Here is a 117,352-nt window from a genome sequence, read left to right on the forward strand (position 1 = left end):
ATTTTTTTTAATTTCATAAAATTATTTTTATTTTTTCCATTATAGATGGTTTACAGTGTTCTGTCAATTTTCAGTGTTCTGTCAATTTTCTACTGTACAGCAAGGTGACTCAATTACACATACATGTATACATTCTTTTTTCTCGCATTATCATGCTCCATCATAAGTGGCTAGACATAATTCCCAGTGCAACACAGCAGGATCTCATTGCTTCAGATGGCATTGTTTCTTTCTTTTTTTTTTTTTTTTTTACCATTTCTTGGGCCGCTTCTGTGGCATATGGAGGTTCCCAGGCTAGGGGTCGAATCGGAGCTGTAGCCACCAGCCTATGCCAGAGCCACAGCAACGCGGGATCCGAGCCGCGTCGGTACAGCTCACAGCAACGCCCGATCGTTAACCCACTGAGCAAGGGCCGGGATCGAACCATCAACCTCATGGTTCCTAGTCGGATTCGTTAACCACTGCGCCACGACGGGAACTCCCCGAGATGGCATTGTTTCTTAATTGAGGACAAGATAATTTTCAGTTCAGTCCTGTGCATAGGAAGGCCACAAGCCAATTTCTAGTTCCCCTACACTTTTTAAGTGTTTAATCTTGACTCTAATGCAGATTCTGCAGGGAGGCTGGCAGCAGAAGATTTTTATCCTCAGTTTACTTAATTTAATTTAATTTTTTGTCTTTTTTTCTAGGGCCACACCAGTAGCATATGGAGGTTCCCAGGCTAGGGGTCTAATCAGACCATATCCGCCGGCCTACGCCACAGCCACAGCAATGCAAGATCCGAGCCGAGTCTGCGACCTACACCACAGCTCACGGCAAAGCTGGATCCTTAACCCACTGAGCGAGGCCAGCGATTGAACCCTCACCCTCATGGTTCCTGGTCAGATTCGTTAACCACTGAGCCATAGCGGGAACTCCATATCCTCAGTTATTAAGATGTGGCTAAAACTTTCAAGGCAAATTGCTCTCATAAACTCATATCTGGTAAGACAGTGATTCTACCAGGTAGGCAGGGCTTAATGTCTTGGGTCTCTTCACCTCACCCTTCTTAACCTAGGGTTGGATGGAGGTGAGATTATTCTTTTTGTTAGGCATGGGGTCAGGTCTTGAGGGAGGACTCATTCTGATGCAAATTCTTCTTGTCTGGGATTTAAAAAGCAAATAGAAGTAGAGCCAAGGGTGGAGAAACTGAGGCTATTTGACAGTTGCCAAGCTGCTGAGACTAATCCTCTTGGCTATTTCACTGGTCTGGTTCAACGTGAGCTGTCACTTAATTTTTTGTATTTTCAGTCAAGGCAACATCGCTGCTAAGTCAATTCCAGCATGCCAGCTCCAGAACACTGTAAGCTTTAAAGATTTGGGATTCCACGGGAAATATTGCAGCAGCATTCCAGAGACCCTTGCGTCAGACTCAGACACATGCATTTTCCCTGCAGCAGAGGGTGTTGGCCTTACTCCCTATATCACATTCTGCTGGTAGTCAGGTGGCTGCCCTTTCATAAGAGGACATGGCCAAACAAGGTCATCTCAACTTGAAGATCACCAGCAAAAGGCCTGGGGTTAGTCATGTAGTTGTCCAGTCACTTGGGATTGGCAAATAATCCTGGAGTAGTAGTAGTGAAAAAGGAAGCAGAAGTACAGAAAAAAAAAGGGGGGGGAGGGAAGCTAAAAAGGAAGTAAGACAGGTGGAAATGTATGTCTTTTTCAACTTCCTGATGGAAAGATACCAAGGGAAATAAAAATCTTTCAGACTCTGAGGAGGTTTTGTTGGCTATATTTGGATGTCTATAAAGTCATATTGTTACTCTCAAATAAGCACTTTCAGATATATAGCTACACACATATATCACATATATCTAACATATCCCTGTTAGATATAGTTGTTATCCATCAGTGAGGTACACCTTTTAAATGAAGCATATGGAATTCATCTATTTCCCTTGCATGATCAACCACAGGATGAGTAGGCAACATTCTGTCCACTCCCCACCTTTCCAACGGTCATTCCAGCAGCCATTTTAAGGGATAGAAAATAGCAAAGGCTGGGACCTCATGGCATCAGCTACCTATGGATTGCTCTCCGACGTTTTGTTTTCCGGGTTTTGGGAACCCCTTCACCATCTTCCGCAGGTAAGATTCATATTCGTGGGATTAGAGTTACATGCCTGAAACTGACATTGAAGGCTATAATTTCCAAGTATCGAGAAAGCTTAAGGGTAACAGTGATGCTTTGTTCTCATCCAACGTGGTGGGTTTTGTCATGGCCTCTCAGACTCTTTCCTATCTTTCCTTTCCCCTTTCAACCTTCCATGGCCAGTGTGTCTTGCCCTCCTGCTTGAATATTTTGGCTCTCTAACCCAATGCCTTTACATTCTCTTTGCTTTGAAACATCTCTTTCAATGACTTAACTTTGCTCTATATGGCTGACCCTTGAACACCAAGGAGTTTAGGGGAAACTGAGCACCCACCCCAGTTGAAAAAATCCATGTATAATGTCACAGGCAGTCCTTTGCGTCTGAGGATTCATCCCATCATGGATCACATAGTCTTGTAGTTTGTATTTATTGAAAAAAAAACTCATGTATCAGTAGACTCGAGAAGTTCAAACCTATGTTGTTCAAGGGCCAAGAGTATACTCTTTTTTTTTTTTTTTTTAAATGGCTGTACCCACAGAATATGGAAATTCCCAGGCTAGGGATTGAATCTGAGCCATAGCTGCAACCCATGCCACAACTGTGACAATGCCAGCTCCTTTATTAAACCCGTGGCGCTGGGCTGAGGATCACACATGTGCCTCCGCAGGGACCCCAGCTGCTTCAGTCAGATTCTTAACCCTAACTGAGCTGCAGTGGGAATTCCTAACTGTATATTCTTTACTTCAACTCTATGTATAACTTGTGCTATGAAGACCATTCTGATATTAAGAACATGACAGACATGGCAGACATTTTTTTTTAGAAATTCCCAAACCACAAGTAAAATAATACTTTTGGGAAAAGTATGCATAGACACTTACCTGCTTTACAGATGGAAAAACTGAAGCAGGGAAATTATAATACTTGCTCTAGGTCATCAATGAGATGGGGAATATGTCTTCAGATTCTCAGATAAGTGCTTTAAAACTAAAGACAAAAGGGACTAAGATTAGAATGAATTTTTTTTTTTTTTTTTTTTTTTTTTTTAGGGCTGTAGCTGCAGCATATGGAAGTTCCCAGGCTAGGGGGCAAATCGGAGCTTCAGCTGCCAGCCTATGCCACAGCCACAGCAACACAGGAGATTAGAATGATTTAAAAAAAATTTTTTTTTTTTTTTTGTCTTTTTGCTATTTCTTGGGCCGCTCCTGCGGCATATGGAGATTCCCAGGCTAGGGGTCCAATCGGAGCTGTAGCCACTGGCCTACACCAGAGCCACAGCAACGCGGGATCCGAGCCGCGTCTGCGACCTACACCACAGCTCACGGCAACGCCGGATCGTTAACCCACTGAGCAAGGGCAGGGACCGAACCCGCAACCTCATGGTTCCTAGTCGGATTCGTTAACCACTGCGCCACGACGGGAACTCCTAAAAAAATTTTTTTAATGGCCCAACTTGTGGCATATGGAAGTTCCTGGGCCAGGGTTTCAATTGGAGCTGCAGTGGAGGCCTAAGCCACAGCCACAGCATCGCCAGCTCTGAGCTGTGTCTGCGACCTACACCACAGCTCACAGCAACGCCAGAGCCTTTAACTCACTCAGTGAGGCCGGGGATGGAACCCGAGTCCTCAAGGATACTAGTCAGGTTTGTTACCGATAAGCCACATCGGGAACTCCCTGTGTTTGTATTTAAATCATTCCTGTGATTTTATAAAAGAAGGTTACCTTTAGCCTTAGGTTCTCATAATTTCTCCATGGAGCACACATCTTATACCAAAGGAAAGGCTACAGAGTGGGTAAAATATTCTCTCTTGGTCAGTCAGTTAGTTGGGTCAACAAAAAATTGAGATATACTTTGTGCAGGGCTCAGTACCGACAGTTACAAAGGGATAAGACATTAAGCTCTTGCTAGTAGTGTATCTTGAAAAGATATTCACATAAGACAAATTAAAAATACAATTACAGAACAACAGGGAGTTCTTGCTGTGGCACAGCGGGTTAAGGATCGGGTGTTGTCTCTGAGGTCGTGGTGCAAGTTCCATCTCCAGTCCAGTGCAGTAGGTTAAAGATGTGGCATTGCTGCAGCTGTGGCAGAGGTTGCAGCTATGGCTCGGATTTGATTCCTGGCCTGGGAACTTCCGTATGCTGTGAGTGCAGCTGAAAAAGAAAAAAACTACAATTACAGAACAGCAGAACAAGTGCAAAGAAGTCAACAAGTCAGTACTTGGGAGCTGATGGGAAATGGGTTAGAGTTGGGTGGAGCTGGTCAGTTAGGACTTTCTGGAAGAGGTGAGTTTTGAAAGAAGGGAGGGGCATGGGTTTGCCAAAAAGGATGAGGAGGCCTTTCTAAGCAGTAATGCGTGAGCAATGGTAGAGAATAGACAGTGAGCAAGCTCTAAGGGCCAAAAGGTAAATAGGTTCGCTTGCTAAGACTGGAGAATCTATGTTAAAGGATAAGGAAGAACAAGTCTAAGAAAATGGTGAGGACAGTTTCCAGAGAGCCTTAAATGGTTATATATCAAATTTGCTTTAACAGAGAAGAGGGAGCCTTATGGGTTCTTGCATAAGGAAAATAACTTTTTTTAAGAAGCTAAGATACAGATGGATTAGAATAAAACAAACCTGGAGAATTAAAAAAAAAAAAAATAGGGAAACTGCAGCAAAATCTTCCAGATGAGAGAAAAAAATGTCTGGGTCCAAATGCCAGCTCTGCCATTTGTTTGCTATATGACCTTGGGCAAGTCACTGTTTTCTCATCTGTAAAATGGAGATAAAAATGTCCATTTAACAGAACTGTTGAATGGATTAAATGAGTTAATACATGAAACATGTTTAGTAAGTGCTCAATACATTATTATTCAAGTATTAGTTACTTTGATTATTGGTGTTATTATTGTTATTATTTCTATGGCAAGAAGAGGTCCTAGAATGCATCCGTGTAACAAAAAGACCCATTTCACATCTTAGTTTGGAAGAATTGCAGCTTTTCATTCTGTCCTAGAAGGTATGTAGGGATGTGGAGGCTAGGAGGGCAGGCTGATTTCCAAGACTGTGCTGATCCATACAATGACCATTAGTCACATGGGGCTATTGAGCACCAAAATAATGTGGGTAGTCAGATTTGAAATGTGCGGTAAGGAGTTCCCGTTGTGGCTCAGTGGTTAACGAATCCGACTAGGAACCATGAGGTTGCACGTTCGATCCCTGGCCTCACTCAGTGGGTTAAGGATCCAGTGAGCTGTGGTGTAGGTTGCAGACATGCCTTCGATCCCAAGTTGCTGTGGCTGTGGTGTAGGCCGGCAGCTGTAGCTCCGATTGGACCCCCTACCCTGGGAACCTCCATATGCCCCGGGTGTGGCTCTAGAAAGAGGCAAAAAGACAAAAAAAAAAAAAAATTGAAATGTGCGGTAAGTGTAAAATATACAGTGGATTTCAAAGCCTTCTAACAGAAAAAAAAATCTCATTAATATTTTACATTGGTTACATATTGAAATGATAATACTTTGGCTATATTGGGTTATATAATATGTATCAGTTTTACCTTTTTCCTTTCTTTTGATGTGGCTACTAGAAAATTTACAGTTACTTAGCTGCTGCCTCACATTTTTTTTTTTTTTTTTTTTGTCTTTTTGCCATTTCTTGGGCCGCTCCCACGGCATATGGAGGTTCCCAGGCTAGGGGTCTAATCGGAGCTGTAGCTGCCAGCCTACGCCAGAGCCACAGCAACAAAGCAGGATCCGAGCCGCGTCTGCAACCTACACCACAGCTCACGGCAACACCGGATCGTCAACCCACTGAGCAAGGGGCAGGGATCGAACCCGCAACCTCATGGTTCCTAGTCGGATTCTTTAACCACTGCGCCATGACAGGAACTCCATCACATTATATTTCTTTCTTTTTTTTTTTTCTGGCCGAGTCTGGCAAGTAGAAGTACCCAGGCCAGGGATGGAACCCGTGTCGCGTCACAGCAGTGACCCCAAACCATGGCAATGACAAAGTCGGATCCTAAACTCGCTGTGCCACAAGGAAACTCTGCCACATAATATTTCTATCGGACAATGCTGGTCCAGTACAACTTTCAGCACTGAGTTTTGAAAATTAAGGGGTTCTACATAAGAAGGTTCTATAAAGGAATATGGGGATCCTTTATGAGGGTATCCTGACACCTTAAAATATGTATTTGAATACGTACACATTTAAATATATACATACACACACACACACACACACACACACACACACATTTTTTTTCATGGGCACCTGAGGCATATGGAAGTTCCTGGGCCAGGGACTGAGCAGCTCTGCAAGGTCCTTTAATCCACTGCGCTGCTGTAGTTGGGTTCTTTTTTTTTTTCCTTTTTTCTTTTCCCCATGCAGGCACATGGAGTTACCAGCCAGAGATCAGATTGGAGCTGCAGGTGTGAGCTATGTTGCACCTGAGGCAATGCTGAATAATTTAACCCTCAGTTTGGGGCTGGTAATCGAACCTGTGTCCTGGGGGTGCAGAGACCCTGCCCTTCTCTTTCTGCCACAGCAGGAACTCCTGCAGAGGGATCCTTAACCCACTACACCATAGTGGGAACTCCCTAATTAATATACATTTATACTAAAAAACATATACCTTAATTTGTGAGATAGCTACAAAACTGAGGGAACCACAATACACCTTTAAGGAGTCCACAATTGGTAAAGGGTATTTTATTTAAAAAAAAGCGGAAACAAAGATGAAAGCAGGGGGGAAAAAGGTGAAACATACCTTATTTTTGAACATTAAATCATGGAAACAAAAATCTAACTTTTGAAATCTCTCAAAGGTCCAAATCGCATTGGTTCCAGTAATATGGATTATTAGAAGTTTTCCAACAAAACTTTTCCTATCATTCCGTGAAATTGTGACTTAACAGAAATAGTTATGGCCAAAGAGGCTCCAATCAAGGCTCTCTGCTGATCTGGAGGTTAAAAATCTAGTTTGGGGTTTTGCTCTGAATTGATTTTTAACATTGTGGCCTGACTGCACTGATCAACCCGCATAGGCTTCAATTTCCAAAGCCAGCTCGGCGTGGTGAGGGGGCAACTCAGGGCTTTCCCTCGGCTTCTCAAACCCGTCCGGGCGCCTCCTGCCTCTCAAACGGTCTGTATGCCGCAGCATGCAGACAGGTGCAGCGCCAGGAGCCGCCTCCCGCCCCCAGAGCGCGCCCGCGACCCCGCACTCTCCCGCTCCGCCGGCCGAGCCCTCGCCGCCCCACCCCCTGCTCCAGCGCGCGCGCGCACACCGGGCGGAGGCGCGCCCGCCCGGCGGGGCCGCGCACGCAGCTGCTGCCGCCGCAGCCGCCTCCCTCCCTCCTTGCTGGCCCTCCTCCCCTTCCCTCCCCTCCGCCCCCTTCCCCGTAGGCAGCCGGCCCGCCAGCCCGCCCGCCCGCCCGCACTGCCTCCCTCCCGGCCCCTGGCGCTCGGGCTGGGTCTCTCCCCCGCCCCCAGGCTCTCCCAGTCGCTCTCCTCAGGCGGTCGCCCGCGCTCGGTGGATGTGGCTGGCAGCCGCCGCCCCCTCCCTCGCTCGCCGCCTGCTCTTCCTCGGCCCTCCGCCTCCTCCCCTCCTCCTTCTCCTCCTCAGCCGCTCCTCTCGCCGCCGCCGCCGCCTCCACAGCCTGGGCCTCGCCGCGATGCCGGAGAAGAGGCCCTTCGAGCGGCTGCCTGCCGATGTCTCCCCCATTAACTACAGCCTTTGCCTCAAGCCCGACTTGCTGGACTTCACCTTCGAGGGCAAGCTGGAGGCCGCCGCCCAGGTACGGCGACCCTCGGACGCCGGAGGCGAGCTGCCGGGCAAGCGGTTAGGCCGCGCCCGCGGGCTGGGCTGGGGGCCTGGCCCGGCGGGCGGGCGGGCCTGGCCTCTGCGGGCCTGGGTTTGGGGGAGGCCGGCTTGGGGACCGGCGCGCCCCTCTGGGGCGGCCGGGGGGCGCCCGGGCGGGTGTGCTCTGCCCTGTTGGGCTAGGACTAGGGCCTCGTTGCGGGGAGCGCCGCGGGAACCCACAGCACACCTGTGTGGGGTTCCCCCCGACCCCGGCCCTTCCAGGCTGGCTAGTGTTGTGGGAGAGGCTGGAGGGTGTTGGGGAGGCCAGAGGAGCCATCAGAGTCTCCGCTCGGCCTCCTGACTCAGTTCTTTTCTCTCGTTCTCCTCACGCCCCACGGAGGACACATTGGAAGGGGTGGTCGTCTGGGACTCCCGGCTGCCGCGCGTTAGCTCGGCAGAGAGATTCTAGAAGGGGGAAGAGAGTGAGAAGGAGAATGTTAATCCCGGGCAGCCTTGCCGAGTTCTCCCCGCCTGCTCCGGCCCAGGGGCTGGGTTTCTAAGATGATCCGCCCCCTCCCCCTTCCCCTTCCCCTCCAGTGACAGTGCAGCAGTGACTTTGTTCTCCTAACCTCTAGAGAAGCCGAAGGAGGACCCCTTCTCCGCTTTTCCTCCCATCTTCCTAGCTTTGCAGCCTTTGAAGCAGGTGGATGTATTGCTACAAGCGAAGGTTGCTTAGCAGTACCGTCCTCTGAAAGAGGCTATTAGTTTTAGCATACCACCGGTGAAAATATTCCATTACTCTTCATTGCAGTTTTTGGTGAATCATGCTTCCCCCCGCCCCTTCCCCCGCAGATTATCTAAAGTATTGTTTGATTTTGGAGACCTCTAGTATTGATGCTCTACAAAGGTCCGGGACAATAGACATTTGTGACACCACGTTATATGATGTGCTGAGTGAAGTTTGTAATGAAAAAATGGGAACTGTTTAGCAGTTATCTTTAAAAAGAATGATGGTAAATATATTTTGTTTTCATTTCTTTTCCTACTGCAGTCAGGAGGAGAAATCAGTAGGCCTCATCCTTAAAGAACGGGGTGTATCTATCAGTGAAGTGAAAGCAATGAAGGCTGATGTAGTTGTTCCAGTGAATTGAAAGTTGGCAGTTGTTTTTGAAAGCTGAGTACTCAGACTGAAATAGGTCCAAAAGTGCAGAATTAAAAAGTGTACTATGAGGTTGGGGTGCTTATATGAGAGCATGAGGGCCTGTGGTCTGGCTGCATGAAAAGGCAAAACTTACTCCTGTGTAAGTCAGGTGATTTTAAAATTTTCCATTAAGAATATGAATCAGAATGAGTACATCTTGGGTCTAAATTAGGATTTGAGAAGGTTATTTGGGAGACTGTTTATTTAAGCCAAGTGACTAGAGTGTTTGATATATATTGGCTGGGGGCAGATGGGAGGGATTGTAAACAGTAGTGTCTTGTGACTTGGCAAACCTTCTAGAAGAAGGATCCTCCCAGCAATAAGGAGTTCACATTATGTGAAAAGACTAACATTAAAAAAAAAAAAAAAAAAAAGAAACTAATTTGTTTCTTTAACCCAATAGTTGATTTACCTACCCCATAATGGGTTCATAATTTTGAGAGGTATACATATTTAGGGAAAATTTTCAGAAAAAAGTCAATAAAATATTTTCAAATGATTTTTTTTTAATTAGGAAGTGACATTTTTAAGTGTCAGGGAAGAACAGCAAGCAGTGACATGCTCCTCCTTACCCTTTTTCTTTTGCTTTTTGAAAGAAATGAGAAAAAAAAAATGAGAAATATGTGGAAGACTGGTTTGGGCCATTGAGGGAGCACATGGTAGTGTACTAGGTAAGAGCAGGGACTAGTTAATTTAATTTGATACAAGGAAATAATTAAATCTTTTTAGTAACATGAAGTTTTCAAAGTTTCTTTTCAGAAATTTTTTTCAGACTAAGTGGCAGCAGAGATGAAAGATGGCATGATAGTGAATTCTAACAGATTTTTAGGAGTTCCTGTTGTGGCTCAGTGATAATGAACCCAACTAGTATCCATGAGGATGCAGGTTCAATCCCTGGCCTTGCTCAGTGGGTTAAGGATCCGGCATTGCCATGAGCTGTAGTGTAGGTGACGTGGCTCAGATCTGGCATTGCTGTGGCTGTGACATAGGCTGGCAGCTGCAGCTCCAGTTGGACCCCTAGCCTGGGAACTGCCATATGCTGCAGGTGCGGCGCTAAAACAAACAAACAAAAAACAGGTTTTTATTATTAAAGGATAATTGCACTTTTTATTCGTACACATTGCCGTTTTTGGTAGTGCAAAGAGTTAACAATGGTAAAAAGCATGTGTTGATGTTTTTTTGAAATCCATAGTTTAGAGCAGTAAGTTTAACTTGTGGCTTAGGTGGTATCTGATTGTGGATATCTAAATATGGACATGGAGTTCCTGTCGTGGTGCAGTGGTTAACAAATCTGATTGGGAACCATGAGGTTGCGGATTCGATCCCTGGCCTTGCTTAGTGGGTTGAGGATCCAGCGTTGCTGTGACCTGTGGTGTAGGTTGCAGATGCGGCTCGGATCTGGTGTTGCTCTGGCTCTGGCATAGGCTGGTGGCTACAGCTCTGATTAGACACCTAGCCTGGGAACCTCCATATGCTGGGGGACCGGCCCTAGAAAAGGCAAGAAAAAAAAAAAAAGAAATATGGACAAAATAACTTGTATTGGGCCAGTTCTCTAACAGTTTGGAATAACATTGCACAAAGTATGCAAATTGCTTGGTTGCTTTAGTTGCAAAATTTTATGATAAGTGCAGAGTATTTGTACAGGTTACATATTAGAAACTTAGTCGATTTTTAACCTGATTTGGGGTGTGGATTCCTGAAGAAGACGAAAATTAGCCAATGTGTACTGATTTAAAAAGTGACTGTCTTTTGCATAAGTGAGTGTGGTCTAATTCATTCAGCAGGTTTTGAAAATATGTTATCATAGGCTTAGAGAAATGGGACATTCCTTTTCCTTTACATTAGGATATTTGAGAGGAACAGATTTTTGTAGCTATTTCAAATTGTGTCTCTTTGTGGATAATTAATTAAAAATAGACTAAAAGTTTACATCAGTGGCTGCAGTTCGTAGTTATGAGTGTATAGTGATTTTTTTTTTTTTTTTTTGCTATTTCTTTGGGCCGCTCCCGCGGCATATGGAGGTTCCCAGGCTAGGGGTCAAATCGGAGCTGTAGCCCCCGGCCTACGCCAGAGCCACAGCAATGCAGGATCCGAGCCGCGTCTGCAACCTACACCACAGGTCACGGCAATGCCGGATCCTTAATCCACTGAACAAGGCCAGGGACCGAACCCGCAACCTCATGGTTCCTAGTTGGATTCGTTAACCACTGCGCCACGACGGGAACTCCTGTATAGTGATTTTTATAGTAATTCTTTATGGAAATATTTTACCTGTGCCAGAGAAATTAACTTCATCCTTCAAGGCCAGGAGTCAGGATATACTAAATGATCCCTGGCCTTCGCTAGTCATGTTGGTGATGATTAAATTGGCACTTAGAGGAGAGTTACAGATACAGTAGATTGTTTGGCAGGCTAAAACTTGGCACTTAAATGGATGTTATTGTTAATTCTGTGTTACAGAATTTTCTGACCAAATTTTGCATATTTTCTACACAGTCATTTTGGCAGGTTCTTTTAAATTACTTAAAAAGATAAAATTAATTTGCCCAGCCTTGTACTCGATCACTCAATGGTCCTAAGAACTTAAGTTTGAAAGACTGAGCGTAAGGAATTTAATCTATTCAGACTTTCATGTTTCTTGAAATTTATCTATGAGGAGACACCTAAATATAAGAAACTTTTGTATGGTAAGCTTTATCCAGAATCATCTGGCAATGAATTCTTCAGTGAATTTTCCAGATATCTGAAGCTTACCCTTTGAGGCAGTTGGACTTTATGTACTGATTTGATGGAAATATTTATTTTTTAAAACTCTATATTAGAGTTTCCGTCGTGGCGCAGCGGAAATGAATCCCGACTAGGAACCATAAGGTTTCCGGTTCCATCCCTGGCCTTGCTAAGTGGGTTCAGGATTGGCATTGCCATGAGCTGTGGTGTAGGTCGCAGATGTGGCTCAGATCTGGTGTTGCTGTGGCTCTGGCATAGGCCAGCAGCAACAACTCCAATTAGACCCCTAGCCTGGGAACCTCCATATGCCGCGGGTGCGGCCCTAAAAAGACAAAAAAAAAAAAAAATCCTCATAATCTAAGTTTGTTTGTTTGTTTAGGTTTCTTTTTCTTTTTCTAAATACTGAACAGCAATCTGAACATATCATTGATACTGATAATCATAGATTACCCAAAACTGTGTCCTAAAATTTACTAGTTTTTTTTTTTGTTTTCCTTACTCTCAGATTATGCTGCTTATTTTGCCTTGTTGCTCCCTATTGTGCAATTTCTTCTTTCTTCTATTTTGCCAAACTTGATCTGAAGAGGTCTAAGTAACCAAGTAAACAAGGTTGTTTAAGCTTAAAATTTTTTTTTGTAATTGTGTGTTTGATGGTTTCTCTTCTGAGTGAAGGATATGAGCTTTATTATATGGACTTTGTATCATCTATTCTGGCTTCCATAAAGGCTTTTTTTTTTTTTTTTAACTTCCTGGTTCTTGATAATTGATACTGTCCAATACAACCTGGATAAATGTAGTCTTGAGTAGTAAAGTATCTATGAAACTTCTCTGAACTTTGCTAAATAAATGAGCCTATTCTTACTGCAAAATAAATCTTATACTAATCTCTATGCGAGTCAGTGGCAAAGGCCTGAGTCTTCAGATAGTTGTTTTGTTGTTAATTGAGATTAATTCTCTAGATCTTGGAGATTCCATTTTGGGCATCATGTGAGTATGTAGTTCTCAATTTATTTGGCCACTTGCAGTCACTTTTTTTTTGGCCAGGATGTACAGCAGCTTGATGTGGGATTTCAGTTCTCAGACCAGGGATTGAACCTGGGCTGCAGTGGTGAAAGTGCCAAGTCCTAACCACTAGACCACCATGGATCTCCCCAATTGTTATCACTTTAAATTTTTAATTAATTAATTAATTTTTGTCTTTCTGTCCTTTTTAGGGCCCCACCTGCAGCATATGGAGGTTCCCAGGCTAGAGGTCTAATTGGAGCTGTAGCTACCAACCTATGCCAGAGCCACAGCAACGGCAGATCCGAGCTGCATCTGCAGCCTATACCACAGCTTACGGCAATGCCGGATCCCCAAGCCACAGATAGAGGCCAGGGATCGAACTGGCAACCTAGTGGTTCCTAGTTGGATTGTTTCTGCTGTGCCACCATGGGAACTCCTAAAATTTTTTTTTTTTTTTTTTTTTTTTTTTGGCTTTTTGCTATTTCTTGGGCCGCTTCTGCGGCATATGGAGGTTCCCAGGCTAGGGGTCGAATCGGAGCTGTAGCCACTGGCCTACGCCAGAGCCACAGCAGCAAAGCAGGATCCGAGCCACGTCTGCAACCTACACCACAGCTCATGGCAACGCCGGATTGTTAACCCACTGAGCAAGGGCAGGGACCGAACCCGCAACCTCATGGTTCCTAGTCGGATTCGTTAACCACTGTGCCACGACGGGAACTCCTTTTTTTTTTTTTTTTTTTTTGTCTTTTGTTGTTGTTGTTGCTATTTCTTGTTAAAATTTTAAATTAGGAAATAGGAGTTCCTGTTGTTGCTCAGAGGTAATGAACCTGACCAGTATCTTTGAGCATGCGGGTTCAATCCCTGGCCTCACTCGGTGGGTTAAAGGACCATGTGTTGCTGTGAACTGTGGTATAGCTTGCAGACATGGCTTGGATCCCGTGTTGCTGTGGCTGTGACTATGGCATAGGTTGGTGGCTACAGCTCTGACTTGGCCCCTAGCCTGGGAATTTCCATATGCTGCAGGCGCAGCCCTAAAAAGACTAAATAAGTAAATAAATAAATAAATAAAAGGAAATATTTTAGAAATATAGAGAGGTAATCCACCACCCAGATTTAGCAGATATTAATTCTTTGCCCCATTTGCTTTAGACTGTGCATGATGTTTTTTGGAAAATAAAATGTCACAGATACACTAAAGTCTGTTTCCATCTCTTCGCATCCTTACCCCTAGAGGTAAATTCTCTTTTGGTAGGTATTATCCCTATGTATAGTTTTAAAGTTTTATGGTATGTGAAAGTGGCTACAAACAATAAATAATAACATTCTGCAATTTGCTCTTTTTAATGTCTCTTTTGTTAGAAAACTTGGTTCAATTTGTGTTTACTAATTATTTTCTCCTTATTGTTGTTTAGAAATTATAGCCCTATTTCACAAAGGCAACGATTATTACAGAATTTTAATGATGAAATCACTCGTTAGGCAAAGTGACTCAGGCTTCAGACTGACTGGTATTTGAAATTGTTATACTGGAGATTTCCTTTTACTAAAATCTTAGGATTTTAACAATCAGAAGAAAACCTTTTGAGTCTTACTAGTACATGAAAGGTATGTTTCTGAGTGATTGTTGTAAAGACTCATTCAGAAAAAAATTGTCTCAGATTGCTGCTTTCCAAGCTCTTAGGAGACTTCCATTGTAAAATTGCTACCAGCGGTCAGGCTGTCTCTTCGGTAGAGCGATTAGCATTTAGTTCAGTTGAAGTGTAGTTTTTTTGTCCATGAAGACTTAACTAACTCTGGGTTTGAATCAAAGAATGGATACACTAACGTTAATAGCATCAAATAGAAAAGTTGAAAATAGGCTAGTTATTAACATAATTTACATGCCAATTTTTAACATTCTGCTTATATTTTAAGCTTGGAAAGTGAAGATCCTTTTTTTTTTTTTTTTGGCTGCTTGCTATGGGATCTCGGTTCTCAGACCAGGGATTGAACCTGACCTGCAGCAGTGAAAGTGCCAAGTCCTTACTACTAGACCACCAGGGAACTCCCAGTTGGAAAGTGAAAATCTTAATTCTGAAATTCCTTTGATTTATTACCTGTATTTTTAAAAAATTGAAGCATAGTTGACTTAGATTATTATCTTTTTTTTTTGTTTTTGGCTGTGTGTGTGGCATATGGAAGTTCCCAGGCTAGGGAGCTGCAGGCCTGCGCCACAGCCACAGCAATGCCAGATCTGAGCTGCTTCTGCGACTCACACTGCACTTGAAGCAATGCCAGATCCCTAACCCACTGAGAGAGGCAAGGGATAAAACCCGCATCCTCAGATATTATATCAGCTTCCCAACCTCTGAACCAGAATATAACCATTGTCCTGTATTTTTGATAGTGGAACGTACAGGTAGTCACTAACATGATGATGTTAATGCATAAAAAATCATATTGAGTCATCAGGCCAGTGCTGTTGTGAGGAAAGCATCAACAGTGTGGTAGTTGAGCACTTAAGCATACACTTGAGTCCACGTGGATATATTTATGTTATTATACTTTATTTTATTTCATTTCATTTATTTTTTGGTCCATGCCTGTGGTGTATGGAGGTTTCTGGGCCAGGGATTGAAACCATGCCACAGCAGCAACCCAAGTTGCTGCAGTGACAACACTGCTGCAACACAAGCGAACTCCTTAAGATGCATTTTATTTTATTTTTTTGTCTTTTTGGACCTGCACCCGTGGCATATAGAGGTCCCCAGGTAGGGGTGCAGTTGGAGCTGTAGCCGCCAGCCTACACCACAGCTCACAGCAATGCCAGATCCTTAACCCACTGAGCAAGGCCAGGGATCAAACCCACGTCCTCATAGATACTAGTCAGGTTCATTAATCACTGAGCCACAACGGGAACTCCCTTAAGATGCGTTTTATTTATTTTTTTTATGTTATTGTTATTATTTTTTGTCTTTTCTAGGGCTGCACCCTTGGCATATGGAGGTCCCCAGGCTAGGGGTCTAATTGGAGCTGTAGCTGCTGGCCTATACCACAGCCACAGCAACTCAGGATCCGAGCTGAGTCTTCTACCTACACCGCCACTCACGGCAACCGGATCCTTAACCCACTGAGCGAGGTCAGGAATCGAACCTGCCACCTCATGGTTCCTAGTCGGATTCTTTAACCACTGAGCCACAACGGGCACTCCCTTAAGATGCATTTTGTTTTATTTTATTTTATTTTTTATTTAGTCTTTTCTAGGGCCGCATCCGCAGCATATGGAGGTTCCCAGGCTAGGGTCTAATCAGAGCTGTAGCCGCAGGCCTATGCCAGAGCCAGAGCAATGCGGGATCCAAGCTGAGAGCCGTGTCTGCGACCTACACCACAGCTTACAGCAACATCAGATCCTTAACCCACTGAGCGAGGCCAGGGATTGAACCCTCAACCTCATGGTTCCTAGTTGGATTTGTTAACCACTGTGGCACCAAGGGAACTCCTAAGATGCATTTTATAACAACAAGATAATTCATAAAAAGTGTTTCTTTTACCCTTTAGTGCCTGACACATAATAATCACTTAATAGATGTAATTATTATTATTATGTTTAATGGCTGCACCTGTAGCATGTGGAAGTTCTTGGGCCAGGATTAAATCTGAGCGGCAGCTGCAGCCTATGCCTATGGAGCCTTTAACCCACTGTGCTGGGCCAGGGGATTGAACCGGTACCACTGCAGCAACTCAACTCAGATTCTTAACCCACTGTGACACAGCCAGAACTCCTAGATGTTATCATTAAGACCCATGCACAGAGGAGTTCCCGTCATAGCTAAGTGGTTATAACGAATCCAACTAGGAACCATGAGGTTTTGGGTTTGATCCCTGGCCTTGCTCAGTGGGTTAAGGATCTGGCATTGCCATGAGCTGTGGTGTAGGTTGCAGACGAGGCTCAGATCCCGTGTTGCTGTGTTCTGGCGTAGGCCCATGGCTACAGCTCCGATTGGACCCCTAGCCTGGGAACCTCCATATGCTGCGGGAGTGGCCCTAGAAAAGGCAAAGAGACAAAAAAACAAAAAACAAAAAAAACAAAACCCATGTACAGAGACCAAGATTTAACTGCCGTAGGTGTAGTCAAAAGAAATTTTTTAAAATAAAATGTATCTCAAATATGAGATAGAATATATTGTCTGATTTTTAAAATTTGGTGCTATTATGAGGATAAGTATCTTTGTCCTTTGATTCTTCCCTTCCAAGCTTCAAAAAATGGAAAAAAATTAATTTCTGTTCAACAAGCAGCTTAATTCATTCGTATAAACAGGTGGGTTTTCCCTAAACACAGGAGGAATTGGAATGTACTTGTAACTGATGTTGTGCCTTGTGCCTTTCCAAAGTATACACTTTCACTCAAAATGGTGTAATAGTAGTGAGATAAATATCATTTGGCACATGTAGTGTTGTGTAGGTATCTTGATGTTGGTAGATTAACTGCTTGGGTACCATTAAATTCATTGTAAATGTTTATGGATGAAAATAGTGTTGCCTAGGGAGTTCCCATTGTGGCTCAGCATAAGTGAATCTGACTAGTATCCATGAGGATGCAGGTTTGATCCCTGATCTTGTTCAGTGGGTTGGGGCTCTAGCGTTGCCGTGAGCTGTGGTGTAGGTCACGGAAGTGGCTTGGATTCTGCATTGCTTTGGCTGTGGTATATGCTGGCAGCTGTAGCTCCAATTGGACCCCTAGCCTGGGAACCTTCCATATGCCATCGATTCGGCCCGAAAAAGCAAAGAAAGAAAGAAAAAAAAGTAAATAATGTTGCCTAGGTAAAGGTTAAGATGTGTAACTAAACCATTATTATTCTGTTGGCATAAACTTCAAACTTTGGGAAGTTTTTATTTTTTTGTCTTTTTTTTTTTGTTGTTGTTGTTGTTTGTTGTTGTTGTTTTTTTGTTGTGTTGTTGTTGCTATTTCTTGGGCCGCTCCTGCGGCATATGGAGGTTCCCAGGCTAGGGGTCGAATCGGAGCTGTAGCCACCAACCTACGCCAGAGCCACAGCAACGCGGGATCAGAGCCGCGTCTGCAACCTACACCACAGCTCATGGCAACGCCGGATCGTTAACCCACTGAGCAAGGGCAGGGACCGAACCCGCAACCTCATAGTTCCTAGTCGGATTCGTTAACCACTGCGCCACGACGGGAACTCCGGGAAGTTTTTATTAATTTTACCCTTTGAAGCACATTCATCTAAGTGCTTCATTTCTGTGTTTCTGAAAAATTTTTTTAAAGTCAGTTTGTCAATAGGCAGAGTTGTTTCTGCTTTTTGTTCAAATATAGTGCTATAAACAGTTGGGACATAAAAGTTTTAGTGCTATTTAGGTATGTTTTAGTGAAATAAACAGTGTGAAGGAATATTACCACTTAAAATTTAAAAAAAAAAAGCTGTTCATAAAATGAAAAAATTTTGTTTTGAAATGGGAAGATTTATGAGAAGAATGTTTTTTAAATGAGCCAAAATAGTTTCACTTTATATGTTAGAGACTTTGACAGTCTGTTACAGGATTAATAACATACTATCTGAAATTTAGATCAGGTAGTTTTGGTTTAAGTTAATCATGTTTATGGATTATTTATTAGTAAAATGGTTAATAGCTTTGTCATATAGATTTTATATTACTCTGTACTTACCTCGTCACGTGGTCTGTTCAGTGATCTCAACGCACTGTTGGGTTTTGTTTGGTCTATACAGTATTTTAGCAAAATTTGAATTAGTTGCCATCAGTTAAAAATTGGGAGATTGCATATGAAATTGAATATGTGGCTGTTTTTAATTGGAAGCTCTGTCAACAGAGCTCTAAGAGATGTCTTCTTCCCCCTGCTTTACCAATAGTCTTCCTTTATGCATAGCCTTCACTTGGCCTACTGTATTCCTCTGTTTTGTTGGCATCTATGGGCATTTGTGATTTAGAACTTTTTTTTTTTTTTTTTTTTTTTTTGGTCTTTTTGTCTTTTTGTCTTTTCCAGGGCTGTACTATGGAGGTTCCCAGGCTAGGGGTCTAATCTGAGCTGTAGCTGCCAGCCTACACCACAGCCACAGCAACGCAGGATCTGAGCCATGTCTGCAGCCTACACCACAGTTCACGGCAACACCGGATACTTAACCCACTGAGTAAGGCCAGGGATCGAACCCAAAACCTCATGGTTCTTAGTTGGATTCGTTGACCATTGAGCCACGACGGGAACTCCTATATTTTTGTTATTTTAGATTTAGACCATTCAAACGTTTGCATTTGAGATTTGTTTAATGCAACAAGTATATACAAACAAGGTTACAACCAAGTTGGAATATGGGCAAGGGTTATGAATGAACAGTTTGCAGAAGAAAAACTTAAAAGCCATAAAAGAAAGGAAGGAAGAGAGGGAGGGAGGGAGAGAAGAAGGAAGGAAAGGATAGACAGAAGGGAAAGAGAAAGGGAAGGAGGAAAGAAAGGAGGAGGGGAGGAAGGGAGAAAGGAGGGAAGGAAGCTGGCTTAGTAACTGGTGTTACTAGTAAGTAACCAAGGAAATTCTAATTAAAACAACAATGGAATACAATAATATCCCAGATTGTTGAAAAATTTTAAGTTTTTTGGAAGTTGCTGAAAGTGGAATTTATTCTTTGTTCATGAGAGTGTTAATTGAAACTACTCTGGAAGGTAATTTGTCAATTCTTGGTGAAGAAAATGGGTGTACAAGAAAATATGGACCAAGTTTTTTTTTTTTTTTTTTTTTCCCGCTTTTTAGGGCCGTACCTACGGAATATGGAAGTTCCCAGGCTGGGAGTCGAATCAGAGCTACAGCCGCTGGCCTACACCACAGCCACAGCAACTAGGGATCCCAGCTACAACCTGCACTGCAGTTCATGGCAATGCAGGATCCTTAACCCATTGAGCATGGCCAGGAATCGAACCCGCAACCTCATGGTTCCTAGTTGGATTTGTTAACCACTGAGCCACGACGGGAACTCCAAGTAAGACAGAATCTTAAATGTTGATTTAATCTTGGTAGTGAGTCATTAGTGTCTGTTATATTCAAAATGTTTCTTTGGGAAAAGAAAAAATTTTAAAGAATGTTTTATGAAATTTTGACATAGTTTATGATACTAGATTTTTTTTTTTTAAAGATTCCATTTGATTTTTTTCAATTCAATGAATTTTATTATAGGAGTTTCCATTGTGGCACAGCAGAAACGAATCTGACTAGTAACCAAGAGGTTGTGGGTTCGATCCCTGGCCTCGCTCAGTGGGTTAAGGATCTGGCATTACCATGAGCTGTGGTGTAGGTCTCAGACACGGCTCAGATCCTCTGTTGCTGTGACTCTGGCATAGGCAGCAACAGCTCTGATTTGACCCGTAGCCTGGGAACCTCCATATGCCATGGTGCAGCCCTAAAAAGACAAAAGGCAAAAAAAAAAAAAAAGAAAGAAAGAAAATTTTATTACATTTATAATTGTATACTGGTCATCATAACCCAGTTTTATAGCATTTCCATCCCAAACCCGTAGACCACCCCCCACTCCCAACCTGTTTCCTTTGGAAAACCTAAGTTTTTCAAAGTCTGTGAGTCAGTGTCTGTTATGCAAAGAAGTTCATTGTGTCCTTTTTTTAGGTTCCGCATGTAAGTGATAGCATATGATGTTGGTGTCTCACTGTCTGACTGATTTCACTTAGCATGATAATTTCTAGGTCCATCCATGTTTCTGCAAATGCCATTATTTCTTTTCTTTTAATGGCTGAGTAGTATTCCACCATGTACATGTACCACATCTTCTTTATCCATTCCTCTGGATACTAGATTTCTTCCTCTATCCTTACAGAAAGGCCTTATGATGGGTATGATGCACAGGTTGAAGTGCATAATTAATTGCAACATATAAGTGTTGTTTCCTAATTAAAATTTTTTGAAATTAGGTTTTTCTTTTTTTGGTCTTTTTGTCTTCTTAGGGCTGCACCTGAGGCATATGGAGGTTCCCAGGCTAGGGGTCGAATTGGAGCTTAGCCACTGGCCTTTGCCGCAGCCACAGCAACACAGGATTCAGAGCTTCGTCTTGTTTTATATCAAGATTTAAGTAGGAAAGTGTGGTTATTTATCATTAGTCAGATGTTGAAATTCTGTGAAGTATTTAAATATTTATTATTGCTTTTAGTATAATTTGGAAAATATGAATTGCTTTGGATATTTAGAACTAGTCATTTATTTCTACCATTGATGCATGAATACTTAGTCTAAGTTTTAGTCATGTCTAGGTTTTAAAATATTGCCTGTGGCATACATTAAGCCAAGATAAAGATGTACCTGTTATTAAATTAGGCTATTTCTAACACTGTTGGTTTTCTTTCTTTCTTTCTTTTTTTTTTTTTTTTACCTTAGGTGAGGCAGGCAACCAATCAGATTGTGATGAATTGTGCTGATATTGACATTATTACAGCTTCATATGTACCAGAAGGAGATGAAGGTAAAGAGTTATTTTCCATTTTAATTTGCTGTCTTTGTCTGCATGTAATGTGTACTTGTGTGTGCATGTGTGTATAACATGTACATTTTCAGATTAAGATATCATGTTTGTTACTTCTGAAATAGGAGAATTCTTTAGATGTTCATAGGAGATATTTGAATAATGCAAGATAAAGGAAATGTAACAATTTTAATTCTACTTCAAACATTAATTTATTTTGTGACACTAGGCAGATCACATTTTCATAAGTGTAAAATTAGTATAATACTGTTCATGTAAAGCTGAAGAATTATTTTAAAAATTAAGTACTTTGAACATTAAAGATTTCTCAGGTGAGCTTAATTAGTTCATATGTGGTTTTCTTAAAGTTTTTTTTTCCTCTTGAACAATAATTAAAATTGAGATAATAAGTGTTACTCATAATTGGGAGAAAAATATTTGCTTTATGGGATCAAATGTGAAAGTTAGAAACTAGGTGGAGGAGTTCCCTAGTGGTTGAGTGGGTTAAGGATCTGGCATTGTCACTGCTGTGGCTTGGGTTTGATCCCTGGCTGGGGAACTTCCTCATGTTCTGGGTGTGGCCAAAAAAAGGAAAAGCAAGAATGAAATAAAGAAACTAGTTGATGGAGTTAGTTACGGGGAAGAATATGTTAAAAAGAAACGTGGTGGAGTTCCCGTCGTGGCGCAGTGGTTAACGAATCCGACTAGGAACCATGAGGTTGCGGGTTCGGTCCCTGCCCTTGCTCAGTGGGTTAAAGATCCGGCGTTGCCGTGAGCTGTGGTGTAGGTTGCAGACGCGGCTCGGATCCTGCGTTGCTGTGGCTCTGGCATAGGCTGGTGGCTACAGCTCCAATTCGACCCCTAGCCTGGGAACCTCCATATGCTTCGGGAGCAGGCCAAGAAATAGCAAAAAGACAAAAAAAAAAAAAAAAAAAAAAGAAAGAAAGAAACATGGTATGGGGTGCAGTGGGTTAGGCGTTGTCACTGCTGTGGCTAGGGTCACTGCTATGGTACGGGTTTGATCCCTGACCTGAGAACTTCCACATGCTACAGGTGTGGCCAAAAATGAAACGAAACAAACAAAAAAATGAAAGAAAATATTGTATAGAATGTGTGGGAACTCAGTTCACATCTTTAAAATAAATATTTTAGACCTTATAATTACAGTAAGGATTAAAGTGAATGATCAGTTTTAGCTTGAGTTCTTATTCCCACATGAGCTACATTTTATTTATTGTAATTTATTTATTTATATATTTATTTATTTAATTATTTATTGCTTTTTAGGACTGCACCCACAGCATATGGAGGTTCCCAGGCTAGGGGTCCAATAAGAGCTGCAGCTGCTGGCCTACACCACAGCCACAGCCACGCAGGATCCGAGCCATGTCTGCAGCCTACGTCACAGCTCATGGCAACGCCAGATCCTTAACCCACTGAGCAAGACCAGGGATCGAACCCGAATCCTCATGGATCCTAGTCGGGTTCCTTCACTGTTGAGCTACAGTGCGAACTCCCCCCACATAAACTACATTTTAAAAGTTACCAAGTTTGGTTTAAATTCACAAGTATATTAATAATTGAATCTAAATTGCTTTTTACTCTTGACTTCTTGACATTCCTTGTCAAAATGGCTTATTGGTTAATCTCTACTACTCAGACTTTTCCTCTTGGAAAATCTTCTCATCTGATACAAAATAAGTTAGAAATTTGACCTTTTAATTTACATTTTGTATTGCTGTTTCCCTCCTTCTTTACATTATACCGAAAATAAGCATACAAATAACATTTTAAGGCCTGACTATGCTTATTTCATGGACTTTTTTTAAATTGTCTTGTCCATGAAAGGTTAAAAACCATAGGTAGCAGTTGAGCTTATTATTGCCAAGAAGTACTTGTGATCAGTTTTGTAAATGAGATTAACTGCTGTGATTATAAGTGAGAGGAACAGATCCTTTAAGTGGACTTTGATAAGTGCCAACTTAAAAAAAAAATTGTTTTGGAGTTCTTGTTGTGGCTCAGCAGGTAAAGGACCTGATATTTTTCTGTGAGGATGCAGGTTTGCTCCCTGGCCTGGTTCAGTGGGTTAAGGATCTGGGATTGCTACAGGCTGTGGCAGAGGTTGAAGATGTGGCTCGGATCAGATGTTGCTGTGGCTGCAGCTGCAGCTCCAATTTCACCCTGGACTGGGAACTTCCATATGCCACAGGTGCGGCCGTTAAAAAAAAAAAAGTTATTTAGTGAATAGAAGAGATTAATTTCTTTAACTGAAGAAAAATGGAAGCACCTAACCCAAGCATATCAAAGCAAGCTTTCTTTGTCGCAAGTAGAGAACATTTAAATTCAATATAGTGTTTAAAAATGTTGTCCACTTTAGGAGTTCTCTGGTGGCCTAGTGGTTAAAGGATCTGGTGTTGTCACTGCTATGGTGTGGGTTCAATCCCTGGCCTGGGTAGTTTGACATGCCAAGGGCGTGACTGGGAAAAAAAGTCCAGTTTAATCCTGTGATAAACCATAATGAAAAAGAATATGAAAAAAAAATGTATAACTGAGTCACTTTCCTGTACAGCAGACGTTAATACAACATTGTAAATCAACTATACTTCAATGAAAGTTTTTAAAAAATCCAGTTAGATAGGCAGAACTAGTAAAATAAATATGTATCCTCCAGCTGACATGGTTTCAGCTCAGGTTTGTGTTTTATTCTCTTCTGCTGAAATGCCAGGAAAGAATTCAGAGAACCTGAATGTTTGAGTATGCGTAGCTGAATTGTGCCAGGCTCATAATGATCTGATTTTAAGAAGTAGTGTTAATAATCTCAGTGAAAATGTATAGGAAGTAGAATTTGGAGAGAGATTCTTATAAAACATTAATTTTTATTAGATACATAAAATATTTTCTTGACTAGCTAAGGTATATTTCTCAACTTATTCTCCTAGAGCAACAGGAAGAACCTGGAGTCATCTTTAAGCCCATTTAATTTTAGAGTAAAAGACACTGGGAAGTTGTATTATTTTGGTATTTTAAGGAGTTAGAACCAGATAGATTTAGCCTTTCACATAGATACATAGCTTAATTTTGCCCTTATACAGAGGTATGTCTTGGTTTTTATCTTATGGGAGAGTGTAACGTTTCTTTAGAAACTAGTTCCCATTGTGGCTCAGTGGAAACAAATATGACTAGCATCCATGAGAACGCAGGTTTGATCCCTGGCCTCACGCAGTGGGTTAAGGATCTGATGTTGCTGTGAGCTGTGGTGTAGTTTACAGATGCAGCTCAGATCTGGCATTGTTGTGGCTGTGGTGTAGGCTCTGATTTGACCTTTAGCCTGGGAACCTTCTTATGCCTTGGTGTGGCCCTAAAAAGACAAAAAAAAAAAAAATAGAGAAACTAGTGGTTGTGAACTTGACTCTCAGCTCTTTCCAGGGCTGTGTGCTGAGTCAATAGGAGAGATATTTTTTAACCTAGCTAAACTCATCTAGTGTCTATTAATATTTATGATTGCCTTCTAGAAGACAATATCTGTAGCCAAAATCTTGGTGCTTTAAGGTAAAATCATAAAATTACTGAAAGCATGAAGTTGTTGGTTCTTTATGTAAGTTTTTGATTGATGAAAAAGGCTATCTTGTGACATGTGCAGTAACCTAGAAAGACCTATGGGCATGTGTCTCTTTAAACAAAGGCGCTGCCTTTTATACAAAAATAATTTATTTAAAAACCTCTTTGAAATCTTTGTAATATTTTGAAAAATGAGAAATCAGTAAGAAAACTGGCTGAAAACTTTTTTTACTGTTCTGCACTTCAAGGGTTGGTGAAATCATTAGCACTTAAGCCAGTGCAAGGAATGCACCTCCCTACACAGTGCAGGGATTAGTATTGTCATCAGCTTCTGCAAGAGAAATACGAAACTTTTGAGTGCCTGAATCAGGTCCTGACAGGTAAAGAGTCTTTTAATTTATCATTAATACTTGATGGTTTGGGCATAACCACGTAAAGAATGATCATTTCAAAGTTTTATACAGCTTTTCCTTTAGTGTATTCTGTCAGGTATGTGTTTATAGAATTAGCTATGTAAGAAAAAGTTTTTCTATCAGTTATATAATATTTCATGCAAAGTTCTAATATGTAGTTTGAGATCCATGACCATCACTTTGGTTTATTCGTATAAGGCATATCAATTTTAACAAATGTATTTTTGAAGTAGGATTGTATTTTTCAGTGTGTGCATATGTGCATGTGTGTGTTTAATGAAAGGATAAACTAAACAGCTTAAAAATACTGTCAAATATTAATTTTAGAGTTCCCATTGTGGCGCAGTGGTTAACAGATCTGACTAGGAACCATGAGGTTGGAGGTTTGATCCCTGGCCTTGCTCAGTGGGTTAAGGATCTGGCGTTGCTGTGAGCTGTGGTGTAGGTCGCAGACGTGGCTTGGATCCCGCGTTGCTGTGTCTCTGGCGTAGGCCGGTAGCTACAGGTCCGATTCGACCCCTAGCCTGGGAACCTCCATATGCCGAGGGAGCGGCCCAAGAAATAGCAAAAAGACAAAAAAAAAAAAAAAAAAAAAAAAAAAATTCAGAATCTAGCATACTTCTTTTTAGATAGCTTTTAGAGTTTTTCGAGCACTAAGATGCCATTATTTTTGAGGACTTGTTTTTATTTTGTTTCTAGTTTACTATTGCCAAATGTATTGAGTTTTGGGAATTTTGAACATAAAGTCTGTTATGTGCTATTTCCTGAAGAATGGGTAAATTAATTCATAAACTAACTATAGTGTCCAGGCTACATTGAGAAATCAAATATTCCCAGTCCTTTGGGGACTACCAGGGCATCCTTTTTTCTAAATTAAATGTTGATTTTATTTTTTTAATTAAAAAACTTAACTTTTGGTGGTGGGGGGGTAAGTTCACTGCAAAACTGAGTAGAAAGTACAGAGATTTCTGGAGTTCAAATTGTGGCTCAGTGGTTAACGAACCCCACTAGTATCCATGAGGATGTGGGTTTGATCCCTGGCCTTGCTCAGTGGGTTAAGGATCTGGCGTCGTGAGCTGTGGTGTAGGTGGTAGACATGGCTTGGATCCTGTGTTGCTGTGGCAGCTGGAGCTCCAGCTCAACCCCTAGCTTGGAAACTTCCATATGCTATAGGTGCAGCCCTAAAAAGCAGAGAAAAAGTACAGAGATTTCTCATACAGCTCCTGTCCCGGCATGTACAGCCTCTCCCAGTATCAACATCCCAAATCAAAGTGATGCATTTGTTACAGTCAGTGAGCCTACATTGACACCTCATTACTATTTAAAGTCCATCATTTACATTAGAGTTCATTCTTGCTTTTATACATTCTATGGCTTTTGACAAATGTATAATGACATGTATCTACCATTACAGTATTGTACAGAATCATTTCACTCCCATTAGCTCTATTATGCTCTGCCTGTTTCTCCATCCCTTCTCCTGACAACCACTAATCTTTTTACTATAGTTTTGTCTTTTCTAGAATGTCGTTAGTTGGAGATAGTATGTTGCCTTTTCACATTGGCTTCTTGCACTTTGTAGTATGCATTTCTTTTATGTCTTTTCATTGCTTGGTAGTTCATGTCTTTTTAGCTCTGAATAATATTCCCTTGTATGTATACATCAATTTATTTATTTATTAAATTTTTTATTATAGTTGGTTTACAATGTTCTGTCGATTTCTGCTGTACAGCAAAGTGACCCAGTTATATATAAATACACATTCTTTTTCTGATAATATCTTCCGTCATAAGTGACTGGATGTAGTTCTCTGTGCTATACAGCAGTGTATTGGTTTATTTATCCATTCACCTACTGAAGGACGTCTTGGTTGCTTCCAGGTTGTAGCAGTTATGAATAAAGGTTCTGTAAATATCCATGTTTTTGTGAGGTTTTTGTGAGGACGTAAGTTTTGATCTCCATTGGCTAAATATCAAGGAGCATGATTGCTGGGTCCTGTGATAAGAGTGTGTTTAGATTTATAAGAAACTGCCAAATTGTCCTCCAAAGCGATTATATCATCTTGCATTCCAACCAGCAATGAATGAGAGTTCCTGTTGCTCCACATGCTCCCCAGCATCTGTTGTGTTTTGGATTTTTGGCTATTCTATAGGTATGTAGTGGTATGCCATTGCTTTAATTTGCAGGGCCTTAATGACTCGATGTTGAACATTTTTTCATATGCTTACTCGCCATCTGTATATCTCCTTCAGTGAGGTGTCCACTCAGGTATTTTGCACAATATTAGGTTATTTTTATTATTGTTGAGTTTTAAGAATTCTTTGTGCATTTTGGATAACAGTCTGTTGTCATATGTGTCTTTACAAATATTTTTTCCCACTCTGTGGCTTGTCTTCTTAGTCTCTTAACATTGTTCTTCTCAGGGCTCTAATTTTTCTTTTTTTCTTTTTTGGCTCCCCTGCAACACATGGAGTTTCTTGGGCTAGGGATCAAATCCAAGCCACAGTTGTGATCTAAGCCACCAGATCCTTAACCCACTGTGCGGGGTCAGGAATTGAACCTGTGTCCCAATGCTCCCAAGACATCACCAATCCCATTGTGCCACAGCAGGAACTCCTCAGAGCTCTGTTTTTTGGGTTTTTTTTTTGGTCTTTTTGCCATTTTCTTGGGCCACTCCCACGGCATATGGAGGTTCCCAGTCTAGGGGTTGAATCTGAGCTGTAGCCGCCGGCCTACGCCTGAGCCACAGCATCTTGGGATCCGAGCTGCGTCTGTGACCTACACCACAGCTCATGGCAACGCTGGATCCTTAACCCACTGAGCAAGGCCAGGGATTGAATCTGCAACCTCATGGTTCCTTGTCGGATTTGTTAACCACTGCGCCACAACGGGAATCCTAATTTTTTGTTTTAATACAGTATGGGTTATTATTTCTTTCACGCATTGGGCTTTGGTGGTGGTATATGCAAAAAGTCATCACAATACCCAAGGTCAGTTAGATTTTCTCTTGTGTTATCTTCCAATAGTCTTAGTTTTGCATTTTACATTTAGGTCTATAATCCATTTTGACTTAAATTTTATAAAAGGGGAAGGTCTGTCTAGATTCATTTTTTTGGCATGTGGTGTCCAGTTGCTAGCAACGTGTTGAAAAGATAGTTCCATTGTATTGCCTTTGCTCCTTTGTCAAGATCAGGTAACTATATGTGGTCTGTTTCTAGGCTGTCTGTTCTGTTCCACTGATCTATTTTTCTTCTGTTTCTCCAATACCATACCATCTTGATTACTGTAGCTTTATAGTAATTCTTGAAGTTGGATAGTGTGAGTCTTCTGACTTTGTTGTACTTCAACATTGAGTTAGGCATTCTAGATTGTTTGCCTTGGAATTCCCGACGTGGCTTAGTGGAAACAAATCTGACTAGCATCCAAAAGGATGTAGGTTCAATCCCTGGACTTGCTTAGTCAGTTAAGGATCTGGCGTTGCAGTGAGCTGTGATGCTCAGATCCCGCATTGCTGTGGCTGTATTGCAGGCCAGTGGCTACAGCTCCCATTCGACCTCTAGCCTGGGACCCTCCATATGCTGCCGGTGGTGCTGCCCCAAAAGAAAATAAATAAATAAATAAATAAATAAATAGTTGCCTCTTCATATAAACTTTAGAGTCAATTAAAAAATATTCACGAAATAACTTTATGAGATTTCGATTGGGGTTGGTATTGAATCTGTAAATCAGATGGGAAAAACAGATTATCTTGACAGTATTAAATCTTTTTATCTATGAAGATGGAATATATCTTCATTTACTTAGTTCTTCCTTGGTACCTTTCATCAGAATTTTGTAATTTTTCTCACATGAACCTTGTATATATTTTGTTAGGTTTATACCTAAGTATTTCATTCTTGGGGGTGATAATGTAAATGATAACTTTTTTAGTATTTCAAATACCACTTATTCATTGCTGGTATATTGGAAAATAATTGACTTTAACAATAGTGTGTTAACCCTGTATCCTGCACCCTTGCCTTAATTACTAGTTAAATCAATTAGTTGCAGGAGTTTTTTGCTGATTCTTTTGAAGTTTCTACACGACCATATCATCTGTGAACAAAGACAGTTTTATTTCTACCTTTCCGGTAGGTATACTTTTACTTCCTTTTCCTTTTCTTTTCTTTTTCTTTTTGTCTTTTTGCCATTTCTTGGGCCGCTCCCACGGCATGTGGAGGTTCTCAGGCTAGGGGTCGAATTGGAGCTGTAGCTGCTGGCCTACGCCACAGCCACAGCAACGAGGGACCCCAGCCGAATCTGCAACCAGCACCCACAGCTCATGGCAATGCCGGACCCTTAACCCATTGAGCAAGGCTAGGGATCAAACCTGTAACCTCATGGTTCCTCGTCGGATTCATTAACCACTGAGCCACGATGAGAACTCCTCCACTAGACATGTTCTATCATTCTTCTTATACATTGTTGGAGTTGATTCGCTTGATATTTTGTTGAGAATTTTTGCATTTATGTTTCTAAGAAGTATAGGTCTGTAGTATTCTTGTAATGTCTTTGTCTGATTTTGATGCTAGGATAATGGTTGTCCTCATAGAATGAGTTAGGAAGTATTTTCTTCTGTTACTATCCTCTGGAAGAGATTGTAGAAAATGGGTGTAATTTCTTCCTTAAATAATTCGGTAAAATTCACAAATGAACCCATCTGGGCCTGATGCTTTCTGTTTTGGAAGGTTATTTCTTCTTTAACCTATGTCTTATCTATAATGTGTTGTTTAATCTCCTAAGTATTTGGGGATTTTTCAAGTTAATTTTCTATTACTGATTTCTAGTTTAATTCCTTTGTGGTCTGAGAGCAGTTTATGATTTTTTATTCTTTTAAATTAGTTAAGGCTTTTTTTTTTTTTTTTTTTTTTTGTCTTTTCTAGGCCCGCTCCCACGGCATATGGAGGTTCCCAGGCTAGGGGTCTGATCGGAGCCGTAGCCACTGGCCTACGCCAGAGCCACAGCAATGCGGGATCCGAGCCATGTCTGCAACCTACACCACAGCTCACGGCAGCGCCGGATCCTTAACCCACTGAGCAAGGCCAGGGATCGAACCCGCAACCTCATGGTTCCTAGTCGGATCCGTGAACCACTGCGCCACAATGGGAACTCCAAGGCATGTTTTATGACCCAGAATGTGGTCTGTCTTTATGAGTGTTCCATGCGAGCTTGAGTAAAATGTATAATCAGCTGTTGTTTGAGGAAATAGATATCAATTATATCCAGTGGATTTTTTTCAAAATTTAATTTTATTGGGGCATAGTTTTTACAGTATTGTATTATTGCAGGTGTATGGCAAAGTGAATCAGTCATACATACCAATATATCGTTCTTTTTTTCCTCTATAGGTTATTACAAACTGTTGAGTAGATTTTCCTATACTATATAGTAGGTTCTTGTTAATCATGTTTTATACTGAAGTGTGCGTATTAGTCCCACCCTCCCGATTCTTGCCTCCCTGCAAATGGTTTCACCTATGGTAACCAAGATTGGTTGAAATATCTGAGTTTATTTAAGTTCTTTTGTGGTTTTTTTTAAATTAGATTCCACATATAAGGTGATATCGTATGGTATTTGTCTTTCTCTTTCTTTCTGTTTGGCTGAACTCATGGCATGTGGAAGTTCCCAGGTCAGGGATCAAACCTATGCTGTAGTTGTAGCTTGCATCACAGCTGCAGCAATGCCAGGTCTTTAACCTACTGTGCCACAAGGAACTTCTTGTCTTTGTCTTTCTGACTTACTTACCTAGTGTGATAATCTCTAGGTCCATCCATATTGCTGCAAATGGCATTGTTTCAGTGTTTTTCTTTGTTTTTTTTGTTTTTCTGCCATGCCTGCAGCATGTGGAAGTTCCCAGGCCAGGAGTCAGACTTGCATCACAGCAACAACTCAAGCTGGATCCTTAACCCACGGCACCACAAGAGAACTATTTCAGTCTTTTTCGATGACTGAGTAATATCGTGTGTGTATACATATGTCTTTTTTTTTTTTTTTTTTTTTTAAGAAAAAAGTAGCTTTATTGCTTTGCCAGACAAAGGAGGCCACAGCAGGCTGATGCCGTAAATACTGCGCCTCACTTTGGTAGAGAAGAGGAAGGGGTTTTACAGTATGAAGTGTAAAATAGGGTCACAGGTAAGGATCAGGGTGAGACAAGCTTACATTCTTCTCCAGCGCTGGTGTTTAGTGGCCCCATGACTGGTTCTCTTGGTTCTTGAGGATTTTACACCATGACCTTCTTTCTTGTGTCTGGGCTCACTGAGGTTCAGGTTCTTCTTGTCTCCACGCAAGAGACAAAGTGATAGGCAAGAAATAGATTTATTAGGATAGGACGCTTGTAAGAGATGCAAGCAGGCAGGCAAGGAAGCTCTACTACATATACATTTTCTTTATCCATTCATCTGTCTGTGAACATTTAGGTTGTTTCCATGTCTTGGCTATTGTTTAGGTATCTGTTTGAATAATAGTTTTGCCCAGGCATTCCACTCTTTACTTGACAGCATGGTTTTGGAGGAGTGAAGTATAATTCTTATCGTTGTTCCTCTCTAGGTAAGGTGTTTTTTTCCTCTGGCTTCTTACAAGATTTTCTTTCTCTAGCTTTTAAATTTTGACTATGGTATGCCTAGGTGTAGTTGGTTTTTTTGTTTGTTTTCCCTTTCTTTCCCTTTATCCTGCTTGGTCTCCTGTCATTCCTGACCTGTGGTTTGGTTTCTGAATTAATTTGGGAAAATTCTCAGTCATTCTTGCTTTAAATGTTGCTTCTCTTTCTATTTTTTTCTCCTTGTGGTATTGCTGTTACATGTATGTTACACCTTTTGTAGTTTTCCCACAATTCTTAGATATTTTGTTCTGCTGCTTTGTTTTTTCTCCCAGTCTTTTTTCTCTTTGCTTTGGTTTTGGAAGTTTCTAGTGTCAAATCCTCAAACTCAGGGAGAGTGTGATTTCTTAGCTGTGTCCAGTCTAATGATGAGCCCATCAAAGATATTCTTCATTTCTGTTACTGTGTTTTTGATCTCAAGTATTTCTTTTTATTCTTTCTTAGAATTTCCATCTTTTTGCTTGTATTATCCATCCTTAGATATTTTAATCATAGTTTTAAGAGCGAATTTCTGACCTGATAATTCCAGCATTCCTGCCATATCTGATTCTGGTTTCGATGCTTGTTCAGTCTCTTATAATGGTGTTTTCTGCCTTTTAGTATGCCTTGCAATTTTTTTTTAGAGGCAAACATGAGGTACTGGGTGAAAGGAGCTGAAATAAATAGGCCTTTAATAATTAAATGGTAAGGTAAGGGGGGAAGTCTTAGTCTTTCATGAGATTGTATTCCTGGTCTGAGTTTCATTGGTGTTTCTTAGGTTTTCTTACCCCCTTAGGTGGGACCAGATGGTTGGAGGGGCTGGAGTTGCGCATTTCCTTTACCCCAGGTAGGTTAGGCTCTGATAAAACCCCAGCGGGTTAAGCTCTGGTAAAATAGTTGTTCCTTGGGGCATGTTTTGTTAAGAACAGAATGTTTTAGCATATTTCAAAATGGTTTATTTTCTCTCCCTTTGCCAGAAAAGCATGAGAGGATTTTTCTCTAATATTGACTGTTAGGACCCAGTAGAGCTCCTGGAGGTAAAACCTAGAAAAGCACGAGGGTCTCCTTATAACTGGGTTCCTCCTGGAATTTTAAACTCTCAAGCTTATCCACACTGAGCCTCCAGCGCTTCATCAATTACAGTTCAGGTTTTTCTGCCCTGGCACTGGTTGCCAAGGATGGTTTCTTGTCTATTTCTACAGTGGTAAGTTGTGATTTTCTGTATCTGCCTGTCTCCAATTTTTTCAGCAGTGGTTTGCCCTTTATTCTCACTTCTCTGGTGGATCTGAGTTGTTGATTTTTCAGTTTCTCCAGCTTTATACTTGTGTTGTTAGGATGGAGTGGCAAATTCTAAGCTCCTATGTGTAAGACCAGATACCATATATCCTCCTGGTGGTTTTTTGTTTGTTTTGGCCATTACATACAGTAGCTTGATGTGAGACCTCAGTTCGTAGACCAGGGACTGAATCCTGGGCTGCAGCGGTGAAAAGTGCCAAGTCCTAACCACTAGGCTACCGGGGATCTCCCTTCCTGGTGGTTTTCTTTTATTTCTTAATCTTTTTGTCTTTTTTTTTTTTTTTTTTTTTAGGGCCACTTTTGTGGCATATGGAAGTTCCAGGCTAGGGGTCAAATTGGAACTGCAGCTGCTGGCCTGCACCACAGCCACAGCAATGCTGGATCCCAGCTGCATTGAGATGTACACTGACCTTTGGCAACACTGGATCCTTGACCCAGTGATCAAGGCCAGGGATTGAATCCACATCCTTATGAATACTATGTTGGGTTCTTAACCTGCTGAGCTACAATGGGAACTCCCTGGTGCTTTTACTTTTATTTCCAATATAAAAGGTTGCATTTTAAAAATATAAAAGCAGTCTGTACCCTTTTTTGGACATTTACTTTCATTTCTCTTGGGTAAATACGTGGGAGTACAATGGCTGCATCCTATAGTAAATGGAGAATTTTTTTTTTTGGCCATGCCTATGGCATGTGGAAATTCCTGGGGCAGGGATCAGACTGTGCTATAGCAGTGACCCAAGCCACTGCAGTGACAATGCTGGATCCTTAACCTGCTGCACCACAAAAGAACTCTAGTAAATGGAGAATTTTTAAAGAAACGACCAGTTTTCCTAAATGGTTGTACCGTTTTGTATTCATAGTAACTGAGAATTCCAGTTGCTTGATATCCTTGCTGATAACACTTATTATATTCCATCTTTTAAGTTTTATTTTTTATGTTTTATTTTTATTTATTTATTTATTTGCTTATTAGGGCCCACACCCATGGCATATGGAGGTTCCCAGGCTAGGGATCGAATCAGAGCCACAACTGCCGGCCTGCGCCCCAGCCACAGCAGCAAAGGATCCAAGCCACGTCTTCGACTTATACCACAGCTCACGGCAACACCAGATCCTTAACCCACTGAGCAAGGCCAGGGATCAAACCTGAAACCTCATGGTTCCTAGTCGGATTCCTTTCCATAGCACCATGACAGGAACTCCCATCTTTTAAGTTTTAGCTATTCAAGTGGTTGTGTAATGGTATCTTGTGTTTTTTTTTTTTTTTTTTTTTTTTTTTTTTGGTCTGTTGTTGTTGTTGTTGTTGTTGTTGCTATTTCTTGGGCCGCTCCTGCGGCATATGGAGGTTCCCAGGCTAGGGGTTGAATCGGAGCTGTAGCCACCGGCCTGCGCCAGAGCCACAGCAACGCAGGATCCGAGCCGCGTCTGCAACCTACACCACAGCTCACGGCAACGCCGGATCGTTAACCCACTGAACAAGGGCAGGGACCGAACCCGCAACCTCATGGTTCCTAGTCGGATTCGTTAACCACTGCGCCACGACGGGAACTCCTATCTTGTGTTTTTTTTAAATATTTTTTATTATTAAAGATAGTTGATTTACAGTGTTGTGCCAATTTCATGTCCTTATTTGCCATTCATAAGTTTTCTCTTCTTCTTTTTTTGCTTTTTTTTTTTAGATTTTTAGGGCCAACCCATAGTATATGGAAGTTCCCAGGCTAGGGGTCTAATTGGAGCTGTAGCTGCCGGCCTATGCCACAGCCACAGCAGTGTGGGATCTGAGGTACATCTGTGACCTATACCGCAGCTCATGGCAACGCTGGATCCCCAACCCACTGAGTGAGGCTAGGGGTTGAACCCACATCCTCATGGATACTAGTTGGGTTCCTTTCCGCTGTGCCACAATGGAACTCCCACATGTCTTCTTTAGTAAAGTATCTATTCAGACATTTTGCCATTGAAGGGAGTTTATCTTCTTAGTGAATTTTAAGAGTTTTTAATATATTCCATGTATAAGCTTTTGGTGGACATGTTTTGCAAATACTTTTTACTGTCTGTGGTTTGCCTTTTCATTTTTGTTGCAGTGGTTTTTGAAGAGCATAAATTTTAAATTTCCATGAATTTCAATTTATTGAATTTTTCTTTATGGGTTTTTACGACCTATTTAAAATGTTGCAAAATTCAAGGACATTAAAATTGTCTTCTAGGAGTTCCCATCGTGGCTCAGTGGTTAACGAATCCAGCTAGGACCCATGAGGATGTGGGTTTGATCCCTAGCCTTGCTCACTGGGTTAAGGATCCAGTGTTGCCGTGAGCCGTGGTGTAGGTTGCATACACGGCTCGGATCCTTTGTTGCTGTGGCTGTGGCGCAGGCCAGTGGCTACAGCTCTTATTCGATCCCTAGCCTGGGAGCCTCCATATGCCGCGGGAGCAGCCCTAGAAGTGGCAAAAAGACAAAAAAAAAAAAATGTCTTCTAGAAGTTTTGTAATTTTAACTTTTACATTTACATTTTTGGTTCATTTTGAGTTAGATTTTGTATATGGTATGAGATAAGGGTAGAAGTTTTGTTATTAATTAATTAGCTACTGGTATATGGCTATCTATGTTTTCTAGTGCCATTTTGTTTTAAAGATTATTCTTTCCCCTTTGACTTTCTGGACTCTTCCTGTTCTATTTTAAGTTTTGAAATCAGGTAGTGTAAGTGCTCTGTCTTCGTCCTTTTTAAAAATGATGTTGGCTATTCTAGGTCCATTTAATTTTCATATAAATTTTAGAATCAGCTTGTCAATTTCTACAAAAAAAAACCTGTGGATGTTATAGAGATTGCATTGACTGCATTGGAGAGGCATATTGAGCCTAACCATTCATGAAGAATATATATTTATTTATTTAGATCTTTAATTTCTTTCAGCAGATTTTAGCTTATTCTAGAGAGGAATTAATTTTTTTCTTATTTTTTATTTTTATTTTTTTTGCAGCTAGAATATAACCAGAACATCCTTTTTTTATTGTAGTAAAATGCTCATAACATAAAATTTATTATCTTAATCATTTATAAATACACAGTTCATTGGTATACCTTTACATTGCTGAGCAGTCATCACTGCCATCCATCTCCACAACTCTTATCTTGCAAAACCAAAACTCTATACCCCTTGAACAATAACTCCCCATTTCCCCCATCCCTCAGCCGCTGGCAACTACCATTCTTTTTTGTTGTTGTTGTTGTTGTCTTTTGTCTTTTTGTTGTTGTTGTTGTTGTTATTTCTTGGGCCGCTCCCGCGGCATATGGAGGTTCCCAGGCTAGGGGTTGAATCGGAGCTGTAGCCACCGGCCTACGCCAGAGCCACAGCAACGCGGGATCCGAGCCGAGTCTGCAACCTACACCACAGCTCACGGCAACGCCGGATCGTTAACCCACTGAGCAAGGGCAGGGACCGAACCCTCAACCTCATGGTTCCTAGTCGGATTCGTTAACCACTGCGCCACGACGGGAACTCCTTTTTTTTTTTTTTGGCAACTACCATTCTATTTTCTGTTTCTATGATTTTTTTTTTTGTCTTTTTGCCTTTTCTAGGGCTGCTCCCATGGCATATGGAGGCTCCCAGGCTAGGGGTCGAATCGGAGCTGTAGCCGCCAGCCTACACCACAGCCACAGCAACCCGGGATCTGAGCCGCATCTGCGACCTACACCATAGCTAACGACAATGCTGGATCCTTAACCCACTGAGCGAGGCCAGGGATCGAACCCGCAACCTCATAGTTCCTAGTTGGATTCGTTAACCACTGAGCCATGACGGGAACTCCTGTTTCTGTGAACTTAACTATTGTAGATACTTCATATCAAGTGGAATCATACATCATTTGTCTTTTTTTTTTCAGGGCTGCGCTTGTGGTGTATGGAAGTTTCCAGGTCCAGTCGAGTTGCAGCTGCCAGCCCATGCCACAGCCACAGCCATGCTAGATCTGAGTCATGTCTGCTACCTGTGCCGTAGCTCATGGCAATGCCAGATCCTTAACCCACTGAGCAAGGCGAAGGATCACATCCTAATGTTATACTAGTAGGGTTTGTAACCCACTGAGCCATAACGAGAACTCTACATTTGTTTTTAATGATTAGCTTATTTCACTTACTGTAATGTCTTTAAGGTTCATCCATGTTGTAGCATGTTTCAGAATTTCCTTCCTTTTTTTTTTTTTTTGGTCTTTTTAGGGCTACACCTGCAACATATGGAGGTTCCCAGGCTAGGGATCGAATCGGAGCTGTAGCCGCCGGCCTGCGCCAGAGCACAGCAAGTCGGGATCCAAGCCACGTCTGCGACCTACACTACAGCTCACGGCAACACTGGATCCTTAACCCACTGAGCAAGGCCAGGAACGAACCCACCACCTCCTGGTTCCTAGTTGGATTTGTTTCTGCTGTGCCACCTCAGAAACTCCTCTATATACATTCTTTGATGTATAGATAAATAATTACTTATGTAAGTGTTATAATTATGCTAAAAGCAAGTACATTCGATTATTTTAGAACTGCACTGAATATTGTGCAGAGATTACCCCTCTAGCTCCCAGATTCTGCCTGTCTGCTCACTTTCCAGATAAATTAGCTGAAGGGAGTTTGTTTTTTATTTAATGCTTCTCCTCTCCCCCACATCCAAGTGTTTTTTTTGTTTGTTTGTTTATTTGTTTTTGGGTAAGTGGTCATTTGTATAGTCATTCAAGGAATTTTTATTTAATATCCATTTTAAAGTGGTAGTTTGGTAAGTGTGAAAGCATGTCTGAAGTATTTTTTATTTACAATAAACTTAAAACTAATTGCAAAGACAATAGAGATAAATAGAAGACATGTTTTTTGAAAGGAAAGAATTTATGTAGTATTAACACTAAGATAAAACCTTATATTTTTGGAGTTCCCACTATGGCTCAGTGGAAACTAATCTGACTGATATCCATGAGGTCACAGGTTTGATACCTGGCCTCACTTAGTGGATTAATGATCTGGCATTGCCGTTAGCTGTGCTGTAGCTTGCAGACATGGCTCAGATCTGGCGTTGTGTGGCTGTGGCATAGTTTGGCAGCTGCAGCACCAATTTGACCCCTAGCCTCGGAACCTCCATGTGTCGTGGTGTGGCCCTAAAAAGAACAAAAGAAAAAAAAACCTTATATTTTTAATTCCTGATCTTGTTAGGATTTCTAAGTTTACCTGTGAACTGTGTTCTACTGTCTATGCAGAATGGATCTATTTTAAGTGATCTTCAAGTGCTGTTGGATCAAACTGGAGTCAGATTAAATAAATTTGTGCATTAGAAGGAACAAATGATACCATTAGCCAACCCTTTTATTCTCTTTAGTACAAGTCAGAGATAAATAACATGAAGTTTACAATTGTACATATTTGCATTCTTTAACTTTCACTTTAGTTGGTTTTGATTGGTAGTAATAGACTCTGATGAGGAATTGTCGTTTCCAAGTGGCTGTGTACAAATGTAAAGTATATGATTATAATAGTTTTAAAATTGTATTTGTATTTAGCAAGTTTTAAAACATTGTCCCATTATGGCTCAGCACTTTAAGAACCCCACTGATATCCATGAGGATGTGGGTTCAGTCCCTGGCCTCGCTCAGTAGGTTAAGGATGCGGCGTTTTGTCACAAGCTACAGCATATGTTGTAAATGCAGCTGGGAGCATACATTGCTGTGGCTGTGGTGCAGGCTGGCAGCTACAGCTCTGATTCAAATCCTCACCTAGGAACTTCCATATGCTGCAGGTACAGCCCTAAAAAGAGGAAAAAAAAAAAAGCTTCCCAAATCTTATTTAAACAGCTATAAAGTGATATGGAATGTGGATTGACTTAGTGACTATTGTTTTAAGAATTTATTTTTTTGTTATTCCTGTTTTAAGAATTTTAAAACTCCTGTTTTAAGATTTACTGCCTTTTTTTTTTTTTTAGGGCTGCACAGGTGGCATATGGAGGTTCCCAGGCTATGGGTCGAATCAGCTGTAGCTGCCAGCCTATACCACAACCACAGCATCATGAGATCTGAGCCGTGTCTGCAACCTACACAACAGCTCACGGCCACACCGGATCCCAAACCCACTGAGCAAGGCCAGTGATGGAACCCACTTCCTCCTGGTCCTAGTTGGGTTCATTAACCACTGAGCCATGAAGGGAACTCCAAGATTTCATTTTTTATGGCTGAGTAATATTCCACTGTGTTTATATACCACATCTTTATCCATTCATCTGTTGATAGGTACTTAGGCTGTTTCCCTATCTTGGGTATGTATTATAAGTAATGCTGTGATGAACATAGGGGTGCATATATCTTTTTGAACTAATGTTTTCATATTCTTTGGATAAATATCCAGAAGTGAGATAGCTAGATCGTGTAGTAATTATATTTTTAATTTTTTGAGGAATCTCCATACTGTCTTCCATAGTGGCTAAACCAGTTTACATTCCCATGATACTTGCCAACATTTGTTATTTCTTGTCTTTCCGATAAAAGCCAGTCTAACAGGAGTGAGGGGATAACTCCTTGTGGTTTTGATTTGCATTTCCCTAATAATTAGTGGTATTGAAAATTTCTTCATGTGCCTGTTGTCTATTTGCATGTCTCCTTTGGAATAATATCTATTTAACTCCTTCCTCTGCATTTTTTTTTTTTTTTTTTTTTTTTTTTAGGGTTGTACCTACTGCATATTGAAGTTCCTAGGCTAGGGGTCATATTGGAGTTGCAGCTGCTGGTCTACGCTATAACCATAGATCTGCAACCTATACCATAGCTTTTTGCAACTCCAGATCCTTAACCCACTGAGCAAGGCCAGGGAGCGAACGTGAGTCCTCATGCATACTAATCAGTTTCATTACCACTGAGCCATAATGGGAACTCCCTTTCTAAGTCTTTTTTTTTTTTTTTTTCCTTTTCTATGGCCACTCTCGCAGCATATGGAGGTTCCCAGGCTAGGGATTGAATCAGAGCCGTAGCCGCCGGCCTATACCCCAGCCATGGCAAGGCAGGATCCGAGCCGCATCTGCAACCTACACTACAGTTCACAGCAACGCTGGATCTCTTAACCCACTGAGCAAGGCCAGGGACCAAACTCGAAACCTCATGTTCCTAGTTGGATTTGTTAACCACTGCGCCACGATGGGAACTCCCTGTGCATTTTCAAATAGTAAAAAGAATTTTGGTAATAGCAGTAGAAAGGGAACTGAGTTCTAGTCCAGCTGTGTGACCTTAGGTAAATCATGAACTTTATGTGCCTCATTTTCTTCATCTGTCAAATAAGGAATAATTTATTAAAGTTCTTTTGAAATCTGAAATTGTAGTTTCTTATTTCTTACTGATTTTTTTTTTTCTTTTTTTTATTTTTTGGCTGCCCCATGGCATATGGACTTTCCAGGCCAGGGGATCGATCCCAGCCATGGTTGCGACCTAAACTGCAACTGCTGCAACATCAGATCCTTAACCGACCATGCTGGGCTGGGGATCAAACTTGCATCCCAGCATTCCCAAGACACCGCTGATCCCATTCGCCACAGTGGGAACTCCTCTCATTGGTTTTGTAAAGATTTTTGCTTTAGGAGTTACCATCATGGCACAGTGGAAGCAAATCCGACTAGGAACAGTGAGGTTGCGGGTTCATTCCCTGGCCTCACTCAGTGAGTTAAGGATCTGGCATTGCCCTGAGCTGTGGTGTAGGTCACAGACGTGGCTCAGATCTGGCATTGCTGTGGCCATGGCAAAGGCCAGTGACTACAGCTCCGATTAGACCCCCTAGCCTGCGGACTTCTGTATGCCTTGGGTGTGGCCCTTAAAAAAAAAAAAAATGGAAAAAGTAAGATTTTTGCTTTATAATGACATATTTGAACAGTAATCATATTAGAAACATTGAAAATTTAATCTTTGGGTGACTCATTTTATTTTATTTATTTATTCATTGTCTTTTTAGGACGGCACTTGAGGCATATGGAAGTTCCCAGACTAGGTTGTCCAATCAGAGCTACAGCTGCCTCTGTGACCTATGCTGCAGGTTGCAGCAACACCAGATTATTAACCCACTGAGCTAGGCCAGGGATGGACCTCACATCCTCATGGATACTAGTTGGGTTCTTAACCTAATAAGCCACAATGGGAACTGGTGACTCATTTTAAAAAAGTGAATTGGGAGTTCCCACTGTGGCACAGTGGGTTAAGGTTCTAGCATTGTCTCTGTGGCAGCGAAGGTTCAATCCCCAGCCTGACACAGTGGGTTAAGGATTCAGCATTGCCACAGCTATGGCATAGGTCACAGGTGCAACTTGGATTCAATCCCTGGCCTGGGAACTTCATATGCTGTGGGTGTGGCCAAAAAAGAAAGAAAAAAGGGTGAATTGTGGGTATCTTGCCTGGCTCATAGAATGTTATTAAATTGAGTCACTGATATCAAGATTAAGCCTATGATTGATAAGGCTACCTCTCTTTTTAATAACAGCTTTATTGAGATGGATGTAATTCACATACCATACAATTCTTTCACTTTAAATGTACAATTTAGTGGTTTTTAGGATATTTGCAGAGGTGTACAGCTATCATGAGAATCAGTTTCAGAACATTTTCATCACCCCACAAAGAAAGTACCCATGTGCAGTCACTTCCCATTTCCATAGGACCTTCCAGCCCTAGGAAACCACTAATTTACTTTCTGTCTCTGGATTTACCTCTTCTGGACATTTCATATAACTGTGTGGCCTTTTGTGTCTAGTTTCTTTCACTTAGTATAATGTTTTCAATGCTTAGCCATATCATAGCATATTATCAGCACTTTTATTTTTAATTTTATGGGCACACCTGTGGCACATGGAAGTTCCCAGGCTAGGGGTTGATTTGGAACTGCAGCTGCTAGACTATGCCACAGCCACAGCAACACTGGATCCAAGCCACATCTGAGACCTATGTGGCAGCCGTGGCAATGCTGGATCCTTAACCCACTGAGCGAGGCCAGGGATTGAACCCGCATCCTCTCAGACACTATGTTGGGTTCTTAACCTGATGAGCCGTAACAGGAACTCCATTTCCTTTTGATGTCATATAACAGTCCGTTGTATTCTACATTTTATCTGTTCATCAATTGATGGACATTTGAGTTGTTTCTGTGTTTTGGCTATGAATAATGCCAGTATGAACATTTATGTATTAGTTTTTGTGTGGGCATATGTTTTCATTTCTCTAGGATATACACTAGGAGTGGATTTCTGGGTTATGTGGTAACTCTATATTTAATCTTTTGAGGAACTTCCAGGCTGTTTTCCAGAGCATTTAAAAACATGTTTACATTCCTACCAGCAATAAGACTTCCAAATTCTCTATATCCTCCCTTAAACTTTTTATTGGCCTTTTATTTATCTTTGGTTGTAGTCATCCTAGTGGGTGGGAAGTGGTATCGCATTGTGATTTTGATTTGCATTTCCTTGATCGTTAAAGATGTTGGACATATTTTCATCCGCTTTTATTAAATGCTACCTTTTCAACTGGGTGATTTTTTTTTTTTTTTTTTGAATGGAGGTGTGATATAGTTGGGAGTTGATCTACTTAGCTCTTTTTCTAAAGTGTTAACTAAGCATAGTGAAATATACTTAGATAAGCAGTCTTTTCTCACTCCTGGTAGGGAGTAAATCAAAGCCTTAAGATAATCCACATACCTGTTTTCACCTTTATTCTGTAAAATATAACAACAAAGAATTTCACTGAAGTAAATATGATTTATATCTTGTTGGAATTGTTTCCTGTGTTTGGATGGGGGTAGAACTTTGACTGATGTATCTTTAACACCGAAACCTTGGCATTCTGCTCAGTCTTTCAAATGTTTATAAGTAAGACTTGCAACATTTAAAGCAGTATCATAGTCCCATAAAGATGAGAATGAAGCATGTCTGGGAATTTGTTAGAAAATGTTTTCACATTTGTAATAGCCCTATTTCCTTTATATCATGAAAGTTTTATGAATATGGGATGTGTAATTGTTTTTAAGGAGCATTTTTTTTTTTTTAAGGAGCATATTTAACTTAGGTTACATAGCCTAAAATAGATTAGTTTGAAATGATATTCTTGTTAATAGGAACTTAATTTATTAGATTAAGAATATTTAGGGACTTCTCTGGTGGCCTAGCAGTTAAGGAATGAGCATTGTCAACTGCTGTGGGTCATTGTCACTGCTGCGGCTTGGGTTTGATGATTGGCCCAGAAACGTCTGCATGCCATAGTGTGCCCCCCCCCAAAAGAATAGTTTCAGTAGAGATTTTGCTCTTGAGAATGTTAATTGCTGCAGTCTGGATTTGGTTTCAATAGTCTAGTCATAATTATTTATTTATTTACTTACTTACTTACTTTTATAGTCAGTTTTATGAAGTAATTTTTTTTTACATTCCAGAAATACATGCTACAGGATTTAACTATCAGAATGAAGATGAAAAAGTCACCTTGTCCTTTCCTAGTACTCTCCAACCAGGTAAGAGGCATAGATTTTGTAAAATCTTGTGATAGTTCACTGGGTCTCCTGGTTAGGACTTGGCGCTTTCACCACTGTGACTTGGGTTCAATACCTGCTCTGGGAACTGAGATTTCATATCAAACCACTGCACACCACAGCTGAAAAATAAAAAAGCAAAAAAATCCTGCAATGAATAGTGACGTCTTTAAAAGAAAAATTTTTATTGTATGCCCTCCCCCCCTTTTTGAAACTCATTTGTTTAAGGAGATTAAAAATTAAGACAGAGCTTGAGAAGGAGTCAGGTTCATTTCAACTTTGGGGACCACTAGAAAAAAAAAAAAAACAAAACCCAAATAGTCATTCTACCCTAGAACATAATGCATTCTTTTCACCCTTTCAGTTTCAGTTTTTAAAAACTATGTCTACCAAGCACCATCTTCTAATTGAATCCAGATCTTTGAGATGAATGTCCCACAGATGATGCTGAGGTACAACCAGAGATTAACTAGATGTTATGCTAGTGAGGGCATGGAAGGAAAGGTTTGTTGCTACGTTACTATATTCACAATATAAAAGCACAAAGAAGAGTTCCCATTGTGGCTCAGCAGAAAGGAATCTGACTACTATCCATGAGCATGCAGGTTCGATCCCTGGCCTCACTCAGTGGGTGGGGGATCTAGTGTTGCCATGAGCTGTGGTGTATCATAGACGTGACTTGGATCCCGCATTGCTGTGGCTGTGGTGTAGGCAGGCAGCTATAGCTCTGATTCAACCCCCTAGCCAGGGGAACTCCATATGCCTTGGGTGTGGCGCTAAAAAGACACACACAAAAAAAGGTGAGGTTTTTGAATTATAAACACTGTAAAGTACTTATAATGTAACATTGAAAAGCAGAATACAAAATTATATATATGGGGTAATGAATCTTATCTTTAAAATGTTAAAAATACAGTTATATGACTGGTTGTAGACATAATTTATGATTTTTATTCATATTCATGTTTTTCTCTGGTTTCCATAATTTTATTTTTTTTTTGCTTTTTAGGCTGCACCTGCAGCATATGGAAGTTCCTAGGCTAGGGGTCCAATCAGATCTACAGCTGATGACCTCTGCCACAGCCACAGCAACACGGGATCTGAGCTACATCTGCAACGTACACCACAGCTCACAGCAATGCCGGATCCCTGACCCACTGTATGAGGCTAGGGATCAAACCACAGTCCTCATGAACACTAGTCAGATTTGTTCCCCCTGCACCACAGGGGACTCCAGTTTCCATAATTTTTTTTTTGCTTTTTAGGGCCACACCCACGGCATATGGAGGTTCCAGGCTAGGGGTTAAATCAGAGCTACAGCTGCCGGCCTATGCCACAGCCACAGACCTAGCAACACCAGATCCGAGCCGTGTCTGCAACCCACACCACAACTCAAGGCAACACTGGATCCTTAACCCACTGAGCAAGGCCAGGGATCGAATCCAAAACCTCATGTCTCCTAGTCGGATTCATTTCCGCTGCACCACAACAGGAACTCCAAAATTTTTTTTGAAATAATTATAAAAATAAATGATTTCCATGAACATGTACTAAAAGATATTAAAGAAAGGAGTTCCTATTGTGGCTCAACTGGTTAAGAGCCCGACCTGTATCCATGAGGATGTGGGTTTGATCCCTGGCCTTGCTTAGTGGGTTAAAGACCTGGTGTTGCAAAGACAAATGAAAAGACAGAAAAGAAAAAAAGACAAAAAGAAAAAGATGAAAAGAAAAGACAAAAGTAATGAAAAGAAAACAAAATACAAATGAAAAGAAAGGCTCAGAAAAACCCCAGATTAATATGTTTAGAAGTATTTTTTTTTTTTTTTTGGCCACACTTGCAGCACATCGAAGTTCCTGAGCCAGGGACCAAGCCAGAGCCTCTGTAGAAGCTATGCAGAGTAGTTATGTTGTGAGCCCAAAGAAAGTCCTAGAAGTATTATTTATGTTACATTCATTAAACAAGGATAGGACAGAATAGAGTAAGAAAACTTTTGGAGGAGTTCCTGTAGTGGCTCAGTAGTAAACGAACCCAGCTAGTATCCCTGAGGATGAGGGTTCGATTCCTGGCCTTGCTCAGTAGGTTAAGGATCCGGCATTGCCGTGTACTGAGGTGTAGGTTGCACATGCAGTTCGGATCCCATGTTGCTGTGGCTGTGGTGTAGGCCAGCAGCTACAGCTCCAATTCACCACCTAGCCTGGGAACTTCCATATGCTGTGGGTGCAGCCTTAAAAAGACAAAAGGAAAAAAAAAAAAGAAAAGAAAACTTTTGGAAATTAGAATACATCAGAGATTAAAAAACCAGAAGAAGGAGTTCCCGTCGTGGCGCAGTGGTTAATGAATCCGACTAGGAACCATGAGGATGCGGGTTCGATCCCTGCCCTTGCTCAGTGGGTTAATGATCCGGCTTTGCCGTGAGCTGTGGTGTAGGTTGCAGACATGGCTCGGATCCTGCGTTGCTGTGGCTCTGGCGTAGGCCGGTGGCTACAGCTCCGATTAGACCCCTAGCCTGGGAACCTCCATATGCCTGCCGCGAGAGCGGCCCGAAAAATGGCAAAAAGACAAAAAAATAAAAAATAAAAAACCAGAAGAAGTTTTAGAAGATGGAGTAGAGACGTCTTCCAAATAGGACCAGTCTAGCAGACCTAATGCCCATCTCAAAAGAGGGGACAGAGAAAATGGGAAGGGGAAATTATTAAAGACACAAAATACGAAAATTCCTTTGAGCTGATAGGGCAGGAGCTTTAAGTGTGGGGGAAAAATGCACTATTGAGAGGGACTAACTTAATAAATGTAAAATGGGAGTTCCCGTCGTGGCGCAGTGGTTAACGAATCCGACTGTCGTGGCGCAGTGGTTAACGAATCCGACTAGGAACCATGAGGTTGCGGGTTCGGTCCCTGCCCTTGCTCAGTGGGTTAACGATCTGGCGTTGCCGTGAGCTGTGGTGTAGGTTGCAGACGTGGCTCGGATCCCGAGTTGCTGTGGCTCTGGCGTAGGCCGGTGGCTACAGCTCCGATTCAACCCCTGGCCTGGGAACCTCCATATGCCGCGGGAGTGGCCCAAGAAATAGCAACAACAACAACAACAACAACAACAAAAAGACAAAAAGACAAAAAAAAAAAAAAATAAATAAATAAATAAATAAATAAATGTAAAATGTACATGCATATGAGTTTGTGTGTGTAATACACACATGTATCTATTAATCTGTGCCAGGTCCTGGTTTATGTGCATCACAAATATTAAATTTATTAATCATTTTTGAGGTAGACTCTATTATCTCCACTTTAAAGATAAACTAATGTACCAAGATGTTTTATATAATTTAAACAGTTTGCTCAGGGTCAATAACTGCTAAGTGGCAGAGTCTGAACTTAAACCCAAGCAGTTTAACTCAAAAGTTTGCACTTCTGACCACCACATTATGCTCTTTTAATTTTTTGAAGTTAAGTATTTAAAAAATATAATATGTGGACACAGTTTGAATTCAGATGATATATTGTGAAAATTTGTCATTCTATCCCAGTCTTCTCTCAGCTCTACTCCTCAGAAGCAGTTTCCTATGTATCCTTTCAGAACTGTTCCATACCTTTGTAAGCATTTATGTAAATGCATTTTAAGAACACAGAAGTTAGCATGTCTTACATTCTGTACCCTTCTTCTTTTCCCCTTATCTATATGAGGTCATTTATTATCAGTATATAAGAGCCACATCATTCTTTTTTTTTTTGTCTTTTTGCCATGTCTTGGGCCGCTCTTGCGGCATATGGAGGTTCCCAGGCTAGGGGTCTAATCGGAGCTGTAGCCGCCGGCCTACGCCAGAGCCACAGCAACGCGGGATCCGAGCCGCGTCTGCGACCTACACCACAGCTCACGGCAACGCCGGATCATTAACCCACTGAGCAAGGGCAGGGATCGAACCCGCATCCTCATGGTTCCTAGTCGGATTCGTTAACCACTGCGCCACGACGGGAACTCCTTTTTTTTTTTTTTCACATCATTCTTGATAATAACTATTTATAGCATACTTGGTAACAATCATTTTTTTTTTTTTTTTTGTCTTTTTTTAGGGCCATACCCACGGCATATGGAGTTTCCCAGGCTAGGGGTTGAATTGCAGCTGCCAGCCTATACCACAGCTCACGACAATTCTGGATCCTCAACCCACTGAGCGAGGCCAGGGATCGAACCCGTAACCTCAGGGTTCCTAGTCAGATTCGTTTCCACTGTGCCACGATGGGAACTCCAACAATCATTCTTGATAAGGACTATAGGAGGAACAAGTCAGTGAATATTATAACCATCAGTAATGCTATCATTTGACAGTTTTGGAGATTTTTAGCTAATACAACGATATATGTAAGTAACTGATATGAATATTAGAATTAAAAATTATCTTATTGCAGATGTGATTATATTAAGTTATTTAGACAAATAAGGTTTTTGGAGGAAGTCCCAATTTTTCAGTTGTTTAATTTATAAATGGGCTTATCATGTTTTAAAAGGTTTACCTCCTCAAATAGATAAATACTGTATACATTGAATACTGAAATAAGGTATCTTATTTGAGGAAACAGTGTCAGTTATGTGTGAAAATAGGTATAAAATCAGACATTCTGGCTATCAATTCTTCAATATGGTATAAATTTGAAATATGAAAATTTATCATGAAGTCCTTTTTCCTCCTGTTCTTGCCCTGAAAGTCTGCTATATCAATAGCAGATATTTATAATAGCATCATATAATGTAACAGACCTATTAATAAAGAAAGAAAAACTTTATCCTGAATTTCAGGTAGCAGTCCTTCCCAATACTTTGTATTTTGTCTAGTATGCCACTTTTGGAAATGATCACTGTCAGTATCTTATTATAGTATGAAGACCTTGGAGATTTAAAACCAAGTAAAAGTGTGAACAGCCTTTCTTATTTAGTTAGGAATTTTAAATCCACTTTTGTTCCAAATAGGAAATGTCAAAAGTAGATTTACTATGGAATTGAATTATATAAAAAACATTTTAACAGTTTACTTAATGAAAACAGACTGGCCAGTTCTACTTAGGGAATTGTGCCATGAAATACCATCAAATGGTTATCTTTAAGGGGATTTTTATAATCTAATAGTTATGCCTCGTGTACTTCATTAATGTGAACACATCTGTTTTTAAAAAAATCAGTGAATTCCTAATAAAAATAGAAATACCTTGGTTACATTTAAGAATGGGGCCCTTTGTTTAGTGATGACTTTGCTGCCGATATCTGAAATTTTTACTTGAAATTACTTTCAGAACCAGTTTGAGGCACGTTAGAAAATCAGTGTAATTACTTCATAAATACAGTGTTTTGTTTAGAAACAGATTGCAATTTGTTGTTCATGTATTCTATAGGCTTGAACTCTTCATGATTTGTACCTTTCTAAAAAGCATATTCAGTTTTGGAAGGTGAAGATTTGACTTTGAGAACCTCCAAAAGATGTGTCAGAGAGAGTCAAGAATATTTTGAACAGTGGCAGTGTCATTGCTCTATGGCATTCCAAAATGACAGTTTCAAGCATTAGGATATAAAAGTTTTAATGTGCTTGGCTAAGTACTTTACAGTCACACTGTATCTCTGATTTGTTGGATCCCCAGCTCTAGATTCTTTTATAAATGGGTGCTTTAAAAGGATCAGTTACAAAGTCAGCATTTTCCTGGGTATTTTTGTGACTGGGTCTGTAAAATGTAGAATGAGATTATTGATAATCTTTTTTGTTATGAAAGAAAGAATGTTGATGCTCAAAGAACACAAGTTTGAGCTGCATGGGTCCACTTATACTCAGATATTTTTCAGTAGTAAATACAAGTACCACACACTTCAAGATTGGTAGCATCTGTAGGTGTGGAGGGGCCATGGCTAGGGAGGGCCCAGTGTAGGTTATAGGTAGGTTAACCCCCGCATTGTTCAAAGGTCAACTGTATATATACTCATAAAAATTCATAAATTGTTTTTGCTCTTAAATAGCAATGGAATAGCATTCATGTTGCATTTTTACTTGCATTTAATATTGATTAAATGTATTTCTTAAATATTATCAGATTTCAAATGATTGAGATGTCTATAAACATTGTTTTATGCCCTTTTGCTAATCAAACCATTGGTCTTCTATATAGTTCTTTACATAAGTATGGAATCAGTATTTTTGTTTGTTTGTTTGTTTTGTCTTCTTGCCATTTCTTGGGCTGCTCCCACAGCATATGGAGGTTCCCAGTCTACGGGTCCAATTGGAGCTGTAGCCGCCAGCCTACACCACAGCCACAGCCACAGCCACGCGGGATCCGAGCCGTGTCTGCGACCTACACCACAGCTCAGGGTGACACTGGACCCTTAACCCACTGAGCGAGGCCAGGGATCGAACCTGCAACCTCATGGTTCCCAGTCGGATTGTTAACCCCTGAGCCGTGATGGGAACTCCTGGAATCAGTGTTCTGTTTGGATTGGACGTCTGTTTCTTAATGATAGAGTAGTTGGCATGAAAGAATGAAGTCATCCAAAAGAATCAATTTACGTGGCATAATTGGCAGAAAGCATGAATTTTGGATTAAGCAGACCTAAGATTTTAATCTCATTCTTGCTGCTTAACTAATTGTGTGACCTTGGGCAAGTTATTTAACTTCTTAGGCTCAATTTATGAAAAAGTGGACATACTACCTACCCAACTAAGTAGTTTTAAAGCACCAGTGCACAATAGCTTTTCATACATTTAATAATGTTCATTTCTTTTCTTGCTTTTATCTTCATGTTTTGATAATTTGAGACCTAGTAAAATTAAAGAACTTTCTAAGCAGTCACCATAAACATGACTTTAAGGCTAGCTTTAGGATTAGTCTGCCATTTACTTAAGTAAATACTATATTTTCTCCATTGCCAAGAGGAGTATTTGAGAAAGGAAGGGATGATTTGAACGTTGTCAGTAGCCAGCTAAATTAGTGTCTGAAGGGCATACTTTGGGTAACTTACACTTAACATTTCCATAAAAGTGTTTTCATTTATCTTCAATTACAGGTACAGGAACCTTAAAGATAGATTTTGTTGGAGAGCTGAATGATAAAATGAAAGGATTCTATAGAAGTAAATATACTACCCCTTCAGGAGAGGTGCGCTATGCTGCTGTCACACAGTTTGAGGTACGATACTCTTTAAAATATTATCTTAGGAGTTCTCTTGTGGCGTAGCAGGTTAAGGATTTGGTGTTGTCACTGCAACAGCTTGGGTTGCTTTTGTGGTGTGGGTTTGACCCCTGACCTGGGAACTTCCGCATGCCGTATGTGCAGCCAAAAAGGAAAAAAAAAATATCTTAAGTGACATTCTGACAAAGGTCTGTTATTTGTATGATTATCTGGGGCTAGGTTCCTTTGACCGTAATTATTTAAATGATTTTGGAATTTTCTCTGTTTTACAGGGGAAAGAATTAAGGGTTGTGGGCTGGGGAATGATTTTATTTGTAACCTCATCGCTATTAATTTAGTAGGAAAAGCCAAGGGAGGATAATTTAAACTAAGAAAAGTACAAAATATAAAAGCAATCCAGGTATTGAAATTTTATTACCTGTATGTATGTGTGTGTGTGAGTATGATTTCACTGCTTATCTCTAGCCCTTTTGAGTACTTCTTCATCCTGGAATTATTGGCTGGAGTGTGTCTTCAAATGATTTTTTTTTTTTTAAGGAAAGTGTGTATGGGTGATATACTTCTTGAGTCTTTGAATATCTGAAAATCTTTCATTTGCCTCTATACATGACCAGTTTTACTGAGCATATAAGAGATCTATTGGGGGAAAAAAGAAAAAAGAGCAGCCTCTGACATCCAAAAGTTGTCTTAACACTCAGAGGTAGTCCATGTTATTTCCTATTGAACATAGACATTATTATAGAATACCAGCCTCAGACTAGGTTACTCTGAGACCGTGATAAAGTGAGATTAAAACAAGGGCTCTTCATAATTTCATCCAAGCACAGACAAAAACAAGGTCATTTTGTTAATCACAGAAAACAAACAACTCCCTCTCTTGGTTAAAATGAGTGACTGCTCCTTCTTTACCAATTGCAGTTTTAGTCTCACTGTAGTCTGCCTTCTCTATAGATAAGATTTACTGAGATACCCACTTGTTAAATTGCCTCCACTTTCTGACAGCACCCCAACTTGGAGTGAATCCTTTCTTTCTTAAATTCTCCCCCAAATCATTCAGCCAAATTGCAATCACATAGTAGGTTCTCTCTTAAACTCTTAGTGAAATTACCCCACGGTTTCTTTTGGTGTGAGTTTTCACTTGCTAGAAAGAGTAATAAATCCAGCCTGTTTAATGATAAGAGTGGTACAGTTGACTTAGACAATTTTTCTCTTTCAAAGGTGCATAAATATTTTTCCAAAATGTTAAACATTTAATTTTTTTAAGGAGGAGGCATCAGACTAGAACTTTTAATTTATTAGTAATTGACTTATAGTTGCTTTACTGACTCACTTATACACATGTATACATTCTTTGTTATATTTCCATTATAGTTTATCCCAGGATAGTTCTCTGTGCTCTGTTAGACTAGAATATTTCTTCTCCCTTTGTAAGATAACACATTTTTAAAATTTTTGCTTTATTTTCTTGTTAGTTGCTTGTTACATTATTTCTTTGTACCTAAGAATTAAAATTTTTTACCAGGTGGTCACTTTTCATTTAGTAATTGGTGAACACTATTGATGTTGAGATTTAGTTTTTTCTTTAGTGTAGCAACATTTTCTTCTATTTATTTATTTATTTATTTATTTGTCTTTTTTTTGTCTCTTTTGCCATTTCCTGGGCCACTCTCGCAGCATATGGAGGTTCCCAGGCTAGGGGTCTAATCGGAGCAGTAGCTGCCGGCCTTTGCCAGAGCCACAGCAACGCAGGATCCGAGCCGCCTCTGCAACCTACACCACAGCTCACGGCAATGCCGGATCCTCAACCCACTGAGCAAGGCCAGGGATTGAACCCACAACCTCATGGTTCCTAGTCAGATTCATTAACCACTGAGCCACGACGGGAACTCCAACATTTTCTTCTGTTACATCTTCATCATAGTTTCTTTTCTGATCTCTTTTTTTCAGGAACATCATTTAGCAACAGATTTACTTCTAATGTCTATCCTTTAAATGTACCTTTAATTGCTTTTATCACTTTGTCCTTCAGATATTTTGGAAACCTAAATTTTTTTTCCTCTCTAGCTTTATTGAGATATAATCGACAAATAAAATTGTAAGATGTTTAAAGTGTACAGCATGACTTAATAACTCCCAGGGGTTAATGAACACATTGATCACCTCACATATTTACCTTTTTGTGTGTGTATGAAAACATTTAAGTTCTCATATTAGAATATTTCAGTTATACAAGATAGAATCTTAAGATTATTGTGTCTTTCATTTAATTTCCTCTAGTATAAATTCATTCATTTATTACTGCTGCTGTTCGTAATTTAAATTTTTCTATGCTCCCATTTTTTTCCTTATACTCTGTTTACTTTTCCAAATGTCTTTGTCCTTTAATAGAATTCATAATTTGTTTATTTGAGAGTGCAGTCAGCTATCTAACATTTTTCCCTTGGAGAAATTTTTTTTCAGAAGGAAAAAAATTTTTTTTTCTACCTCTGCATGTTTTGTTACTTCTTTTTAAGATACAGAATCTTATCAATGGTTCTATTTCTGTTTTATTAAAGATTCTTTCGGAGTTCCCGTCGTGGCGCAGTGGTTAATGAATCCGACTAGGAACCATGAGGTTGCGGGTTCGGTCCCTGCCCTTGCTCAGTGGGTTAACGATCCGGCATTGCCGTGAGCTGTGGTGTAGGTTGCAGACGCGGCTCGGATCCCGCGTTGCTATGGCTCTGGCGTAGGCCGGTGGCTACAGCTCCGATTCAACCCCTAGCCTGGGAACCTCCATATGCCGCGGGAGCGGCCCAAGAAATAGCAACAATAACAACAACAACAAACAACAAAAAAAAGAAAAAAAAAAGACAAAAAGACAAAAAAAAAAAAGGATTCTTTTATAATTGATATTCTACTGCACCATTAAATTTTATTTTGCTTTGGCAAGTTTGCTCTTTTTTTGTTTTTAAAGAAAGATTGAAGTCTCTTTAAATAAAGTAGGTCAGGTGATGACAGTTTTATGTGTTGTATATAGAAATGCCATTAGATAAATAGCCTGTTTGGAACTGATAAGAGCATCTTTCTTTATTCCTAGTGCTACCATTTCAGGTAAAGAACAAAGCACATTGAAGATTCTGAAAATATTTTCTTTTTTTTTTGAGATAAAAGCCAGTGAGGCAATAAGTCATATTTTCCCAGTTGTGAATCTTTACAGTAGTATACTATTGACCTTCCTGTGCTGTGTGTTGTGTTAATATTATAGATGAAGCCATTTGCGTTAAGTTTGAAATCTTGAAGTGTTTTATTAAAAAATATAATTGTCAGTTACTCTAATACTATAAATTGGTATGCTGTATAGCAGACGTAGTTCCTGGATAATGCTGATGTGGCAGTGATGGTAAGCCTTGTGTTTTCTTTGTAGTCAGTGCTTAGCTTGTTGCCTGGCCCTGAGTAGAAAATAAATATTTGAAGAAGTGAATGAATGATAGAAGGAAATGGCTGTTACTTCTTGAAATAGTCTGGTAGGTTGATTCAATGATATTTTATATTTCCTATTCTTTTCTTAAGGCTACTGATGCCCGGAGAGCTTTTCCTTGCTGGGATGAGCCTGCCATCAAAGCAACTTTTGATATCTCATTGGTTGTTCCTAAAGACAGAGTAGCTTTATCAAACATGGTATGTATGTGTTTATGAGTAATTTATATTTTGGGTAAGCATTTCGTATACTTAGTTTGCTGATTAGTTGGTACAACATGAAACCACCCAGCATAATGCTTAACACATAATTAGAATACAAATGTTAGTTTTCTTTATTTCTGGTAAGCCCTCTTTTTTTTATTATTATTATTATTTTTTAAAGCCCTCTTTTTCTTTATTGCTTTATTTGAGGGAGTTTCCCTCCTCCTGGAAGAAATTCCTTACAAGATCACCTACCTGCTTTAATTTGGAAAACTAAATAAGCAATGAGTTTAATAAATATTATCTGTAAGAAAAAATCTAATATTCTTATTAAATGCCAAAAGACATAGCCACATAATGAAGTATATTTAGCTTTTTTGCTGATTGTATTCTTGGAATATGCTCCCTTCATGATGTCATTAATCCTCATTCATAATAGAGTAAGCATTCACTACTTGAAGTGTAGTATCTAAGCCTGCCTTCCAGACACAGAGTAGCCTATAGCCTATAATATGAGTCTAGGGAACTTAGAAATGCCTGCTGTACCTGGAAATAACTGACTTTTGTCTCCTTTATTAGTGGCGAGAATGCCATAGATTCTATTCTCAAAATATTCTTAGGAAGCTAATATATAGTAAACTGAAATGTTCATTTACAATTTAGTGTGAATGAAATTATCAGATCAGTTCTTGAATAAGTCTTACTTGCAAGAAAGAATAGTGAGAACTTGAGGAAATTGAGAGCCTGAACAGGAAAGAGAGGGAGAATACTGAAGGGAAATTAGGGACTTCAAAGGTAAAGTGGAGATTTTGTCACAAATTTGCTTAGAGCCAGTCTTAGTACTGAGAATGCTCTAAAAGTCTAGAAATCTGTACCCTTTGAGATGTCTCCTTCCACAATTACATTTTATTTTCATTAATATTTGTTGTCTTCTATCCTTAGTTCACTTGAAAAGTATTGCAGTCTTAAAACATCCCAGAACCTGGCATGTTTATAGGTGTTCAGGAAAAGTTGCTGTGTTTTTCTTACAAATCCTTGGTGGTTTTAATAATTTAGGCTTCGACTTCCCAGTATGAATGCTTTATCAGATCTCTTTCCTTCTAAATAGGAAAGATCTTGACAGCATAAAAGCACTGGATGGATTAGGATAGAGAAGTAAGCAGTGCTGGAAAGAGGGAACAAAAGGCAACAATGCCTACAGTTTTTGGCTAGTGTTTTCTCTAAGGTATATAATGTGAATCTGTTTAAATTTTCTTTCTTTCTTTTTGTTTAAAGAATGTAATTGATCGGAAACCATACCCTGATGATGAAAATGTAGTGGAAGTGAAGTTTGCCCGCACACCTGTCATGTCTACGTATCTGGTGGCATTTGTTGTGGGTGAATATGACTTTGTAGAAACAAGGTCAAAAGATGGTGTGTGTGTCCGTGTTTACACCCCTGTTGGCAAAGCAGAGCAAGGAAAATTTGCGTTAGAGGTAAATGTACTTGAAGAGGATTGTTCCAACAGTCCATAACTCCAGGTTGGGGAATTTACATTTCTGATCAATTATTAGTGCAATTACTTATAATTTAATCTGAAATTTGTTGTGCTACTTTTGTTTTTAATAGAATCTTGGATATAGCAACTTTGGTGTTGTATTAGCATTTTACAAGATAATGATTAAGAGAATATTAGAATGGAATTTATCCAGAGAGTAGGTGGGAAAATATGTAATTATAGTTTTCATACTGAGTTATAAATGGATTAAAGTAGGGCTGAGGCCGTCTTTGGAGGTGGGGGTCCCCAGGGTTGGTTTCTAGTAACTTAAGATATTTGGCTTGCAACAGGACTCCTTTGTGGATTTCTATATGAATGACAGTAAGATATTTATCACATGGTTCTTTTGTTTATACTTTATAGGTTGCTGCTAAAACTCTGCCTTTTTATAAGGATTACTTCAATGTTCCTTATCCCCTACCTAAAATTGATCTCATTGCTATTGCAGACTTTGCAGCTGGTAAAGTAAATTTCGTTTTATTGATGAATTGTAATAACTTTGAATTTTATAATTTTGAAGACGTGTATAAATATCAATACATGTTTATATTTATTTTATGAAGGTGCCATGGAGAACTGGGGCCTTGTTACTTATAGGTACGTTAAAGATGCGTTACCCTGCCTTATCTTTTAAATCACTGATTTTGTGAGAGCTTCACTCCTAAATACAGTTGAGTGGCTTCTGCCTTATGATCTGCCGTAAATTTTCCTACCTCCCCCTACTTCCGTGAACATTTCAAGAATGCAGATGAACACCGTCTGGTGCTACTCTCTGAGAGTGTAAGATTTTAAAGTGAGCATCTGGCATTAGTAACATTTGTAGATGTATTTTTGGCTGAGTTTCTCATTTCAATGCCTTCTCTTCCTCCTAGTAATTACATAGTTATATATCCAGCTTGAGGAACTTTCCCTGACTTAATAGCCAAGTTTTTACATGTCTGTCACCACAGTGCAAACATGTGGGTTGTATAATTTTGAGAGCAGTGACTGTAAACAAGATTTTGCCTTCTACTTTCAGTCGCCTTCTTCGGTGAGCTAAGTTTTAGACAGCCTGCTCAGCCTTCTTTTGGGGACTGTGGAATGCATCTTCCCCCCACTTGCCACTCCTCTGCTTTTAATGGAAGGACTGTCTTCTCTGTCTGTCTAGCACAACAGTCCTTAATCTTTAGACAAAGTTTTTCTAAAATTTCAGGCAGCTGTCCAATAAACAAACTGATAATTAAACTCGTGTCAATCTTTGATTTTCTGTTGTATAAATTCTATTAAATTGGTCTTTAATCTTCCCAGAACTTTTTCTATCCTGTGTACTCTGAAGAAATGTTTTCTTGGTATCTCTAAAGCCTGACATGACCATCTTAACCTACTGTTTAAATCTCCCTCCCCCACTTATGCATGCCAGCTTTTCTTACAATGCTTTTATTTAAAAAAAATTTTTTTTTAAACACAGGGAGACTGCATTGCTTATTGATCCAAAAAACTCCTGTTCTTCATCACGCCAGTGGGTTGCTCTGGTTGTAGGACATGAACTCGCCCATCAATGGTTTGGAAATCTTGTTACTATGGTATTTAATATTTTTAAGTGCTCAAATATATTTATTTTTCCTGCTGCGCCTTATCTGCTACAGAGTACTTCAGGTTTGGCTGGAACATTGAGTCAAAAAAGTAGTGTTTTGATAGAAAAACTTTATTTTAAGAAGTCCTCTTTGAAAAGTGTTTGTCAGAATATCTGGGTTGATCAAGAGCATATAGAAAATCTTTATTCAACAGAAAATACTTCCTAAACTGTTCTTAATACTTAAGCCAGCAAATGGCGGAAGTCATGATACTAATTTGGGTGAATGGAAGAGATTGCACTTAAGTAGAGATTCCATGCAGTGAGATTCCAGGCTAATTTTAGTTTCTTGTGTTATATATATTACGTAGTTCACTAGCTGTGAAGTGACCTGGTAAATAACAAACTATCTTTGATTAGGTTTAAATGTTTTGGGGGGGTCATTTTCTTCATTGTCTAAAATGTTAAGTTGGCATTTGATTGAAATAAAGGAAGGAAAAACTACAGAATAGCTGTGAAGTATATTAAACTTCCAGCTGTCCTATTGTAGGCCTTGTTTATTATGTTTGCAGTGAATGATCTCTGTTCTGTAGTCGTGACCTTTCCCTTTTACTCTAAATAAGTACTATCTATAGCAGCCAACTATGTCAGAGCTTGGGAGCAGAGCATTTAATAAGTGGACTAGAAGTGCCTCTGCAAAGAAAGAAGTAGAGATTATGGAGCCAGCCAAATTCCCTGATGGCATTTTAGGCTGCCAAAGAGCAGAGCCCAGGTTGGACGTTGGTTGAGTCCATATGTCACAGGAATAAGTAAGAAAGTAAAACATTAGCAAAACTATTACATGTCAGAGTTTCTAAGGCAAGTCAGCCCTTGAAAGGAAATTCTTTCCTTTTTGCTTTATAGGTTTAAAATTTTAGTGTTAAAATTTTTTTTGAAATATAATGTTACATGAGATTAGGTATACTAGTACCTGTATTCAGATATGTCAGAAATGTTCTTTTCTCCACCAAATGATTTTGTTACCACCAAATGATTTTTTTTCTCAGTATCTTTTGTTTTTGTTTTTTTAAATTAATCTGTGGTGTTTCCTTTCTTTCTTTTTTTTTCTTTTTTTTTTTTTTTTTTACAGCCACACCTGCAGCATATGGAAGTTCCAGGGCAAGGGATCAGATTGGAGCTGCACAACATCGGATCCAAGTATCATCTGAGACCTAGTCAGTACCTCGTGGCAAAAATGGATCCTTAACCCACTGAGCCACAGTGGGAACGCCTATGGTGTTTTGTTTGTCTTTAAAGAGAAGATTCTTTTTATTTTTTTATTTATTTACTTTTTTTTTTGGCTGCACCCATGGCATGTGGAAGTTCCTGGCCATGGATTGAACTTGCACCCCAGCAGTGACCTGAGCTGCTGCAGTGACAGGGCCAAATCCTTAATCCACTGTGCCACAAGGGAACTCCTTTTATGCTCAGTGTTGAGCAGACTTTATCTTTTATGATTTTATTTTTAAATTACCAGCAATAAATTTTAGTAGGGGAAGTGTGTACATTCTCTAACTTCTAGTTATTAAATGTCAGTTGTTTCATTAACTGAAATTTAGGGTCTTATAGATAGGTAGAAAATAACTACCACCAGCTTATCCTAGTTATCCTAGTAGAGGCTGTTAGTTAAATAAATGCACAAAGCATGTAGACAGATAGCCATTTTTCACTTAGTATTAAAACTATTTGATCTTTTCAGAATTTTAAAATGCCCTTTTTTCCCTAACCAGTGCATTAATCCTTTTTTTTTTTTTTTTAAAGGATTGCAGCTACAGCATATGGAAGTTACCTGGCTAGGGGTCGAATTGGAGCTATAGCTGCAGGCCTACAACCACAGCCACAGCAACACTGGATTGTTCACCCATGGCATAGGACCAGGGCTCAAACCCGCATCCTCAAGGATACTAGTTGGATTCATTTCTGCTTAGCCACAACAGGAACTCCTTTGCTTTTTTACCATTCATTAGTTCTTTAGTTTCTATCTTGGATTCATGGAGTATTGCTTTCTTTTCATAAGTAATTTAATCAATTTTAACGAAAATTAGATTGAAAACTTTCTAAAAAATTGATTGATTTTAAATGTTTAAACACCATCTATTACTGAACAACTTACCGTCATGACATTTTTGCTAAATTCACATAATCCTTATATAAGCAATACTGCTTTTCTGTATATCTAGAAAATTTAACTTGTCAGTCAGCAATGATTTTTCCCAGTCATTATAGAAATAGTTTCCAGGAGTTCCCGTCATGGCGCAGTGGTTAACGAATCCGACTAGGAACCATGAGGTTGCGGGTTCGGTCCCTGCCCTTGCTCAGTGGGTTAACGATCCGGCATTGCCGTGAGCTGTGGTGTAGGTTGCAGACGCGGCTCGGATCCTGCGTTGCTGTGGCTCTGGCGTAGGCCGGCGGCTACAGCTCCGATTCAACCCCTAGCCTGGGAACCTCCATATGCTGCGGGAGAGGCCCAAGAAATGGCAAAAAGACAAAAAAAAAAAAAAAGAAAGAAAAATAGTTTCCAGTTTTCCTTGTTTGGTTCTGGTAGTTTTCTGGGCTTTTGTTTGTTTTTAAGACAGATCTTTACTGAACTGAATTTTATATGACAGTATAGGCTCTTGCCTACATTTATCCACTCTTTTCCCTTTTTCCATATTTAGGGGGTTTTTCATCCCCTGTCCTTTTCTATTCCCCATCCTTTTCTATCTTTAGTACTAAAAATTACTTAGCAGTGGTGATAATGCTGGTGTCACCAGTTGGCCTTTCTTGGCATTTCTTTTGTTCAGATATGTTATTTACTAAATATTTTGAATTGAATTTTAGTTCATTAAGAGTTGTGAGTTTTTAAGATTAGTGACAGGGCAAGCACTTTGTTTTGTTTACATATTTCCATCTTTTGTTTTTAGGAATGGTGGACTCATCTTTGGTTAAACGAAGGCTTCGCATCGTGGATTGAGTATCTTTGTGTAGATCACTGCTTCCCAGAGTATGATATCTGGACTCAGTTTGTTTCTGCTGATTATACCCGTGCCCAGGAGCTTGATGCCTTAGATAACAGCCATCCTATTGAAGTGAGACATACTTTTCAGTCATTGGCCTTTGCTCTCATTGTCAGTGAAATAAGTCATTCTTTATAGAGATATTTAAAACTTTGAAAAGAAAATTGCATGAGTGATATCATTTGCTCTATATAGTTTATATTTCCATTCTTGAAAATCTAGCAAGACTAAGTTTCAATTGTTTCTTTTTAAACGTATATGATATTTATAGAATCAAGTGCTCTGTACCTGTAAGCATTCACCAAATAGATTTTTATTGGCTAGTATGGGAGAACCATACCTGTTGGGCAATATTATGATTCTGTTGTTTCAAAGAAAATCCTGAACATACTCTTTTATTGTTTTCGTTGTTTGGTGTTATATATTTTTTTTTAATTTTTTGACTTAGCTTATCCTTAATTTAGCTAGCTTATATGTGTAGATTTTGCCTGCAAAGAACTAGACTCATAGTCTATTTTGACATATTTAACCAAGGTCCTATATAATTGTAAACCATTACAGTTAGTGCAAGAAGTCAAATGTTTTTCATCTCTCTCTTCCTTATCCTCACCTCCCTACCCCTAAACTATCCATAGTGATTTGCCTCCCAGCAAAGCAGGGCTGAGACTGGAACCCAGGCCCTACAAGATGATAGGGATCATGTTATATATTCTGTTTTATTAATATTAGTTATTACACCCTTTTAAATAGTCATCACTATACAATTATGAGTCACCTAAAGGCAAAAAGTATCTTATGAGTTAGAAGGGTTTTCCTAGAAAGCTTTTTATGTAATTCAGTGTTCCAGGCTGTCTGCTTCCTGTCATAACCCTGAATCACACTGTCTGCCAGGTTAGTGTGGGCCATCCTTCTGAAGTTGATGAGATATTTGACGCTATATCGTATAGCAAAGGTGCGTCTGTCATCCGAATGCTACATGACTACATTGGGGATAAGGTAAAAAGCAATTTAAAAAATCTTCTGTTCTTTTATGGTGAAACCATAGAATTTTGCATGAAAAAAATTGATTTTGTTTAGATTAGGTTCTTAATTTTTTCTAGAATCTAGAAGGATATTACTCTGGCTTGCCTTTATTTTATGTTGACTGTTGTGATCTCTTAGGTGAGTGATGTTGCAGATACATTTTGGGGGTTGGTGGAAGTCTGGTAGAAAAATTAAAAGCAAAAGTAGAAGGCAAAGTATGCATTCTCAAAAGGCAGTGGAGGAGTTCCCATCGTGGCTCAGTGGTTAATGAATCTGACTAGGAACCATGAAGTTGTGGGTTTGATCCCTGGCCTTGCTCAGTGGGTTAAGGATCCAGCGTTGCAGCTGTGGTGTAGGTTGCAGACACGGCTTGGATCTGGCATTGCTGTGGCTGTGACTGTGGCATAGGCCGGCAGCTACAGCCCCTATTAGACCCCTAGCCTGGGAATCTCCCTATACCGCAGGTTCGGCCATAGAAAAGACCAAAAAGAAAAAGAAAAAGAAAAGTCAAAAGTCAGTAGATATTAGAGGGCTATATGTTTTAGAAAATCTGACAAATTGAGTAGTTTTTGAGTACTAATAATGTAAATATATTCTAATTCTGGGTTCTGACTCTCCTGGATTTTAAAAATTGTGTTTTCTCAGGACTTTAAGAAAGGAATGAACATGTATTTAACCAAGTTCCAACAGAAGAATGCTGCCACAGGTAATCTTTAATAGCTTGAGATAGAAATGGAGAGAAAATGTTGGCACTCCATTGAGAGTGTGGCACTTTACTCTTTTCTAAATACCTAATTTTCCATGTGATGGATAGGAAATAAAGTTGACTTTTTTAAAGACGTGTTACATTATGGATCAACATGAATCAGGACTCATTATCCTTTTGGTTATCCTCTAGTAGTTTGCTTTCCATAGCTCAGTGTTTTGCCACTGTAAAGCGTCTAAAGAGTTCTGTTTACTTTATCAGAGCTTGTTCTTTTTTGGTGATTTGTTGGTTTTATAGACCACTGGCTATTAAGATAGCAGCAGATTAACCATTCATAGGAGTGAACTTGTGGAACTACAGATTTTCAATTAAGTAAATTCTTAAGGTCTTATGATGGTCCATAAATTTTTTTTTTTTGTCTTTTTGCCTTTTCTAGGGCCACTTCCGCGGCATATGGAGGTTCCCAGGCTAGGGGTCCAATGGGAGCTGTAGCCACCGGCCTACACCAGAGCCACAGCAACGTGGGATCTGAGCCATATCTGCAACCTACACCACAGCTCACGGCAACACCGGATCCTCAACCCACTGAGCAAGGGCAGGGACCGAACCCACAACCTCATGGTTCCTAGTCAGATTTGTTAGCCACTGAGCCACGACAGGAACTCCAGTGGTCCATAATTTATTGGCTGTCAGAGACAAAAGGAAGAATAAAGGTGTAAAGTTAATTGAATATGAAAATGAGTTATTTATTTATTTATGTATGTCTTTTTAGGGCCACACCCACAGCATATGGAAGTTCCCAGGCTAGGCGTCGTATCAGAGCAATAGCTGCTGGGGAGTTCCCATCATGGTGCAGCGGAAATGAATCCAAGTAGGAACCGAGCAATAGCTGCTGGCCTACACCATGGCCACAGCAATGCCAGATCCAAGCTGTGTCTGTGACTTACACCACAGCTCATAGCAATGCTGGATCCTTAACCCACTAAGTGAGGCCAGGGATTGAACCTGCAACCTCAAGGATACTAGTCAGGTTCATTACTGCTGAGCCACAAAGGGAACTGAAACTGAGTTCTTTAGTAAACAAAAGTAGTTTAAAAAACAAGATTTGTGTCCTCATGTCACTAGTGTCTAATAGAATAACAAAAGTTCTGAGAGGCCTAGCTATAGGGCTGTTCTGAGGTTTGTGACCTGTGACATTTTCTAGGGAGTTCCCATTGTGGCTCAGCTGGTTAAGACCTGACTAGTATCCAGGAGGATATGGGTTTGATCCCTGGCCTTGATCAGTGGGTTAAGGATCCAGCATTGCCGCATGCTGCGGTGTGGGTTCCAGGTGCGGCTTGGATCTAGTATTGCTGTGGCCATGGTGTAGGCCGGCAGCTGCAGCTCTGATTCGACCCCTTCCCTGGGGACTTCCATATGCCACAGACGCAGCCCTAAAAAGGAAAAAAAAAATTAAAAAAAAAATGCAATATCTAGGAGTTCCTGCTGTGGTGCAGTGGGTTAATGATCGGGCTTCTCTGTTGAGGCACTGGTTTGATTCCCTGCCTGGCACAGTGGGTTAAGAATCTGGTGTTGCTGCAGCTGTGGCTCGGATTCCATTCCTGGCCTGGGAACTTCCATATGCTGAGGGTGTGGCCCTCCCCATTCCTCAAAAATTTCTAATTCAGTAGGTTTAGTGTGAGACCCAAGAGTGCACAAGCTCCCCATGAAACTAAGTGCCGTGGTTCAGATGCCATACCTTTGCCTACCAAAGCATAGCTGGTACATGGTATTCCATCTAACTTTTTTGGGTTTGTTTTTGTTACTTATGAAAGACAATGGGCAGTTCAAATACATTTCATTTACCATCCATGGTTTTTATCCTCTTAAAATAGTTCTAGCGCTCTCTGTCTACTCTCTGCCGCTCCTTAATTCATGACTTCATGATCTTTCTGCTGGAATTCTGCAGTTGCCTACCAACTGACTGCTTGCCTTGTCCCACTCTCTTCTTTTTCATCTCTCACTCTGAGGCTAGCTCGCTAGGGTTATCATTCTAAAGTGAATATCTAATTGCATCACCCTACTAATTAAAAACATTTGAGATGTCATCGTCCCTTCATGATAAAATCTATACAACCCTGCCTGCTTTTTTAGCTTCAACACCTGTTACTCCCACACATGTGCCTCTATTTTCAGCTTTTTGAACATACTGCTGTTACTGATATTTTCTGTCTTTTTTAGACTTTCCTTTTTGTACATAGACCGTATATTCTTTTTACCTGGAATGCCCTTTTCCCCCCAAATGAACAGCTCTTCAAAATGCAGACGAAAAGTCACCTCTTGTGAAGCCTTTATTCTTTGGACTTTTCTTTAAGTGCTTTTCCTCTGTTCATGCCCACAGTACAGCATGTACCACATTGTATTGTTGTTTTTCTTATTCTGCAACCAAGTTGTTTGGCCATATGGGTTTTACTTCAACCTCCTTAGCATTTGAGTATTTTTTAAACTCTGTTGAATGAGTATAATGGTTTTAAGTTTGTGAATGATTGTGTTTAGTAGTGATCTTGAATGTTTCCATTAGTTTGTTTCTGTTGCTTCTTGTTTGAACTCATTTGTCTTTTGTTTATTATAATTTGTAATTTTTTAAGTAAATTGGAACAATTAAGAACATCATAGAATATAAGAGCAATTTTTGTAATAGGGTTCATTCAATGGGGAGGCAGAGGGATGTTAATTTGGTCCACTGATTGTTTCCCAAACCTGAAAGAACCACGGAATTGGTCAGTAATGCAGTGTCAAGAGTTGTATAGAATTTCTGGTTTGTTTAGGAAAATAAAAATGTAAACATGTTAGATCTTCGTTGTTTGTATTTATCTTCTAGAGGATCTCTGGGAATGTTTAGAAAATGCTAGTGGTAAACCTATAGCAGCTGTGATGAATACCTGGACCAAACAAATGGGATTTCCTCTCATTTATGTGGAAGCGGAACAGGTAAACTTACAAAAAGTCTTTCAATTTGTCTGATACTGTATTTAAATGAAATTTAGTCAGTGCTAACAAATTTGCTTTTTAGTACTTTTAAGTATTGTAGGTAAGATTTAAACCAGCCCTTTATACTCTTTTCTCAGTGACTTATTATCTCTATACCAAATAGTTTTTCCCCCACACCATTATACGTGTTTATGGTAGGAAACAAAATATTGTCTGCCCTTACAGTCCCCAAGGAAAACACTGTAAACTTCTTAATATAATCCTAAAATCCCCAAATGAGGTTTATTCTGAGAGTGTAAGGTTAGTTTAATTAAAAAAAATAATCAATATAATGACTCGTAATCACTGCATGAACAGGATAAAGTTAGAAGAACCACGTAATCACTTCAATAGACACAAAAAACAAGTATTTGGTAAAATTTACCACGAATTTTTAATATTCGTTTTTTTTTTCTTTCTTTCTTTTTTGGCCACCCCTCGGCATATGGAGTTCCCAGGCCAGGGATCAGATGCGAGGTGCAGTTGCAATGCAAGGGATTTTTAACCCACTTTGCCAGGCATGGGATCAAACCTGTATCCCAGCACTACAGAGTCACCACCATTCCCATTGCATCACAGCGGGAGCTCCTATATTCTTGTGTTTTTTTGGTCTTTTTGCCTTTTCTAGGGCCGCTCCTGCGGCATATGGAGGTTCCCAGGCTAGGGGTCTAATCGGAGCTGAAGCCGCCAGCCTATGCCACACCCACAGCAACTTGGGATCTGAGCCACGTCTGCAACCTACACCACAGCTCACAGCAACACCGGATCCTGAACCCACTGAGCAAGGCCAGGGATCGAACCCACAACCTCATGGTTCCTAGTCAGATTTGTTAACCACTGAGCCACAACGGGAACTCCTCCTATATTATTCTTTAAAATTAGCTTTTATTGTTGGTTGGACAGTAGTGTGATTTTGATTAGAATTTTAGTTGAACTGTTACCTGAATTTAGAGAGGTGTATTTCAAACTGAGTTATCCTTCAACAGAACTGAGAATTACACTTCAACCTATAATGCATACCAGAAAGTTTATCTTAACTTAGTTTTATCATATGAATTATGAAATTATCCTCCTAAATTTCTTTGCCATGGTTTTGTAAGCTGCATAGAGAATTAATTACTGTTCATTTTTAGGGAGGAGGATTCATAGCTCTTTTTTTGGGTATGTGTTTGTTTTTGTGTTTCTTTATTGTCCATAAAGCTAATATTTTACAGATCTTTCTCAATGTGGCAGTCTAAGTTAGTAAATTTGCTTTTCTGTACTTTAAAGTTCTAGGTGGTATTTAAACTAGCCCTTGTACTCTCAAAGTGCACCCACATTTACGCAGTATGTTATAGTGCTTTCAGAGCCACATCTTAACATTAAATATAATTGTATTTTATAATAAAGTATACACATTGGAGGACCTGTCAGAATGGCTGCAAGCATTTGAAAAGGCAGTCTATTTAGTTCCTGTTGTGGTTCAGTGGGTTAAAAACCCGACGTTGTCTCTGTGAGAATGTTGGTTCTGATTCCTGGCCTCACTCAGTGGGCTAAGGATCTGGCATTGCCCCAAGCTGCAGAGTAGGTCGCAGATGTGGCTCAGATCTGGTGTTGCTGTGGCTGTGGTGTAGGCCTGCAGCTGCAGCTCCAATCTGACACCTAGCCCTGGAACTTCCATATGTTGCAGGTGTGGCTGTAAGAAGAAGAGGCAATTTAGGGAGCACAGTTAATCATATTTGGTGGAAAAGGATATCTAAAATTTTACTGACCTACCATTTTGACCATTCTGTTTCTTTCTAGTCTTCTTTCTCCACTTTGGACTAATCTGCTATAGGAGATGACTGATCAAACTTGACATTGACACTCTTTATAGACTGGCAAGTGGTTTTCATCTTACATGACTATTCCAAGAATAACATACAAAGATGATTGCTGCTTTCACTTCTGGGGATTTCTATCCCTCAAAAACTATCAGTACCTCAAAACTGTTAAACTATTTACACATAAAGCAACTATTAGGTCATAATTTTTTCAAATAAAGCATACTTTTAAGAGCATAGTAGTTTATCAGAAGAGAGGACACTACTACGCCACTTCCTGCCAGTGTTATTGAGACTCAAACTTTCCATCAAGTGGCTTTTAGGGTCTTTTTTGGTCTTTTGTCTATTTAGGGACACACTCACCACATATGGAGATTCCCAGGCTAGGGGTCGAATCAGAGCTGTAGCCGCAGGCCTACACCACACCCACAGCAACTTGGGATCTGAGCCACGTCTGTGACCTACACCACAGCTCACAGCAACGCCGGATCCATAACTCACTGAGTGAGGCCAGGGATTGAACCCGAGTCCTCATGGATGCTAGTCGGGTTCGTTAACCACTGAGCAACATCAGGAACTCCTTAGGTCTTTTTTTGCTTTGTTTTCTGTCTACAAGCATAGCCAAACTTGTCTTCCAATTTACATTACAATAAAAGTCCTGTCTGACTCAATTCTTTACAAATAAGAGACTTGCAGCATTGTATCTTGATTATGATCTCTTTCTCTCTTTATATTCCCTGAATTTAGATATTTTTGCTTTATTTCTGAATCAATTTAAGAGTTACCTTGGAGTTCCTATTGTGGTGCAGTAGAAACAAATCCAACTAGTATCCATGAGGATGTAGGTTTCATCCCTGGCCTTACTCAGTGGGTAGGGGATCTGGCATTGCTGTGAGCTGTGGTATAGGTTGCAGCTATGGCTCAGATCCTGTGTTGCTGTGGCTGTGTCATAGGCCAATTCAACGCCTAGCCTGGGAACTTTCATATGTCACAAGTGCTGCCCTAAAAAGCAAAAAAATAAAAAAATAAAAGTTATCTAATAACTTTTTCAAGGAAATCTATGTGATGCGTAACTAATCAGTGATGTAGTACTTAAGTTCATTAGTAGTTTCTTTATGGCATCAACGTGGCCATTGTGTCCTCACTCACATTTTTTAGTTTTTCAACTCCGTCTCTCGTAGTTAGTTCATCCGTAAAGGTTGTTGGCCCAATTTTACATTTGTTTTAGGTGGTCTTAATTATATTATTTAAAATGTTCTAGGGTGTAGTAACAAATAACACCTAAAACAAATGATTGCATATTGTTGAAGTTGTTTGTTTGTTTGTTTGTTTTTTTAGGGCTGTACCCATTGCAAGTGGAGGTTCCCAGGCTAGGGGTCTAATGGGAGCTAAGCCACAGCCACAGCAATACCAGATCTGAGCCACATCTGCAACCTACACCACAGCTTATGGCTATGCAGGATCCTTAATCCACTTGGCGAGGCCAGGGATCGAACCCACAACCTCATGGTTCCCAGTCGGATTCATTTCCGCTGCACCATGACAGGAACTCCTGTTGAAGTATTTTTTTTTTTAAGTATTCACTTACCTTTGTGTCTTCTGACTTTATAGTTTTTGCAGTCCCTGCCAACCTCCAGCTCTTTTTGTATCTCATTGCAAAGCTCATCCTTTGAAACAAATGCGTGCTGCATTCATGTTTGTCAGTCATTCTAAAAAATGACTTCGAATTCTGAATATTAAGTCCACATGCTAATTTAATGTCGCCACTTTTTGGAAGTACAAAAGACTGAAAACATAACCTTCCTCCATAAAGGTTAAAATAACTATGTTGCCCTTTTTTTTTTTTTTTTTCATTTTTGGCTGCCCTGAGGCGTATGGAACTCCGGAACCAGGGATCATATCCAAGCCACAGTCATGACTTAAGCTGCTGCTGCAGCAATGGCAGTTCTTTAACCCACTGTGCTGGGCCAGGGCTCAAACCCTAGATACCGCCCATCCTATTGGGCCACAGTGGTAGCTCCATATTTCCTTTTGAAAACTTTAATACTTTAAATTTATTACCTGGGCATCTATCTCTTCTCACGGTATTACAGAACCTGGCCTTTTATTTAGAGTTTTGTCATTTTGCGGCCTTAATGAGAAATAGTGATTTTTCTCCCATTCTGTACTATCATCATCTTTATCACCATTGCATTTTGTGTATTCACGAGCCATTTTGCTGTGCTGGTTTCACCTCTTCTTTGTTAAAGAAATGTTGTCCCCTCCAGAAAAAAAAAGCCTTGATGGTACTATCACCTTTGTTTTGTTTTGCTTCACTTCTTTAGGTAGAAGATGACAGATTACTAAGGTTGTCTCAGAGGAAGTTCTGTGCCAGTGGACCATATGTTGGTAAGCAAGTGACTCTTGTAAGTGGGAGCCGATCAGTGAATTTGGATACCATACCAGTAGTGTTCCAGCTATAAAGGATAATTATCCATTTTAAACTATTTTTAATAGAATTAAATAAAACAAGGAAATGGTAATAAAATAAAAATGAAATCTGGGCTATCATAAAGGAGAGTCATAGAATATTTTTAGTATTGTCATAGTCTTAGATTTTTGAGATTCCAGATTTCTGTGTGTTATTGGAGGCTATAGTGAATGATTATTTAGATTTATTATGTACCAGTCATTGTGCTAAGCACTATAACTGACCCTTATGTTACACTCTCAGCAACCCTAAGAGGTAGGTAGTATTATTTCCATTTTACAAATGGGGGAGCTGAAGCATAGCTAGGTTAAATTACCCAAGATCATCTTTGTAATAAGTTTTGTTTTGTTTTTTGCTTTTTAGGGCTGCACTTGCGCCATATGGAAGTTCCCAGGCTAGGGGTCGAATTGGAGCTACAGCTTCGGGCCTATACCACAGCCACAGCAACTCAGGATCTGAGGCACATCTGCGACCTACACTGTAGCTCACAGCAAGGCGAGATTCCCAACCCACTGAGCGAGGCCAGGGATCGAACCCTCATCCTCATAGATACTAGTTGAACTGATTTCCACTGCACCACGACAGAAGCTCCCTATTATAAGTTATAGAGGAGTTCCCATCATGGCTCAGCAGTTAACAAACCCAACTAGTAGCATCCATGAGGATTTGGGTTTGGTCCCTGGGTTGCCGTGAGCTGTCGTGTAGGTTGCGGGCACGGCTCATAGCCAGCAGCTGTGCTCCAATTGGACCCCTAGCCTGGGAACTTCCATATGCCGTGGGTGAGACCCAAAAAAAAAAAAAAATAAAGTAAGTTATAGAGCAGGAATTCCAACAAAATAGTTGGATTATATAAGTTTATACACTTAACTACCACTCAACTCTGCTTTTTCAAATATTTCTACATGACATTATGCTCTTTTATCTGGGGAATTAAAGATTGATTTGGAAAGTCAAAAGTAAAGTGTTTTTCTGCTCCTGTCTCACTTCCTTTAAAATAGTAGTTCTCCAGACTTGTTGCTGAGGAGGAGGAGGAGGGAGTGGGATGGGTGGGGATTTGGGACTAGTAAATGCAAACTAATTACATTTAGCATGGGTAAGCAGTGAGGTCCCACTGTACAGCACAGGGAACTATATCCAGTCACTTGTGATAGAACACGATAGAAGATAATATGAGAAAAAGGATGTATATATATGTGTATGTAACTGGGTCACTTTGCTGTACAACAGAAATTGAACGTTGTAAATCAACTACAGTATTAAAAAAGTCGTTCTCAGCAAGGGTAGAGGTTTATCAGAGTCACCATGCCTTTTCATGTTCTAGCCAGCAAATTATGATGCACTCCACTAGGGTTAAGAGGGGTGGCCTTCCACCCTTAGCCTTAGTATTGCGAATTACTCTTTTAATAAGTATGTCTGATAAGTCAGATGACAGGCTTATTATCTAAATAAATAGTGTCACTTTTGCTGTTTTCTGTATATACCTGCATCTGCATTGTAGAACGGACAGGATTTGCAGGTTTTCTAATACTCAGTGACCAATAATCAGTATTAAAACCTGAAATATCCCAGTGTCAAAAGGAAATTTTCATTTGTGGTTTAGCTTGATAGCGTAAAGCTGTATAACTTAATAAGATAGTTCCGTTAATATGCTGGGCAGTGACTCTTTGGTTTGACATCGTAATGCAAAATCTGTTTTGCTGTCTGATACCAAAGAGAGTATATTTGCCTTACAAAAGCTTTGGCTTTTAGATAGGACTCCTCATTGATGGGTCCCAGCAGTTCCTGAGGTATATCCTATCGCAGAAATCAAATCAACCTTTCAGAGCCTTGGCAGTGTATTTACCTGTTAAGTACTGTACCATAGAATTTGTTTTTAAGTGCTATGTGAGAGCTTTAACCAACTTGAAATTTCATTTAACAGTAAAATCATTGTCTCTCTTGCTCTGAAAAGTGAAAAACAACAATTAAATTGAAATCATTGTAATTGTGATCCTACAAGTAAATACAGTGTTTTCTTTTTTATGGGTTTATTGTGATTTTTGTTAGTAAATTCTCTCTTCCTGATTTCAAGTTTTCTGGAGGAGTTCATGTGCATTGAAAATGAGCCATTTGGCTTAACAGTTAGTCTCAATCCTATGCATGGGACACCAGTCCTCTCTCTCTACCTTACCTTCCATTTCCTCCAGTGAGAAATTATTTTTCAAGTTTTCTGTTTATTCTTCTCTTGCTTAAGGAGAAGACTGTCCCCAGTGGATGGTTCCTATTACAATTTCTACTAGTGAAGATCCCAACCAGGCCAAACTTAAAATTCTGATGGACAAGCCAGAGATGAATGTGGTTTTAAAAGATGTCAAACCAGACCAGTGGGTGAAGGTGAGTCCAGAAATAGCATGGCCATTTTGTCTTAACTAAACGGATTTCTTTTATGCATTTTATGTCTGGCTTCAGTTTGGACTAGGGCTTGCAAAGAAAAAGAAAATTTCTAAACTTTCTTGTATAAAACTTTGGGCCAATTTTCAAATAGTATTTTCTAGATAATTTCTTTTTTTTCTTTTTTCTTTTTTTCTTTTTAGGGCGATACTCATGGCATCTGGAGGTTCCCAGACTAGGGGTCGAACAGGAGCTACAGCTGCCAGCCTATGCCACAGCCACAGCAACACAGGATCCGAGCCACATCTGTGACCTACACTATAGCTCATGGCAACACGGGATCCTTAACCCACTGAGCGAGGCTGGGGAAACCTCACGGTTGCTAGTTGGGTTGTTTGCACTGAGACACAACAGGAACTCCTAGATAATTGCTTTTATGTTAGGTAAGGGAGTGGTTGATAAGCAGTTACAAAAGGATAGGATTAAACAGGAAAAAAAATAGTAGTGCATGTGTGAAGTCACATTAACCAAAACATTTGTAGTCTTGAAACTTCAAACTGCCCTGTCATTGTAATGACATGTTAACTTCAGTGTGTTATCATTGTGTGTGTACAACTATAATCAAGTGAGATGAGACATAATAATCAGTTTGTGTCGCTGAAATGTGAAATTCCTTTTAGCTGGTGTTTTAAAGCCATTTCACAAAATTAACAGTCGGTAAATATTATTTTTCGTTATTCTGTACTCGACCTTTCATAATGAAAAGTATCTACTACAAACTTTTCTCCCAAATTTTAGGTTCCTAGTAGGAATTACACATTGCCTTAGACTTATATGTTTGCAGAGTTACTTCTCCCTGTTTTAATTTTTTAAACATGTTTTTAAAATATACTCATGGAATACTATATTACCATTTGTAATTACAACCTGGAGCATATTTAGCAGTGTGAAATTTTTCTTATAATTAGGTAAATAAAGATGTTATTCCTACAGTAAAAGAAAAAGGGAATCAACACAATTTGTATTAGATATGTGAAGTGATTTTAATGGTAAAATATTTATATCTTATACTGTCATCTTATCATTAAAGTATTTTATATATAAACATTATCAAAAAATATTTTTGGGGAGTTCCCCTTGTGGTGCAGCAGAAACGAATCCAAATAGCATCCATGAGGATGCGGGTTTGATCCCTGGCCCTGCTCAGTGGGTTAAAGATCCAGTGTTGCTGTGAGCTGTGGTGTAGGTTGCAGATGTGGCTCCAATCTGGCATTGCTGTGGCTGTGGTGTAGGCTGGCAGCTATAGCTCTCATTCAACCCCTAGCCTGGGTACCTCTATATGCCACAGGTGCAGCCTCCCAAAAAAAAAACGAAGAAAGAAAAAAATTTTTTCTTGGCCATTTCTAGGGCCGCTCCCACGGCATGTGGAGGTTTCCAGGCTAGGGGTCTAATCGGAGCTGTAGCCTCCAGCCTGTACCACAGCCACAGCAACTCGGGATCGAACGCCAGATCCTTAACCCACTGAGCAAGCCCAGGGATCGAACCCACAACCTCATGGTTCCCAGTCGAATTTGTTAACCACTGAGCCACGATGGGAACTCCAGGAAAAAAAAAAAAAAAAAAAATTATTTTTTTTTTTGACTGTTAGTAAATAGCCTGTAGGAAATAATGATAGTCAGTGATTAGCTCACCCCAGAAATCATATGAAATTGCCTTATAAGTCCATGTAATTCTTTAAAATCTGGGACCTGACAGTCGTTATTCTATTGAGGCTCTTGGCTCAACAGATCAATGTTTGTAAAGGTTTAGTCTCCTTCAGAGGTTTTATTGTCCAAGTGTTTTTATTGTTTTTGTTTTTATTTTTTTCACCACACCCATGGCATGTGGAAGTTCCTGGGCCAGGAGTTGAATCTGTGCCACAGTAGCAACCTGAGCTGCTGTAGTGATAACACCGAATTCTTAACCTGCTGTGCCACAAAGGAACTCCCCAAGTGTTTTTTTGTTTGTTTGTTTTTTGTCTTTTTAGGGCTGCACTCATGGCATATGGAAGTTCCCAGGCTAGGGGTCAGATTGGAGCTACAGTTCCTGGACTACACCACAGCCACAGCAATGACAGATCCTTAACTGAACAAGGCCAGGGATTGAACCCTTACCCTCATGGATACTAATCAGATTCTTAACCCTCTGATCCACAAAGGCAACTTGCCAAGCGTTTTTTGTTTTTGCTTCTTTTTTACTTTTTAGGGCCCATCTGCGGCATATGGAGGTTCCCAGGCTAGGGGTCGAATATGAGCTACAGCTGCCCTGTGCCACAGCTGCAGCAACAGGGGTTTTGAGCCGCGTCTGTGACTTGCGCCACAGCTCATGGCAACGCCAGATCCTTAACTCACTGAGCGAGGCCAGGGATCGAACCTGCAACCTCACGGTTCCTAGTCGGATTCATTTCTGTTGAGCCACAGCAGGAACTCCACCAAGTGTTTGTATATATAGTAAATATTTTCTGTAAGCTGAAAACTATCCACTAAGATTAGAAATAGAAACTTTCCACATTATTTTCTACCACCCTGCCATGATTTTTTCACTGTTGCTCACTCTGGCTCCCACTCTATCCAGTTTCTATTTTCTTTTGCCTCTGTATTCTTTGACAACCGATTTCTATCTTCATGTATTTTGTTTTAATCGCTGTCTCTTAGCATAAATAATCATTGTTGTTTTTAATCCAGATATACTAAAACTAGAACTCCTTTCATACCTATAAAAGATTGATTTAAAACATAAGTGCAACTGTTAAATAATACCTGTTTGATATTTTTTCAGTTAAACCTGGGAACGGTTGGGTTTTATCGGACCCAGTACAGCTCGGCCATGCTGGAAAGTTTATTACCAGGCATTCGTGACCTTTCTCTGCCCCCTGTGGATCGACTTGGACTACAGAATGACCTCTTCTCCTTGGTGAGCCTCAAGTAGTATGATGGATTTTGTTGCTTAAAGGATATTATTTTTCCTGGAGTATCTGACTGAAACATAATTAGAAGAATATAGTTCTTCCTGAAGGCTGAGTGCCTTTGGGACTAGAGCAAGTGACTAATTATTAATTAACATGAAAAAATTGAACCTATATAATTTACCAAAAACAAATCTCATTTCACTACTCCTAAGCCAGCTTTTTGCAACTATATTTCAACTATCTTTTATAGAGCAAAAATTCTTTTCAATAGGAATGGATATAGACCTGGAAGAAATTTCTCTAGCCATGTTGTTTTTTTTTTAAAGTAATTACTTCAGAATGATTTATATTTTTCTAAAATAGTGGTTGTACTTTTCTGGAAAAGCCTAGAATTTTTTAACATTCTATTATGGCATATATAAAAGCCCCATTAGCTTTAGAATTATATTTGGCTTTGTTCCAGAGAAAATTTCAAGGAGCAATTAGCAGTATAATGTTTATGATTCCAAAACATAGATTAGATAATTTCTAGATGTCTTTGTGATAAAATTGTCAGATTCCTCCTAGTGTTCCTTTAATTGGACTTGGAATTTTCATTCCCCTTTGCAGTAACTGGTTTTGGATTCCTCCTTTGTATAAACACAGATTAGCACTGATGCACAAAACCTCACATCCGCTGATCTCATTGCTGAGAGAGACCTGTCCCAGGAGAGTGGTGTGTTTGTGCAGTTGGCTGCTGTAACAGAAGTTCTTTTTCCTAACTCTATTAGTAATTCTGAAAAGACTGAATTTGTAGTGCCTTCCAGTTTGCCTTCTTTTAGAAATGAGTAAAGGACAGGCTGAAGTTGATACAGTTTGCAGGTCCTTTTTTTCTTTTTCTTTTTCTTTTTTTTTTTTTTTTTTTTTTTTTTTTTGTCTTTTTAGTTCCATACCTGTGGCATATGGAAGTTCCCAGGCTAGGGGTCGAATTTGAGCTGCAGCTGCCTGCCTACACCACAGCTACAGTAACGCCAGATCCTATCTTTGTCTGTGACCTATACCACAGCTCGAGACAATGCCGGCCCACTGAGTAAGGCCAAGGATTGAACCCACATCCTCGTGGATACTAGTTGGGTTTGTAGCTGTTGAGCCACAATGGGAACTCCTATAGGTCCAGTTTTGAAAGCAACTCTGTCAAAAACCAAAGCCCCAACTATTTTTGCAACTTTTCTGAAAGTATGAAAATTAAAAAAAAAAAAAAAAAAGCCAAGACCCCAGAAATTGAATAAAAATAGGAAGTTAATTGTTTTCTTTCTTTTTTGTTCTTTCTAAATTAGTGGAATTTTAGATTTTTTTTTTGAGTGGTTCTTTTATAAATAGTAAATTTACTTATAAAAAGTAAATGAAGAATGTTGTCATGATATGATTTTTATTTTATAAAACCATATAGTCTACCTTATATAGTCTTATATAGGTTATATAGGCTAGTCTCTTGCCTTAAACCGGAAGGATGGCTAGCTAGCAAAGGATAATGCCAAAAATGCATGCTTGTGTTTTGTTTTTGTTTGAAGACTCGATTAATTTATGTTTTTTCCTATCCCAGGCTCGAGCTGGAATCATTAGCACTGTAGAGGTTCTAAAAGTCATGGAGGCTTTTGTGAATGAGCCCAATTATACTGTATGGAGCGACCTGAGCTGTAACCTGGGGATTCTCTCAACTCTCTTGTCCCACACAGACTTCTATGAGGAAATCCAGGAGTTTGTGAAAGATGTCTTTTCACCTATAGGGGAGAGACTGGGCTGGGACCCCAAACCTGGAGAAGGTAATAGATGTACTAACTGGGGAAAGAATTGATCAGAAATTAGTCCTTTTTTACAGCTGTGGTTGACAGTAACAATAGAATCATCTTTGTATCTGCTGGGTTTTACTATATGTTCAGCTAATTAGAAATTAAGACTTGGGTCTTTTAAGCCTCCTGATGAAGTTACATGGGTCACCAATATAGAAATGATGGTGGAGTTCCCATTGTGGCTCAGCTGGTTAAAGACCCAACATTGTTTCTGTGAGGATTCGGGTTCCAATCCCTGGCCTTAGTCAGTGGGTTAAGGATCCAGCTTTGCTGCAAGCTGTGGCTTAGGCCCCAGCTGCAGCTCCAATTTGACCCCTAGCTCAGGAACTTCCATATGCCACAGGTGTGGCCACAAAAACAAAACAAAACAAAACAAAAAAACCAAAACGGTGGTTATGTGTATTTTTTGCTAATTATGATTTCTGCACAGAGAAAATCCTGGAAATAAAAGTCTTTTACAGACTCCCAAAATCCCATTTAAAGTAAAGAAAAGTTGGAGTTCCTGCTGTGGCACAGTGGGTTAAGACTCCAACTGCAGTGGCTCAGGTCACTGCTGAGGCACAGGTTCATTACCTAGCCTGGTGTGGTGGGATAAGGATCCAGCATTGCCCACAGCTGTGGCATAGGTCGCAGCTGTGGCTTAGATTCAGTGCCTGGCAAAGGAACTTACATATGCTTCAGGTACACAAAAGCAAAAGAAGAAAAAGTAAAGAAAAGCCGAAGGGAATTTTGGATTATTTATTATTACCATAAATACCAGGCACCGTTATGTACAATTTGAAAAGGTGTGGAGAAACACATGGGCCAGCTTTCTGAATTAATGGAATTATTTTCTTTCTCCATGTGTTCTGTCCTCTTTATTTCGGTAATCATGTAATTATTCTTTTACTGTCATTTAAATCTTAGGAATAGTGATTTCATGCTTTAAATAATTATTTTCTACCATATGCTAATAACTTAAGGTGGTTTTTCCTCCTGCCCAGTCTTACTCTGGGAGTCTTTTGCAATAAAAACAATAGTAACAGTTATCTAGAGGTGTATGTCTTTGTTTCATCGATTCAACAAGTATTTATGGGGAGTTCCCGTCGTGGCTCAGTGGAAACGAATCAGACTAGGAACCGTGAGGTTTCGGGTTTGATCTCTGGCCTTGCTCAGTGGGTTGAGGATCCAGCATTACTGTGAGCTGTGGTGTAGATTGCAGACGCAGCTCGGATCTGGCGTTGTTGTAGCTGTGGCATAGGCTGGCAGCTACAGCTCTGATTCCACCCCTAGCCTGGGAACCTCCATATGCTCTGGGTGCAGCCCTAAAAGGACAAAAGAAAAAAAAAAAAAAGAATGTGTGCACCCATTAAATACCATATACCAACCAGCAGCTGATGGTGTAGCAGTGAACAAAAATTGCCCTGTGTGGCTTACATTCTAGTGGAGGACAAAGCAAATAATTCAATAGATAATATTTTAGGTGGTAGCAGGTATCATGAAGAAAAATAAAGTTACGTCGTTAGGAGTAGAACGAATAGTAAGCCACTATTTAATAGAGAGTGGACAGGAGGACTAGTCAGGTGATATTTGAGCATAAGCAGAGACCTGAAGAAAGATAGGAGGATACCTAGTAGAAATGGTCCAAACAGGAAACAAGTACAAAAGACCTGAGGCAGAGGTATGTTTGGATGTTCAAAGAATAACAAGGCTGGTAAAGTCAGGACAGAGTAACTAAGTGAGGGAGAAAGGAAGGTGGGAGCAGGTTAGATCCTATAGGGCCCATGAGACTTTCATGTTTAGGAATATGAGAAACTCATATTTGAGAGTTTGAAGCAGGGGAACATGACTAGATTTACTCAGCTGTGTGAAAAACAGACAGTAGCAGGGGAGGCAAAAAGAGGAAGCAGGGAAACAAGTTAGAAGGCTGTTTCAGTAATCCAGTTAGGTACTGGTTACAGTTAGCACTGGTAGGTAGTCAATTCTGGGTATGTTTTAAGGTAGAACTGAAAATATTTGGTGGTAGCCTGTGTGGTGGAGAGAAAGAGGGGAGTCATCAAATTCTGGCCAGAAGAACTGAGAGAGTGAAGTTACCATATTATAGGGATGGGGGAGACTGCAGTGGAAGCAGGTTTGGGTACAAAAGCAGATCAGGAGTTTGGTTTGGGACATGTTAAATTTGAGGTACTTTCAGACATCCAAGCGGAGAGAGTACTGTGCCTAGAGGTCCAGGCTGAATAAATACATTTAGTGTAGATGGTATTTACAGCCTTAGATTGGATAAGATCACCTAGGGCTTGTGTGTAGGTGGAGAAAAGAAGTATGAGGTAGGGGTCCTACAGTAGTCCAGGATTTAGAGGAGGAATCAGCAAGGGAGATTGACAGGAGAGTCAGGAGGGAGATATGTCCCGGAAGCCTTAAAGAAGCAGTGGAGGGAGTTGCCTGGTGACCACCTAGGATCTGGTATTGTCACTGCTGTGCAGGTTCAACCTCTGGCTTGGGAACTTCTGCATGCCATGGCGCGGCCAAAAAAAGAAGCAGCAGCAGGAGCAATCGAGAAGGAGAGGAGGTCAGCCATGACATATGCTGCTCTAGGGCAGGCAGAATGGTGAACTGATGATTACATCTGCCAAATTCTGTGGTGGCGTGGAGAACAGTGGGTTCTCCAGAATGGGAGGACAGGAAAAGGAGATGGAGACTGAGACAACTTTTTTTTGGAGGTGGGGAGGATGAAGATTATTATTTTTATTTTTTAGCTTTTTATTCAGACAACTTTTTAAAGAAGTTTTGCTAAAAAGAGGATCAGGGAATTCCCATGGTGGCACAGTGGAAACAAATCTGTCTAGCATCCATGACAACTCAGGTTTGATCCCTGGCCTTGCTTAGTGGGTTAAGGATCTGGTGTTTCTGTGAGCTTTGGTGTAGGTCGCAGACATAGCTCAGATCTTGCCTTGCTGTGGCTGTGGTATAGGCCAGCAGCTGCAGCTCCAATTCGACCCCTAGCTTGGGAACTTCCATATGCATGAGTGCAGCCCTAAAAAGACACACACACAGACACACACACACACACACACAAAAGAAGATCAGATAAAAGGGAAGATCAGATAAAAAGGATTAGATAAAAAGTCTTGAAGGAAGCCTCAAGGAGGCTTTTTTTATTTTTCTTTTTAGGTGGGAGATTTTGTCTTTTTAGGGCTGAACCAGCAGCATATGGACATTCCCAGGCTAGGGGTCGGATCGGTACTGCAGCTGCTGGCCATGGCCACAGCAACACCAGATCTGAGCCTCATTTGTGAGCTACACCATAGCTCAAGGTAACGCCAGATCCTTTAACCCATTTAGCGAGCCTGGGGATCAAACCCACATCCTAGTGAGGTTCGTAACCTTCTGAGCCACAACAGGAACTCCCCAAGGTGGGAGATTTTATAACATGTTTTTGTGCTGATGAAAATGATGCAGTAATAATAAGAAAAATTCATGATGTGAGAGGAGGAGTAATTGCAGGAGTGATGGCTGAATAATCAGGAGGAGTTGGGATCTTTTGTACACATTGGGGAAATCGGCTTTAGGCAGGAGCCCAGCAGATCTGTAAGAACAAGACCAGAAGGAGTTCCCGTCGTGGCGCAGTGGTTAACGAATCCGACTAGGAACCATGAGGTTGCGGGTTCGATCCCTGCCCTTGCTCAGTGGGTTCACGATCCGGCGTTGCCGTGAGCTGTGGTGTAGGTTGCAGACGCGGCTCGGATCCCGCATTGCTGTGGCTCTGGTGTAGGCCGGTGGCTACAGCTCCGATTCAACCCCTAGCCTGGGAATCTCCATATGCCGCAGAAGCGGCCCAAGAAATAGCAAAAAAGACAAAAAAAAAAATAAAAAAATAATAAAAAAATAAAAGAACAAGACAGGAAGTATATGAACACAAATGCAGGTAAATTGGTAGATGTTGCACTTTTCTTTCATGATGATAATATATGAAACTTCAGGGGCTCAAAAACAACTTTATGAAATAGAATGTCTTTCATTTCCCAGCTTTACAGGTGGAAGAATCAAACCTAGCAAAATAATAAAAATATTGTGTATAACAACATAGCAAATCAGAACCAGCATTATAAATTAGTTCTTATTCCCCCCCCACACCCCACTCCCGGTCCTTTGAGGGCTGCAGCCATGGCATATGGAAGTTCCCAGGGGTTGAATTGGAGCTGCAACTGCCAGCCTATGCCACAGCCATGGCAACACCGGATCCAAGCTGCATCTGCAACCTATACCACAGCTCACGGCAACGCCAGATCCTTAACCCACTGAGCGAGGCCAGGGATCAAACCTCCAACCTCATGGATACTAGTTAGATTTGTTTCTGCTGAGCCATGACAGGCAACTCCCCTTTAAACTTATATTTTATTGAGTTAATAATTTAAATATAGCAAAGTATACATGTTCAGTTCAGTGACTTGATAAATGCATATAACATTCTTATCACGACAGGTTGCTTCAGGCCTCCCTCTTCACCGTCAGTCCCTGCCACTCTACCCCCTACCCTCCCATCCCCCAAGGCAAACACTGTACTGACTCCTTTCACCCTAGATTAATATGGTTTCTTCTAGAACTTTATATAAATGGAATCATAATATATATTCTATTCTTATATCTGGCTCACTCAGTATAATGTTCTAGATATATATCCAAGTTGTTTGTTACTTTTTATTGCTGAGTGGTATTTCATTGTATGAATATACCATAGTTTATCTGTCCATTGTTGCAATCCATCCGTTTGTTAGTGTTAACTCTTTCTTTTTTGAGATATAATCAGTATGCCATAAAATGAACCCTTTTAAAGTATACAATTCAGTCTTTTTTCACAATGTTGCACAACCATCAGCACTTTGTAATTCCAGACAAAGTTCTTTACCCTCAAAAGAAACTCCATGCACATTGGCAGTCACTCTGTTCCCTGGCAACCCAGTCCTAGGCAGTCACTGATCTGCTTTCTGTCTCATGGATTTTCGTGTTCTGGACACGTCATATAAATGGAATCATACACTTATGTGACCTTTTGTATTTGGTGTCTTTCACTTAATGTGTTTTCAAAGTTCATCCATGTTGCAGCATATATCAGTATCTTATTCCTTTTTATAGCCAAATAATGTTCCACTTATTGTACGGATATATCACGTTTTCTTTTTTCATTCATAACTTTATATATGTTTGGATTATTTCATAACTTTATATATGTTTGGGTTATTATTTTTGACTGTTATGGATACTGTGCTGAACATTTGTATATACAGGTTTTTGTGCAGATATATTCTTTTATTTCTCTTGGTTATGGAATTGCTGAGTCATATGGTAACTCTTTTTAACCTTTTGAGGAATTGCTGGACTATTTTTCAGAGTGGCCGCTGCATTTTGCATTCCTACCAGCAATGTATAATGTATGAGGGTTCTAATTTCTCCCCATCCTTGCCAACCCTTGTTATTGCCCTTTTTTTTTTTCAGGGCTGCACCGTGGCATATGAAAGTTCCCAGTCTAGGGGTCAAATCATGCTACAGCTGCTGGCCTTAAACCATAGCCACAGCTCACGGCAACACTGGATCCCCACCCAGCCCACTGAGCGAGGCCAGGGATTGAACCCGCATCTGCAGGGATACTAGTCAGATTTGTTTCTGCTGTGCCATATGGGAACTCCCGTTGTTGCCTTCTTTATTCTAGCTATCCTAATGGGTGTGGAATGGTATCTCATTGTGGTTTTGATTTGCATTTCCTTAGTGGCCAGTGAAAGTGGTTTCATGTGCTTATTGGATATTTACATATTTTGGAGTAATACATCAGATTTTGATTTTAAAAATCTAAGATTTCAGTTTAGTGTACCCAGCATACGAGTTCTTTATGTGACCTTTCATCTGAATCTTGGGTCAAAACTGCATGATCCAGTAAGCCTTTTCCTTTCACATATAATTCTTATTAGTGTAATTACCCAGATGGAGTGAGCATTTAAGTAAGTCCAGTTAGTTGGCATTGTAACTATAGACAGAATCAGCATATTTGCCTGTATAGTCTGTTAAGCAATTCATCTAATTCTTATGATTTGATAAATCTAAATCAAGTGTTCTCTCAAGTGCCAAAGTAATTGATTTTGTTTGTTCAAGATTTTAGACATGGTATAACACAATTATAAGATACCCAAGTGGTATGTTTGTAAAAATAAGCTTTTTAAGTAGTTCTGTATTTCTTCTTCTTCTCCATCAGGTCATCTAGATGCACTCCTGAGGGGTTTGGTTCTGGGCAAACTAGGAAAAGCAGGGCATAAGGCAACATTAGAAGAAGCCCGTCGTCGGTTTAAGGACCACGTGGAAGGGAAACAGATTCTCTCGGCTGATCTGAGGAGTCCGGTAGGTTTTCACAATAAAATACTTTGATTTCTAGGTAACTATATCATTCTGTGTAGTGTGGAATTTTTTTTTTTTTTTGGTCTTTTTGCTATTTCTTTGGGCCGCTCCCGAGGCATATGGAGGTTCCCAGGCTAGGGGTCAAAATCGGAGCTGTAGCCACCGGCCTACACCAGAGCCACAGCAACACGGGATCCGAGCCGCGTCTGCAACCTACACCACAGCTCACGGCAAGGCCGGGTCGTTAACCCACTGAGCAAGGGCAGGGACCGAACCCACAACCTCATGGTTCCTAGTTGGATTCATTAACCACTGCACCACGACGGGAACTCCTGGAAAGTATTTAATAGTAACCAAAAATGACCTAAGTACTGACCCACAAATTATTTCTGACTCTATTTTAATATATGTCATTTAGGCGGTCTGTAGCTGGCTTCTCATTTGCTTAAAGTTTCTTAGTCCAGGAGTTCCCATTGTGGCACAGTGGAAACAAATCTGATTAGGAACCATGAGGTTGCAAGTTCGATCCCTGGCCTCGCTCAGTGGTTTGAGGATCCGGCGTTGTCATGAGCTGTGGTGTAGGTCACAGACACGTCTTGGATCTTGTGTTGCTGTGTCTGGGGTGTAGGCCGGCAGCAGTATCTCTGATTCAACCCCTACCCAGGGAACCTCCATATGCCACAGGTGCAGCCCTAAAAAGCAAAAAAAGATAAAAATAAAAATTAAATAAAGTTTCCTAGTCCACATTAGGTTACGGAAGGTGACTGATTAGCAGTACACATTCTCTTCAGAGACTGGTGTTCTCCGCTGTTACTTTAACGACCTGCCATATACCTTTCTTCATGTGGGCTCTTAGATCCTTGCCACAATTTGTATGTAACATCCACAACACTTCTTTGAATTTACATATTTGTTTTTAATTTTTAAAAAATTTTTATTTTATTTTTCGGTTGTACTTGTAGCATGAGGCAGTTCCCAGCCTTGCCACAGCAGTGATAACACTGCATCCTTTAAAAAAGGCGGGGGAGGAGTTCCCGTCGTGGCGCAGTGGTTAACGAATCCGACTAGGAACCATGAGGTTGCCGGTTTGGTCCCTGCCCTTGCTCAGTGGGTTAACGATCCGGCGTTGCCGTGAGCTGTGGTATAGGTTGCAGACGCGGCTCGGATCCTGCTTTGTTGCTGTGGCTCTGGTGTAGGCCGGCGGCTACAGCTCCAATTCGACCCCTAGCCTGGGAACCTCCATATGCCGCAGAGCGGCCCAAAAAATGGCAAAAAGACAAAAAAAAAATTAAAAAATAAAAAGGGGGGTAGGTGCTATTTGGAAAAAGGTTCATTTAATCAGATGCCTCCTTTTTTGTTCCTGTATTCTCTTGTAGGTCTATCTCACTGTTTTGAAGCACGGTGATGGCACTACCTTAGATATTATGCTGAAGGTAAGTAAATTAGGAAAGAGCTCCCATTTTCTGCTTTTGAACTTGGATTGACACAGGAAGTATAAGCTGAAGTGGTTAAAAAAAAGAGTCCTAGCAAAAAAAATATGTGCAGATATGCATATTGCACACATACAAATATTAGGAAACTGTAGGAGAAATGTATGTTTGTTCATGTATACTACCAGTGCAAATGCTAAAAGTCATATAATTTCTTCACTTCTTTTTTTTTTTTTTTTTTTTTTTTTTTTTTTAGGGGTATATCCACAGCATATGGAAGTTTCCAGGCTAGGGGTTGAACCAGAGCTATAGCTGCCAGCCTGCACTTACAGCCACAGCAGTGCCAGATCCAAGCCCGGTCTGTGACCTACATCATAGCTCACGGCAATGCTGGATCCTTAACCCACTGAGCGAGGCCAGGGATCAAACCTCAGTCCTCATGGATACTAGTTGGATTCCTAATGAGCCATGATGGGCACTCCCACTTCTTTTTTTTTTTTTTTTTTTTTTTTTTCTGTCTTTTTGTCTTTTTGTCTTTTGTCTTTTTTTTGTTGTTGTTGTTGTTGCTATTTCTTGGGCCGCTCCCGTAGCATATGGAGGTTCCCAGGCTAGGGGTCGAATCGGAGCTGCAGCCACCGGCCTACGCTAGAGCCACAGCAACGCAGGATCCGAGCCGCGTCTGCAACCTACACCACAGCTCACGGCAACGCCGGATCGTTAACCCACTGAGCAAGGGCAGGGACCGAACCCGCAACCTCATGGTTCCTAGTCGGATTCGTTAACCACTGCGCCACGACGGGAACTCCCTCACTTCTTTTTTTTACTCACAGATTTATGCATCTTAAATCTTAATACTGAAATGTTCATTTTAATTAAATGTCAGGTTCTTAAAAATTTTCCCTTCAAGGAGTTCCCATTGTGGCTCAGTGGTAAGGACCTGAACTAGTATCCATGAGGGTGTAGGTTCAGTCCCTGGCCTCTCAGTGGGTTAAGGATCTGGTGTTGTGGTGAGCTGTGGTGTAGGTCACAGACACAGCTCAGATCTAGTGTTGCTGTGGCTGTGACTTAGGGGGGCAGCTGCAGCTCCAATTGGACCCCTAGCCTGGGAACGTCCATATACTGCAGGTGCCGCCCTAAAAAGCAGAAAAAAAAAATTCCCTTTAGTGCAGACTTACCTGGGGTCTGCCCATTTTAAATGGTTTGTCTCTATACCTCTTATGAATGGACAGGAAATTAATTCACTTGCCTTCACAGCCTCTATAGTTTCTCAGGGTGGTTGGCATATAATAAAACTCTGGCTAAGAAAAAATACAGGTACAGTTTGCCATGTCCTTATAATAGTGATCTGTTTTTTTGTTTCGTTTTTTGGGGGTGTTTCTTTTTTTTTTTTGCCACGCCCATGGCATGTAGAAGTTCCTGTGCCAGGGATCAAACCCAAGCCATAGCAGTGACGACACCACCAGATCTTTAACCCATTGCACCATAAGACAACTGCGGCAGTGATCTGCTTGAAAGTCCTAATAATGTGGAACAGGTCCTGCCTCCAGTCCCAGTCCATGTAGTTATTAGTCTAAGAAAAAACTTGACCATCTGGTTGCATTAGAGGTGAGAGAGCTGATTCTACTTATCACCATCAAATAAAATGTGCAAAATGTGCTTAAATACCTAAATCATCTGTCAGACCTAAAACGCCCATTCATTAAAAAATCCACACACAGGAGTTACCTGGTGGCTCATGTAGAAATTCTTGGGCCAGAGATTGAACTCATGCCACAGCACTGACAATGCCAACTCCTTAACCTGTTGAGCCCCCATTAGAATGTTTGGGAGTTCCCGTCATGGCTTAGTGGTAGCAAACCCGACTAGTATCCAGGAGGATGCAGGTTCAATCCCTGGCCTTGCTCAGTGGGTTAAGGATCTGGCCGTGCTGAGAGCTGTGGTGTAGGCTGCAGATATGGCTCGGATCTGGTGTTGCTGTGGCTGTGGTATAGGCCAGTAGCTGCAGCTCTGATTCAGTCCCTAGCCTGGGAACCTCCATATGCCACAGATGCGGTCCTAAGAAGCAAAGAAAAAAAAAAGAAAAATGTTTGGAACGAGGAGTTCCTTGGTGGCTTAGCAGATTAAGGATCCAGCATTGTCACTGGATTTGATCCGTGGGTTTGATGTGGCGAAGGTTTGATCTGTGGCATGGGAACTTCTACATGCTGTGGACAAAGCCAAAAAATAAAATAAAATAGTTCCTACTGTGATGTAGCAGGTTAAGGATTGGCGGCATAGGTTGAAGCTGTGGATAGGATTTGAATCCTTGGCCTGGGAATTTCCATATGCTGCAAGCCTGGCCAATAAATAAATTAATTAAATAAAATACCCACACTTACGGAGACAAACAGGATAGAAATGGGATGTGCTTTAATACTTCCTTGTAATCAGAATGATTTTCTGATCCCAAGTGGATCAGAATTGCAGTCTAATTTCTAGTATTTACATAATTAGAATGTTTTAATAAATATAAACTTTAAGAAATTGCATCTCAAAATGTACTGCTTCAACTACATATCTTGTGTAAGAGTTTCCTTTCTAATAACATGAAAATTACACTTTGGGTTTACCTTTCAACTAAATGACATTAAGGTCCCTTCTCATTCTTGATAGTCTCTGAACCTATGCCCTATATTTCTTTTCATATGAAATGAGATACTTGGTATTTATTTGTCTCTTCCATAAAGGTATGGGAAAAATTGGGGTTCTGAAAATTTCATGACATACACCTTGACATTTTCATGTCATGGCATACTTTTAAGAATTTATACCAATATGTTGCTTTAATAAGAGTTTGCATCTGTTTAACACAAGGGAGCTCACAATAATTCAACTTTACTATGGGAAGCGCTCTAATGAAGGCAGAATCAGGGTTCTCCAAGAAACCACTTGATCAGAAATGAGTAGGATTTTTTTCTGTTAGTAATTTGGGAATAACGAAGCAGGATAAATAAATAACTTTAATGCAAAGTATATTTGACATGTGGTGTTATGTTGCCATCTAGTGGCCTAGTCTAACAGGTTTTCCTGGGAGTCGGTTGGGGAATGCTAACCAAAAGCCAGAGTTCAGACCTTGAGTTTTAGAGCTGAAAAGGACCTGAGAAATCATCTGTCCACCCCGATCATTTTACAGATGGGAAAACTGAGACCTGGAGAGGTTAAGGACTTAGTCAAGATCACACAGCTAGTTAGAGGCAAAACTGGGACTTAGAACCCAGTTCTCCTATTTTACTACACTGCGGCTCCAAAGTCCAAAGGAAAGGAAGAGGAAACTGGGAGCTGTGATGGGGTCTCCAGACACTGGTCAGTGTTAAATCTTCAGAGGGGAAAAAAGATCAAGAGAGTCTATAAATTGTTGTCTTAGAGCAATATCTCATGTACATTTATAGCTCTAGTTAAAATAAGTCTATAATAATTTGTTTCTAAGTAGGGGAAAAGATTTTGTATACTCACTGTGGAAGATTTGGAGACTAGAAAAGTATAAAGTAGAAAATAAAACTTACCTTATAATTTTAAAAAGGTCACAGAGTTCCCTCTTTGATGCAGTGGGTTAATGATCCAACTTGTCTTTGGTGGCGCCAGTTCAATCCCTAGCCTAGTGCAGAGGGTTAAGGATCTGGCATTGCCACAGCTGTGGCTTAGATTAGATCCCTGGCCTGGGAACTTCCATATGCTGCCAGTGTGGCTGAAAAATAAAAAAAAATAAAAAGTCATAAATATAGCATGTATAAACAATCTTTTCTGATTTGATGATGTGTAGATAATAATTTTTTCTTTATGCTTTTCTATTTTTTTAAATATTCTGCGTTCAGCATTTGCTGCTTTTGCAGTTAAAAAAATGTGATGATGGCGGTTCCCATTGTGGCACAGCAGAAGTGAATATGACTAGGAATCGTGTGGTTGCGGGTTCCGTCCCTGGCCTCACTCAGTGGGTTAAGGATCCCATTTTGCCATGAGCTGTGGTGTAGGTTGCAGACCAGGGTCGGATCCTGCGTTGCTGTGGCTGTGGTGTAGGTTGAAGCTGTAGCTCCGATTGGACCCTTAGCCTGGGAACCTCCATATGCCACGGGTGCGGCCCTAAAAAGCAAAAAAAAAAAGGCCGGGGGGATGATGCATAAATGCCACTGATCAGAGACCATTGTTTTGTTGTTGTTGTTTTGCCACACCTGCAGCATTTGGAAGTTTCTAGGCTAGAGATTGAACCAGAGCCACAGCAGTGACAATGCTGGATCTTTAACCATTGGGCCACCAGGAAACTCCCAGAGACAATTATTAATGATTACATTTTTATGTTTTCACTTTCTTTCCCCCTTCACATTAATTTTTTTAAAATTTAGCCACTTTACTTTGTCTCTCTTCTTTCACTTAAAAATCAAGACCATGTTTGTGTCATCAAGTATTCTTAAAATGTTACTTTTTTTTTTGGTTTGATGTCAGATCTCCATTCCCAGACCAGGGATTGAACCCAAGCCACAGCACTAACCACTAGACTGCCAGAGAACTCCCTAAAATGTTACCTTTAATCATCTTCTTATGTATTTTTTACTGCTGTAAATTGAATTAATGATCTTCAGTGGTATTGCTAATGATTATTTCATTCATCTAATATAGAACACTAGTCAGACATCAGTCAGTAAACAGTTTGGTCATGACAGGTTTACCCTTTAGATCTTGATGTTGAACTGCTCAGAACTGATAAGCTGTGGCACATGACAAGTTTAGTGCCCATACATCTTGAAAAGTATTATTTTGTTATGTTAATTTCATATCCTGCAATCTTAGCCAAGAGAATATAGAGCAAAATTTCACCTAATTGGGTCATATACACATAACTTCCAGGGGGGAGAGTTAACTGTCTCTATCTTTGTTTTTTCACTATAGCTTCACAAACAAGCAGACATGCAGGAAGAGAAAAACCGAATTGAAAGAGTCCTTGGGGCTACTCTTTCACCTGAGTTGATTCAAAAAGTCCTCACGTTTGCACTTTCGGTAAGTTATAATGAAAACTGCTTTTAGAGGGAATTGTTACCCACTGATCTGTAGCAAGTATTCTTGATCTGCCTTAACCCTACACTAAAGACTTCTTCTTGGAGTTCCCGGTGTGGCTCAGCGGAAACAAATCTGACTAGTATCCATGAGGACACAGGTTCAATCCCTGGCCTCGCGCATTAGGTTAAGGATCCGGCGCTGCCATGAGCTGTGGTGTAGGTTGCAGACGCAGCTCAGATCCAGCATTGCTGTGGCTTAGGCTGCAGCTCCAATTCGACCCCTAGCCTGGGAACCTCCATATGCCACAGGTGCAACCCTACAAAAAAAAACAAAAAAAAATGACTTCCTCTTTCTTGGAAAACTGAAATGAGCTTTTGTTACTAACCACTATATTTCCCTCTAGTGGTGAGACTTTCCAACTGGAAGAGGAAATAAACTGGAAAGCTGACACATGCCTGTGCTTATTTTCCATCTCTTCCTTCCTTTACCCCAGAGCAAGTGACTGTTGAGTAGCCTATTTGTACCCATCCCAAGTGCTTTTTTCTCAATTTGGCTGATCTTTAAACATTCTCCTCTTTGTTAGAAGCTTCTGGTACCAGTTACTCCTAAAACAATGAATGTCTTCCATGAGATTACCTGGGTATTTCAACAGCATTTACCCTTTCTGGCACCAGAAGATGTTCTGGATATGGTAGACTTTTAGTTCTCTTTTTTAGGAAGAGGTACGTCCGCAGGATACTGTCTCGGTAATTGGTGGAGTGGCTGGAGGCAGCAAGCATGGAAGGAAGGCTGCTTGGAAGTTCATAAAGGACAACTGGGAAGAACTTTATAATCGATACCAGGGTGGATTCTTAATATCCAGACTAATAAAGGTAGGAGGAAATTTTTGTTCTGAGTAGCTTATCAGGGATATTATTAAGATATCCATGATTCACTAGACCTGTAGATTATGGTCTTTGCTTTTTAAGAGTTTACTTAAGTAGCTATTAGTTTTACTAAAGGGTTTCTCTAACTCATCCTGCACCCTCTAGAATAAACTGAAGTCTGAAGAGAATGGAATGACTTGTTTTTATGGTAAATGAGTTTGTTCTTAGCCTCTTAGTTGTACTTACTATTTATAAACCATTGTTTTTTTCAGCTATCAGTTGAGGGATTTGCAGTTGATAAGATGGCTGGAGAAGTTAAGGTAGGAAAAGTGCTGCTTACTTTTCACTTTTCACTTTAGTAAGTAAAAACACTAACCAAATTATAATCATAGTGTGTCGAGGTAATATTGTACTTTAGTGTCTCCGTGTTTTTACTTGGAGAAAGACAGGTTGTATCTTTAATGCCTGAAGAATTTAGAGTTGGAATCATCTTTGAGGGCATTGAAGTGTGATTGAAAAAACGTGGAGCAGTTCCTGTTACGGTTCAGCAGTAACGAATCTGACTAGTATCCATTAGGTTGCAGGTTCGATCCCTGGCCTTGCCCAGTGGGTTAAGGATTTGCAGTTGCTTTATCTGTGGTGTAGGCCAGCGGCTACAGCTCCGGTAGGACCCCTAGCTTGGGAACTTCCATCTGCCACAGGTGTGGCCCTAAAATAACAACAACAACAACAAAAAACCCTTCATGGGTCTTTTGTGTGCACATTAAGGCAAGGTGACTGTGTAGAGACTCTCGTCTTAGCCTTCACAAAATTAATAGTCAGTTTAGTGGGAGTTCCTGTTGTGGCTCAGCAGTTAAAGAACCCGACTAGTATCCATGAGGAAATGGGTTCGACCACTGGCCTCACTCAGTGGGTTAAGGTTCTGACGTTGCTGTGACCTGTGGTATAGGCCACAGATGCAGCTCAGATCTGGTGTTCCCGTGGCTGGGGTAGGCCGGCGGCTACAGCTCTGATTCGACCCCTAGCCTGGGAACCTCCATATGCCATGGGTACAGCCCTAAAAGGACAAAAAAAAAAAAAAAAAAAAAAAATCAGTTTAGTGGTAAAGTTCAGCATTTGGGGGACAAATCTACACTGATTAGAAAAGTCTTAACTTAAGCTTTTCATTGCATTTAATTGCGAAGTTGTTTTTTTTGTTTTGTTTTTTAAGTTTCACTTCCACCCTCATCTTCTTGAAAGCAGGAGCGTTGGTTATCAGGTGTGAATTTGGAAATTCTGAGAGCTATGATGACTGGTTCACTTTATGAGCCATTGTTAGAAATAAGAGTTTGGATCTTGAAAAAACTGAAAGAAAGACTCAATCTCTAGGAGTTCCCATTGTGGCTCAGTGGGTTAAGAACTCGACTAACATCCATGAGGATGCAGGTTTGACCCCTGGACTCACTCAGTGGATTAAGGATCCAGCACTGCCATGACCTGTGGTGTAGGTTGCAGATACAGCTCAGATCTCGTTACTGGGCTGTGGCATAGGCTGGCAGCTACAGCTCAGATTTGACCCCTAGCCTGGGAATCTCCATATGCTATGGGTGTGGCTCCCCCCCCCCAAAAAAAAAGGTATAGTAGCTTAGGAGATGGGCTAATGGAAAAGACTCAGGGGCTTGATTTTGGGTTTTTTTTGTTGTTGTTGCTTTTTTTTTTTTTTTTTTTTTTTTACTCAAATGAATTTATCACATCTGTAGTTGTATAATGATCATAACAATCTGATTTCACAGGATTTCCATCCCACAGCCCAGGCACATCCCCCCACCCCCCAGATTTTGTTATTCTTTTAATTCAACCACTATTTACTGAGTGGCTTCTCTGAGTTGTGAACATGTCTAGGGGAGGAAGAAGGAAGAGTCAAGGATAATCCCTAGGTTTCTCGTATGTAAAATAGTGATGATATTTGTTGAGATAGAGTGAGAGGAAGTCTCGTATCTCACTCAGGCCCTAAGAAGCCAGCTGTGATAGGAGCCTTGGAACAGGAGCCATTGTCATGTAAATAAAGTTAGTGATTTATAAAAGGTCTAGATTTAATCTGATGAATTAGTCATTCTCTCTTACACACCTGTGATGACTAGTTCAGAGGCAAGACCCCACCAGTCCTTTTGTTGGTTAGTGTTTTCTATGAAACCAGGTGTACTTCATTAGAAAATAGTTTATTCAACTTTTAGTTAATAAGCACTGTCATAATTACAGTAAAATCTAGAGTAGTTTTATTGTACAAATAACATGAGTCTGTGGAGTATTAAATTAAGCTTCTGAGGGGTGGGGAGGCGCCATGGCATATGGAAGTTCCTGGGCCAGGGATGGAAACTATACCATAGCAGCAGCTCAAACTGCAGTAGTGACAATGGCAGACCCTAAACCCACTGAACCACAAGGAAACTCTTTGATTAGGTTTTTAAGCACATAATATTTGGGAGAGAATTCCTTTAGGCAGGTTCTAGGAGCTGCTTTTCTTTCAGCCTAGGGGTGGCAGTGGTAAATTCTCATGAATGAAGCTTATGAATCCTTTATATACCAGTGGATATTTTTTCATGACCTATGATATTAACTTCTTAATCTTGCTAGAAGTGATCCTACATTCTGGGTTGTTTTATACCAGGCTTTCTTCGAGAGTCACCCAGCTCCTTCAGCTGAGCGCACCATCCAGCAGTGTTGTGAAAATATCCTGCTGAATGCTGCTTGGCTAAAACGTGATGCTGAGAGCATCCACCAGTACCTCCTTCAGCGAAAGGCCTCGCCACCCACAGCATGAACCTGGAGCGTGCCACCACTATGGTTCTGCTGCTTCATGCAGGGATAAGGTGGAGCGACCGAACAGCTGATTTACATGCCAAGAATTTGGAGTCTTCTGTCAAGCCAGTGGGGGTTGGACAATGAATGTAGTTAACTGATTCCTGCTCACACTCCAGAATAAAATTCTATTAAAAAAAGGAAAATCAGCAATTCAGCAAAAAAAATAAAAAATGAAAATGTAAATATGATAGTAATAAAATAGAGCATAACGAAACTGTGAAACTTCCTGAAGCCTTGTCAGTGGTTAAAAGTATTTAACACTCTCCTGTTAATGACAGATGTTCTGTTTTTATAACCTACCAAAAGGAAACTAGAGGCTTCTGGGTGAAGAGGATTTTTGTGAAGTGGGTTCTGCAAGCAGCCTACAAGCCAAGGGTCCATCGCTGGGAATGGTTATACATGAAAGACTGATAGCTGGTATAACGTAGTCTGTGCATAATCCCAGGAGGGGTTTTGTGTGCGTGTGCGTGTGCGTGTGTGTGTTTTGGCATGGGGATTGATCAGGAAGATATATTTTCCTGTATAACTTCAGTCTGAACCACGGATTGTAGTTTTCCTCCTTGCCTTCCCTTCTGTGTGACCCCTTGGCAAAAAAGAAAAGTTAAAAAAAACACAAAAACTTATCCTGGTCTGGGTTTTTTCCTCCCTTTAGTTCCATCCCCAATCCCCCCACCCTGGTGTCCTTCTTAAAGATAAAGAATAATAAGGAAACATCTTTTATAGCCACATTAAATAAGAGAAACTGATATACATTTTTTTTCTTTTTTTTTTTTAAGATGACTTTTAAGAACCCTGAAATGCATATAGGTGAGACAATAGAAATGAAAGGCTTTCAGCCAGGCCTTTCTGACTTAACTCTGCTGAAAATTGTTTTAGTTGTCTGACAGGCCAACTGTTGAACCCTTCTATGACAGTATCAACATTGGCTTCTGGTTCATTCTGGGCATGTAAGAAGTCAGGGCTTATACATTAATGGTAACTGGCTAAAAAAACAACAAAGACTATACGCCTGTGTGTGCCACTCTGCTTCCACAGTGTATCCTATTAACAAGCCTCACCTACCTAATCCAGTGAGTTTTAACTCTAAATCTCATTCCTTTCCCTCTCTCTCAAACTTTTTTTTCCCATTTCTTTTTCTTTAAAAAAAAGTATTTTTGTGTGTTATTAACAGGAATTCATATTTGGTGTGGCTTAACTGTATTTCAGAAGGTCATCAGATTGTGAGACTGCTTCCATGAAACATTTTTGTGCTATTGTTTTAAGAAAATAATAATTAAAAAACAGTTGGCGTTAATAAAAATGTCAATGTAAAACTGATGTCCTGATTTATTTTATTCTCTCTGATAATCAACTAAAAACTTTCCTATTCTTCAGTAGGACTATAAGAAGTTTTACTACCTTTTTTATTTTTTTTGCACGTGAAAGTTTCTGGGCCAGGGATTGAACCTGCACCAGAGCGGTGCCCTGAGCCACAGCAGTGACACCACCAGTCCTTAACCCTCTGTGCCCCAGGAAACTCCCCACCATAAGACTTGAGCCTAAGAAAATCCAGTTCCTGAATTCTAATGAATAGTACCTAACCAGAAAAATCCTGATTCCTTCTAAATTCTTTCTGGAGTCTCAAAAGTGTCTTACAAAGCTCCTTAGAGACAGCATTCTCTAGAGTTAATTCTCTCCATTAATTCTCTCGAGTTAACTCGAGCCTACCAGTCCATTTATCAAGGCTTCCCTGTCCAGGTTCCGTGTTCTGGGCTGCCTTGTAGACTATCTAGGCTGTGCTTAGGGCACCCAAAACTCTGGAACTAATTCTGCTTTAATTAAAGTAATCAGAATCTTTAAAATTCTAGACGTTATTTTAGTATCAGCATACATGCAAGTTTTTGTGTAAAATGGTTCAGCTGTTCTATTTCTCTTGGGGAAGAGGTTGTGCTGGGCATCTTTCGTTTCCCCTTCTGAACTACTCTTCACCCTGCTCTGCACCCCAGTAGGTGTTGAGCCCAGGGGACTGTGTTAACAGGATCCTTCGCCCTCTGACTTCAGGCTGTGTTTGATCACATCAAAAGGCTGAGGAACAGGGTATTCTAAATTGTCAGGTCACACAGGTTGACTGTGTCCCTCTACCAAACACTGACTGCTATCAAGCAGCCCTCTCTAGTTTCTAGCTCCTTCTCTTTGCCCCTTCAGAGCCAGGGACTGAAAGGACCATTCCTCTCCTGGCTCTGGATAACTCCAGTATTCTTTGTTGGTTTCCCAGAACTCTGCACCATGTCTCTGTAAATAGTTCCTTTAGTAAACCTCCCTCAAGTTACCCAGTTTGAGGGTATTCTCTGTTTTCTGCTAATACCGTGACTGATTTGGGCACCATAGTCCTGACGCGTTGGTTTTATAAAATTCTTAACCCAGCCTATTCCTCATCAGATGTTTTACTGTCTGTCTTCCAAATAGCTCCCTATACGGAGTTCCTGGTGTGGCTCAGTGGTTGACAAATCTGACTAGGAACCATGAGGTTGAGGGTTTGATCCCTGGCCTTGCTCAGTGGGTTAAGGATGCAGCATTGCTGTGGCTGTAGTATAGGTCGGCTCTGATTCGACCCCTAGCCTGGGAACCTCCATATGCCTAGAAAAGGCAAAAAAAAAGACAAAAAATTAAAAAAAAAAAAAAAAACAAAAAACAGTTCCCTATTGTAAGTACTACACTCATTTCACAGATGAGAAAGCAGGCTCAGAAAAATTTAGTTACAGAGCAAATAACAGTACTAGTGATGCAACACAAGCTTGCCAGTCTGCAAGTTAATTGTTCTGTCTCCCAGCTAGTATGTCTCCCCAACTAGAAGATCATACTGTCGCACTGGACCTACACAATAGTTTTAAAGATCTGTAATGATTTTCCTTTTCCCTAATACTCCTCAGTTAAAATTTTTAGTGAGATGTTCCCATCGTGGTTCAGCAGTAACAAACCCAGCTAGTGTCCATGAGGATGGGGTTCGATCCCTGGCCCCACTCCATGGGCTAAGGATCCGGCGTTGCTGGTGAGCTTCAGTGTAGGTTGCAGACTTGGCTCAGATCTGGCGTTGCTGTGGCTGTGGCACAGGCCAGCGGCTGCAGCTCCAATTTGACCCCTAGCCTGGGAACTTATGCCTTGGATGTGGTCCTAAAAAGACAAATTTTAAATAAAAATGTTAGTGAAATCAGGTTGGAAAGAAAGACAAATGTGTTGATATGAACAGTGGACAGTGATGGGTGAACTCTTACATTGCTTTTTTTTTTCCTTCTTCAGCCACCCTGTGGCATATGGAGCTCCCAGGCCAGGGATCAGATCCAAGCCACAGTTGCGACCTGTACTGCAAGGGCAGAATTGTTGGATCCTTAGCCTTCTGTGCTGGGCTGGGGATTGAAACTGTGTCCCAGTGCCCCAGAGATGCTACGCATCCTGTTGTGCCACAGTGGAAACTCCTTATCCTGCATTTTCTTTTTTGTCTTTTTTTTTTTTTTTTCGTCTTTTTAGGGCCACGCCCTTGGTATGTGGAGGTTCCCAGGCTAGGGGTCTAATGGGAGCTGGAGCCGCCAGCCTTCCCACAGCCACAGCAACTCGGGATCTGAGCCACGTCTTCGACCTACACCACAGCTCGCAGCAATGCCCAGAAACTTAACCCACTGAGCAAGGGCAGGGATCAAACCCGCAACTTCATGGTTCCTAGTCGGTTTCGTTAACCACTGAGCCACGACGGGAACTCGTCCTTTTCCTGCATTTTCTAAGGATGAGTTTCGTAAGAGTAAGGAACCCCTTTGTAAAGAATGTATGTCTCTGGGAGTTCTCTTGTGGTGCGGTGAGTTAAGAATTTGACATTGTCAGTGCTGTGGTTTTGGTCACTGCTACGGCACTGGTTAAATCGCTGGCCCTGGGATTCCTCATGCCTGGGATGTGGCCAAAAAAAAAATACATATATATATATCTGCAGCGTGCAGTTTGGTGTGGGAGGAGTGCATGAAGGGTTTTATTGCTTTAAATTGAGTCAACTGTATTATCCAAACAAGCCCTAGACTTGGAGCCACATTTGTAGAGTTAGCAATCTTTTTCTCAGAAAGAATTTTTTTTTTTTTTTTTTGGCCTTTTTGCCTTTTCTTGAGCCACTCCTGCGGCATATGGAGGTTCCCAGGCTAGGGATCCAATCAGAGCTGTAGCTGCTGGCCTACACCACAGCCACAACAACATGGGATCCGAGCCGTGTCTGCAACCTACACCACAGCTCACGGCAATGCCAGATCCTTAACCCACTGAGCAAGGCCAGGGATCAAACCCGCAACCTCATGGTTCCTAGTTGGATTCGTTAACCACTGAGCCACGGTGGGAACTCCATGACATTGATCCTTAACTCACCGTGCTGGGTTGGAGATTGAGCCTGTGTCCCAGCACTAGAGACTCAATCGAGTTGCACCACAGCAGGAACTCCTACACTGCATTGTAATCCACACTAATTTATTAGGGGGTTCATTATCTATTCATATTATATTTACTAGGTTTTTTAAATTTTTATTTTATTGCTTTTTCTAGGGCCGCACCCACAGCATATGGCAGTTCCCAGGCTAGGGGTCCTGTCAGAGCCACAGCTGCCAGCCTCCACCACAGCCACAGCAACACCAGATCCAAGCTGTGTCTGTGACCTACGCCGCAGCTCACGGCAATGCTGGATCCTTAACCCACTGAGTGAGACCAGGGATCGAACCCACGTCCTCATGGATACTAGCTGGGTTGTTACCGCTGAGCCACAAGGGGAACGCCTATATTCTAGTCTTAGGGATGTACTCTTCTTGATGCTTATTAGACTCGCACTAAAGAAATTAAGAAGAAAACAGTATACTGAATGGTTAACGGTTTCATGGCAAAGTCTCAAGATGGCATAGAACACAAGATAATGAAGGAGAGATGGAGAGAAATAGTTTATAAGAAAAAATACAACACATTTACACTATTTGAGATGAATGAGGGTAAGGGAGATGACTGCTTTGCTAATAGGTCAGTTCTCTCTTCTATCAACAGAGCACTTAAAGCCAGGAGAATGTGAAGGGGTGCGGGAGGATGAGGTGCATGACCTCTATGCGTGTTTAGTCGGCCTGGTCGCGCTTCATTCTTGTAACAATACCAGAGGATGCAGACTCTCTTTTGGTGAGACAGTTACACGACTTAGCTTAGGCTCTCTTGGCTACTGAATCTGGTCTTCTCTTTCTGCCCCTGCTGACATGTTTATTCCCTGTAAATAGAAAGTTCTAGACCTGTGTGTCCAGATACAGTCACCACTAGCCATATGCAGCTATTGAAGTATAAATTAAAAGAAAAAGTTCCTCTCCTGCCCTAGCCACATTTCGAGTGCTCAGCAGCCACACAGGGCTAGTGGCTGCCTTGCTGGGCAGCACAGATACAGATCATGCTCGTTACCGGAGCTGACCGACCGCTGTTCTTTATCTGGTAGATGCAAGTGTACTTTTTGTGTAAGATGGAAAACGACTGCAGTCTTTGCTTTTCTTTCCTGACCCCAGTGTAAAGATCTGCTATTTATCTAAGAACATTGTATCACTAACCCCTATCCACCTTAAACTTTGATTTTGTTCACAAGCATAATACATACCCAATTTCCAAATTTTAAAGGAAAAAAAAAAAAAACACCCTAGAAAGGACTATCCCTTCTTAATAAACCCACCTCCCAAAGATAATATTTTTCCAGATGTTCTTAATACTCTATGCTTTTTTTTTTTTTTTTGGTCTTTTTAGGGCCGCACCCGTGGCATATTCGACGCCAGACGAGGGGTTGAATCAGAGCTGCAGCTGCCAGCCTACACCACAGCCACAGCAATGCACGATCTGACCGAGGCTGTGACCTACACCACAGCTCACAGCAACACCAGATCCTTAACCCACTGAGCAAGGCCAGGGCTCGAAACCGCATCCTTATGGATACTAGTTGGGTTGGTTTACCACTGAGCCACTATGGGAACTCCGCGTTTAATTATTTTGGTATTGAAGACAGACTGTGCCCCTCTGCCTGTCCCCCTTTGTAAACGGTGCCACACATTTTCAGCCTTTGTCTTATGATGCTAAGTGTGCCAGACTCGGACCTGGGACCCCTGATGTCATGCTCTAAGTCATGGAACTCAACACCAGAGATGACGTGAGAACAAAGAAACAACTGGCAAATGCATACCTTGAGAGCATGTCTTCCTTGTGTAGATTCTTTGATTCATGAAGGCTTTTTCCAGCCTGACTGCCTGTCGCTAAATGCCAAGTTTGTGGCGTAAACATATTTGAGGAATGTGGCTTTCAGCTCTTGGGCTCAGTTAGTTTAAGTGGTTCATGTAATGAAATTCACTCAGTGTTCTTTCCTCACTGGGGGTATGAACTGGACCGTATTGGGAACTAACATTTGCAACCTTATATACCACTGCCTGGGTATTTAGCCACAAATTTGGGGTGCCACCATGAACTGAAGAAGGTTATATGGTGATGGATTTCACAAAGGCTCTGGTGAGGAAAGATGCAGTGGCTTGAAAACCTGCAGGGACTCCAGCTTCTGCGGTTATTGAAAGGAGGCCATGAGCTCCTCCCACTGGACCCTGCTTACCGCCTGCCATGCCAGCTTGAGCATTCATGTTCCTTCCACTGCTATCCTTGCACCATTAATTTGGCAACTATACCTTGCTGTTTCCAACAAGTAAAACAAACGTGCCATCCAACTATAAATGACCCAGGTGTGCACCAAATCAAGGAAAGACCTGGATGGGAAGAGTGTGAGCAGCTCTTAATGTCCCTGTCATCTGTGATCCATCCCTGACCACCCCAGAAGGATGCTGGGCAGAGATCCTCATTGGTATGTGAGCATCATAGAAACAACAGAAGAGATGAGCAGGGCACCAGCTTTTTTAGCCATTACCAAAGAATCCAGTGGCACTGGGCTCTAACTTTGCAACCTGCTATTTGATACAGGAGGGGTGCATTGTGGTCCCTAAACAAAGGACCTTGGTTATTGAAATATCAGAAGAAACCTGACAGAAACGCTCCACAGCCCTGGAGTTGAAGGCAGGGTTCTCAGGCATGCGTTCCATGGCTAAGGAATCCAGATAGCAGACCAGTTACAAATGCTTGCAGAACAGAAGTATATTATATGCACTGAGACTATAGAATCGATTAAAGCAGATTTGGTCTCTGCCCCATGGAGCTTACAATCTAGCAGGATCAAGAAATACTGAATAATTTGAAGGGGGATGAATCTTTGGAATGGCAAGTGCAGGGTGATATAAGAAGCTAATACCAGGGAGTTCACTGTAGCCTGAATGTTCAGCAGATGCTCCCAGGAAGAAACGGACTCAAACTGAGACCCAAAAGATAAGTGGTTGCTGGCCGGGCAAAGAGGACAGGAAAGAACACTCTGGGCAGAAGAAACAGCACGTGTGATGCAAGGCCTATGGCTGGAGAGAAGCTGAGTTATATAAGGAACCAGAAGAAATTCAGAATAGTGGGAACAAAGAGAGGTCTTGGGAAAGTGGCAAAAGAGGGATCTGGAGAGGTGGGCGAGGCCCGGACTATGGAGGGACTTGGGACATGTTGATCATTCTAAACTTTCGCTACAGGACCCTGGGGAGTCATCAGTTTCCTCATCTGTAGTGAGGAATAATCTGTAATGAGGATAATAATCTCCAAGTTACCTGGAAACAAAATGAGAAGAATACGAGTGAAAAGTCTTCATGTTATAAAGCATGATAGGAATATCACTAATATTATAAAATAATTATTACTAATAAGCACTGCCTTTTTTTTTTTTTTTTTGGTCTTTTGTCTTTTTTTAAGGGCCGTACCCATGGCTTAAGGAGATGCCCAGACTAGGGGTCCAATTGGAGCTGGCCTACACCACAGCCACTTCAGTGAAGAATCCAAGCTGCGTCTGTGACCTACTCCACAGCTCACGACAATGCTGGATCCTTAACCCACTGAGGGAGGCCAGGGATCGAACCCGCATCCTCATGGATACTAGATGGGTTTGTTAACTGCTGGGCCACGATGGGAACTCCTGAAAGATCACAATATTTAAAAGCTGACATTTAAATTTTCAAAAAGATGGCAAAGGCATCATTATAACTTGAAGACCAAGTACAAGTCTGCCACCGCTGCTGTGCAGCACTGTGGAGCATGCCTGGTGCGAGTGACCTCTGGGGAAGAATTGTGTCAGGTTTGTTTGACCAGACCTGAGAAGCAGCTAATGGGGCCTAAATCAAATGCCTGCAAAAACTCTGCCCTTCTGTCCTGGGGTAAAGTGTAACATGGTGCAGGCAGAGAGCAAATGGCCCAAAATGAACCATTCAGTTCTGATAGTACATCTGTGCTGGTCAGATAGGAGAGGGGTGGGGGCGGGGGCCCAGGTTTGGTGTCAATTTTGTAGGATTTGTTGTGCCTACTTCCCAGAACCTTTGAAAGAATAAAACATCCCGGATTTGGAAAGGGGTTGAATTTTTTCCTAAAATGTGAGGCAGGTGCTAAGTGGGGTCATGAGGAGTTTCATGTTTGGGGAATGATGATGGCTTCTACAAAAGCTGACCTCTGAGATGCTGGACACAAGCTCTGGCAGGAAATGAAGAGGAAAGAATGTGTCAGCTGTCCTGCTCCGGTGGGTTTGAGAAGGAGGCTGAATGCTGCTCTTTTCTGGGACATGGGGTTTGGGGAGTCAGTGTGGAGTTGAGAAACACCCACGGCCATAAACGGCGGTGCTGCTCCAAACAGCTGAGCTCACCCCCAGGCTTCGTGAACCTCACACTGGACGTTTCAACTGACATAAACTTCCAACCTTTCCATCAGTTCCCCTGAGTGAGGGCTTTATATTTTATAGACTATTTCATATTGCCATTTAGGAGAGTTGAACCATTACTTCTATTAAGAAAGTGGCACTGAGTTCTCGTCGTGGCTCAGTGGGTAACAAATCCAAGGAATATCCATGAGGTTGCAGGTTCGATCCCTGGCCTCCCTCAGTGGGTTAAGGATCTGGCGTTGCCGTGAGCTGTGGTGTAGGTCACAGACACAGCTTGGATCCTGCATTGCTGTGGCTGTGGTGTAGGCCGGAAGTTGTAGCTCAAATTTGACCCCTAGCCTGGGAACCTCCTGGTGCCGTGGGTGCGTCCCTAAAAAGCAAAAAAAATTAAAATAGTTAAGATGGTAATTTTTAAAACTTTTTTTTTTTTTTGCTTTTTAGGGCCGCTCCCACGGCATATGGAAGTTTCTGGGCTAGGGGTTGAATCGGAGCTATAGCTGCCAGCCTGTGGGCAGCCACAGCCATGCCAGATCCGAGCCGTGTCTTTGAATTACACCACAGCTCATGGCAACTCTGGATCCTTAACCCACTGATCGAGGCCAGGGATTGAACCTGCAACCTCATGGTTCCTAGTAGGACTCGTTTCAGCTGTGCCACCTTGGGAACTCCTAAACCACAATTTTTTTTTTCTGTCTTTTTTTTTGGTCTTTTCTAGGGCCATACCTGCGGCATATGGAGGTTCCCAGGCTAGGGGTCGAATCGGAGCTGCCAGCCTACACCACAGCCACAGCAACTTGGGATCTGAGCTGCGTCTGCAACCCACACCACAGCTCACGGCAACGCCGGATCCTTAACCCACTGAGCAAGGCCAGGAGTCGAACACGCAACCTGATGTTGTGATTTTAATACATCACTGGATTCTGCTGGAGGCTCCAGCACTGACTTGTCACCCTTAGGCAAGGCTCTCTTTGCCACTCAGGTTTTCTTCTGCAAATGGGAGGGCAGAAGAGATAATAATAAAAACACCAGCCTCGGCATGGGGCAGGCAGATGGCACAGTGCTGTGTGAGCAACTGAACACTGTAAATATTCAAAAGGGACATCAACTCAAACTGTGGTCTCTGTGGTGACTTAAGATTTTTTAAAAAGATGGCAAAGCAGGTTAAGGATCCAGTGTTGTCACTGTGATGGCTTGGGTCACTGCTGTGGTGAAGGTTCGATCCCTGGCCCAGGAGCTTCTTTGGCTGTGGGTCCAGCCAAAATAAAATAAAATAAAATAAAATAAAGTGGGAGTTCCCGTCGTGACTCAGTGGTTAACGAATCCGACTAGGAAACATGAGGTTGCAGGTTTGATCCCTGCCCTTGCTCAGTGGGTTAAGGATCTGGTGTTGCTGTGAACTGTGGTGTAGGTTGCAGACATGGCTCAGATCCCGAGTTGCTGTGGCTCTGGAGTAGGCCGGTGGCTACAGCTCCGATTCGAACCCTAGCCTGGGAACCTCCATATGCCTCGGGAGTGGCCCAGGAAATGGCAAAAAGACAAAAAATAAATAAATTAATTAAATAAAATAAAGTGAAGGTCTGCAAGAAGTACAGAGGAAAGAATAAGGCTGCCCTCTATTTGCTCACAATCTAGTGGAAAAAATTTACAATATAAAGTGTTACAGGAGTTTCCATCGTAGCTCAGTGGAAACGAATCTGACTAACATTCATGAGGAAGCAGGTTCGACCCCTGGCCTCGCTCAGTGGATTAAGGATCTGGCATTGCAGTGAGCTGTGGTGTAGGTCGCAGATGTGGCTCAGATCCTGGGTTGCTGTTGCTGTGGTGTAGGCTGGCAGCTCCAGCTCTGATTTGACCCCTAGCCCGGGAACTTCCATATGCCATGGGTGCAGCCCTAAAAAGACAAGAAAAAGAAAGAAAGAAAGAAAGAGAGAGAGAGAGAGAGAGAGAGGAAGAAAGAAAGAAAGAAAGAAAGAAAGGAAGGAAGGAAGGAAGGAAGGAAGGAAGGAAGGAAGAAAGAAAGAAAGAGAAAGAAAGGAAGGAAGGAAGGAAGAAAGAAAGAAAGAGAAAGAAAGAAAGAAAGAAAGTGTTACAGGTTAGTCTAACATATGCAGGATTCAAATATATATAACTTAACTTCTACAATGGGATGAGGCTGGGTGTACACTGTGGGTAAATCAAAAGTCACAAATTAGTTAGGACATGAGTTTACGACTTGACCATCTTTCCCAAATGTTTAGTCTAAAGAAACAAAATGTGTGTATAGATATACTTTTACTCACAGCCTTTTGCTTAGATTTTTTTTTTTTTTTTTTTTTTTTTTTTTGTCTTTTTAGGGCCATACCCATGGCATACGGAGGTTGCCAGCAAGGGGCTGAATCAGAGCTATAGCTGTGGGCCTACACCACAGCCACAGCACAGCCAGATCCAAGCTGCACCTGCAACCTACACCGCAGCCCGTAGCAATGCCGGATCCTTAACCCACTGAGCAAGGCCAGGGATTGAACCTGTATCTCATGGACACTATGTCGGGTTCTTATCCCGCTGAACTGCTACAGGAACTCTCTTTCAGTTTTTAAAAACATTTTTTTTTTCCCCTAGAGTCAATCATTACTAAAAACAGAAAAGTTTGAGGGGCTTAGTTTTCCATGTCCTTATCATGAATTTATTCTCCTCCTACCATCACCAGAAATGTAAATTTTCCCTCCATTCATTTCACCTGATTTCTTGGGGACGTCCCTGCTGGGGCCTTCTGTCCTCCCGCCCCAATCCTGACTGATTACTCCCGAAGGCCTGCAGCCAGGTTATCCGCCACCCAGGGACTTCCCTTCATCGTCGTCTGGAGGATTCTTTTCATTTCTCACCTCTGTTCAATATCCTGTTTTGAGAATCACATCGTCCTGTTTCTTAATTTATTCTCTCATTTTTTATCTCCAGCAGTGGAAATGAATCCGACTAGGAACCATGAGGTGGCGGGTTTGATCCCTGGCCTCACTCAGTGGGTTAAGGATCCCGCATTGCCATGAGCTGTGGTATAGACTGCAGACACAGCTCAGATGTTGCATTGCTGTGGCTGTGGTGTAGGCTGGCAGCTGCAGCTCCGACTCAACCCTTAGCCTGGGAACCTCCATATGCTGCGGGTGTGGCTCTAAAAAGCAAAAATAAAATAAAACAACCCCGATAAAGTCATAGGTCACAAATAATTTGAAAGCATTCCTCTACTCTCTTCCAGCATGGCTGATGGGAAGTGTGGTGCCATTCGGAAGGCCTTTCCTTCAAATGATAACGGCTTTTTTTCTTGGAGGGGTTTTTTTTTTTGTTTGTTTGGTTGCACCTGCAGCACATGGAAGTTCCTGGGTCAGGGATTTAATCCACAGCTGCGGCAAGGCCAGGTCCTTAACCCATTGTGCCACAGTGGGAACTCCTCTTGGAAGGTTTTAGTAACCTTCCTCTATTTACTCGATGACCTGAAATTTCTGACTTCTTTTCTATCCATTATACTGGGTGCTCAGTGGGCTTCTCCTTCAGAAGATCTAGGCTATTCAGTTCTGATTTGATTTCTTGAATTATTTCTTTGATGATTACTTTCCCTCCAGTTTTCTCTGTTCTATTTCTCAGTACTTCCTCTTAGCTGAATGTTAATCCTCCTGGGCGACTTCTACCTTTTAAAAATCTTTAAGGAGCTCCCTAATAGTGTAGTGGGTTAAGGAGCCAGCACTGTCACTTCTGTGGCTCAGGTTGCCTGCTGTGGTGAGTATTTGATCCCTGGCTCTAGAACCTCTGCATGGCAAGGGCGTGGTCAAAAATAATTATTTTCATGTCTATTTTCCAGCTTTCTTTCTTTTTTTTTTTGTCTTTTTGCCTTTTCTAGGGCCGCTCCCGCGGCACATGGAAGTTCCCAGGCTAGGGGTCGAATCGGAGCTGTAGCCGCCGGCCTACACCACAGCCACAGCAACTCGGGATCCGAGCCACGTCTGCAACCTACACCACAGCTCACAGCAACACCAGATCCTTAACCCACTGAGCAAGGAAGGCCAGGGATTGAACCCGAAACCTCATGTTTCCTAGTCAGATTCGTTAACCACTAAGCCATGATGGGAACTCCCAGCTTTCTTTTTTTGAAGAACACCTCAATTTTATTTTCCAACTTTTTTTTTGGCCCTCACCCATGGCAAATGGAAGTTTCCAGGCCAGGGATTGTACCTTATGTCACAGCTGTGGCGAAGCTGGATCCTTAACCCATCACACTGGGCTGAGGATCAAATCCAAGCTGCACCAGAGATAACCCTGGATCCTTAACCTGCTGTGCCACAGAGGGAACTCCTATCTTCCAACCTTCTGACTGAAGTCACTGGTTACTGTATTTTTAAGATCTGTTTTATTTCACTCATTTATTTAGAGCACATTTATCTTTCAATGCATATGGGGAAATCTCAAAACTTTACTACAAAAATGTGAATGGTGTCACCTCTGGGGAGTTAGACAAAGAGTCAGGGCAGATCTTCAAGGTTCTTTCTTTTTTCTGGCCATGCCTTCAGCATGTGGAAGGTCCCAGGCCAGGGATCAAACCCATACAACAGCAATAACAATGTTGGATCCTTAACTATTGGCTACCAGGGACCTCCTGTTCTCTTTTCAAAAATAATTATTTGGAGTTCCCATTGTGGCACATCGGGAATGAATCCGACGGGAAACAATGAAGTGGCAAGTTCGATCCCTGGCCTCGCTCAGTGGGATAAGGATCCTGCGTTGCCATGAGCTGTGGTGTAGGTCGCAGATGTGGCTCAGATCCTGTGTTGCTGTGGCTGTAGCATAGGCCAGCAGCAACAGCTCCAAATAGACCCCTAGCCTGGGAACCTCCATGTGCCTTGAGTGCAGCCCTAAAAAGACAAGGGGGAAAAAAAAAAAAAAAAGAGGGAGGCAGATGGGAGCAATGCAGTTACAAGCCAAGGAACATCTGGGGCCACCAGAAGCAGGAAGAGGCAAAGAAAGCGATGCTCCCTAGAGCCTCTGGAGGGAATAGGGTCCTGCTGACATGTTTTTAGATTTGATTGATTTTGCACTTTCTGACTTTCAGAACTGAGAGAGAAAAAATTTCTTTTGTTTTAAGCTACCAAAGTTTTGGTAATTTGATACAGTAGCCCTAGGAGACTAATAAGAGTATTACTAGGTGTTCTTCTTGAGCTGGTCAGTTTTCCCAAAGGATCCTCCAATCTTTTTTTTTTTTTTTTTTTTTTTTTTTGTCTTTTTAGGGCCACACCTGTGGCATATGTAAATTCCTAGGCTAGGGGTCAAACTGGAGCTGGAGCTGCTGGCCAATGCCACAGACACAGCAACACCAGATCTACACCACAGCTCCCAGCAATGCCAGATCCTTAACCCACTGAGCGGGGCTAGGGATCGAACCTGTATCCTCATGGATGTTAGATTCATTTTTGCTAAACCCCGATGGGAACTCCAGATCTTTCAGTCATGACTGCAGGGTATTAGACTGGCTGAGAGAATCTTTAGGGCCAAGTGTGACAAGGGGGCCAGGTCTCACAATTTGTTACGTAGTCGTTACCTAATTTCCTGTTTTTCAGTACAGAACAGTACTTTGCTTCAGCCATGCTTTAGCACCCTGGAGTTTCAGATTCTTTCTGGATTAACTTTTCAAGGTATAATCATATTTTAAAATTTTTTTCTGTATTTACTGATGCTTTGATATCTTGGGGCCTTGCTAGCCCCGAACAGACTGCCCCTCCCAGGGTGAGCCAGTTCTTAGAGATAGGAAGCCATTCTCCTGCCAATGTACCTTTTATATACAAACCAACCAATCCACAACCTGTACTCCAACCACCTACTTTATCAGGCTCTCACAATCAAAGTCACTATTCCTTTGTCCTAATCACCCCAGGGCCAGATACTAGACAATTAGAGACAATCCCTGTGCCCCAAGGTCCATTGAAATGATTAAACTAGCTAATCCTAAACCTGCTTACCCTGCCTCACCTGTCCCTGGAACCACGGGAAAGCCTCTGGCCAAGTTGTATATCCACACAATGGAATACAGTGAAAAGGAAGGAACTATTGATATATGCCACGACATTGATGAATCTCGAAAATACGCTGAGCAACAGTGAGTTAAGAATCTGGTGTTGCTGCAGGCTGAGGTGTAGGCCAGCAGCTGCAGCTCAGATTTGACCCCTAGCCCAGGAACTTCCATATGCCTAGAGTGTGGCCCTAAAAAGACAACTCCCACCACCGCCCCCCCCCAAAAAATGAATGCTGAGCAAAAGAAGCTAAGCACAAAAGAGTATATACTGCATAATTTTATTTACAGAATTCTTTTTTTTAATTGATTTTTTTGTCCACACCCATGGCATGTGGAAGTTCCTGGGCCAGGAATCGAACCCACACCATAGCAGTGACCCAAGCCACTGCAGTAACTGCTGGATCCTCAACCCACCGCGCCACAAGAGAACTAGAATTCTTTTTTTTTTTTTTTTTTTTGTCTTTTTGTTATTTCTTGGGCTGCTCCCGCGGCATATGGAGGTTCCCAGGCTAGGGGTTCAATCGGAGCTGTAGCCACTGGCCTACGCCAGAGCCACAGCAACACGGGATCCGAGCCTCGTCTGCAACCTACACCACAGCTCACGGCAACACCGGATCGTTAACCCACTGAGCAAGGGGAGGGACTGAACCCGAAACCTCATGGTTCCTAGTCGGATTCGTTAACCACTGTGCCACGATGGGAACTCCTAGAATTCTTTTAAAAATGCTGTGTGAGGGAGTTCCCATTGTGCCTCAGTGGTTAACGAATCCGACTAGGAACCATGGGGTTGTGGGTTGGATCCCTGGCCTCGATCAGTGGGTTAAGGATCCAGCATTGCCATGAGCTGTGGTGTGGGCCAGCAGCTGCAGCTCTGATTCGACCCCTACCTAGCCTGGGTACATCCATATGCTGCACCTGCAGCTCTGAAAAGGAAAAAAAAATTGAATTATGTTGGGAAGTACACCAATTTAGTGGATATAATTTGGGATTATACGTGTTTTCTGCTTAACTCTTTATGTGTCTCAAAATTTCTCCAGTGAGAAGCATGTACTACTTTGATAATCAGAAGAAGAATAAAGGAAGGAAATAAAGGAGGACTGAATTGATGAATGGAGAAAGCGGCTGAGGGTGTCTGGTCCGTTGCCAGGCTCTTTGGCAAACACAGAAGGGGGCGGGATAAAACTACTGCCCTCACACGGCTCAGAGGCCCTCCTAACTCAGGATTCAGGAAACTTTTTTTTTTGTCTTTTGGTCCTTTTAGGGCCACATCCACAGCATATGGAGATTCCCAGGCTAGGAGTCTAATCGGAACTGTAGCCGATGCCAGAGCCACAGGAACGCCAGATCTGAGCTGCATCTTCGACCTACAGCACAGCTCACGGCAACACTGGATCCTTAACCCACCGAGTGAGGCCAGGGTTCGAACCGGCAACCTCATGGTTCCTAGTTGAATTCGCTTCTGCTGCACCACGACAGGGAACTCCCAGGAAACTTTTATCTCTACATTCTTGCCTTTTCTCTTCTTCTTCCTTCTATGTTCCCAGTTGTGAGTTCCTTTCTGCTTTGGGGGTGTGGGCAATACAATTTTTTAATTTTTTTCTTTTTTCTTTTGTTTTACTTTTTTTTTTGGTCTTTTCAGGCCTGCACCCATGGCATATAGAGGTTCCCAGGCTAGAGGTCAAAAAGGAGCTGTCGCCGCTGGCTTACACCACAGCAACGTCAGATCCAAGCTGCATCTCCAACCTACACCACAGCTCACGGCAACACCAGACCCTTAATCCACTGAGCGAGGCCAGGGATCGAGCCTGCATCCTCATGGATGCTAGTCAGGTTCGTTTCCACTGAGCCATGATGCGAACTCTGGGGTATATATATACATTTTTTTTTTTGGTCTTTTTTTTTTGCCATTTCTTGGGCCGCTCCTGTGGCACATGGAGGTTCCCAGGCTAGGGGTCCAATCAGAGCTGCAGCTACCGGCCCATGCCAGAGCCACAGCAATGCAGGATCCGAGCCGCGTCTGCAACCTACACCACAGCTCAGAGCAACACCGGATCGTCAACCCACTGAGCAAGGGCAGGGACCGAACCCGCAACCTCATGGTTCCTAGTCGGATTCGTTAACCACTGCGCCACGACGGGAACTCCTGGGGTATATATTTTTTTAAATCACCTATTTTCACAAAGTTTATAGGGCCTTAGTTGTGCCAGGTATTGCAGGGCCCTTGCCCCTTAGCTTACAAATCCTTCCTCAAATTTTCTCCCTACCCTTCTTCCTTAATTTTTTTCTTCATAACAACACCAATTTATTTATTTATTTAGGCCATGCCCATACTTGCCAGTCCCCAGGCCAGGGATTGAACTAATACTGGATCCTTAACCCACTGAGCCACGAGGGAACTCCCCTTAATTTTTAAAAACCACTTTTAAAAATATTTTTTTCTGGAGTTCCCATTGTGGCTCAGTGGAAACGAACCCAGTCAGTACCCATGAGGATGTGGGTTCAATCACTGGCCTCACTTAGTGGGTTAAGGATCCTAAGTTGCCTCAAGCTATGGTTTAGGCCGAAAGTGCAGCTCAGATCTGGCACTGCTGTGGCTGTGGCACAGGCTCGTAGCTGTAGCTCCAGTGTGACCCCTAGCTGAGAACTTCCATATGCCATACTTGTGGTCTGAAAAAAAAAAAAAAATTATACATATATATTTATACACACATATTTTTTTCTAATCAAAAAAGTAACACCTGTTCATTGAAAAAAACCTGAAATATACAGCAAAGAATCACAAATGAATATAAAAATCCATCTGTGGAGTTCCCTAGCAGCTCAGCAGGTTAAAGATCCAGTAGTTACTGCTATGACTCTGCTATGACTCAGCAGGTTAAAGATCCAGTAGTTACTGCTATGACTGCTGTGGCATGGGTTCAATCCCTGGCCTGGGAACTTTTATATACACGAGCACAGTCAAAAAAATCATTTGTAATTCTCCCACCCAGAGGCAATCATTATTAACACCTGGTTTACATATTCTGTCTTTTCCTTATTCACAGATATACAAGTGTAACACATGTGTATCTTCTTTGAAAAAATAGGACATCTATATGCAAAACTTTATTGAGGTATTTATACCAAACCTACAGTCAAGTGCAAAAACTGCATGACTTTTTTTTTGGCCATGCCCATGGGCGATCAAACTGACACCACAGCAGTGACGATGCTGGATCCTTAACCCACTTAGCCACCAGGGAACTCCAAAAAATGGCATGACTCTTAAGTGTACCTCTTGATAAATTTTTAATATAAGTACCTACAATATTTTAACTTGCTTTCCATGCTTGGCAATATATTATGAACATTTTTCATATGATCTGATGATCTCCTACAGCATAATTTTTAATGGCTAACTACAATTATAAAAGTCTGTAACTTATATGTTGTAACTTATTTAGCCAATCCATCACTGTTCGGTACTGAGGTTGTTTTCAATTGTTAATCATCGCATTAGTTTCCTATCACTACTGTAACAAATTACAATTTTACTGGCTTAGAGCAACACATATTTATTCTCTTACAGTTCTGAAAGATCTAAGGGAGAATCTATTCCTTGCTTCTTCGAGCTTCCAAGAGGCTGTCGACCTTTCCTGGGGCACATCTCTCAGGCCCTCACTTCTGTCATCTCATCACCTTCTGCGACTCTCATCCTCCTGTCTCCTTCTTAAAAGGATCCATGATTACACTGGGTCCACCCAAACAATCCAGGATAATCTTCCCATCTCAAAAATCCTTAATTTAATCACAATGGAAAAGACCCATTTGCTAGGTAAAATAACACATTCTTGGGTTCTAGGAACTAGAACATGGACATCTTTTGGGAAACATTATCAAGACCACCCCAACTATGAACAGTTTACGCTCCCATTTTTTTTTTTCTTCCTTTTTTTTGCCTTTTCTAGGGCTGCATCCGAGGCATATGGAGGTTCCCAGGCTAGGGATCTAATCGGAGCTGTAGCTGCCAAGACTACACCAGAGCCACAGCAATGTGGGATCTGAGCCACGTCTACAACCTACACTACAGCTCACGGCAACGGTGGATCCTTAACCCACTGAGCAAGGCCAGGGATCGAACCTGCAACCTCATGGTTCTTAGTAGGATTCCTTAACCACTGAGCCACTAACTCCCTCTCATTTCTTTCTTGCTTTCTTTTTTGTTTTTTTGTTTGTTTGTTTTTTAGGGCCACACCCATGACATACAGAAGTTCCCAGGCTATGTCACAGCCTCAGCTATGTAGAGATCTGAGATCCGAGCCACGGAGCCACAGGATCAAAGGCCAGGGATCAAATCTGCATCCTCATGGGAACTCCTGCTCTCCCATTTCTTTTCCTACCTTTGCTGTTCCTTCTCTTCTTCTCATTTTTAGTGTCTACCTGCTTGTAACCCCATTTCCATTCCCAAAATCTTCTGCTTTTCTTTCTAGAATGTTCTTCAAGATATAATTTACTCTTGGGAGCTCAATGACTGTTCTTGATCTATTGACGTTTTTTTGGTCTCTTTTAGGGGTGTACCCTCGGCATATGGAGGTTCCCAGGTTAGGGGATGAATCAGAGCTGTAGCTGCCAGCCTACACCAGTCACAGCAACACCAGATCCCAGCCGAGTCTGCAACCTACACCATAGCTCACGGTAACACTGGATCCTTATCCCACTGAACAAGGCCAGGGATTGAACCAGCAACCTCATGGTTCCTAGTCGGATTCGTTTCTGCTACGCCACAACAGGAACTGCTTGATCTACTGACTTCTAATTTATTTCCCAAACAGCAGCCTTTCTCCCAAATCCTAATTAAGAATGTACAGTCTCAGAGTTCCTGCCATGGCTCAGCAGTAACAAACCCAACTAGTATCCATGAGGGCATGGGTTCAATCCCTGGCCTTGCTCAGTGGGTTGATCTGGCGCTGCTGTGAGCTGTGGTGTAGGTCACAGACATGGCTTGGATCTGGTGTTGCTGTGGCTGTGGTGTAGGCTGGCAGCTACAGCTCTGAAAGACCCCTAGCCTGGGAACTTCCACATACCTCAGGTATGGCCCTAAAAAGACACACACACCCACACACAAACCCAGAATGTACAGTTTCCCTTAGGTGTCCCCTTATGATCTTAAAAACTAAATGTTTCTAAAACTGGATACATGACCCTTCCCCCAACCTCTACCCCACTTTACTGTACCAACTTAGTTTCTAAACGTGATTTTTTTTTTTTTTTTTTTTTTTTGGTCTTTTTGTCTTTTGCCAGGGCTGTACTCACAGCATATGGAGGTTCCCAGACTAATCGGAGCTGTAGCCACTGGTCTACACAACAGCAATGCCAGATTTGAGCCGGGTCTGCCACCTACACCACAGCTCACAGCAACACCAGATTCTTAACCCACTGAGCGAGGCCAGGGATCAAACCCCGAAACCTCGTGGTTCCTAGTCGGATTTGTTAACCACTGAGCCACGATGGGAACTCCCTATATGTGATCTTGTGTCACGATCAGAACACAATTTGCAGGCCCCTTTGTTCAAAAATTATTAGGAATTTCAATATGGTGACAACTGAGTATTAAGCCAAGTGAGGAGCCAGCATTTCTAAGCACCTGTGTGACTGTACAGGTCTCATACTCATAGGCCAACCCTGGCTCCAACTATTATTCTCATTTTACAGATGAGGAAACTAAGACACAGAAGCACCAAATAAGCTCACACTGTTTAGGTGGAGATAGAAGCATGCACAACAGTTAGAGAAGGGTTCCTTGTAATCTCTATATTTACAAAGTTCTCCAATCCTTCAAGGTTCAGCTCAAAACTCTCCTTGTCTAATAAGAGTCCTCACCAAAGGCCAGGGGAAAAAAAAAAATCTCTCTTCCTCCTCTGAAATTTTAGCTTCATAAGGGTATTTGGTTTGTACATTTCTTTTTTTTTTTTTTTTTTGTCTTTTGTCTTTTGTTGTTGTTGTTGCTATTTCTTGGGCCGCTCCCTCGGCATATGGAGGTTCCCAGGCTAGGGGTTGAATCGGAGCTGTAGCCACCGGCCTACGCCAGAGCCACAGCAACGCGGGATCCGAGCCGCGTCTGCAACCTATACCACAGCTCACGGCAACGCCGGATCCTTAACCCACTGAGCAAGGGCAGGGACCGAACCCGAAACCTCATGGTTCCTAGTCGGATTCGTTAACCACTGCGCCACGACGGGAACTCCTGGTTTGTACATTTCTTATGGACTTGCTCACACAGGGATTTATGTTATACCTGAAATAACATGAGGTGGGTGTACATCTAATAAATTCATGTGGTTGAATAAACAAATTAAAAAGAATGAAGGGACAAATTTGTGCATGACTTGAAACACTGAGGGGGGCAAGCAGGGAACTCTTGGCAGGGGACAGGCTTAGGATAGAGCCGAATACTTATGCAGGAGCAGGGATACGGCTGGCTTGATTGGGCAATGGGACCATGGGTGCTAATGCGGATAACACTGGAAAAAAGGACAAAGTTATAAAGTGCCTTTAACAAAGCTAGACAGTCACTTCCCACGGCCCATAAGCTTTATGTGCTGCATGTGCCCCTCTCAGGTCAGCCAGCTTTGCCCAAGAGGAAAAGGCATCGGGTCATAGTCTGACTGCTTCTCCCCTTGCAGCTGGTCTTCTTACACATAAGCACAAGACTTAGTGAGGGGACTGAGCTATGGAATGCCAGCTGATCTCATCCATTCACGAAGTCACTTGTTTAACAGAGAGCAGTGAGCTTCTCCCAGCACAAGATACTTGCACCAAGCACCTCACAGAAAGGCTCCCATTTATGATCAGACCAACCAATGGCAGAGATTCACCCATTTCACAGATCTAAGAGGTTAAGTAACTTATTCAGGATCAGACAGCAGAAGTGGTAGAGTAGGACTGAAACCCAGTGTCTCTCTTTAATTTCACTTTCTTTTTTCTTTCTTTCTTCTTCTTTTTAGGGCTGCACCCATGGCTGTTCTGTTCCCAGGCTAGAGAAATCAGAACTGCAGCTGCTGGCCTACGCCACTGCAACCCAGGATCTGAGCCACGTCTGTGACCTACAGCACAGCTCACGGCAACACTGGATCCTTAACCCACTGATCGAGGCCAGGGATTAAGCCCGCAACCTTGTAGTTCCTAGTTGGATTCGTTTCCACTGCCACGCAGGGAACTCCTCATATCTGGATTATTGCAATGGCCTCCTAACCAGTCTCCTTGCATCAGCTCTTCCCTCTTTCCAGTCTAATCTCCACATTACGAACACCAACCTTTTTTAAACTTTTGAATAGCTGCCTTTGGTCTTAGAGCACAGACAAAAGCATGCAAGGGTCTCATATGGGTTTTTCCCTTACTCAACACTCTAGCTTGATCCTAACCCCTTGTTCTGTTGCGGGGGTGCTGGCCTTCTTGTGGCTCCTCATAATCCCCAAACTCTCTCCCACCACAGGACCTTTGTACCTGCTCATCCCCCCTTCACCTGAATAACTCTCTTCCCTTTCTCAGGTACACATTTCCTGAGCCCCCAAGCTAGGTCATTCTTTGGCATCTCTCACTTTTACAACTTTACATGTGTTTGTGAGATTGATTAAAGTCTTTCTTCTCTAACAGGCCAAGGATCAAGAACCACTCGCTTAGTACAAAATAGATGCTAAGCAGATAATAGCCTATGTACACATAACATATGCAATACGCCAGGTGTTTGGCACACTTAACATGTATAAAGTCACTAAGACCTCCCAAAAGCTCCATATGAGGCAGGTACAATTATTAGCCCCATTTTACTTATAGTAAATCATACAAGCTAAGAAGTGGAAGAATTGGGTTATGAACTCAGGCAGTCAGTTTCTGGATTCTGAGTGCTAAACACATTACAGCGCCTCAGCAGCAATTGCTGAGAGCAGGACAATGTTGAGTGCTTCTGATAGGGACTAGATAGCACCCTCCTTAGTTCAACTAAAACATCAATTCAGTTGGGTTGTGGTAAGGATCTTAACGTTTGACTGGAACTTTGCTGCAAAACATTTACTTCCCAGCATTTTATTCCAACCACTTTTTTTTTTTTTTTTTAAGGGCAGCACCTGAGGCATGTGTAAGATCCCAGGCTAGAGGTCGAATTGGAGCTGCAGCTGCCAGCCTACACCACAGCCACATGGGATCTGAGCCGCATCTGCTACCTACACCACAGCTCACAGGAACACCGGATCCTTAACCCACTGAGTGAGGCCAGGGATCAAAGGTGCATCCTCATGCATGCTGGTCAGGTTCATAACTCGATGAGCCACAGTGCGGACTCCTATTCCAGCTACTTTAAAAATCCACTTGCCATCAATGGTAGTATCATGACTGATGGTGAGCAGAGGAGGTAGCTCAACAAATTGGTAAGAGGACAGGAGAAAGCTGTCTTGGAGTGAAACAGAACTGTGGAGCATTTGTAGTATGGGAAATCCTCATCAAGGCAATTCAGAGATTTTCAAGAATGTCATCTCACTTAAACTTGGTTGATTCGTAATAAAATCACACACAGAGGGCAGTTCTTCCTCAGCTGAAAGGTGAAGCAAAAGGCTGAGGTTTGGAGGACAGCTAAGTCATGGGAAATCAAGCAGGCACAGGACGAGCAAGGAATAGTGTCCCCACACTTGCAGCTTCAGAACTCAGATATTTCTTTTTTTTTTTTTTGGCTTTTTGTTATTTCTTTGGGCCGCTCCCGCGGCATATGGAGGTTCCCAAGCTAGGGGTCTAATCAGAGCTGTAGCCACTGGCCTATGCCAGAGCCACAGCAACGCGGGATCCGAGCCGCGTCTGCAACCTACACCACAGCTCACGGCAACGCCGGATCCTTAACCCACTGAGCAAGGGCAGGGACCGAACCCGCAACCTCATGGTTCCTAGTCGGATTCGTTAACCTCTGCACCACGACGGGAACTCCAGAACTCAGATATTTCTGATAGAGAAAAATGTCTTTTTTTCTTTTCTTTTCTTTCAAGGATTAAAGGTAGCTGGCCAGCCTTTCCTAATTTTTAGTTGGAACTTCACAGCAAGGCCAGAGTTGCTCTTAGGTTTTCCCAGTATGGCTAGAGTAGGGCAATTATTTCAGAAGCTCGAGCTAATGCAGAGAAGAGATCTGTCAGCTAGCTACATTCTATTAACCCTAGGTCAATATGG

General features: G+C 41.3%; 1 protein-coding gene across 2 annotated transcripts; it reads left to right on the forward strand.

Moving 5' to 3' along the window:
* Positions 1 to 7,556: 7,556 nt before the first annotated feature.
* Positions 7,557 to 94,660, forward strand: NPEPPS (aminopeptidase puromycin sensitive). 2 transcript variants are annotated; one of them, XM_003131527.6, is made up of 23 exons: positions 7,557 to 7,915; positions 21,237 to 21,321; positions 43,621 to 43,698; positions 50,754 to 50,875; positions 54,428 to 54,535; positions 55,814 to 56,014; positions 56,440 to 56,536; positions 56,640 to 56,673; positions 57,524 to 57,638; positions 60,571 to 60,735; positions 61,555 to 61,659; positions 62,332 to 62,392; positions 65,253 to 65,362; positions 69,528 to 69,591; positions 71,907 to 72,046; positions 74,861 to 74,995; positions 76,573 to 76,792; positions 83,043 to 83,185; positions 84,559 to 84,615; positions 89,533 to 89,640; positions 90,357 to 90,512; positions 90,779 to 90,826; positions 93,154 to 94,660. In XM_003131527.6, exons 1-23 carry the CDS (start codon positions 7,655 to 7,657, stop codon positions 93,304 to 93,306), a joined length of 2,766 nt encoding a protein of 921 aa, XP_003131575.2. In that variant the 5' UTR covers positions 7,557 to 7,654; the 3' UTR covers positions 93,307 to 94,660. The 2 variants fall into 2 exon arrangements, with proteins under 2 accessions (XP_003131575.2, XP_084840816.1); XM_084984690.1 differs by lacking the exons at positions 7,557 to 7,915; positions 21,237 to 21,321; positions 43,621 to 43,698; ... (8 more) ...; positions 62,332 to 62,392; positions 65,253 to 65,362 and adding an exon at positions 66,977 to 67,659 and having other exon boundaries at positions 68,100 to 69,591.
* The last annotated feature ends 22,692 nt before the right edge of the window (positions 94,661 to 117,352 follow it).

Source organism: Sus scrofa, chromosome 12 (assembly GCF_054392235.1).
Source record: "Sus scrofa isolate SSC_HxYL_T2T_F1_AM1 chromosome 12, Sscrofa_HxYL_maternal_Yorkshire_Landrace_v2.0, whole genome shotgun sequence".
Taxonomy (NCBI): domain Eukaryota; kingdom Metazoa; phylum Chordata; class Mammalia; order Artiodactyla; family Suidae; genus Sus; species Sus scrofa.

Coding starts and splice junctions, on each gene's coding strand:
- NPEPPS (XM_003131527.6), top strand. CDS start 7,655: ATGTGGCTGGCAGCCGCCGCCCCCTCCCTCGCTCGCCGCCTGCTCTTC. Junction 74,996..76,572: donor AGAATGACCTCTTCTCCTTG/GTGAGCCTCAAG, acceptor TTCCTATCCCAG/GCTCGAGCTGGAATCATTAG. Junction 89,641..90,356: donor TCCTCACGTTTGCACTTTCG/GTAAGTTATAAT, acceptor TCTCTTTTTTAG/GAAGAGGTACGTCCGCAGGA.